General features: G+C 34.2%; 10 protein-coding genes, 1 long non-coding RNA gene and 1 pseudogene across 18 annotated transcripts; 6 read left to right on the top strand and 6 right to left on the bottom strand.

Moving 5' to 3' along the window:
* The first annotated feature begins 11,536 nt into the window (after nt 1-11,536).
* On the top strand, nt 11,537-13,428 carry LOC142640173 (uncharacterized). Its single transcript, XM_075814262.1, has 4 exons — nt 11,537-11,548; nt 11,663-11,894; nt 11,997-12,079; nt 12,238-13,428. The coding sequence occupies exons 1-4, from the start codon at nt 11,537-11,539 to the stop codon at nt 13,426-13,428; spliced, it is 1,518 nt and encodes a 505-aa protein (XP_075670377.1).
* Nucleotides 13,429-22,241: 8,813 nt separating this feature from the next.
* Nucleotides 22,242-23,655, top strand: LOC142640172 (uncharacterized). Its single transcript, XM_075814261.1, has 3 exons — nt 22,242-22,632; nt 22,876-23,114; nt 23,203-23,655. Exons 1-3 carry the CDS (start codon nt 22,242-22,244, stop codon nt 23,653-23,655), a joined length of 1,083 nt encoding a protein of 360 aa, XP_075670376.1.
* A 5,275-nt stretch (nt 23,656-28,930) lies between these two features.
* Nucleotides 28,931-35,324, bottom strand: LOC142640659 (uncharacterized). Its single transcript, XM_075814847.1, has 7 exons — nt 33,580-35,324; nt 32,198-32,316; nt 30,911-31,537; nt 30,497-30,806; nt 29,748-29,913; nt 29,433-29,535; nt 28,931-29,321 (listed from the first exon to the last, which is right to left on the bottom strand). Exons 1-7 carry the CDS (start codon nt 34,741-34,743, stop codon nt 29,204-29,206), a joined length of 2,607 nt encoding a protein of 868 aa, XP_075670962.1. The 5' UTR covers nt 34,744-35,324; the 3' UTR covers nt 28,931-29,203.
* A 21,599-nt stretch (nt 35,325-56,923) lies between these two features.
* LOC142640493 (uncharacterized) lies at nt 56,924-62,100 on the bottom strand. The gene is made up of 6 exons (XM_075814618.1): nt 61,744-62,100; nt 61,453-61,643; nt 61,298-61,343; nt 58,681-58,763; nt 58,465-58,581; nt 56,924-57,155 (listed from the first exon to the last, which is right to left on the bottom strand). Exons 1-6 carry the CDS (start codon nt 61,985-61,987, stop codon nt 57,084-57,086), a joined length of 753 nt encoding a protein of 250 aa, XP_075670733.1. The 5' UTR covers nt 61,988-62,100; the 3' UTR covers nt 56,924-57,083.
* Nucleotides 62,101-62,175: 75 nt separating this feature from the next.
* On the bottom strand, nt 62,176-62,871 carry LOC142640494 (histone H2B.8-like). The gene has a single exon (XM_075814619.1). It carries the CDS (start codon nt 62,767-62,769, stop codon nt 62,356-62,358), a length of 414 nt encoding a protein of 137 aa, XP_075670734.1. The 5' UTR covers nt 62,770-62,871; the 3' UTR covers nt 62,176-62,355.
* Nucleotides 62,872-70,012: 7,141 nt separating this feature from the next.
* LOC142640658 (protein BTR1) lies at nt 70,013-79,167 on the top strand. Of its 2 annotated transcripts, none has more exons than XM_075814846.1 (8): nt 70,013-70,397; nt 71,773-72,011; nt 72,134-72,240; nt 74,548-74,741; nt 76,850-76,911; nt 78,321-78,416; nt 78,492-78,553; nt 78,663-79,167. In XM_075814846.1, the coding sequence occupies exons 1-8, from the start codon at nt 70,313-70,315 to the stop codon at nt 78,757-78,759; spliced, it is 942 nt and encodes a 313-aa protein (XP_075670961.1). In that variant the 5' UTR covers nt 70,013-70,312; the 3' UTR covers nt 78,760-79,167. The 2 variants fall into 2 exon arrangements, with proteins under 2 accessions (XP_075670961.1, XP_075670960.1); XM_075814845.1 differs by having other exon boundaries at nt 70,017-70,397; nt 76,787-76,911.
* A 14,206-nt stretch (nt 79,168-93,373) lies between these two features.
* Nucleotides 93,374-105,247, top strand: LOC142640985 (acyl-CoA-binding domain-containing protein 4). The gene is made up of 14 exons (XM_075815330.1): nt 93,374-93,651; nt 97,283-97,378; nt 97,634-97,711; nt 97,803-97,916; nt 98,045-98,111; nt 98,234-98,295; nt 98,480-98,619; nt 98,700-98,826; nt 101,190-101,304; nt 101,396-101,484; nt 102,436-102,519; nt 104,235-104,552; nt 104,640-104,699; nt 104,801-105,247. The coding sequence occupies exons 2-14, from the start codon at nt 97,292-97,294 to the stop codon at nt 104,984-104,986; spliced, it is 1,527 nt and encodes a 508-aa protein (XP_075671445.1). The 5' UTR covers nt 93,374-93,651; nt 97,283-97,291; the 3' UTR covers nt 104,987-105,247.
* A 2,051-nt stretch (nt 105,248-107,298) lies between these two features.
* On the bottom strand, nt 107,299-110,540 carry LOC142641759 (putative CoA ligase CCL5; annotated as a pseudogene).
* Nucleotides 110,541-110,800: 260 nt separating this feature from the next.
* Nucleotides 110,801-113,789, top strand: LOC142639022 (uncharacterized). Of its 7 annotated transcripts, XR_012845107.1 has the most exons (5): nt 110,801-111,681; nt 111,813-111,886; nt 112,354-112,380; nt 112,629-112,685; nt 113,335-113,789. It is a non-coding gene; the product is annotated as an uncharacterized LOC142639022 (long non-coding RNA). The 7 variants fall into 7 exon arrangements; XR_012845108.1 differs by lacking the exon at nt 112,354-112,380; XR_012845105.1 differs by having other exon boundaries at nt 110,801-111,886.
* A 7,764-nt stretch (nt 113,790-121,553) lies between these two features.
* Nucleotides 121,554-127,075, bottom strand: LOC142638903 (putative CoA ligase CCL5). Its single transcript, XM_075812973.1, has 6 exons — nt 126,862-127,075; nt 124,509-125,214; nt 122,614-123,353; nt 122,168-122,235; nt 121,991-122,093; nt 121,554-121,908 (listed from the first exon to the last, which is right to left on the bottom strand). The coding sequence occupies exons 2-6, from the start codon at nt 125,197-125,199 to the stop codon at nt 121,783-121,785; spliced, it is 1,728 nt and encodes a 575-aa protein (XP_075669088.1). The 5' UTR covers nt 125,200-125,214; nt 126,862-127,075; the 3' UTR covers nt 121,554-121,782.
* A 6,600-nt stretch (nt 127,076-133,675) lies between these two features.
* LOC142640521 (malate dehydrogenase [NADP], chloroplastic) lies at nt 133,676-139,351 on the top strand. The gene is made up of 14 exons (XM_075814654.1): nt 133,676-134,112; nt 134,226-134,319; nt 135,152-135,238; nt 135,740-135,824; nt 136,708-136,889; nt 136,984-137,054; nt 137,143-137,233; nt 137,324-137,398; nt 137,479-137,580; nt 137,679-137,801; nt 138,300-138,368; nt 138,443-138,511; nt 138,720-138,773; nt 138,871-139,351. The coding sequence occupies exons 1-14, from the start codon at nt 133,952-133,954 to the stop codon at nt 138,922-138,924; spliced, it is 1,317 nt and encodes a 438-aa protein (XP_075670769.1). The 5' UTR covers nt 133,676-133,951; the 3' UTR covers nt 138,925-139,351.
* An 849-nt stretch (nt 139,352-140,200) lies between these two features.
* Nucleotides 140,201-144,156, bottom strand: LOC142640520 (NAC domain-containing protein 53). Its single transcript, XM_075814653.1, has 6 exons — nt 143,712-144,156; nt 143,333-143,610; nt 142,817-143,017; nt 141,332-141,880; nt 141,122-141,239; nt 140,201-140,920 (listed from the first exon to the last, which is right to left on the bottom strand). Exons 1-6 carry the CDS (start codon nt 143,878-143,880, stop codon nt 140,508-140,510), a joined length of 1,728 nt encoding a protein of 575 aa, XP_075670768.1. The 5' UTR covers nt 143,881-144,156; the 3' UTR covers nt 140,201-140,507.
* Nucleotides 144,157-144,179: the final 23 nt, after the last annotated feature.

Here is a 144,179-nt window from a genome sequence, read left to right as displayed (position 1 = left end):
TATGAGCCTCTTCCTTGGCTAGGGCAAGCTCCTTCTTCAAGTCCACATTTTCTTGTTGAGCTTTGGACAGGTCCTCGTCTTTTTGGCGTAGGAGCTTGCGTTGCGCCTCCACTTGAGTCTTGGTGGTCTTAAGGCTGGCCTCGGCACCGTTTCTTTCTCTCTTTTCGTCTGCCAATTTCTTGGTTAGATCCTCGTTGTCCGCCACAGCACGGCCTAAAGCCTTCTCGGTCTCGACTCTGACTTGGAGTTCGGTTGTAGCCTTTTTCCGAGAGTCTTCCACCCACTTCTTTGCAGTAAAGACTTCTTGGATGGCCTGCGTTGAAATAGTAAATAAGCACATAATGACGAAAACAATATAAAAGCATATATGAAGGATATTATACAGAAAGATAGTGAAGTAGTAAGATAGAAGTAGTTGAAGGGCACTTACCAGAGCTAAATTCCTTTTTAGGGAGAGGAAAATGTGTGGTTGGCTCATCTTGTCCAAAGCCTCCATATCCCTTGGTAGAAGAGGCTGTTCCAAGGCGTTCGCGAGGTGGTGAGCATGTCCTTGCTGGAACGCTCTGATGCTAAACTGGCCAAAAATGGGAGCCCCATCTAGTTCCAGCGTAGGAGACCAAGTGGCTTGTGTTCAGCACACCTCGGCCACGTCATGGCTCTCCCCACTTTCAACAGAAGGGGCACGCATTCTACCCTTGGAAACGTTTTGTTGTTGTTGTTGTTGCTTAAGTTACTTTTGTTTCGCTATCTTTGCCTCCTCGGCTTCGTTCTTCTTTTTCTTTTTGGGGTCGGAGGCTGGAATCTTAGGGCCAAAAAGAGGAGGAGGTGGCGGCAGCTAGGGAAGAGGTTGAGATCTAACTACGCCCTTTTTGGGAGCTTGTGTACCCCTCTTGGACATCAGTGTCCTCAAACTGGCCATATCTTCTTCTTCGTCGCTAGTATCAACTCGCATTGTTACTAAGCCTTTTATACCAAAACCGTCCGAGGGTTCGTTTTCTTCGTCCGAGATGGTGACGATGTGGCTCTCTAGGGGTCTCTCAGCTTCCTTAAGTCGGAACAAATCTATTTCTTCTTCAAGTGACGGTTGCGGAGATATTGACTCTTCTCGGATGGATGTTGCTTGGGAATGTGCCGAAAGATGGATTGCTGCGATTGGACGTGTGTAGAGGATCACTGAGGGATCGTCCGGTAATTCATGTTTATCAAGAAAGCCCGGTCTAGAAATGTTTATTCTCATGTTTCTCTTGTCACCCACAATGATCGCATTGCCGATGTCTTGGAAATCTTCTAACAAAGGGTCATATCCCAATATGAGATGGGCCGCCCTTACTTGTAGGTCTTCGCTCACGAACACCTCGGATCGTTGAACGTGATTAAGGTTAGCAAAGCTACAGGGCTTAGACGGGGCCGTACGTGTTGTTTGTCTGCAAAAAATATCTGAGAATACAAGCATGGTTAGATTAACGAAGAATACCAAATAAAGAAGTAATTACAGGCAGTGTAACTAGCAATGATAAAGTTAATAGAATCAAGTCACAGATTAGGGAATCTAACTCCTATGGAGTCACACCTGGGTCTCCCCATTTGACTGGGCAATGAGGACCGTTGTACCACATTCCGGATGCAATCAGGTAGTCGTCCTTCATGCCTTTATTGGATTTGGGAAGGCAGGATATGAGCCTCACAACGCTAGACCTGGATTTGAGATAATATCTTACATCTTTAAGTTTGTGACACTCGTACATATAGACGACGTCATGCCATGTGAGATTCAAACACATTTGCTCATTTAGAGCATCGACACAGCCTAAAACTCTAAACACGTTGGATGTGTATTGATCTGGGCATAGTCTATGGTTACGGAGGTATTCATGGGAAGTGTCATCCCACCCTCTAAAAAGGCGATGATGGGAATAACAACTTCTCCTTCTTTCCTATCGTTGGCTATGGCTTCAGGAGAGCAATATCTCAAACCTACGTCTTGGGGGATATGGTATTTGGCCCTAAAACCCTTCATATCGGCATCAGTATCTACTAGACACTTGAATCTACCCATTTGGAAGAGGCAAGAGTGAAAATTAGAGAGAGGAAGGGGGTAATTGATGGCCGAGGACAGTAGCCGAGGAGAAATGAACTTAAAAAAAATGGAGAACTTACGGGATATAGGTAGACGATGCCTCGCGAACTTCTTGAGAGGAGATGGAGTAGAAACTTTTGAGATTTGATTGATTTCTGAAGTGAGAGTTTGAGTTTCGGTTTCCTAGGTATTTTGGTGTGTGGGAGGCGACATTGAAAAGGAAGTTATCCCGCTCAAATTTTAAGAGAGAATCCGAGCCGTTGGATGCGCATCACACCGTTGGAAGTGGGGGACAGGGCGTTACCTGCATCATTTAGTGCACGTGTGGCGGATTTCGAAGCGTCAGAAATGGTTCAAAAGTAGCGAAGTGACTCTTTCACGTGTGACAATTCGCAAGGCATGTGGAAGCTGCGGCGTTAGTTCAAAACTCCATTTTTTCTCCTTAAATGGGGATAAAAATAAAGTTTTGAGGAGCTATTGTGGGGGTAGAATGATTAGAACAAGTATTTGGGCTTTGGGCCCGGTATTGGTGGTATAAGCCTGTCCGAGAAGATTCTTGGAGGCCCATAAGTTTGCTCCTGCTAGAAAAGCATGATGAGGATGTCCGAGGAAAAGCATCTCCTCGGATGAGTTCAGTAGTGATTGCATGACACGTCGTGATGTTTAGAAGGAGAATTCTGGAAGGTTATGTGGGTAAAGATGTGTTCTATATAGTTCTAAAGAGGAGGAACGTATGAAAAATATCAAGGGAAAAGCTGCTGCCACCGCATTAAAGACCTTACACCTACCTCTCTGGCCACATTAATGGGGAAATAACCTCTGAACAGTGGAGATCAGCCTTCCAACTATTGTTTGAAGAATTCCAGAGGGAGGTGGATGGGAAACGCACCTAATAAAGTAAGTTTTTGCTACACGTGGAGGATGAAGGGAAGAAGAAGAATGATATAAAAGAAAAAGAAAGGACATGGTGAAGGGGAACGAGAAATAAAAGGGAGAAAGAAAGTACTGTATACTGGATCTTCAATTTTAGTCTATTGTTCAACGAAAGAATATCTATATAAAACTTCCTCGGCTTACGTCCGAGGAGGATTTCTTAATGTTTTCATCTTTTGATTGTGTGTGAAGTGGCAATCTAGCCCTCCATCTGTAGTCCAACATCCATAAGACCTAGGTTTCAAGCCCACCCTCTATACATTTGATTGTATAAGGCCATTTGGGCCTGAACCCATCACGTGTTTGGGTCCAGGTATAAATTGTGCGCATACAGTATTTATGGGAAATATAGAAGTAACGGGTTTTTAGTAAGAAATGGATAGAAGAGCTGTTTTTTTTTAATTTAAAGTTAAATAAAACTTTTGTTAGTGTAAGGCATGTACATCTCCAACATCAAGGCTAGTTAGAGAGGGTGGATTGTCCTTCATCCACACCCTACATTATAATTAGACTTGGGACACATTTGGTACACTAAGTGAAAATTACATTATAAATAATAATTTTTATTACTAGAAATAAAAAAATGTTGCAATGAAATAATATTCCAGCTATCTATTAGTATAAAATTAGGGATCCATGTAGTCAAGGCATTGTGAAAATTATTCATTTTTCTGAAACTCTCTTCTAAGCTCTCTTCCTAATCCTCATTCTTCTTCTTGGAAAGTGACTACCTCAAATAAATCATTTCCCTTTGCATTTTCCCTAAACATATTCCACCCCATATCCCATTGGCTATCATGTGGTGATGGCAAAATAGTGATGATGATAATGGCAATAAGTGATGGTAGTGACAGAACGTAGCATAGTGGCAATGGTAATGGTTGTGATGGACAAGGCATTAATAGTTAGGGTTATAAATGAGTTGAGTTGAGTCGAGAATTAAAAGTTCAGGATTGTATATTCATTTAATTTTATTCCAAATGCAAGCCAAGCTCAAGCTTATGAACATACTATATATGTTCAAGCTTGGTTCATTTTATTGTTAAATAAGCTCAAATTTGTTCATGAACTACTCTTTTTCTTTTTCTTTTTTGAGAAACAAACACACACACACACACACACACGGGAGAGAGAAAGGGTTCAATACAAAGGCACACCACATCTCTATTCAAAAGCCATGGTAACTTTTAAGGGAGGGTAGAGCAAGTTATACTACACACAACACACTCTCTGAAGTTAATCAAGTTATACTTTATTAGCTTTTTTTTCCCCTTAGTAAATTGCATGACTAAAATTTTGTATCCCTTTCACAAATCTAAGCTAATAATTAGTAAATACACTATAACTATAATTATATTATTTGATTTACTTAGATAGCAGAATTGTTTTCATTTATAAACTAATAAAAATTAGATTTATCAAACTTATATTATTTAAAATTATATACGATTTTACCTCGAAATAGAGGAATTATATTATTAAATAAATTACAAATACTAACTTACAAACTTTTATGGAGGAATTATATATATATGACTAAAAATTATATTATTAAAAATTTACTTACAAATTTACACAAATCAATATCCAGTTTATATACTACCGCACACCCTTGGTGCGGTGGTCACTCCACAAGTATAAGTGCTTATGGGGTGTGGGGGGGCAAGGGTCAGGGTTCAAGTCTCCAAGAGGGAGCTTCACACACATATACACTTAGATTAGGCTAAAGTAGAATTCTATCTTGTATCAAAAAAAAATATCCAGTTTATATAAATGTCTTTATATAAATATATAGAGAGATACTACGTCTACAATATTTTTACAACATTTTCACAACAAATCATAGGTGGTTAATTGTTATTGATTCAAATTTGGACCTAATACTAAGGGTCCGTTTGGATAGAGCTTATTGCTGAAAACTGAAAACTGAAAACTGAAAACACTGTAGCAAAATAATTTTTAAATGTGTGAATAGTGCTGTGGGACCCATTTTTAATATTTTTTTCTGAATAAGTGCTTGTGGGTCCCATGAACAGTGCGTGAACAGTGCAGCTACAGTGCGTAAACAGTGAAATTGGTCTCCTGCACAGTGAAATAACGTGCATGAACAGTACCGGTTACTGTTCATGCGCGTTGAAAAAAAAAAAAAAAAAAAGCTACAAAACGCAAAACTCAAAACGTGGCCACAATAAGCTGAATCCAAACTCAGCTTAAGATTATTTTTTTGTCTCAACAATAACAACTAATAACAACCAGCCACTTAAAATTTGTTATAAAAATATTGTAACAATATTATAAACATATTATTTCTCAAATATATATATATCAATGAGACTAGTTACAACTGTACTCTAGACACTAACCCTGCATTTGGTATTCCTCTCCTCGTAAAATGTGTAGTTGTTGTTTACATACATTTTCTGCCTGCAATTATGTTGCCTTTTTAATGTTCTCACACACACATTCCTAGTAGTATATTTTATTGGATTTATATGAGCCATTCTTTACCTATGAAGCTGAGAGGTCGTATATATGACCTTAAAAATTAAAATTAATTGATGATCTATTATAAACACTTTTTCTTTTCTTTCTTTTTCTCTTTTTTTTTTTTTTTATGAACAGAGCACCTCTTAGTTGTAGACAGCAATGAACTCTTCAATGGAAAAAACCTGAGGAGTTAAAAATAATAATCTCGTGGTGGCCTTTAATTACTCGCTTTTGAATATTGACTTTTTCTAATGATATGTGACCATTATAGCTTCTCAGAAATGGTAAATATAAAACCAGGTGTTTTTCTTTTTTTTTTGGTTTCCAATAATGACTTTTCCTCTCTTATAGATAACAATAAAAATAAATAAATAATTGATACAAGATAGAATTTCTACTCTAGCCTAATCTAAGTGTATATGTGTGTGAAGCTCCTTTCTGGGGACTTAAACCTCAATCCTTGCCCTCCACAACTCACAAGTATTTATATTTGTAAAATGACCACCGCACCAAAGTGCAAGAGTGATATAACCATAAAAATTTATTAGACTGCATGCATGTTTGTTTTTTAATAACGTAATTAAGATTAAGGTTTTAGGTGCACTAGTCTCTATACGCAAGCAAGAAATGGCATGTTTATTTTCTTCTTATTAATGCTTTTTTGTTTCCCAAGGCCTCTCTCTCTCTCTCTCTCTGAGTGAACTTGAAGAAGTGGAAGAAATATGGCAAGGCAAACTTTACTTCAAAATATATTTTTTCTAGTGGTTTAGTGAAGAGTGCTTATAGATTTTTTAAAATGAAGTTACTTTCGGTACTTTTTTTTTCCCAAATTTTCTTGTCTTTAGTGATACTAGACTACTAGTTCACCTGCGGTTCATATTTGTAACTTAGCTTTGGACTGATGATTTTACGTTTTCAAACTATGAGCAATATTTTAACAAGCTTGAAACCCACGGGGTTTTGTAAAAAAGTTTACTGATTGAAAATTTTAAAACTTGAAAAAAGTTTTGTAAGAAAAAGCAGTCCAACACTATGGATTGGTGAATAAAATGAGCGCATTCCACATCACATTGAACCAAACGGTACTTTTCTAAAAAAAAATTTGAAGCCCTCTTTTCTACAACTAATCTAAGTCATTTGTAAACTCGTGAAACTGTTGTAATATAGACTATATATAGGTGTTATGTCCATACCAAAAAGAAAGAGAGAGAGAGAGAGAGAGAGAACAATATTGACTTTCCTTTTTATTTGCTAAGAAGATGCTGTGATCAAATTTATTAATTTGGTTATGATTGTTATGAGTCAGCCTGACCTTATACATTGAGCATGAGTTAAAGTGTGTCAAAGTCTAACAAGATTAATAGAAAATACAAAGGGAGAAATTATATATATATATATATATATATATATATATATATATATATATATATATATATATATATATATCAGGAGAACTATTTATTTCTTCGAAAGAAGTCACGTTTTTTCTTGGTTTTTTTTTTTTTTTTGAGTGTGGACTACGTGTGTACATTTGTGATAGAATTTTCCCATATAACAATAGAGCAGAAAGAAGGTACATACTAAATAGCAGGTCTGCAGGTGTATGTATTCACTATTCATGAAAAGAAAACGAGCCCAAGTCAACTTAACCAGCACCAACAGCCATGTTCACTCACTCACTCTCTCTCTCTCTCTCTCTCTCTCTCTCTCTCTGTGCACGAGGTATAAGCATGTATATGACAAGTATTTCTGTTTGTGGCAGTGATGAAGAATATTTCATTGAAACTGCGAAGGAGTTGAATGATATGAAAGGAAAGGAGAAAATGTTATAAACACAAGCCAGAGAACTAATGGGAGAGACTGGAGTTCAACTTCACTGACATTCAGGCTATTCAGGTCTCTCTCTGGCTCTCTTGCTGTGTTTTTTCCTTCCTCTTGCATACCTTTGTAGCAATGTTGTCATATTTTCTGTCTCATTGTCGAATTTAGCTTCGAATGTTTTTTTCTTCTTCATCTTGGAATGCCATTAATTCCTCCACATGCATACATAGTCATAGCCTCTTAGGGTTCATAGATGTGTTAGAAAATCCTAGTGCCAAAACATATCAAAATTTGGCCGCGCGTATCAATAGAATTGTATTAGGGTGGAGTCTAGTTTATAAGCTGCTAAAAGAAAACAAGGTTTTGATATGCTCAAAGATAATGAGTAGATGCTCTATTGCCCATATCTTTTACACCTTAACTAATTTTTGAGTAAAAATTATTTCATTGAAAAGTAGACATCTAGAGATTCAAAATAGACATAAAATTCACCCAATTTGGATTTTAAATGAATGAGATATAATCATTTAAAGTTGTCACGATTGTGCTATTTCCAAGAGGTTAATTCCTTGAGCCTAAACTAACAAGAAACCTCTCACTGAGAATTTATCTTTGATTCTTTCTTTGTAAGCTTATTTTGAGTTTCACACCGTGAGATATTCCTTCAAACTGTAGAGATTCTAAAACGGTAAAACCTCTACCAGTGAGTTCAATGGTAGAAACCTTCCAAAGAGTTATTTGGAGCACCATGATACCAGGTTGATGCGGACGAGTTCGTTCATGGAGGAAGTTCTATAAAAGAATTCCAGAGTTGCGGAGTCACAATGGTAGGAGGCAACGGGTTGCTTGCTAAGATTACAAGTCTAGTCTAGTCTACAAAGGTTTTGTGAGGATAGATTGATTGTAACTGTTTCTTCTATAGTAAATTTTCCTATGGGTACCTCTGAGTGGTTTTTCTTTTAAACAGTCTTGTAAAAGTTTTTCACCTTGGCACCAAAACCCTTGTGTTCTTTAATTACTTTATGTTGTTTTGGATTATGATGATTATTATTGGGGTCAAAATGGTCATATATCACTGTTAGAAAAAATATGTATGAATTTACTACTGTTTGTGAAATATTTAGTAATTTACCACTTTTTTGAAACTTAATTTTGTGAAAATTGATTTTTCCATGGTACTTGAGTTTATGGAACTCGAGTACCATGAAATTTTTTTAAAAAGTTTTTGAAGTAATTAGAGTTCATGGAACTCGAGTTCCATGAACTCAAGTTACATCAAAAAATTTCAAAATTTTTTTATGGTACTCAAGTTCATGGAACTCGCGAGAATACCATGAAAAACTCAATTTCTACAAAATCGAGTTTCAAAAAAATGGTAGATTGCTAAGTATTTTGCAAACAGTGGTAGATTGCAAAATATTTTCAAAAAAAAATGATGTTTGGCCATTTTTACCTTATTATTGGGGTATTGATATTTGATAAATTGTTAACTGTAGGCTAAAGCAACAATTAATCCGTTAATTAGAATGTTGTGGTAAAAAAAAATCTAAGATTTTTCACATAGGTTATACGTATATGCTTAGTTTTTATTTTTTAATCCTAAAAATTCATTGTGGTTTTGTAAATGCATGTCGCTATATATTGGGGTGTGCAATTTGTTATTAGAACTCTGATGGTCCATCGAAGTTAAAGTTAGTGGTACTATCATTGGGCTTTGAGCAAATTGTGTACAAATTTTCTTAATATTTCTGTTTGTTACTATGCAATTGCAGGTGCCACAAGGATGGGATAAGCTATTTTTGTCTATTATTTCTGTGGAAACTGGAAGAACCATAACCAAGTCAGGGAAGGCATCAGTTCGGAATGGAAATTTTCAATAGGAGGAGGCTCTGTCGGAATCTATTTGGATTTCACCAGATGATTTTTCAATTCATATTGAAGAATGCCTTGTTAAACTTGTTGTTGCCATGGTAAGATGTCTGTCACTTAGAAAGCTTGTTTCTTGTTATCGAACTGATTTTGTGTAAATTAAGCAACAAACTAAACTTAAATGACATTACCATTTGTAGGGATCAGCTAGGTTTGGTACCCTTGGAGAGGCTACAATAAATTTGATCAGCTACATGAATTTAGGATCCTCTATTCCGGTTTCATTGCCACTGAAAAAATGCAACCATGGGACAAAAATACAAGTAAGTAGCTTCAATTAAAAATTGTATCCACAATGCCACATTTAGCTTCCTTTCTCTCTTTTGTAAAATAGCAAAAAAATAAAAAATAACTAATTTGTGTACACAATCACATTTATAATTGCATCAGTCAACTACTGATTCTTTGATTTTGAGACACAAAGATCTTGTCTTTAATCTCAATATCTAGTGCAAGCCTTTTGATCACCTCACTGAACTGCAGGTTAAAATTCAGTGCCTAACACCAAAAACAAGGCTAAGGTTTGTAGTCCAATGAGAATCTTTGTGCTCTCTTGGTCTTGAAATGCTCTTAGTTCTTTATTTAAATATTTTATTTTCAAAGGGATGTGCAATGGAAAGAAGCAAATTCATGCAAGGAGGAAATGATTGATGACTACGAAGACAGACAACAAATCAGATGTTTCTGATAGTACCCTCACCAGGAGTGTTGGATCATCATCTAGCCAATTCTTGGACACTGCAGCACCTATCATATAGGGGAACATTATAGCAAGGTGTGGTCACCTTGCTTTCACAATGAGTTGTATTACTGTTGTGTATAGACTTGATATTGTTAACTTTTTCTTGTGCAATCAGAACATGACTGTATTATCATTTCTTTCAATTGACCCTACATTAGTGTTTATCTTTATATGTTTTGAGGGTTTCTGCATTTCATTTTTTAAGCTTTTAAGGACTGATGGAAAAAATTCTTGTTATAATAAGGCAGCATTTATTGACTAGGTTTCTTTTTTCAACTGATTCTAATATCTGCCCTCTAATAGCTCACTATTAGCCCCATTCCATTACAAGTACTGATCTTAAGACCTCTTATTGATAAACTACCACTTATCCCAATAGGTTTGATTTGTAACCTTTTGAATAAGAGGTAGAGCAAAGATAGGGTTTGAACTAAGAGCCACCTACTCTAATACCATGACAAACTACCACTTGTCCCAAAAAGCCTAAACTATTAGAAAATGATGAATTTAATCACTTAACCAGTTAACAATTATTCTAACATTTATGACTTACAAAGTCTTCTCTTGTTGCTACTTCTACAGGAAATAAGTTTCTCAAAATCAGCTTCACATCATAGCATTGACTCCATGGAGGGTTCAGTTGGCAGAGAAAATTCTCCCCCTCAATGTAATTTAAATGGGGTCACAAAGGATCTGATTGGAAGACAAGATTCAACTGGCTCTCAAGATGGTTCTCGTAGCTCTCATTCTTTCAGCAATTCTTCAAGATCAAATAACTCATCCTTTATTTCAAGGGTCTCAAGTTCAGGAAACCATTTTCATAAACAAAGAGAAGACTTTATTCAAGATTCAAATGCTGCTGCCACATTGCTGTTGCAGAATTCTTCTTCATCTAAAGACCTTATGGATGCTGCCACATTGCTGTTGCAGAATTCTCAAAAGCTAATGATTAATTTGGAAATATTGCAAAAGGAATTATCTTATCAGTCAAAGCACCAGGCAAGTCTTGAAGTGCAGCTTGCGGCTTCACAAACTGAATGTGATACCTTGAAGCAGGAAATTGAAAAACTGAAGTTTCAAGCTAAAGATATAGATCATATTCAAAAGGAGCTGAAAGATGAGCTGAAGTATCAGAAAGAAACAAATGCCATAATAGCCTTTCAGCTAAGAAAAACCCAGGAGTCTTAACATTGACCTTGTTCCTGTTCTTCAGGAGCTGGAAGATGCCATAGAAAAACAGAAAATAGAGATCAATGATCTGCTAATGGCTAAGTCAAATTCTGAAGATATAGAAAAGAATATTGACAAAAACCAGGGCAGCTCTAGCAAGAAATTTTTAGCCAAGGAGATGAGAAAGGCCTATTTTGAATCAAATCTGAGAAGTAGTACTGTTGAATCAGAGGAAAATGGGATTTTAGAGTTCAGTTACAACAGTTGCAGGAATGGCAAAAGAACTTAGAAAGTACCATCCAAAATCTGGAGAGAAGTCTGGAGGTGAAAGACCGTGAGATAGAGACTGAACGAGGTATATTAAGACTCTAATCCTAATGGAGTGTGAGGTAGAATGGAGGGTAGATTAGCCAAAAAAGAGGAAGAAATCACTATTTTGGAAGCAAAACTATCTGAAGCTCTTGATGCTTAGGGTTCAAGGGAACTGGATTTCACAAATGTAGGTGATAGCACCCTTATCTAAGAAATTGATTGAGGCTTTGAAGCAGAGGGTGCAGAAGCTCGAGACATATTACATTGAGCTTACAGGTGAAAACCTGGGACTTCAATTTCAGCTCATGGTATCAAGAAAGGATCCTCAGGCATTTGCTAACTCTTCTAATCCATCATTAGGTGAGGATGCAAATTATGATGTTTCTCCTGCCTCTAAAGAAAGTAAACTGAAATTCCAAACAGGTAAGCCTGAAGAGGAGCTGAAGACGAAGGAAATCCTTGTCAAAGAACTTTCTGTCTACCAATAACAGATTCAACAAACAGATCTTGACTATAAATGTGCAGACCTGGTCAATCATGCTTCCATGGACAAAGATCATGATCTTGATGGTAAAATTAGTCAATGTCCTTCCAGAACAGAAGATCAGGTAATTGAGATTTCAGCACCGTAACGACAGTTAGACTGTTGCCCAGGAAGGAAACTGAGAGTAGCGTCCAACTTGCAGTAGTCTGTACAAAGGGAAAGCTTTCTAATTTACTTGCAGCCCAAGAAATGTCTAAAATATTATCTGACTTTTATAAACAGCTTCAATTTTCTGTTGCCAGCAAAAAGAACCAACAGCTTTCTCTTTACTCATCAGAATATGCTAAATTTAAATATGGATTCGATGGTTCAGAACTTATGAGAAGTACAAATTCAATCACCCAAAAGGACCAAACAGAGGCGATATTAAGCAATTTCATGATTTTTATCCAGTTGAAAAGTTTATTCGAATCAAAAGTTACTTTTTGTGAGGATGAACTCCAATGTAGTGAAGAAGAGGTCAGATCAAGATTGGCAAGTGCTTCTGAAGTGATAAATCTGAGTAAGAAATTGTTGGAAGTAACCTCTGAGGTAGAGAAGCTTAAGGCAGACAAAACGCTGAAGAAAGAACAAGTCCAGGCTCTAAGATATTGTGAAAGGCAGTTGGAAACTCAGTTTGCTAGTCTTAAGGAAGAGAAAAGCCAATTGGAAGAATGTATAAAAATTTTGCATAGAGAAAGTATTATTCCTTCTAAATTCTTGGATGGTTTGGAGAATGATTTGATGATGCTCAATAGTTGTATCGATTTCCAGGTTTCAGCCAGCAATATTGTTGAAAGGAAATTACCAGAGCTAGAGAGCGTCTGGCATGACTTGAAAGTCCACTTGTCTGAACTAGAAATGGAAAATGTACTGTTATCAGAACGAATATTTGGCTTGGAAGCTGTATTAAGATGTTTGACTGATGAGAGGGAGTCAAGTCGTCTGGTAATGCATAAATTAGAACCTGGTACTATCCATCTCCAGGATGAGATTAGAAGTTTGGAAACTCAAATAGAGGCACAAAAAGTTGATATGAAACAGAAGTCGCATAACATGCATAAGCGGTGGTCAGAAGCTCAAGAAGAGTGTGAGTATCTGAAATTAGTGAATCTAAAGTTAGAATCGATGACTGAAAGTCTAAGTAAAGAGTGTTGTTCGCTTCAGAAATCAAATGGAGAGCTAAGGAAGAAAAACATGGAATTAAAAAAGTACTGTGCAGTCTTGGAAGCGGAACTACGGGAATCAGGGAAGGTTTTTCCTGATTTGTTAAATAAAGTTGAAGCTTTGGAAGCAAATTTTTCTTTAATGCTTGAAGAAGTTGCCATAAAAGAAAAGGCCATGAATTCAGAACTAGATGTACTCGTCTGTGAGAACAAAAAACAGAAAAAGAAAATTTTTCTCGAAGAAAGCCTCTTAAATCAAATGTATTAGAGAACAGGTGAAGTGAAGGATCTGAAAAGGCAGGTTGCATGCCTCACTGAACAGATATCTATGGTAAAGAACAGTACAACTTCAGAAGCTGTAAATGAAGTGTGTTATTTACGTGCTGATAAAGCAATGCTTGAGGCTGCTCTTCAAGAAGTCCAAGGAAAAGTTAGATTATATGAAAACAAACTTGATATTCTCCAAATGGAATCTGAAACAAAGGTGCAAAAGCTTATAAGTGAGCTCACAGCCAGCAGCAAAACCAGGAACTTCTGAGGCTTCATCGTGAAAAGATGCTAAGGTTGTTGGAAGATGTTAAATCTAATGAAGAGAAGCTAAAAAGCATCATTAGAGGGCTTGAGCTTGAACGTAGATCTTCTGAATTCAAGAGGCTACAGCTAGTAGATGATATTTCCAGCCTTGAGGTCCAATTACAGAAAAACAGGAGGATGAAGTTTTGGCTCTTAAGAGAGCACTCGCTGAGGCCAAATTTGAAATGAAAGACTGGAAGCTTCACATCAGATATGATCTGGAGATTATGTAGAACTGAAGGCTGAGAGGAACTCATATATTCAAAAAATCTGTAGCTTGCAGAATGTTTCATCTGAATCAGAGGACTGCAAATGTAGTAAAGTTGCTCTTGAGGAAAAGATTTTGCGACTGGAATGGGATTTAACTGCAAAAGAAGCATTATGTGCCAAGGATGCTGAGCTGAAAAATGAGCTTGCCCGAATTAGAAGAGTAAATATCCAATTTCAGAGAAAAATAAGATATCTTGAGGAGGAAAAACATGAATGCCTAAAAAGAGCTCAAGCTCTTGAAGATGAGCTGATACAAAAGAAAGAGGTAAAAGAGGACCAAAACAAGCCCACCAATGCATGTGTTCCTCCTTATGCTGAACCCAAAGTCGCAAGTACTTATGTCCAAGATAAATCTAGCCTTTCACTGGTATGTATAAGTTGTTTTCCTGTATCATATATTTTATGTCATTAGAATTAATACAAGGCAGGTTTTCTGTCTCTGTAACTTCAGCTTCTAAAATGAAAGAAAGAGGGAGATAAAAACAATAAACAATTCAGTGAGAACGGTATGCAGAAACCAATAAAATTATCCTTCCATATGGTCTCGGCACAGGACAAGATGAAACACAGGTTATTGTCCCCGTCTCTCAGTGCCCCTTTTTTCCTATTCATTAATCTATTAGATGGGAATGTGGTTGACAAGATTAATCTATCTATAGGGGGAGTTCTTTTCAATTGATTTTGATAAAAAACAACTTTGTCATACTCTTGCTGGAAGTTCTCAATTTATAGGAATTTATCCTGCAACAAACATCTGGTTTCTTGAGAATGAACCCTCTCAGGTTATGAGGGAAAGTGAAATGTATAATAAAACTCAGCTTAAGAGGTAGATACAATGGTATATTTCTGTATATAAATGTACCAATTGTTATTGTTTTCCAAAGTAAGACAGACAAGTAGCAATTGAATATTTGAGTTTCCATTTCTCACATATAGATGTAGTTCCTTGAAAGTTTTGAGTTTTCAACTATTTACATCAGTCAAGCATCCTCCAGTATAACTTTACTGAGACTTGGAAGAGCTACATTAATATTTTTACATCCCACAAAAGAATTTCTAAGTGCCCATAACCCATTGGCTTGATACATGTGGCGCTTTATTGACCTCCCTATGCACCCAGTCCAAACTGAACCTATGACACTCCTGAGCTAATTAATAACACTTCTGAGATAATTGTAGTGACTTTCCAGCTCTACTTCATTCTTTTTCCTTGGATAGAATCAAAACACAATTTAGAGTCTCCTCCTATGGTAACATTGTGGCTTCCTTTTTGCTTATTAGTGATCATAGCCCAGTTGCTTCTGCTTCCACTATCTCTGGCTTAGTAGCTTGCTAATTTTTAGATGCAGCATACAGCATGGTTCCCAAGCTATCTCTAATTAATCTAGCTAAGACAGAGTGTGACGATGTCACAACTGTGTTACAATTGATCTTTAGGCTGCTCTGATCTGATGTGCTGTACAAGTTCATGAATTGATTCTCATTTTTATACCCAAAAACTATCAACTCTTATAGATTGATAGAAATTCAAAATCAAAATATCCATCTAATTAATTGATAGTTGACCTATTTTCACATTTTGTAACTCCCATTGTAACTATGGGTTCTATTGCATTGTGTTATAAAATTAAGAAATTTAAGATGTAGTCTTTTGGCCTTTGTTGGTGTGGTGGAAGGTCATTAGGCTGAACCACGTTTGTTCTTTTCTTTCTTATCTAATTGCTTTCGCTTCCTCATCTTCTACAATTTTACATTGTCCTCTTTAATTTTCACAATAAACCTCCATAAGTCAATACCTCCATTCTTTTTTGGTTGGTAAAGAGCACTCCACGCCTCTAAAGCTAAGAACCTTCCTTCCTCATTCTAAGGCTTCCACCAAAATATTTTTAAGCTAAGAGCCAATGAAATTACAGAATCAAATGACTTGAGTGTATCTGTTATTATTTAATTGTTTCAAGCCAGAATATCAAAATCTTACTGAGACATGGTTGTACATACTTCCCAGACCATTCTAATTAATGTCCTGCCTAGAAAAACCATCCAAATGTTGTTCTCAAATAGCTAGCCTCATTTGCAACTCCAAGAACATACTACATCTCTATAAGATATAAGACACATACCTTGGCACAAAAGTCACATACTTGGTGGCAAATACAAAACTGATGTTAATGAAGAAAATAAAACTATTCCCATATTCTCCATATGCAGTGATTCTAAGTTGCTAACCACTTCTGTTACTGCTTCTTTGTGTTCAGTTTATCATCTGAGGGACAAAATCGATATTTGGATACTCCAGAGAAGTTGACAGGCCAAGATCCAGTAGCAAATAAACAGGAATGTGAGCAAAAGAAATCATTACTAGAGGCTGAGTTGAGAGACTTAAGTGAGCGCTACTTGCATTTGAGTCTAAAAAATGCCAAGGTTGAGGACCAGCATGAGCAACTGGTGATGAATCTCAAGGCCAATACTAATGGAACAAACCAGTTTCCATAGTTGTCATGGATTCCCAGTTCTTTGATTTCCATTACCCCCTTTATCATTTTGTTCTTTTATTGATTTTTGTATCCTAAATTCATATACTGGCTAAGTACCCTTTTATCATTTGGGGAAAGAAAATTGCTTTAAAATATTCATAAAAAAATTTCAAAGTTAAAGGAATAGAAGCTTGAAAGTAATGCTTCATGACCTAAATTCTACCACCATTGCATTTGGATGTAACTTTTTGTTGAAAGTTTGTCAAAATGTCATCTTAGGAAAAATATTGTTGCCAAATAGACATAAATATATATACTAGTAAGCATCAACCCCCACTAAAGGGTACATTGTCTGCTCGCCCAGGCGATCCGGACCTGTCAACACCAATGTAGTTGGAGGGGATTCTTCCAACTATCATTTACTTGAAAATTTTAGCTTTAGGAGGCCATTCATAAAACTGGCATTGTACAAATTTTATAATGAATTCGCAATTTTTTTTTTCGAGTGTTATTTCAAATCCCATTGCTTCTACACCCTAAGCAGAAGGTTTGATTCATTTAAACGAGAAAATGAGTATTAATCACCAATTTCGTTTTTAATTGAATTGGTAGAAAAAAAAATCTCTAAAATATCCCATTACTACAATCATGCATATTATATCATTGCAATTTCATTCTTGATGCATTTCACTGGATATATTTATGTCATATCGAATTTTCATATTTCATTTTTAGAGGAAATTACACTTTGTCATCCTAAACTATGCACTAGATTACACTTTGCACCCTAAACTATTCGATTGCACACTTTGCACCCTAAACTATCACATTTATCACGCTTTGCACCCCGGTGTTATTTTTGCTGTTATATTTAACAGAATCTTGTTGCATGTAACAAGTACATGCTTCTTGCTTAGGTGGAATAAAGTTAAAAGACTAAAACACCCTTCCTCAAAATCAATTAAAACAAAACCCAAATTTTTCCACATCTCCCTCTATCTCACGTGGGGCCATCCTCTTCCCCAGATTCCACACAACTTCATTTGCACTGTCTCTAAAAAAAAAAAAAAAATCACACAAATCTCAGAGTTTCTCTCATATCTTCCTTGGCTATTGACAAAGTTCAAATCTTCTATTACAAGTTAGCAAAATCAAAATACACGTGATTTTGAGAAACACAAAGTTCAAAATGCCCAGATGTAATTCTTGACTGATTTTTTTTTTTTTTTATCGTTCTCTCCTTATAACGATTTTGGTGATTGTTTCTAATGAATTTATCAGATTCTTCTTCTTAAAGTGGAAATGAAATGAGAAACACTATTTTAATACCAGGGCCACCACCACCAAATAAATAATATAAAAAAACATAATAATAAAAACTAAATTTCATGTTTGGCTAGAGGAGGGCGCCTCTGACTTCTTCAAACATTTGTTCAACAAGATTGTTATCACATACAGATCACAACACATAAATGCTTTGAATTCCACAAATTGCAAAGGGAACCCACTTCAGTTTTTTTGCCTAAAAACTCAACAACAACAACAAAAAAAAACTCAATTTTTTGGGACCCACGGGCTGACCTCTATGCAGAACAGTTACCCGCGAAATCCTTTTCATTTTCTTTTTGGATTGTTTTTCATTTCCAAACCAATCTGTCTCGTGAAGAAGCACTCAATACAGGCAGTTGCAGGATCCGGCCAAACATTCACAACACAGAACAGAGAAAATGGAAAACAAAATAAAATAAAATTAAAAGGAAGTGATCGTTCACAGATGAAGGGGGACGAATCTTGGGTACCTGTGAAACTGAAAAGGGTCGGCGGAGAATGGGAGCGGCGAAGCTGCTGAAGTGTCAAGGGCCGATGCTGGAGCTTCAAGGGTCGGGAAGAGATTGTTCAAAGTTGAGAGGTGTCGTGGGTTTGGGAGAGGAGAAAGAGATTGTTCATTCTTTGGGTTTTGTTTTAATTGATTTTGAGGAAGGTTATTTCAATCTTTTAACTTTATTCCACCTAAGCAAGAAGAATGTGCTTGTCACATGCAACAAGATTCTGTTAAATATAACAGCAAAAATAATACCGGGGTGCAAAGCGTGATAAGTGTGATAATTTAAGGTGCAAAGTGTGCAATCAGATAATTTAGGGTGCAAAGTATAATCTAGTGCATAGTTTAGGGTGGCAAAGTGTAATTTCCCCTCATTTTTATTGGAAACACCACTTGGATTGCGGCTTACGGGTATTGCTTGAAAAACACAATCACATTCAAGAAGCATCATTATCAATATTAGTTTTAAACTTATGTTAATGTTTATAGTTATCTTGTTCATGTTTATGTGTATTGTTATTGATAGCTTTATGGCCCTTAAAATGCATTCATTAGTGATGGTCTGCTAGAATCCGTCCAAGTGTAAGTAGAAGAAAATAGTTCAATTTAATTCTCTTCTTCTTCCTCTTCTTTTGGGTCAGGGTTGGGTCCAGTATCCAGTAGCACTAGACCCATTAAGATGGTGACACATGTTCACTTTTGGACATATGTTACCATCTAATCGGGTCCAGTGAACCAAGTCCATTTTTTTATGTGTCTTAGTTTAAAACAAAATGTTTTTTCTTAGTTTTCTTAAATTTCAATTTTGAATTTTTATCAAACTACAAGTACTTGAAAGTTAAAATTAGATGCATGGTGTGAAGGGAATTTGTTTTTGGTTGTTAATTTTAATTTCTTCCCATTATTACCATACTCTCACTAGTTAGATCTGACAAGTTCAAATCTTGTCATCTTGATTTCATGATTATTTGAGGGTAAAAAAAATTAGTTTCTAATCAAATGTTATTATATTCATTTCACTTTTTTTTTCTTTACCCTCCTCGTTGTTCTTTCTTAGTGACCCTAACCCATTTATTTGACATGACCACACCTTCATATGAATCCATCATAATGGGAAATTATACTAGTTTCAAAGTAGCCAATCTAATCGTGTTGGTATAGGCACAAGCAACATATTCCTAACTTATTCATACAATATATAGTTAGCTTAGGTTCAAACCAAATACAAATTAATATATTGTCATGGTCGAAAGAGGTTGGAGTTAATTCCGAGTTACCATCAATGGTCTACTAGTCTTGCTCCTATTTTAGTCTTATGACTACTGGTAGCAACTTATTTTAAATCTCGTTGCTTCCACAACCTAGTCAAATAGGTTTTGACTAGATCATGAATGTTTGAAATCCATATTATGCAATGAGACATTACTTTGCTAATTCAAATTGAAGGGTTTGACAATATATATATAATATCACATAACTACAATAGTGTATATTTTATCTTATCCAATTCTGGTCTTGATACATTTTAGTGGATTTGTCGCAGCCAAGCACATTTGTTGGATTTACAATTTCAAGTCCAAATTATTAAAGCCAAAAATGCATGACAATAAAATAATTTAAGTATCCACATTTGGATGAACCCTTGCCAACCGATAATTATTGGTAAAAAAAAAATTAATAATGAAGGCTTAAGGTTAAGGGTATTGCTTGGAAAACAAAATCACAATCAAGAAGTATTATCATCATAATTTTCATCATTATTAGTTTTAATATTATGTTGATATGCATTATTATTTTATTTTTATGCTTTTGTTTATGTTTATGTGTATTGTTATTAACAGTACTATGTTGTAACCCATGCTTGCACATAGAAAATCCTTGTATGTAATCTATAAGAGATTTTTTTCCCCGTGCTCTCTTTCTTGTGGCACCTCTCTCCCTAACCTTAACCAGAGCTAGTCTCTTTCTTTCTCATTTCATCGATCTCTCACCCTTCCCATCTGTATCTATCCTTCACTAGCATCTACCCCCGCTCATCTCTACCATTATCTTGTCCTAACCATGCTTTATCTGCTATCCTCCCCCCATTTCAACCCATCTTGGATTTTCCCCTGAGATCCAAGTCGTTCTCATTATGGAGGTCTCAGACCTAGTGACTCGTACCGAAAGCATCTCCTGCCAAGATGCTTGCCTAGAGCTCCCTCCAAACCCAGTGGACCTAAAACCTCCAGAATATCTACTACTTGGCAAGCTAGTCACTTCAAAACCCATAAGCTTTTCCGTCATTAATGACGTCGTCCAAAGGGCTTGGAGACCCACTTTCCTTCTCAAAGTCAAGAGGATAGACAAGAACATCTTCATGTTTTCGTTCCAACACTAGGAGGACCTCCAAAAAGCCTTCCTTTGAAGGCCTTGTTCTATCCGAGGTGGGCACCTGATCTTGAAACAATGGAACCCAGCTTTAACTTGGAAAGAAGTGTCATTTTTCACTTCGGTCTTTTTGGGTCCAAGTCCACAAGCTTCCAGATCTTTGGAAATCCAAGAGCAACCTCCACAAGATCGGAGCCATAGTTGGTAAGGTGTTAGAGTTGGACTTTGCAAGCGACGACGGCAATGCGTGGAAAAGGTTCATTCACATCCAAGTGGAGTTGGAGGTGGCTAGTCCGTTAGTACCAGATTTTTTTTCTTCCCAAACATAATCTCCCTAACCTTTGGATCGCTTTAAAATATGAAAAATTAGCCGACATATGCTTTCATTGTGGGATTATTGGTCATGAGCTTTAGAGCTGTCAAGAGGATATCTTCTGGCTTCGTAACCCATTTGGGCATCTCTTTGCCGCCGTTGGCCCGTGGCTAAGAGTAGAGAACAATGGCATTCCCTATGGTACATTCACTCTCCCAAGTTCTCCCCACCAAGACCCTATGGAGTCATGTTCAAGCCAACATGCTGGCTTCAGAGCCCACCAATCTTAGGCAAGACAAACCCAGGCCGGCCAGAAAATTTTGAATGTACACCCTTGCCACATCAGTCATGATCATGTAACGACAACTGGAGCCATACAGAAACATGACCACAAGGACACAATCGTGTCCCCCTCAGTGTATGAGCACAATCCAGCAGCACAAGGACACCTATCCTTTATTCCTACCCATAAGTCCGTTGATAAGTTCAGAGAAAATTTCTCATCCACGTTAGGTCCCTCCAATATTGTGAATGAAAAACCACGCCCCCTCCAGGCCCAACATTCAGCCCACCCTGCATCACCGAAACAAATAAAAACAACGCCAATCATAGTATCACTCTAAGCCCATCCCAAACACACACCCCTAGCCCATGTCCTCCAATTACTCAGAGCCCATCAACATCAATCACGCTTTGCACCTCATTAGAGAACCCTTCTCCAGACTTACCCCTAAATATCCCCGACCCAGCACCTCAAAATTCACCAATCTCTGAAAACTCTACCGTCCCCCCTCTAAAATCAACCCCTGCCAAAACCTCATCTCATAAAAGAAAAGTCACTAAATAAGAGATTGTCATGTTCGCTAAAAGATTAAAAAAGTCAATCGAAGCTCTAGTAGCAGTGCACTCTAATTCGAAGTCAGCGACTCCCGTTCCCCAGTCAAGACTTGAGCACTTCATCCTAGAAGAAAGACTAAAAACTAAAATTCCAGCCAAATAAAAAAAAACACAGTGAGTCTCTTAACCCCCCCCCCCCCCTCGTTGATCACCATAATACTCCTATTACTATCAACAATTATTGTTCTACTCTTTCTTCTAATGTTCATATGGCCAAGGAGGAGGGCCTTACCATGCCCCCAACCTCTCCACGAGGACTTTCAGTTGGAACTGTCGTGGCATCTGCAGTGTCACGACAGTTCAAGCCTTAAAGGCTCAAATAAAGGAGTCCAAACCCGATGCGATCTTGTGTGAAACTAAAGATGGTAAAGTTTGTTGGTTTTTTTGAGATGTTAGTTGTTGATGCAAAGGGGTCTGCTGGTGATATTTGTGTTATCTGGAAAATTGGTGTTTCTCTACACCAAAACGAGTTCAATGAAAACCCAATCACAGTCGAGGTATCTGATGCTATTTGCAATTGGCTTTTAGTTGACTTCTACGGACCTCCCTATGCTACAAAAAAGAAAAAAGCTTGGAAGAACCTTACTGCCTTGTTGGAATCCTACCATGGACCTTGGGACTGTCTAGGAGATTTTAATTTCACTGCCAATGATAGTGAGATTCTAGGAGGAAGCAAAGGTGGCTCCTCAGCCACCAATTACCTTAAGGATCTTATTATTGAGTTTGGAGCTATAGATTTAGGTTGTTCTGGGAGTAAGTTTACATAGGCTAAAGGTAGATGGAGTAACTCTGCAATCAAAAGAAGGCTTGACAGAGGTATCGCAAACATTTCATGGAGATTGGCATTTCCAAGAGATAGCATAGCTCACCTGAGTGCTATTTACGCTAACCATACTCCTATTATACTCGACACCAATCCTGATGATAGCGTCACCCATAGACCTTTCTGTTTTGAGACATCTTGGGTGAGAGATAATGGATGCTATTCCGTTGTAGAGAAAGCTTGGATTGAAAATGTTTCTGGTTTTGCTATGGTCAAGCTGTGCAAAAAGCAAGACGCCACAAGAGATACTCTTACAAAATGGAATAAAGAGGTATTTGGGCACTGTCAAAATAGCATCAACGAGCTGCTGAGTAAAATTGCAGAAGTTCAAAATAAACCATTCTCTGAGCAAAATGGTATAATAGAAGGAGACTTGATTACTGAGTTATCAGAATGGCTTATCAGAAGTGAAGTGTTGTGGAGACAAAAGTCAAGGGATTATGGCTTAAAGAAGGGGACAAGAACACCTAGTTTTTTCATCTCTCCACCATTATCCGTAGGAGACAAATAGAATTGATGGTATAAAGCACGATGACGGGACTTGGGTCACTGGTTCCAACCAAATTAGACAACATTTCCTGAATACATTCAAAGATCTCTTTGAGGAAGAAGAGGTCTCATTCCTTAATGATCTTGACAATCTAATCCCACCTTGTATCACTAAGACAGAGAACTTGCTGCTGCGCAAAGTTCTTATGCCAGAAGAGATTAAGTCCACTATATTTAATATGCATGACACAAAGGCGCCAGGTCCCAATGGATTTCCTTCTCTTTTTTACAAAAAGTATTGGCCTATTGTTGGCGACACTATGATTCAAGTTGTCACCTCCTTCTTCGAGGTTGGGACCATGCCAAAGGAAGTCAACAACTCCCTTATTGTTCTCATTCCCAAAATAGTTAATCCCTCTACTACCAACAATTCGACCTATCAACCTTTGAAACGTGGTTTATAAGATTATATCTAAGTTGTTAGTCGCCATGCTAAGACCTCTCCTACACAAGCTCCTCTCCCCTTGTCAGTCGGCGTTCATTCCTAGTAGATGGATTGCTGAAAACCAAATCATCGTCCAAGAAATGCTCCATAGTTGTAAAGTGAGGAAGATGAAAGTTGGTTTTATGGCCATCAAGTTAGATCTTCAAAAAGCTTATGACAGGGTTAACTAGAGCTTCATACAAGCTATTTTGGCAAAGTCCGAATTTGATGGGAAGTTTATCAAATGGATTGCAAAGTGCATTTCTTTTGTGTCTTTCAAAGTTCTAGTGAATGGGGAAAAATCCTAGCAATTCAAGCCTACTAGAGGGATAAGGCAAGGATACCCGCTGTCATCCTACCTCTTCATTATTGGGCAAGAAATTTTGTCTAGGATCCTTGAACATGAATTCAGTTTCGAAAATATAAATGGGGTTAAAGCTAGCAAGGGAGGGCCAACTATCACCCACATCATGTATGCTGATGACATCATGCTTTTTTCAAAGGCAACTAGACATGACGCAGCCAGTCTCATCAGAAGCGTTGAAAAATATTGCGATTGGTTTTGACGGAGTGTCAATTGGAACAAGTCAGGGGTCTTTTTCTCTAAACACAGTCAGCCTAATATCAAAAGAGCAATCATGCACGCTCTTGGCATGAGAAGTCTCAAAATGGATGTTGTCTACCTTGGAGCTCCCCTTTTTTTTATCTAAAGCCCCCTCTAACAATTTCATATTCCTGGTAGAGAAGCTGGAGTCCAAATTAATAGGGTGGAGAAGTAAATGCTTGTCTTGGGCTGGGAGGGCAACACTCATCCGTTCAGTAGCTCAAGTCCTGCCAAACTACATATCTATACCTTCAACATCCCCTCTAAAATTTGCGAGAAGCTTGACTCCACTTCTATAAGGTTTTGGTAGAAACCTAAAGCCTCAGAGAGTAGATTCATAGCTTGGAAAGCTTGGGATAAATTATGTCTTCCCAATTGTTAAGGAGGCCTCGGTTTCAAGAAAGCAAAAGAGTTCAACTCCACACTGCTTGCTAAGCCAGCTTGGATGGTTGCATCCAAAAGGAAAAGCATTTGTATGGACATCTTGAGGGCAAAATATAAGGTGAATCATGACTGGCTGCACAGTGACCCCTGCAAGTCAGCATCCTTAACTTGGAGAGCTATTGAAAATGCCAAAAAGCTGATTGTGAAAAGAGCTTGTTATCTAATTGGTGATGGCTCTTCCATTAATGTTTGGTTTGATCCCTGGATTCCTACTCTCCAAGGCTTCAAACCAGCGCCTAAGGCTAACCATCATAACCAAATCCCCTTACAGTATCACAGCTCTTCAATGCCTCATCTTACTGTTGGAATTCTAGGCTCATTCTAGAGGTGTTTGACACGGCCTCAGCTCATGCCATCCCGTCATTGCCTCTTCCTCGTATCCCCAAGCAAGATAAGCTTATTTGGATTCCAGATGCCAAGGGTTAGTTCTTTGTCAAATCTGTCTATAGGACTGCAGTTGAGCATGAATCTTGTCCCAACAAGTCTTCTGTGACTTGGTTGAAACTTTGGAAGGCTAGGTTGCCGGAGAGAACCAAATTGCTTCTCTGGAGGATTAGAGCTGGCTGCCTCCCCACCAAAGAAAACTTACTTACTAGGTTGATTCACATTGACTCCACATGCACCTTATGTAAGAGCTCAAGTGAGCCATGCGTGTCTCTCTTCTTTGAATGCCCCATTGCCAGAGCAATATGGTTCTCGGCTTGCTGGGGATATCGTCTGACATCAATAGACTTCAAACTAATGAAGATCTTATCCGGCTATTATTGGAGCCCCCATGCTCATCACTTCCTGCTAGCGAACAATGGCTAGCCTCCTTAAATATGGCATTAGTAGTGGATGAGATTTGGAGCCTAGGGAACCAGGTTTTATACCAAGAAGCTCAAGTCGATATACCCAAGTCTACCCAATCTGTGCAACACAAATTCCTTGAGTGTTCCAAGCTCCTCGCAGACAAGAGGCCTTACTTCGTTTCAGCATGTCCCACACCTTGGTCCACCCCCCCCCCCCCCCCCTCCTTTGGGCTGGATTAAAGTCAATGTAAATGCAGCAATTTCCAACTCTCACACTGCTCTTGGAGTCATTGCCAGGAACCACAAGGGAGATGTGATTAGAACCTAGGGTAGATGCCTTCCCATCTGCTCTTCACTCCAAGCTGAAGTCGCTGCCCTCCTTTGGGCAGTTGAGCTAGCTAGCTGAGAGCAATGGCTTCAAGTGATCTTTGAAGGAGACGCTAAGGCCTGTTTTGACCCCCTATCCTCACCTACTTCCACCCCGGACTAGAGTATTAGTACATATATCAGCAACATCTTTTATATTTCTACTTGTTTTCCATTTGTTTAGTTTTGTTGGGTTAGGAGGTTATCTAATGCAGCAGCTCATGAGGTTGCTAAATTTGCTTTAACCTCCCTTCGGTCCTTTTCTTTCAGTTATGGTAATCTTCCACTAGTTATAGAGTTTGTTTGTAAGGCGGATTACCCACCCTTTGTTTCTTCTGATGTTTAATGCTATTGAAGTTTATCAAAAAAAAAAGTGGTCATCTCGTATTTTGCACTATGTATTATGATGAGCCACTTGGATTCAAAATTAACAAGATTAAACTGAACACATGGTGCAAAATTATACAACAATTAAAAACTAATTTAGATTTTGATTGTGCTTCACCTTTAATATAATATATATGATATATGATAATCATATTAACACACAATATCTATTGGAAAGATGGGTTTTAGCAAGTGTTTGGTTGGCTATTTTTCAACCAAACTTAAAGTGGGACACATATGCAGAGGTCCAAAGTGGAACATGTTCTCGTCCATGAAGAGATTATCATTACCTAAAACTATTTAAGGAGTGAAAAAGAATTTGACTCCTAGAGGGCCCACTTATACATGGTTTAAGTGGTAAAATCCGTGTTTTCCAGAAAGATAATGGACATTTATGACATTATATACTCTTAGGATTATTTTTTCTAAATGTATGTTTATTGTGTAGTATTCTTTTATTATAGAACAATATGTCTATTCATGTTGCACCATTATAAATAGTGAATCCCTTATTTATTCTAGAAAATTTTTAGTTTTGCATTTCATGTTCATAATCAAAGGGAGAGAGAGACCATTTTGTTCGTTGTAGCATTCAAATTGTTGTGCTTCTTTTGTTTGTCGTGATCAATGTATCCTAGGAGACAAAAGTCCAAGAGACTTAAAGCACTGATTGTGAGGGCAAAATTTGCCTTAAGGAAATAGTGTCAAATAGTAATCTTGATCAGATTTACACCATTCATTCTTTACGCATCCAACTTGTGAGTAATTCCATTTATTTTACAAATTTCTATTTGTTGTATTGTGTGCAAATTCTATAATTGTTTTGTTTATAGCAAATTGTTTGTGTTCTTCATGATTGGATTTTTTTGTGTTCTTATTTACATCATCAAAAATAAATAAATTAATTTCAACAAAACTTTCAACAATCCTAACGTCAACCCTAATGGCCTGTTTGGATGTTTAACAAAGGAGGGGGAGTAGAGTAGAGGGAATGGGAGTAATTCAATTACCTTGTTTGAGAGTTTTTTAAGGAAGGAAGGGGAGGGGTTTGAAGGGGTTTCAACTACCTCCAACCCCCTCATTTTTAATTCCCCCAAATTGGAGAGATTTGGAGGGAGAGTAGAGCACATAAAATTATTGATAAAGTAAATTACCTAATTTACCCTTATTATATTTATAAAATTACAATGTTAAAAACAAGGAGAAGGGCTAATTACTCCCTTCCCCTTACTAATTATAAAAACATCCAAACAAGATGGAGGGTAATTATTCTCCTCTACTCTCCTCCCCACTACTTCCCTCCCCTCTACTCCCCTCTACTCTCCTCCCTCTCCAAACTCCCAAACATGCCATAAAGGAACAGCGATTTCAACGACTTAGATGTCAACTTTATTGAGATCTCATCAAATTAGTTCGAGATCTCTTCAACTCTATCAAAATCTCATCAAGTCTAGTCGAGATTTGACCGAAATATCGCAGAAAATGGTGAAGAAACCATCATATCAGCGAAAATTGGCAACATCTAATGATGGAGATTGCTAGGATTGGTTGGAATCAAATTTTCTTGCAAAGACCCACTACTCGTTCCGCCGTCAACCATCGCATTAAATGGATTTGTTCAAATCTTAAATCAATCCTTGTTGGATCGCTTGGTTTATCGGGTACCGGATCGGATTTGGATAGCCTAATTGTCACGCATTATGAAGGAATTGCACCTCATGTAGACTTCTATTAGGATTGATGAAAGTGTTCATAATTTAATTTGTGACATTTCTCTCTTTTTCTTCTACTTCTTTTTTCTCTTTTTATAATACAATGATTTCGTCTGTTTTAAGGATTATTATTATCACCAAGGCAAATCCACATCTAAATTACTGGCTTCATAGTTCAACCCCCATAACTTTCCTTTACCCGCAAGACATCAGTAACATGGCCCTCTAGAGACAATGGCGTAGGGACATTTCTTGTGTTCTTTTATGAAAGTTATAAAAGTGGCTAGAGTTCAAATCCCAACAAGAGTATCATTGTAATGGAAAGAGAGGGAATATAAGGCTTCTTCTATCTTTACTTTTCAAGAAAAAAAAAAAAACTTTGTTCTGACTTTTTTTTCCCCTTAATTACTGGTGTGACGTGATTGGTTCGTATGAAAATCATGTTGCACGTATTGCAATTTGTTAACCTCAATATGATGTGAAAAAGGAAGTTACAATTTTTGTGCTTTAGCATTGCTCATCTTAAGGATTAGGACATAGGATGGAGAAATCTAGTAACATTGTTAATTAAACAAAGAAACAATATATATATATATATATATATATATATATATATATATATATATATATATATATATAGAATTTCGGTGAGAGAGAGAGAGAGAGTAGAGAGAGTCCTTTTTTGTTATATGGACAAGGTGAGAGAGTCCACGAAGAGAGACTTCAGGTGTTGGGGAGGGTATGGTTTTAACAGATGATTCATAAGTGTGGAACAAGTGTAGTTGGTTTTGGTAAAAGGAAAATTCTATCGAAAATTGTAATCTTGATTGCTTGAAGAGTTCGTTTTAAAAACGGTCTATTAGGGAATTTTTATTGTAGATGGAAACTAGCAATTGTCTTAAGAACTGGATGATTTCTCAAACATATACTAGAGACGTAACAGAAGGGGAATAAATAAAAAGAATCGACATTTTATTTACGCAAGAATGATGAATCAACAATGCCATTTGTTATTCCAATTATACAATGCATGATGTTCCATATATAATCAGAAAAACATTGGCAATTACTAAAACACTCTACTACTCTACAGACAAGACAAGAACCTCAAGAGCTTCCATTTGATGCAAGTGAAATGACATTTGCTCCCTCAGATCTTACCGCACATTTAAATCATAATTTTTATTCTTCTTTTCTTTTTCTTTTTCTTGTAAACCTTTCTTTTTACAGTATGGAGTATGCTCGGATCACCTCAACAATTGGCGCTCGGCACAATGGGCATTTTCCTCCACCACGAACTAACTCATTTGCACATTTTGAACAAGTGCACATGTGCCCGCATCTGCAAAAGGTTACCGTTTTTAAAGGGAAGGAACACAACCAACAACAAAAATCAGCACACCCTCAGATCAGAAAATAATAAAAGTTGTTCAAAATATTGGTGCAAGCATACCTGTACAAGAGTGAATCAATATGGCTATCACAACAAACACAGCAAGTTCCTTTCCTCACATGACCCCATTTAGACCCATCTTCTGATGTCTCAGCACCCAAGCCTGTAACATAATTGCTTCTTTCAGCTCAATTATATAAGATCAAAGATAGAAGCATAAACAATCAATGTATTTCATGATTACGATAAAAGAAAATCAACAATGAAGGAAATGTGAATGGAAGGAGATGTGCTTACATTCTGTTCCCACCCCCAATATTTTTAAAATTTTAAAAAGTAGAATAATGATGAACGGTATTGAGTATGTAAACAAACCTTTTTCACCAGCTGATCGATTCAGAGCCGCAGAGACTTCCTGTCTGACAGAACGCTGCAACTCTAGTTGCATATCCATGCAGGCCTCCAACATCCTCTGCATGTGGCTCATGCCTTGATGAAGTCTTGCCATGTCTGCCCTCAGATCATTAATCATCTCCCATTCCTGATCCGAATCAATATCCACATTAGGGGCAACTTAAAAGGCAGATATAATATGTAAACTGGAGACAGATCTGGTATTCACAAGTTTTGGACAACATAAGAGAAAAAACCACAGCCCACAACAACAACCACCAAGCCTTAGTCTCAAATCACAGCACACTTCCCATTTATGTTAATCATCAGCAGAACAGGTCTTATTAGCACTGCAAACAAGACTGACTAACCTGGACATCCTATGAATTATTAAGCTACATCAATAATATTCCACATAAATATACATTAGATGATTTCAGAAGGCCACAACCATAACACACGATTGTAACAATAAATTGGGATGACCTCAATCTTAATATCCTCAATTACAGTTCCAAACTTCAATGACCCCATATCTGGTTAAGGGTTGTACCTTACAAGGCTATGTAAAACATGCCATTTAGTCAGGAAGTACTAATGCTAGCTTCAACTTGTCCTAACGTTATGATAAAAAGAAACAAAATGCTTGACATGAAACTTAATGGGGAAAATTGAGTTTATTAGCAACAGTAATATTTGGTTCCATAATTTGTAGAAGAAAGATTGCTCACCATTTCTGAGCGATGCATGCTATGACGAGACCAGCCAGTGTGATGCAAGTCCTGGTGCCAAAGCGGCTGTGGAGGGGGCACTGGTGGAGATGGTAGAACAAGAGAAGGTCTGTTAATGGCATCACGTTGATCCTCATTCTGGTCATCCCTCTGCTCCTGATCCCGCTCAGGTGATGTAGGAGTTGGTGTAGGTAAGTTTCTATGCAAATCCCAGTCAATGGGAGCACGACCCTGCCTCTCCACATACGACTGTATTAATTGGTCCAGACTTTCACGGAACCCACTACGAAGAAGATTAGAAACACTTCTCCTACAATATTAAGGAAAAAAAGTCCATCATTTGAATGTAAAAAGCAAAGGTTCAACATCCACGTGGGTCTTAACACCTATGAAAATTCTAAAATGATCAAATACCTGCTCAAAAGTTCCCGGAGTTCCATACTGTACACATTATCATCATCTGGCGGATGAAATCTATTGAATCTTCTAAATGGAACAGCACGACGATTTCTTGGAGGAGCAGAAGGCCCTTCTGACCAATTTTCAACAGTTTCCCGAGAGCCATCCTCATGCCAAACCCCTTGAGCTTCTTGTCGATGCCCCTCCTCCCCACTTGTATTCCTTAAAGGTTCCTGAGGCCAATCATTGACTGAGTTTTCTTGCCAATTTGTATCCATATCTTCAACATTGTCATCTCTCCACCCGTTAAACTGACCATAGGTTGTCTGTTGCCAGTTTGCTCTCTCATCTTCAGTAATTTGTTCTTGCCAATCCCCTCCTTGATTAGCAGTTTCTTGCCAAGTTACATTCTCAACAGCTCTGTTGGTTTCCAAGTTCACTGTTTGATCAGGCAACTGATTGACGTCACTTTCCTGACTCCTGGACTGTAATTGTTCATGATTTTCATGTTGGATGTCCTGTGAAGAGTTTGTTTGAGTCCGATCATTTCTAGAATCATTGAAGTTATTGTTAGATGTGGTATCGGAATGGCTGCCTACTTGACCACGAACAATAGTTTCTAATCTGGAGCGGAATCCATCCCTAAAAGAGAAAGTGAACTGTTATTGAACCAATCAACTAACAATCGCTACAGTTCCTTTTATATTTCAGCAACAATCAATATAATTCTTGTGCTTCTTAAAATTAAAGGCAATGACTATCAATACAAAAATTTGTAAAATAAATTGGGAAAAAAAAAATTTTGAAGTGTATTTCTATAGATGCAAAGTATACATCCAAGCTCCAACCATCTAAAGGGGAGAATTTAGAAAAGAAACTGAATGTAACTGCATATAAGAAGACAATGTGTAGGCATGTGTCACACATGCTACAGAGCAAGCAAGACAGATAAAAAATTTTATCAAGGTACTTAAAGTTATCCCAAAATACTAACAAATATATTTTCAGAAATCTTATTTTATACATAATACAAAGGATCAAGCAGACATGAGAACAATCAAGAGATGACCAAACAGAGTAGGTAAAACAATGAAGATTGGACAGGATATTGTCCAATCATTAAAAACCATGTAAATTCTCCACCATCTTTTTTCCCAATGATCAAGGCTACTAATACAAAGCCAGAGAGTATATACCACGGGCTATCCCAAAACACATAACATGATCAATTCTCCCCCCCCCCCCCCCCACAAAAAAAAAAAATCTGAACGAGTATAAAATAAATAAACAGAGTTTTTGTACCTTAAACCAGAAACAGTATGTCGCTGTCTCAACTGAACTAACTCACTCGCTGCCATAGAAGGAGGTCTCTCCTCTTCAACAGGTCTTTCATTTCGCAAGAATCTGCCTCTAAGTAGTGACTGGAAAATGTTATGGCATTAGTAGCAAACCATAGCTATATTAGCAAGCAAAACATCACATCAGTTAACAAGTGCTAAAGCTGACCTCACCGAAAATATTTTGAGTACCAAGTACAAAAAACACGTAATCACAAGCTAGGACACCATTAGTATAATAATATTTACAGAAAAATCTGTTGAAACTTGAAATATATACATGTAAAAAATAAAAATCTTAAACTAGCAAATGACATAAAGTCAATTGATAGGAACTGATTCCATAATAACATATTACAATCATTTACCTTACATCAAAAGAATTCCAAGAAAAAAATCGAATCTAATCTCACCTAAGCGAAGACTTAATACAAGTAGCAAGTTTAGCCTTATCACAACAATACATATTACCTTGTATAATATAATTACAATTAATAAGCATCCAACCATAAAAACATGATTTTATTCTGGTGTTTTAATATCTACAACTAAAGGAGGAAAAAAAAGAAGGGGAAGGAGTGTTTTACAATATATAAATACATGAAAATATCTTCACGTCAACCTAGAATAGAAGGAAGTGCAATGTGCTAGACAAGACCTATCTAATTTTTTTTTTTTTTTTCAAAAGACTAATATATACATAATCATATAGATCTAGATCAGTTTCAACAAATTCAAGCTTCTTAAGGAAGAAAACTAGAAAGAGAAGTCCAGTAGTCCAGACTATATCCTAATGAGATAAAATCAAATAGGGAGAAAATCCCAGTAAAAACCGTAAAGAAGCACAACGAAAAAGGGTATTTACATAACTTGCAGGTTCAGCCTATACTCTGCAAGGAAGAACTTTGGGAGTTACATACTAAAACATTTCTTGGGGCAGGGGAAAGCTATCCTTCAGAAACTGATTTATCAATTCCAAAATCAAATGCAGAGTATTTTAATTACAATGGTATACAGCTACATGACACACCATGGAATTCTATTCTACAAATAAAATCTATAAACATTATGCAGCTCAATTCCACAATCAAATACTTTTTGCCAACTTTTATCCATTTTCTGGTAGCTTATTTGCATAGTGTTTATCAAAATATATAATTTTTGGTAGCTTTTATACGAATTTGCGACAAAAAGCTAAAAGTTAGCTTTTTAAGGCTTGCTAAACGCACAATTATACTATCGATTTCCTGTTGATGGGGGAAAATATAACATATTCAATATCATGGGACTTAAATTAGTGGCTTAGAAGTATGAAAAATTGAACAACCTTCTCGATAAGCAACTGACCTGAATGCGGTTGCGATGAGCAAAATCTGAGACAGCCCGATGCTCCAACAAACCCTGAAGTTCCCTCTGCCTTTCTCTCTCAATCCTCACAAGCAAATCAAGTAGAGCCTGTCTTCCACGCAACCTCAGCATATCCCTACGGATATGCTCAGGTTGGGCTTCATCATGGTCAGTAACCAACCCATCACGAACTTGATCCACCTGATCACCAGGTCCAGTGGGCTGATCCTCCCGCCGGCTCCCACGAGCTCCTCTCTGCTGACTTGTCATTTGCACCCACTCCCGAACAATTCTCACCCTTTCACGCTCTGTTTCACCAAGCCACTCTGATCTGGGACTATTGTTCCTCTGAGCAACATTTGAAGAAGGCTCACTAATACCACTCTCCATCCAGCCCCGAACTATTTGCCTCACTCTCTCCCTCTCAACATCACCAAGATCAGGAGATTGCTCCCTACTAGACCTGTTAGTATCCACACGTTCATTCTGCGACCCAATCTGATCATGGGCCCAACTCCCAAAGTCATTTTCACTCTCACTCACGTCTCCCAAACTCCCCTGATTCTCACTCCCCCGACTATCTGACATGTTTGTACTGGACATATTAGTATTAGAGTCCTCAACACTTCTCCGTTGCCTCAACCTCTCCCTCACTCTTTCACGAGCCCGACTCAACAAATGCTCATCCTCCAACTCGCGCCACATTTGCAAAATCGTAGACGCCTGAGTGCTCGGCCTCTCCACAGCCCCCTGCCGCCTAGAGGTTGGGGAGTGAGACTCCCTCAAAAAGGAGGAGTCCAGCATCGAAACAGTGTGCAAACCCGCAAGAGCCATCAACTCCGACTCACGATTCCTCCTCTCAATGGTGGTTATCATCTCCTGCGCTTGGCGGGCAGCCCACCTACTCAAAATACGAGAGTGGCGACGCCTTGCAGCCGAAGACTCTGCCAAATCATCACCCTCCAAATCAGACCTCCTCCTCCTCCTCACTAGCTGATCACCACCCTCATCATCCTCATCATCTGGAGTCCGTGTAGAGCTACACGAAGCGAATGACATACAATCATCCAAGTGCCCACGCATAAATTCCTCCAATCCACGCTCAAAATCAGAGCAGGCATCAGTGGATTCCGGTTTCTGTTGCAGTGGTTCAAAATCGGTCATCCTCACCCAATTCCCAATTCCCCCACCACCACCTTCAATCCCTCTAACAATGCAACCCCACCAACACAATTGAACCCTTAACCCTCCATTTCTCTTAAAAAAAACAAACTTTTTGCTCTATAATACAAAACCCCCCAAATAAAAAAAGCAAAAAAGGAAAAACCCAATTTGGGTTTCCTCAAACTCATACAAAAAAAAAAAAAAACAGTACCCCACTAATCAGAATCAAAATTCACAGTGTCATTAACACACACACCACCTGATAAACAATTACAAAGTCACAAAAAAAAAAATAAATAAATAAAATTTTCCAAACCCTATCTAAAAAAACTATATATACACACAATTTAAAATTTTTGACTGGATCAATAGGGAGATGGAAGGAAAAGATTGAAGCTTTGAAATGAATTGTGGAAATTAGGGCAAAATGGTAGGACAAGGAAACGTACCTTTGAAGAAGCTCCTATATGTATATAAATAATTATATATGTATTGTATGTATGTGTGTGTGTGTGTTATGTTTGCAAAACCCTAAACTTTTTTTTTGAGAAAATGGGTGAAAATTTTTGGTGAAGACCCAGAAAAAGAGAGATCAAAGCAGGGAATGGTATGAGAATTTATAAATTACAAAATGAGAGAGAGAAAGAGAGAGAAAGAGATGGCTTTTTTATTTTTTATAATTGAAAATTATTTATTTTAAAAATATTTTTATAGCTTTGTGAATTGAAAGGAGAGACAGCGGATCTAAAGATCAGAGAGAGAGAGGGTGATCTATAGTGGATGAACACGTAGATTTTTTTAGATTAATAATTTGGATTTTGACACGTCATTAATGTGTGATTAGGGAAGCCAATAATAAAGAAGGACTTTTTTTTTTTTTTTTTTTTTTTAACTTTTTAGTAAAGCACATAGTTTCCACTTTCCACTAAACTCCACATAATTATTAACCCTTGGGATATGGTATGCGTATTTGTTAAGTGATTGAGCTAGGATTGAAAATTAGAATGTGTTTTGTATTTTCCATAAAGTTAAGTTTTGGATATTTGGATTTGAATTTTAATGTGATGGATTTAAAATGGTTTAATTTTTAATCTCTAAATATTAAAGTATGTTTTATAGATTTCTGAGATTTTATGAGTTTAAAAGTTATTTCAAATTCAATGATTTTAGAGTTTAAAATCTTTGGTGGATTTATCAAATCCAAATCTTTGATTCTTTTTAAGTTATCCAAATAATGTATTTAGATTTTAATCACTCAAATTCAAATTTATGTGTTCAAATCCTGTCATCTAAACTTTTTTGCATCCATACGAGTTGTATGGATTCTAAAAAAAAGTTGTATTATGGTAATAAAATTATGATTATATTTAGAATGAATGATATATTGTATATAAATTGACCCTTAAAACAAGAGACATTTTAAGTTCAAACAAATAGGACCTTAATTTTTTTTTTTTTTTTTTTTGAGTAACAATAGGCCCTCAAATTAGTTGGAAGAAGTAGATAAATTCGTTACTCAAAGAAATCTTTATTAGACAAGTTTAAGCGCGTGCCCATCATGTCCAAGAAGTTCTATCAAACTGAAATTAAGAAACAAAGAAATTGCCTTTTTTTTGGGTAAGAGATTCACAATTTTTAGTAACAAAGATTTTATGGGTTTTCTTTTACTAATTAGAGGAAAATATTGTTTGTAAGGTTTTTTTTTTTTTAAGCTTTACAAAGGGACCAAAGACATTCCTTAAAATTGTGTTGTTATTAAGAGAGTGCTTTAGTTTTTTTTTTTTTTTTCAAATGATTTATCAATGACTTATTTTTTCCAATTATCTTGTAAGTGTTTTGAAAATATTAGAATAATTGTATATTATTCAGCTGCATATAAAAACTGTACAAAGAAAAAACTTATTTATAAGGGTGAATTACAACTTACCCACCTGTGATTTGAAATTTAACATTTTACCTATTTGAGGTTAGCTCAATTAGATTTCCTTAACTCATCTCTATTAAAAACACTGTTAAATATGTGATTTTGCTTCACTTTTATGTTTCTCTCTTCCAAAAACACAAAAAACATAAAAATACAAGATCAAATAAGATTTACAAGATCTAATAAGATTAAAAATAATCTAATGGAACACTTGCATAATGAGATTTCAAATTACAGGTATGCAACTTAAATTTTAGTCAAACCTCAAGTGGGTAAAGTGTAAATTTTTAAATCATAGATAAGAAACTTAAATTTCAGCCAAATCACAAGAAGGTAATTTGTAATTTACCTTATTTATAATCATATTTGTGAGTGAAGTATAAGTAAAATGAGTGTTATACAGGTAATGGGCTATGACTCTTATGTATGGCGTACAACTAATGAATGATTTAATAGCATTGCTCAAACTTAATACGGATTTGAAGAAAGCCAAGCAGAGTCGATACAAGATCATGGAATCAGTTTGGCAAATGAGATTTAGTAAAGATGTCAACTACTTGATCATCAAAAGGAATGGATCGTAGATGTAAAGTACCCTGAAGAAGATAGTGATGAAGAAGATAGTGATGAACAAAGTGGTAATCAATGTCAATGTTTTTCGTAAAAGACATTATTGTGTACAATCTATGTTGGACGGAGGCCCTCTCCTTTCTGTCTTTCCCTTTGTTGGAGTAATCGATAAAGTATTTATTTAGCAAAAAAAAAAAAAACACCCACATTTTGAAGAAATCAATGCAACTACAAAAAACTCAAATGTAATATCAATAACTGCCCTATATTTTGCTATTGTGCTAGAAATGCAAAAATATCTATCTTCTTGCTACACTAAGACAAGTGAGTTGCCAAGTATAAAACATAAGCCAATAGTAGATAAATGATCAATTGGATTTCATGCCTAATTCGCATCAATGTAGGCACATAATGTAGGTGGTGATGTTGAGGAGAAATTGAGTCCAAGAAACAGCGTACCCTTTAATGAATATGAAGAATAGTTGTAAAGTGAGTGGATTGTGGTACTAAAATGAACTGACTGACAATATGAACTACATTAGAAATGCGTAGATGAGTCAATGTAAGGTATTCTAGGTTGCCAACTAGTTGTTGCCTTTCATTAGAAAGTGCTATAATACATGAACAGTTTAGCCATCACATGAGTTAAATCGTGTGTTAAGCTGAGTTATCAATAATCTTTTTTTTTTTAATTTTATTATAAGGTAAATGCCCCTAAGTTACCTAAAAATTAGCTCTGGTCGGTGAAGAAAATTATTCATGGATTTTACTTGTTAGAGGCTAGTCCAGACTCCAAATAGCTCTTCTTTAGAATGATGGTTCTCTACATTTTTTTTTCTTTTTTAAAGTTGAATTTTGCAAGCTAAGTTTGAGTTGCTTTTATAAATTCAGGGCATAACCAAGTTGACACAACTTGCTAGGATAATGAGGTATATATGTAGCACTTTGTTACTTGATAAAATTTGAACTCTAAACATTAAAAGAAGTTGAAATAAATAATCAAGCCTCAATGAAGCTTATAAAACTTGTTGAAGTCATTAACCAATTAACTAATATAGGCCATGTTTAGTATGCTATAATAGATCATATAATGCAAAATGATTATTCATGAAGAATTACAATTCGGTTATTTGATTATATCTTCATTATGAAGAATAGTTATTCCTTAAATTTGAGGAATAGCTAAAAGGTTTGTAATAACTACTCTATAGTAGGTGTAATAAATTTTAAAATTAATATATTTCTTAAAAAAAATACAAACTATCCACATTCACATAACAATTATAAAAAGATAATCTCTCTTTCCATCTTCCCAAATAAATACTTTCTATATGCACATAACAATTATTTTATTCTATTCTAATTTTTATAATTAACAATTAATTTTATTCTAATTTTACAATAAAATATATGAAAGGTAATAGTTATTAATATTACAACATCTTTTATTATTAAGAATAAAAATTATCATTTCTATCACAATTTTCATTTAGTACACCAAACGTGTCATTAAATAATAATGAAAAGGAAAATGACTTATAAGATTAGCATATAGGGGCATAACTTAATTCCATTTTGATGGAAATAATTGGCCCTTTTGTTCAATACAAATTATTGAATGGAAATTTCACTTGCACACAGGCGATAGTAAACGAAGAATAGATTTATTTTCCAAAAAGAGAGTGGCTAAAGACCCTTTTTGTTCTTTTTTAAGAAATAAATTTAAAGCATTTTTCACCATATAAAAAGAAACAATAAGTTTATTCATTAAAATGTCAAGGGGTAAAAAAAAACTTTAAATTTTAAGAAGTACCAAACGAAAAAGACGTTAGTTGTGATCTTTCACAAACAATTTGGTGTCGGTGCATATAAATTGCAAACTTGTCTTGGGAAATTGTCATTGTCATAGCTACCGCAGAAGAACTTATTCCTAATGAGAACCACATGTCCAAACTTCAATTTTCGGGAAATTCGTATGGGAGTCATTAGTAAAACATGTGTTTTTAGATTTTCACACTTGCAAGTAACATGTCTTTCTCATTAGTGGTCTCAGATTTTTGGCAATTCTTAAGATCAATTTAATTAGTAATGTTTATGGAAAATTTTAATGAATGTCTTAAGGGCATTTGTTAGTAAATTATTTTTAAAATGTTTTTATTATAAAAAAAACAATTAATATTTTAACAATTTTTTTAATTTCTCATAAAAATGTATAAATTTTTTTTAAAATGATTTATTAATAATTGTCTTAAATGCATCCATTAACATGACCCTTCATTTATAATTAAGATCAATTATTTTTTGTGTGAGAATAAAATTGAGATTAATTAATTTCTGACTCATGGGAAATATTATTTTTAGGAACTTACTATTTTTAGATGTTTTACAGTATTAATTATAAAAGATTTCTCTTAGACTTTGTCAATTTCTTGCAGAATTTCCATTGTGGTTTCTCTTACCTAATTCTCAATAGTAACAACTATTTTTTAAGAAAATAAAATAAAATATATTCTTGAATATTTCCACATTGTAGGTCTTATGAACGTTAAGATGTCAAAGACTCAGACTCCTAATTTAGTCCTAATGTTGACTTGTGCCTTTGTGCGAGCATAAAGGTAGAAATTTACCTATCCAAAAAAAAGGTAGAAATTTAAGCGAAATTTTAGGAAAGTTCTTAGATTAATGATTAATATTAATAAAATATGTTTGATATAAAACGAAAAACAAAAAAAAACTTTTTAAAAGTTTGACTACATTTTGGTTTATTTATTTATTTATTATATAACTCTGAACAAAAAATAAGGAAGAGGGATTTGAACTCAAAAATAACACCACTTAGCCAAAGCGGCTTCTTCTTTTTCTTTTTTCCTTTTTTTTTTTTTATGAAACCAAAAAGACATTCGGTTGTGGGTTCCAGCTAACTCAACTGATAAAAAATTTTATAGTTGAATAAAAAATCTAAATTTCAGCCTCCATTTATACCAAAAATTGAAAAATCTTTCTTTTATTTTGAACAAAAAAATCTCTAGGCATTCAATAAACTCAAATTTGCCACAAATTTTTAATGTATAAAAAGAGATGAATGAATGGAAATTATAATACTAAATCCAAAAAAAAAAAAAAAGCTTAACAAAATAAAATATATTGATTTCAAATTTTCAACTATGTACAGCTTAGCAAAATTAATAGTGTTTTATCAGATTTTTGTTGTAACTTGTAATAAGGAAATATTATCCTGCCTTCTTAACGAAAAATTATAAGGTTCTCATGGTGGACAAGTAACGCAGTCCAACATTTCACTAAAAAACTCCTACTTATTTAAAATTGATAAGTGAAAAAAAAAATTAAAACGGAAACTGATTACTAACTCAACAATTTTAAACAAGTGAAAATCTTTTAGTGGAATGGTGGACAAATGACGTAGTCCATCATTAAGACTATATAATTTCTCCTTCTCAACTACATTATCTATTCTTTGTCATTTAAAATTTTAAATACCTCCATAAAATCAAAAATATTTCAGAATTTGTGCAATCAATATGGACTAAATATGTTTCTCAAAAATATAAGAAAAAAATATGTACTATATATGGATTTTGGATAAAGAAATGTGTGAGCCAACCATGGAGACTAGGAAAATGCATACTTTCAGGATCAAATTATGACAAATTAAGCTTCACTTAAAATTGAAAAAGATACACATAATTATGACAAATTAAGCTTCACTTAAAAATTGAAAAAGATACACAATTATGGGAAAACCGAAAACCATATTAGATTAATAAGATGCTTAAGTGATAATGATGACAATGATATATATACACACAAACATGTTGAAAGCGCTAGAGTTCAGTTCACTCTACCGCAAAAAATAAATAAAAATAAAATTATAGGTGATAAAGCTTACTTTATGTGTGTGTGTGAGAGAGAGAGAGAGAGAGAGAGAGAGAAATTGAATTACAATACTTACCCATAAGGCCACCCATAATACTTACAAAGTGAGAAACTGGATTTAGAACACTAATTACAAATTGACATATAAACTTGTTGTGAATTTAAGTGTGAGTTTCGGTGTGCCAGTGTCACTAGAGTTTATATATATATTGCTCTCACCAACATTAGGAAGGCCTTGTTGTTATATCTATTGAGGACCGAAACATCAATAGGCTATCAAACACACGGAGAATTATTTTTTGCATTTGATGCATGTATTTGAGGTCTTATAACATGTAGAATGAAGGCTATACAAGTGTCTAAATCTTACTAATTATGAGATATCTGTTACATACAACGGATATATAAGATAGTTTTTTCACATGCATATACACGTCCATTGACAATATACTATCATAAAATTCTGAGTTAAGGCAATTAATTTTTATGGCAGTTGAAGATAATTTCCTGTAAAATAAATATATGTATAATTTGATTTTTCCTAAGATATTTTTTTTTAATATAAAAATGATCCCTTCCTATTTGTCATTAAGGCCTCCAAAGTTACGATATTCTTCAAATAGAGACCTCAAAGAGGAAACCTGACTTGGTCAGTGTCGGCATATGAGGGTGTAAAGCATTATTAGTTTTGACTAATCATATTAGATTGATGCCAATTAGGTAGCCATTTGGTTCATTTCAATATAGATCTGGTCTAGACTCTAGAGCTAACAAGTAACAACCGTAGGGGCAGAAATACCGATACTACAATTTGTCTGCTGGAATGTTTTTTTTTTTTTTTTTTTGAAAAGGTCTGCTGGAATGTTGGAAACTAGGTTTAAATTTAACAAAATGAATATTTATAATAGTAATGGATTATGATTCTTTAGAGTTTTTAGGATCCTTTCACCGCTAAGTTTATAAAATCATATTCATTTGTATTAAAATAAGTGGATTTGATTTTATTACGTCATTAATAATTGATATATACAACTTATCCACTAAGGAGATTGTGATTCTATTTATATAAACATAATTTGAAATTTTTTAAGAAATTATATGCTTTGAAAAATTACACACACATATATATTAATCAAGATTTTGGGAATTATAAGCCTAGTTACGTTGCCATTTCATATTAATAAGATTTTTTTACATAAGATTAAAATTAAACAAATGTTGGGGACCATGGCCCTAGCCTAACGGCGCTCTGCCAATGAAAGTGAAGTTATCCTAAGAACTCTAATATATATATATATATATATATATATATATATATATATATATATATAATCTCTAACTTCAAAAATTAAAGATTAGTATTGTAAACAATTTTTCAAAGTATCTCACCTAATTTTGATGTTTTTGGAGGAATAAATTTGATCGTTACAATGAAGAATAAAATATTTAAACCTAAGATATTTTCATTGAAAACGTTAAGAAGTGTCAAATGAGCTATATGCACCATATTTTGACATCATAATAATATTTTTTTGAAATTACCTAAAAGGCTAAAAACATATTATTTTAGGGATTTTTAAATAATTAATCAAAAGAAAAAGGTGATACTAATCTCCTGCTGACACACAAAGGTAGAAAAAGTAGATGGAGAAGTGGAGCTTAATCACAGAAAAAGTTACGTCTATTGAAGTAAAAAGATAGGGTGACAAGTACAGTAACACCTAGAGAGGGAGAATAAAAGAATAACTTCAGGGTGTACCAAAGCAAGAAAGTAGAAAGTAAGAGGTCCTTTTTTTTAATTTCTTTTTTTCAACAAGAGGGACCAGTTTGATATCTAGGAATTGCCACGAGGGAAATCAGGGCCTTGTCTTACTCTTAACGTTTATTGGAGGTTGAGCATATGTATCATTCATGTACGTTGGGCTTCCTTTTTCAATGCTGCTGATGTTGAAAATTGAACTCAAGAAAAAAAATAAATAAATAAAAAATGGAAAGGTCATGTTTGAGGAGGCGTTATATCCTGCACCCGGCATATATGCCGGGTGTCTCACACATGGGCGGGCCCCACACACTGTGGGGCCCGCCCCTGTGTCTCACACCCGGCATATATGCCGGGTACAAGATATAAAAATTGATGTTTGAGGCACAAGTGTCTTTGAGAATGAGAATATACTTCTTTTTTTTCCCCCAGATTGATGACTGATTAGGAGCCTCAAAAACAAACATCACTGATTGCTCTACAAGTACTGGTTTTTTTATAGGCTTGTACCAAGTCAAAAGTCTTTATTGGGTTTGTTTCCAAAATGTCTCGCATTTTATCACCTCATCCAAAACACTAATTTTGTTTTTTTTTTTTTTTATCATTTTCTTTGGAATGAATGAAAATATTCTATAGGTTATAGGTTTCAAGTAGTGTCTAGCTAGTAGGGAATAACTGAATAAGAAATTTAAATTTGATTCATGTTTATACCAAAATTTAATTGATACTTCTATTTGATGATAAAGAGCAATTATTATAAAATATATACAACATACCGTAAGTTCAAATCTTATAATATCTTTAAAGGGCATTTGTGATCCACAATTGTTCATAAATCTATCCAGCAGACGAGCTTCTCCCAATTCGTGTGGAACATCTACTAGCCTTATCATGTTAGGTCCTTTTATGTCAAAAGCTAGTTTCATCTAACATCTATATCTATACTTCTATATACTATTTAAGAGGCTTCCAAGCCGTATAAGTCGAAAACTCTAAGTTTTGGATATTTCAAAATATCATCTCTCTATTCGATCAGTTACATGTTTTCAATTAAAGGGGACAAATTCATAAAATAAAAATTTACAATTTGAAACCTCCCACTAAGTTCACTCTCTCGACAATCTACAATCTCTTTATCTCTTATCATTTTTGCAATTTAAACAAACACACTGTATTTTTTTTTCTTGCTAAACTATGAAACTAAACTAAAAAAAGGCTAGTTACTTTTATTTTTACTTTTTTGGAGGGGTTAATTCAAGTATACTCGAGCATTTTATGTCGTCTCTAATTTGCAATTTGATCTACCATCTTCAATGATATCATGATTCATGTATGGGCTGGTGGGTTTGAACAATTTTGCCAGAAAACCAGCCGCCTATCTTTTTTCATTTTAATCTTTCAAAGATTAAAGTAACTATAGTCTTAGAGGTGATGGTCCATGGACAGCTAAGGCCAAAAAGTGTTGATATTTTGTTTTGCATGGCAAGTACAACATCTTTGCCCTCACAATAATTCCCTTTTCACTGTAAAAAATAAAAAATAAAAAAACAAATCTTTAGAAAATCATCATCCTTTTTATTTTGAAAATACTAAAAATACTCATTTTATAGTTGTAGGGAAAAAAAAAAGGAAGAATAAACACAAGCCTAAAAACAAGTTGGTAGATTATTGATTTTTTTAAAACTTATCAACCATTTAACACTATTCAAGAAAAAAAAAAAATATATATATATATATATATATATATGTGGGCTTTCATATCTACTACCACCCCCATTAAAATTTTGAGAAGGAAAAAACTATAGTATGAAATATAATGATTAATAAAATAAATAGGAATACATACATACATACATACATATATATATATATTGATTGAAGTGCAAGAAACTATTTTAGCTTGAAGCTTGAAGGCCCAAACCTCTTATTTCACTGTTCATCATTAATTTTCTAATAATTAAGAAAATATTTTTGCATACATACTAAAGTACTTTAGTTTTTTTTTTTTTTTTTAGAATGAAGTACTTTAGGGCTCATTTAGTACGTGTATTTAAACAACAATTTTTAAGTTGAAAATATTTTTTTAGAAATACGTGTAGTATTGTTTAAAAACTGAAAATTGTTGTTTGAAAGCATATACTAAACACCCCCTTGAAAACTGTAGAAAATAATTTTTAAAAATTCTTTTATATTATATATTTTTTTTTAGGAGGGCCATACGTCATAACCTAACCGATCATTTCATTTTTCTAGGGCCTCTTTGAACCAATTAATTTTTTGGGCGGCCAAACTTTAAATAACCATATAAATATATTTATTATGAAAAAAAAAAAGCAGCTAGGGAAAAGAGTATTGTATTGGTAGTGTTGATTGATATTTACTACCACCGTACACTTTTGGTACGATGGTTACTTCACAAGTATAGTGCTTGTAGGATGTGGGGGCAAGGGCCGGAGTTCAAATCTTCAAGATGGAGTTTCACACACATATACAATTAAATTAGGCTAAAATAAAAATTATATCTTGTAATAAAATTTGCTATTTACTGTATCAGTCATTAAATAGGTATGAATACCCCTGAAATGTACCAATTAAAATATTAGCTTGTAAAATTGAATGGTTTTTTTTCAAGTATTTCCATTGATGTAAGAAATAAAAAGGATTTTAAAACATGCTATTAGGCCTAATTTAATTGGACTAGCTAATATGTTGAACTTATAAAATATAATAATTATAACTTTTATGTTTATAAAAAAGATAACTCCAAAATATTACACCAATATTTATTAGTATCAAAATATTTCATTATCCAAATTAAATCAAAGTGGCCTTTTGTAAAATAGTTACAACTTTAAGGTTATTTATGTATTTATTTCTTTTTCTTTTTATGTAAGAAACAAATCTAGATCTTTATTTATATTTATGAGGTCCATCTGAGTGTATATATAAATATATAATAAATCTACCTTTTCTTTTAATTGTATATCTTACATGGCATGCAAAGGCCGGGGACCATAAAACGAGTTAATTAATAGACCACAATTGAAATCTCTATAGTGATTGGAGAACAAGATTCTTTAAAGTTGCTTTCCCTCAAAGTCAAGAAAGTTTTTTAATAAAGAAAATGTATACTTGATTGCAATCTAAAGCTCAAGTAATTAAGCTACTACTCATTGGCCATCTTTTCTATAAAGTAGCTAGATAATATTAAGGGGGTAATTAATTAAGTTCTTTGATTAGCATGCTTACATAAGATTGAAGCCAAACAAAATTATTTTGTTAGCGGGACCATTGATTGACTAAGGTTTTAGAATTAAAGGCTACCCTAGCCAACCTATTTTTACTTAATCATTACTACTTGAGGGGGAAGATGAAATATGGTAGCCTTAATTTTTTTTCTGCAGAATTTTTTCTTGGTTCCAACGTTGCAAAGGAGTTTCAAATATAATAAAGTTCTCATTTTATATTCTTTGAAAAGCACATCCTATCTCTGGGTCTGTTGAACATATATAATAATCTCCTCTTGGCCAAAAAATAGGAGATTATTTTCTATCTAAAAACAAAATAATATAAAAATCTAGAAATTGTGTGATGTATTTTTTTCCTTTAAGTGGTTGCGGTTTTTTTTTTTTAATAATTCGATAATTAGAAAATAATGAAAATTAAACCTTGAATATCTTCATTGGAAATATCAAAAAATGTAAACTAATTGAGTTATAAAGTTTTTTAATTTGTTGTACAGTGATTATAGTGAGCTATATAATGGAGGGTAACTTTTACCTTTTAAAAATTTAGAGGGAGAGAGAGAGAGAGAAAGAATATACCACTTGACTTCAAAGTTGATGTTATTACATGATAAAAAAATCACTTCTCCAATTTTAAAATTTTATTTTATACTATCCAATTTTCAAATTCAATGTAGCATCACTTGGTATAAAATGAGGGATTCCTTTACTATTATAAGCCAATTTTTATTTTTATTTTTGGTTGGAAATTGATTAATTTCCATGTATTACTTCCCATATAGTGGCCGAAATATCTAAATGTCGTAATAAGTACATGACTACATGCGTACGTTGACTTCCATTTGAGATCATTAAAACTCTTTTTTTTTTTTTAAAGAAAAGAATTCCTTAAAGTTTTATTTTATTATTGTTTAAGCATAAGCATGATAAATTTAAAAGCTGACCCACATTTAAGCATAAGCATGATAAGCATAAGCATGACCCAAATTTCCCAATTTAAAAAAGGGGGGGGGGGGTGGTTCTCATATATTTCGCAAAAAATACGTATATAAATAAAATTAAATTAAAAAAATCTAAAAACAAGAATCTTAGAAATTATGATAACTTAAATGACAAATAAAAATGTTTTTTTCTTATTTTTTGTGTTCTATTTATACTATACAACACATAACATGTACTATGAATTTTTTTTTAAAATTATTATTTTATATATATAAAAAATATCCTACTTTATAGTAGGACAACAGAAGAAATAGTGTCACACCAACAAATAACAATTGTTATTGTAACATAAATTATGAAAAACGTTAGAGATACAAACTATTTTACAATTTTTTTTCACAAATTACTAATGTAGCATAGTAATTAATAAGTGAAAAAGTGATGTTAGTTATGAATTTATATGAAAACTAGTAAACATTGGCCACATCAAAAACTTATTAAAATATTATAAAATAGTTTGTAGTTGTAACCTTACCTTATTTTTATTACTTTATTAGTTATAATACTAAAATTTGGGAACATATTTAATTCCAGGTGTCATGCACCGGGGTCTATTATGTTGTGAAAGGAGGAATGTTCCGTCATGGAGCCCACTTGCCTTTATGCAATTGCCTGGCAACATAACTACGTTCCTTGACTTCCTTCCTCATCTTGTCTTGATTTTCAACGTTTTTTTTTTTTTTTTTTTTGCATTTGATTTTGATAATGCAAAACCTATTTCTAAGTCTTGGCGTGTATTGGTAAAATAAAATAAAGAAATGGATAAGGTGAGAGCTCGCCTGAATATATATATTATAGATATATGCATGATGCAACCCATCTAATAATTATTAAGATAAGGATAGGTCAAGGAAGCTTTGTCGCCATTTTGTTTTTTGTTATAATTCTGACATATCAAATCGGAAAAAAGGGTACGTGTCTTTTAATATAAAATCTTTTTGGATTAACCATGCTTAACTTGGATCTATTTAAGGATATATTGTAGGGAAATAGAACAATGACCTGCTTAAACAAAAGCAAAAGTGAATGCGAGTGCCTGAAAACAATAGAACAATGACTTGCCTGAACAAAACGTAAACTTACATGTGCATGTTCTTATTTGGTTATTAATTATTAATTTGTAAATCAAATTACAGATTTTTTTTTTTTTTTTGAGAGCGATAATTTATTATATTAGATAAGTAACATCCAATCAATAAGCCCAAGATATCATTAGATTGACCTAACAGTTAATAGTAGTTTGTACACTTTCATATTTTTAGTTATATCTTGTTTGTAAATTCAAGGAAACATGGTTTCCTTCATTTTCAGCTTATTTCATTAGACACAAGATTGTACCTAAGGTTTAAGGGCTTTTCTTTTTTATTAGAGTAGCTAGTAACTAGAAAATCTTGAATAAAACTAGATTTTTATTTTTATTTTTTTGTTTTTGGAAATATAAAACTATCAAATTGATTAATACCCTGGTTTTGTAATTAGGAGACTTTTCAGCTTGTCTTTTTTGTGGACAACTTGGAATTAATTTGAGCCACAAAACCCAATCATGGTTTTTTGAATCATTGAAAATGACCATTAGTCATTTATTCCTGTTGTTCCACAGTTCCTATATCTACCAAAAAGCTCTAATTAACCATGTAAAGCAAAACATGGAGACCATATCTTACAAAAATAAAAACCATTAAATAGACATCTACGATTATAAAAAATAAAAAAATGAAAAACATTCTGCCTTTTCATAACAATCCAAGAGATGCCAATAAGATATATATATAATAAGGAATAATTGCCCTGAAAGCTATACTATAAATTATAAAACTTTGGATTGTATCTTATTGAAATGTTTTTTACCACATTATTGTTACACTATAATGTGAATGAATATATGAGACCACAAAAGTTGCTCTTGCTGCAAGGAACAAACCATATGCGGTAATGTACAATATTGTGTGCATGAACCGTAATTCTAGGACAATAATTTGTATGTGTCCATTACCATTGAGACAAAGACTTTGGGATATAATAAACAGTGTTAAGTTGTGTTAGGTAATCTATCATTCACCTACTTCATCTCTATGCAATTTGTCTCCTTTCAATCAACCAAATCATTCTATAATGTTTTAGCAAAAATCCAGCTCCATGAAGCCAGAAAATAATTTCCTCCATTACTCTGCACCATTGGAGTTACATGGTGTTTGATCTACTATACAGAGAGAATAACTTGGTCAAAATCGGTAGCCTCTTTGGAAAACAAAATCACATTGCAGTTGGAAGTGTCTTTCCTGGATTTGGGGTTCTGAAGGTGGGGATGATCAATAAGAGTATAGAATCCTAAGTTATTGATAGAATTTGGGAAAATGAAAGAGCAATAATATTTTTGGGTCCATGCATGTAATTGTAACCTATACATGGGTTGGACTTTACTGCTGTCTAGTTCCAGTGTAGGGAATATGCCATTTCTCTCCATGAAAAGCCCCATAACTTTCTGTGCATAATCTTACCTTTTTTCCTCAATCGACGTGCCTGTAACTATTATGCTAATGGAAATTATAGAGTAAGATAAAATATATAGTGAAACGGTTTACCAAAAAAATATATATATAGTGAAACGTCTAGACTCTAGAGTAAGATAAAATATTTTTGTTTCCTACTAATAAAATTGACAAAAACTAAGAGGGAAATAACTCTTATACACACTCTAAAGTCACAATTCTAATTAAAAATACTTGTATATATAGTATGTGTAATATTCGTTACTCAACTAAAAACCTCTCCAATTGCCAAGTTTTAGGGGGTGTTTGGTAGAGTAGTTTAAAATGAGATTTTTGTAATTTTTTGAAATACGTATGGGTGAAAAAGTGCGTAGAAATGTATGTAATGTTGTTTAAAATGTAAAAATGTGAATTTAGATGATTAAACCAACAAACCCTTAGTTGTGCAATACACAAGTGAACGCCACTCATGTATTTGATATATTATTACTCAAGTTTATAATCAGTTTGTTACTATTTATTTTTTTTCAATTTTTTTGTGAATTGACTGTTTGAAACAACTGAGCCTTAAAAAAAAACTGTACTATAAGAAAATACAATTTCAAAACGGGAAGTCACGACTAACTCTAGATTCTAGAATACCACTCTGTCTGAACCTCCCCAAAATTATAAAAATAAAAATAAGAAATTGATGTGATGGGAATAAAGACTGAGAAAGGAGGACGAGATTTATGAGGAAAAAAAAAAACACTATATGCACAATTCCTTTTAACATGTATAAATGAGTGTCAGTTTCTTCTTCAAACTCTTCTCTTGATAGATTCTTTCCCTTTTCTCTTTTATATTTTATATCTCACCATTTTATCCAATCTTTATTTTAATATACATCTTACTTTATCATTAGGGTATCTCCCATTCAATCTGTATAATCTATCATTGTGTGTTTAGGATTTAAAGAGATTATAAATGGTTTCTTCACAACTATTTTTTTTTAATACAATAAGTCATGTTATAGACCATGTCACGTCAAAGAGAATGGTATAACTGTATATAAAAAATAATTAAAATAAGAAGATATCAATTCCTTGTTAAAGTTAACAAAATTGCATTTCAATTTTATTTTTTTATTTGGGTACGTAAGATAGTTTAACAAGTGATGAATTGATATAAGATGCACTGTGCACTTTGCTTTGAGGATTTGTTTTGATCATTTTCTTTATGCGGTATGCGGTGATGAGGATTAATACGTTAACTTCCCCTTTCTATTTTAATACAGCCAAAAAGCCCTTGTGGAAGTGGACATGTCCAATAATATTGAGCTTTAATAGATTAACTTAAGCTCTTATTTCCTAATTAATCTCCTATAACCTTATGGTTCAACAGGCATTTCTTGGTGTATAATTAAATTAAGTTGTTTAATTAATTAGCTTATGTATAACTCTTTTAAAACTTTACTTAAAAAGAAGAAGATACAACTATAACTTTTTTGTTAAGTTTAATAAACCATTAAAAATAAACTCCCTCATAGAACAATAAGTCAATAACTTAATTAACAGAGAGTCTATCATGTTTTAAGCGTATCTATATATGCACCCAACCTCTCACAACGCGTAAGACTCAGGGCTGGGTGCATACACCCAAAACATAATATCATTTTGCCTTTAATTGAACAGCATAGGCACAAATTAAAGATATTTACTTACCACCAGCCCTGGTTTACAGATTATAGTTTTATACTTTGTATCTAGTGAAAAAGGAAAAACCAGCAAAAGCCATGGTCATGTCTTCTACATAATTTCATGCTTTCTGATGGGTCAACATGCGAATTATTAAGTGGCTCACATGTGAGCATCTCATTTTCTTTTTAGTTTCTTCGTCCATTTGGTTTGTTGCCAGTGATTTTCCACCAGATTTTTAGCTTATTAGAATATTGGCGGCAGAGTCTTGTGGACGCATAGTACCCCAAAACAAGTGCTAATGTGCTATGCACCACAAACTAAACTAGTCCTCAGACTTAAATAAAAAATTAAAAATTCATTTCAACAACATGTATTATTTTTGGCCATTTGGAGGCCTCTGGTTGTCTTTGCTCTATATTGTTTTGGAATTTAGTGATTAAGGGGAAACATCCATGGATTTTCCCAGATAGCCATGGCCTACATAATGGAACATTATCACTTTTAAGTTTAACCATCATTCTAATTGAACTCTCACTACTTAGCGTCACGTTCTTTTCTTTTTTTCTGAGTTATGGTAAAATCCTCTCTGTTTTTTGTCTTTTTCCCGTGACCCCATATATGTCAACTCTCTGATTAGGGTTCTAAATCAACAAAGTGGTTCAAAAAATCTTCTTCTTCTTTTTTTTTTGATAAAATGGTTCAAAAACATCTTGATGATTCGATAAAAAGAACATTTAGTGTTTGTTTACTTATAAATAAACCAAGTTTAAGCCTTAATTTTAGATTTGTTTGGTAAACGAGCCGAGCCCAAGCTAAATAAATAAATATTTTGTTTATGAACAAACTGGTCAATAATAAGCACGATAAAAATATAATATTAAAAAAAAAAGTCGAGCATAGACTCATTTATGGACTTGAAAAATAAATTTATATCTCACTAAACATTTAATTAATTGAGAGTTTAGACCACTCATCCAAACTAAATGAGTTTAATAATATGAATTTGATAATGTACTTGTGTTGAATCTCAAGCTCGGCTTGACTTATAAATCAAGTTTAATTTAGTGAAGTTGAACTCAAGCTTTTAGACTTTTGATGAGTTCAAATTCAAACATTATTTGTAGGCTTAGTTTGAGCTTGAGCCAAGCTTGAATAGTTTACTTACTTAACAAAACTCAATTAATTTAAAGTCCTAATTAGAGTGACTCAACCATCTAGTACTTAGCCTCAGAAAACAATAATAATAATAATAACAATAAGAAAAAAAGGGGGGCCTCATACATTCTACATCCTTATTTTATATTGTTATATTAAAAATTACTTTCCTCTCTAAGATGCAAGCAACATTAAAGAAATAAAATTTTAACAACTTTTTCATAACTTGTTAAGCTAATAAATTGTTATTGGAGTATATAGTTCAACCAATAACACTTATTGTACACACAAAGCACATCATATAAAAAAGTTGTAAAAATTTGTGTCACTAGACTTAATGGTAAGATATATTTGTGGTTTTAATTGTTGGACTTGGAATTTTCTTCTTGAATAATAGGCACTCAATTGGGTCCTCAAATAAATTGCTAAGAAATATTAGTGTAGATTGTAAACACTCCGTTACGCGCCCATATCACCGGACACTCACAATTAGCATGTGGCTCTTCAGAATATTTTTCTTACCCAAATCAAAGAGCATTATTAAAGTTTATAGCATTAAAATTTTGCAAAATGCTAAGGTGCTCAATTAGTTTGAAGAGCATTATAGCATTTTGTAAAATCGCTCCTTCTCTTCTTTTTTTTTTTTTTTATTCAAACTTTCTCTCTCCCTCGCTTCTCTAAAGAATAACTTATGATAAATCTTAGTTAGGTGTATAATAAAATGAAAGGTGAGACATAGAGTATGTTTGAAAAGATAACAAAAATAGAAAAACGGCATTTCATTTTAGGGTCTGTTTAGATACCGCTTATTACTGAAAACTAAAAACTTATTACTGAAAACACTGTAGCAAAATAATTTTAAATTATGAATAGTGCCCGTGGGACCCAATTTTAAAGTTACATTTGTGTTTTTCTATACTTGTGGGTCCCATAAACAGTGCACGGGACCCAGGGAAAAACACAAACGCCTACCGCATTTGCTATCCAAATCCACGCTTAATATTGATTTATTTTGTAACATGAATACTGTTATAAGATTAAATTAAAAGATTCTCATATCATATGTCGTGGTATATTTTCAACATATGATTAAGTGGCTCTTGACTTTAATGATAAAAGTGAATCTTAGTCTCCATCGAAGGGAATACGAGGCCAAAGTTTGAGAGAGTTTACTTCTAATCTGAACACGGCACATCAAGACTTTTTATTTTGTGGATTTCAGTTAGCTTAACTGGTAAAGTATCTGATGGTTAAATAAGAAGTCTGGGGTTCAATCTCATCCTACACCAAAAATCGATTGGTGTCTTGATCTGATAATAAGAAACTATCATCAGGAGTGGATGTCATAAGTTGAAACTCTCTAAAAAAAAGAAATTCTATATATTTTTTCCTTTTCTTTTTCAAGCAAATATCATTAATAACAAGAATAAAATATAAGAGAATTCACATTAGTCCATCTATAATAATAATAATAATAAATGTGTAAAATTTACACAATTTTTCCTAAAAATAACTCACATCAATCCATGTATAATGTGTAAATTTATAAATTTACTACAATAATCGTGTAAATTTAACAATAATCGTGTAAATTTACAATAATACTATTCATTTTGGATTTAGTTATTTATTATTTCTTTACATATCTCAAGAATGAAGGAAGAGAGTAGATAGTAGTTGTTGTGTATGAAGAAATAGAAATAATTTTAAAAAATCAAGAAAATTGATATTTTAATAAAATGTAGTTTAAAATAAATGATCTGTGGGGTGTTTTGAAAAATAAATATGTAAAATAGAAAAAATAAATTATTATACCAAAATGGACAAAAAAATGTGCACACGAAAATGCTCTAAGCAAAAAAAGCATTTATATTAGTTAACAGATTAGGCTTGGGCTGGAGACCCAAGTGATACAATTAAAGGCCCAACGGGCTAAAATTATGGGCTGCCTAGTTTTCCTTTTACAATTAAAATAAGGTTTGTTCAAAGTTAGACATAATTTCAAAGAATGGAGCCAATCTTGGCACAAGTGGCTTTTGGGGTACTACCGTTTGTAGACATGGCACACAAAGGAATGGAGGAGGAAATTGAATTAATAAGAACTAACCTGGCAGCTAGAGAAAGCAGTTTTGATTCCCATCCATCAATTCGCAAAGAGAGCATAAGAGATGAGATGCAAAGATTTATCAAATTTACACAATCTTTATTAAACTCATACGGATTCAAGATTCCCAAAAGAAGCTCCATTATATTTTGTCGAAAGCCTTTTTTGTGTCAACTTTTAGCACTCTCTACCTTCCTTGCTTTTTATGATCCGTTCAGATTGAGAGAGAGAGGGAGAGGGAGAATAGAGTAGGCTAATTTCCAGTCAACTCTACTCTACTCTAATTTTGCTTTCCCTCCCTCCCCTCTCAATCCAAACAGGCAAATGATTCATTGATGCGCAATAATGTCATTTTATTGAATTACTCTTCCGGACACAAAGGCCACTTGGGTGATTAGAAATGGCAGATGGTATTTAAGCCTATTCACTAAAAACATTTGGAGGTAATCTTGTAAGCAACGTTGCAAAACCTTACAAGCCTAAATTGGTTTAGTGTTGAGGTTCTGGAAATTTGAAGATAAGTGCACTGAAAGTATGGATGAATTCTCTTATGAGCGATTAAAAAATAAATTGTGGCAACTTCACACTCTTCGTTTTGATGATATTCCGGGGCTATTTATTAAATAATGCAAACACACCGTTCAAACCCGGGGCTTCGTGGGATCCTACATTGAAGATTCCTATGGGAGTTGACAATATGTGGGATGAGGTTTTCCAGTTCCAAAGGAAGCTAGGTTAAGGGATGACAAAAGGGAGGTAATATGGTTAACAAAGCAAATTCCTTCTTAGCCTATGTTCAAGACCCATGCCCCTACTTTGGATTTCTTTGATAGGTAAGAAAAAAAATTATAGATGAGAAAATGGCTACTTCATGTAGAGGGATGAAATAGCCAAAAGAATTCTGGCATTTCTACTTCATCCGACTACAGAAGTAAGAATTTTTGTTTCCTTAGGATTTCTTCAAGATTCAGAGCTTCTTGGAATTCCTGGATTTAGTTTATTTTTCTATTTCAAATTTTTTGTGGTCTGAGGTTCTTGTTGGATTGAGTCAATCGCATGTTTTAGATAGGATTTTTTGTTTTAAACAAACAAGAGTGTTTGTTCAACCACTTCAACTTTTGGTTCATCGATTGATTTTTTAAGACAATCTGTAGGGAAAAGAACCAACTGCTTCTATCCAAAGCATCTGTCACCACTACTGAGCAATTCTTATCCGTTGACCATATTTCTTCAATTTTGAAGAGTTTAGGGTAGTTTTTCTCCTCTCTGTAAGTGAACAAAACCATTGGAGCATGATCTAAGGATGTAACTAGGAGATCTCTAACCAAAGGATAACAAAAACAGCTCTCCATCCAATCTTTGACATTTGCATGAGTTGGCCTTTTGTAAGGGTTTTCCCCAGAGGTCCTAGATCAATTAGACCTTCTTAATTCATAAACCCCCATGAATCCTTCTCTTAAAAAGCTTGAAAAAGGATTCCCCAATGTAGCATTAGAGAGGAAAAAAAAAAGAGCATGAGTCTGTATCATGTGCAATCCTCATAACTCCCTAGCCACGCAAATTTCCACCAACATAGCAACTGATCAAGCATGGTTGCCAAAGACATCAAGTTCATACTCTTTTGAAGGCATAAATCCATATCTAACCTTGCCAATTAATATATCTTCTTAATTATTGGAATTCTAATTAGTTTGGTGCTAAGAGCCATATAACTCAATAACACTACCCAATTCTCTCTATAGGGAAAATCTGAGTTCAAATTATCCCACTCACTCCCACTTAATGTAAGGAAAATGGTGAAAGAGAGAGGGGGAGGTTCACTTCAAATTTTATCAGATAGGGAGAACAAATTTTCTGAAAACCCGTTCCTGAAGTTAATGAATGCTGAATCAAAATTTAAAGATTTACTGGCAGTTTCAAAACCCACTAGAATAACTTGTTGAGCACACATTATATTTATTTCCTTTTCAATCTGAGTTTCTCAATATCTCCTGTTTTGAGGTCTATGATTTTTTTTTTAAATGAAGTGGAACCTCACCAAGGTAGGGCTCTTTTGACCCACCCCTAAAAAGTAAACCATGAATACACGACCCTACCCTCCAGAACTATGTATCAGGTAATCCAAGGAAACTCTTAGTGGGGATGGAACCTAGGATGTCTGGATCTACAAATCGTCTCATCCCAAGCCTCCAATCAATAGGTTGCACCCTGACGAGTTCAATGAAAATATATAGAGCTGAAGATTTAAACAATAATCTCAGCAGCCCCACTAAATCCTTAGAGAGCAAGGTAAAGAATCGATTGCCAAAGAACTAAGTCCAAGGAAAAGTTACTCACAAGATGAAATTGTAACAGTCAATAGCAACAAGTTAAATAAATCATTTCCTAAATAAATTTTTTTCATTCTTTCCTTCCTCAATACTACAATCTAGGAAACAGTGAAACGGTATACAATAAAAATATAGAATAAACATGTCAAGAAAAAGCCAGTACAGTGGCAAGTGCTGTTATCCACAATCTCAAATCTCACCTGTCCCAAGAGGCTGCCTTGACGTATCACCAGAAGCCCATGCTTCATAGTCCTTCACAAGCTGCACAACCAAGATTAAAAACAAAGCATCGATTAAGATTAACATAAATGGCTCCATAGCATAAATTCTTTAGCCAAAGCATATTCTTATGTGAGATTTTACTCTTTAGATTATCAAAAAGAATCAAAATGGAAGGTCAACCAACATTTGGAAATAATTTGGGGAGAAGTGTCATTGCAGACATTGTAATAAAGAAAATTTTGGGAAGCAGTAAATAGACCTCAAGCATGAAAAGGTGAGTGAGAGATAAGCAGGAATGATGTAAGTACTTCAGCACCATTCAGCCTATCTATACTTTCAAGGAGAGCATGCCAAACAAACATGTCTAAGTTCTTACAATGCTATTTAAAATTTTGGAAAAATTCCAAAAACACCCATATAGATTTATACTTTAAGAAAAATTAAACCCTACAATTTAAATTGTGCCAATTTAAATGCCACATGATCCAATAAATATCACATGTATCAGATATAAGCATCCTCCCTCTCACAGCATGAGGGTCCCACATCTATATGGGACCCACACTATGTGTGTGAGAGAGGATATATATATATAAACTGCATGAAATATCTCCTCTGCAATTTTATTACTAAGACAATCAAACTCCCAATCCCACCCCATTAAACTCAACTTCAACATAGAGAAATTTGCACCAATATACGCACAAAAATGACACCATTTTTTCCTCAAGACAATAGTTATGTTTTTGTTGAGTGAGAAAGAGAGAACAATAACGGTTTCAATATCAGTTTTTGCATTTTGGATAAAGTTTTCCATTATCTCTCTCTAATGTTAAATGATGAGTTATACAGGTTATATAAAATAGTGCCTTTTACTGTGTGTATTGGTGTAAAATATCTTGTGCAGAATTTAACAAGGATAGGGATTTTGATTGTCACAATAATAAGAGTGTAGGGTTTAAATTGACACAATTAAAAGTATAGAGTTTAATTAATCATAGGTATAAAACAAGGGTCTTTTCTCCCCTAAATTTTTTTGTGGAGTATCATTTGATTGGTTTTTCCTAAGGAAAGATTAAGGAAGGCCTGGATCCCTTAAAATAAGTAGGCACAACCAATAAGAAGTTTCCATATGGAACCTTCTCTGCCACAACACAGGCAGGAAGTTGTGATTGAAAATGTTGCATACCAAAATGCTATCTAATCATCATATTCCAGATTGCAATATGCACCCAGATAAGGACCTATGACTAAATCTAATCAGAATGAATTATGTGGACTCTTAAGATTTGCAATTGCCACTTTCCTGTTTAATTGGTAAGAAAAGCTAATTAAAGTTTCAACAAACCTGGGCTGTAAATCGGGGAAGCATAATCCTCAGTACTTGTTCAAGGACTTGGGTACCAGTTGATTCAATTGCTTGCACTGGAATTAGACTAAATGCAGAAGGAATCTCAATGCTAACCTGGATGCGACATAATAATCCCAAATAAAATTTTTAGATACTTATAAACACTTTAAATTATTATGCAATGACTAGAAACAATCACTTCAAAATCATTACCTTGATGACAGTATCTGAGGACAGTTGTTGCACCAATGAGTTGCTTTGGTTGCTCCCACATGAAACTTGGTTCACCATAGAAGCTGCATTCCCATACCAAATCAATGTCAAAGCATTCCTGAAAAAAGCATATTCCAAATGACTCAACATGTTTAAGGTTGTTTTTCAATGAGGCTTTTTATGTCCACTTCCGCGTTATACAAAAATAAATCAAATATATTTACTTGTGTGCAAGGATTCCTCGTTAACCTCCCCAACTTCAAATCTTTGCAACCATTATCTACATAGACCACTTTGTGAAGGAGTGTCTCTTTCGACCTAAAATTTTGATTAATCAATAATGAAATGCCATCAAAGTTATTCAATAAAGGAGAGTCATTACACTCCATAACCATACCACTTCTGTACTTCTGTTATTGCATAGCATCAGACTTATTCAGTAAAGAGACAGCAGTTTATCTACATATCCATCAACACCTGTGTCTCTCTCCTGTTATTGATTTCTTAGCATCAAAGTTATTTAGTGACAGCTCTCTCTCTCTCTCTCTCTCTCTCATGTCAATAGCAGTATACTTGTCTGCTTATTGATATTTACTGCATTTTGGGAGTAGAGCAGACAAGAATAAAAATTTGCTAGTGGTTTATTGTTTGTGGATTTGTCTTAAGAACACACAAGGTACACTATTGATGGAAAACATGGACCTTTTATAAAATTAATCTACAACAAACTGCATTAGCATGACATTAAAGTGTCATTGCTTGGGTTAGTATCTTCTCTTTGGGATAGCTAGATTAGTTGTGATAGTCCTTATTATCAATTACACCATATCCACTATTTTTTTTTTTTTTTTTGGACAATTAATAAAGCTGAATATTCAAGAAAACTGTCTTATGCAGAAAAACATAAGGTAGAGGCAAAATACAAAGAGAGAAGAGAAAGAGAAGGACCAAAAAAAAACAAAACAAAATAGAAAGAAAGAAAGAAAAGATACTAATTACAAAGGAGAGTGCTAAGAAACATAAGGAGAGAATCACTAGTGGTGAGTCCCAAAGCCTTAGACCAGTCATAAAGGGAGCCACTAAAAGAAGCCAATAGCTGGTCATCAGAACTTTCAATCTCCTCAAACGTCCTCCAATAACGTTCATTCCAAAGACACCACATTAGGCACAACGGAACTAAATTCCAAATGCTAGACGAATGCTTTCCAGGCCAATTCCACCAACCAAAGAGAGTGTCCGCAACCGATCTTGGCAAGACCCATAGAATCCCAAACAATCTAAAAACCAAACTCCACAACCGGTGAGCCTTACCACAATGAAGTAACAAATGATCCACCATCTCTCCATTACAACGACACATAATGCACCAATCAACAAAATCCCTTCCTCTACCCCTCAAACTGTCACTTGTAAGGATCTTATCTCATACAATAGTCCATACAAAGAAAGAAACACGCCGAGAAGCCTTCACCTTGCAAACAACTTTCCGAGAAAAGATAATGGGTAAGGGACTTCTTAACTTATTATAAATCGATCGGATATCGAAATCCCCATTTTTCGTCAACTTTCATCGCATACAATCTCCATTCTCAGTATGACATAAATTAGAACCCAAAGTACGAAAAAATTAATCCACACCACCCATCTCCCAGTCATTTGGTCTCCGAATGAAGCAAACACCCCAACTTCTTCGATCCTCTATCCCCAACCGTACAAGAGAGGAGGCCACTGATGCCTCTATATTGGAAGCAATCCCACCCACCCTCTATTTTTCTATAATACCATCAAATCTGTATTAATTTCCATGCCATTTAAAAGGTATAAAGTAACTGTTTTGCTTGTAAGCTAAAATTTTCAAGTCCAACCATGAGTTAGCCTCAAAATTATTTCTCCCAATCAAAATCATTTGTATGAATACCCAAATCCATGTGTTTCTAACAACAATAGCGAAGCTAAGATCATTGCACAAACATTTCTCCAGCTACAATAAAATGTGTGTTTAGATACCGTTTATTTTACTAAAAATTGAAAATTTATTGCTAAAAATAATTTCTGGAGTTACTATTCACTGCTGAAAACACTATAGCTTTGCTTTAATGCACTGTTCATATCCCATGAACAGTGCAAGAGGCGCTGGTAAAAAAAAAAAAAAAAAAAAAAAAAGGCATGAAACGCTAGACGTGAAACACAGCCAGCTATCCAAACGGGGCTTAAGTCTGATTTTTTACTAAAACTGACTTTGAAACTAACCTCAATGACCAAGATCTGTTAGATAAGTTGAAATTCAAAATTCATTTCAAACAAATGGTATGGCTATGCAATAATAACCGGCTTATATAATATAAGTATTAAGTATGTTGCAGACAGTATAGTGATCAAATATGTCCCGTACAGAGTGAAACTAACTGAATTTGCCAGCAATTAGTTGTACCTACAAAACACAGCCAAGTTTTTATATTGCCACTCTGCACATATATAGTCATTATCAACAGAACTCTATCATGAACTCCACACTGATTAATAAGTAGTTTCTGATTCAAATGCTATAGCAACCATATATCATTCCAATTTGTCTGGCGATAACGCTAAGTCACAAACCAATTACAAAATCACTCACCCTCAAATTTGTCATTCTGCGCAGCAACCATTGGAGACCCCTCGAGCTGTACGAACAAACAATTATCAGAACAAAGGCCAAAATGGTACCGCCAGATTCAAACCAAAAGAAAAAAACACACACACACACACAAAGTAGAGAGCAAAAGCAGAAACCTTGCAAGACAAGAGCCTAATGCAACACCCATCAGGTTGCTCTTCCACTCTAACAAGCAAAACAGGGCAAACCTCAAAAGCAAAGAACTTGATCCTATAAATGTAACACCTAAACGTGTTCTCATCCACCCTCTCAATTCGCTCCGCATCCAACACCGAGTACTGACTCGCCGGCAACCTCATATACTCAACTGTAACAACAATAACAAAAAAAACACACCCATCAAAATTTTCCAAAAACCCAATTCATAGTTCTCAAAATCAAAACCAAAAAGTCCATCCTAACATTACTTAGAGGCCGTTCGAGTTGCCGAACTGTAACGGACTCTTTTCGCCGAGCAACGAACCGAGCTTTCTGGGATGAATCCGCCGAATTGCGAAGCGAGAAGGGTCTCCGAGATCCCTCAGGCTCAGCAGAGAAAGCTAAACCCAACTGACCATGTCTAAGACAGTGACGAGCTTTTCTGGGGTTTGCTCTTGGACATGAAATGCCACCAAATGCAATACTGTAAGAACAAGATGAACTCAATGCCATCAAAAACCAAATGAAAAAACAGAGTATTACTGAAATATAGCCCTTAGATTTGAGCCTGAGGTATTGAATTGTACTAGTATTTGTGAATGGATGAGCCTTGTCTGTGTTACTGTAAATTCAGATAAAGACCACGAACTACGCTGTCTACGCGCACGTGAGAGCCACGTGACTTAGCGACAAAAATGATCTAAAGTTGAAATGAAATTTTTTTCATTCATCAGTGAAAAGAAAAAGAAAAAAAAAACTACATTTCAGTGAATCTAACCCTTTACAACATCCAGAAACCCAAAAATCCCCAAAACAACCCTACTGAACAATCGAATTTCCCAAAATGCCCCTACAAAGGAAAAAAAAACCCCGCAATTTTTTCAAGAGCTGGTAAACTTGGTAACCGCCTTGGTTCCTTCGGAGACTGCGTGCTTGGCGAGCTCGCCGGGGAGAACCAGCCGCACCGCCGTCTGGATTTCGCGCGAGGTGATGGTCGGCTTCTTGTTGTAGCGGGCGAGCCTGGAGGACTCGCTCGCGAGCTTCTCGAAGATGTCGTTGATGAAGCTGTTCATGATTCCCATGGCCTTGCTGGAAATCCCAATGTCAGGGTGGACCTGCTTCAACACCTTGAAGATGTACATCTTGTAGGTCTCCACGTTGCGCTTCGTCCTCTTCTTCTTCTTGTCGACCGAGGAGGCTGCGCCGCCTTCCTTAGGGAGCTTCTTCTCCGCCTTCGGCTTCTTCTCCGCCGGTGCTTTCTCCGCCGGCTTCTTCTCCGCTGCCTTTGGTGCCATTTTTTTCAAATTCTAGAGAGAGAGAGAGAGAAAAAAAAAAAGGGAGGGAATGTCAAATACTCAAAATGTGTGTTTGCTTGTTTGTTTGTTTGTTGCTTGGGGTTTGGGAGTTTTTAATTATATAGAGGGGAACGGTGAGAGCTGATTGGTTGAGGGCTAGGGGACGCGGATCGATGACGTGGATGGCTGGATCTTTTTAGGGATGTGAATTGACGGTGGAGATTGGTTTTTGTGGGAAAAGGATAGGAGGGATGGTAAAAAATTTGAATTCTCGCGAGTGCTTTTGCTCTTCTTTTTTTTCTTTTTTTTTGGGATTTTGGAGTTTGGTCGGCAGAGGCTAATTTCGGCGGTCCAATTGGTTAGGTGGGTGAATAGGTAGCTGGATCGAGAAGACTTTGTTTTCTTTAAAAAAAAAAAAAAAAGAAGACTTTGTTTTAGCTGGCAAAATGCAAATGGACTTGTTAGGTAAGGTTACGCCTTAGATTTGAGTTTGACCCCTTTTTTTTATGTTTTCTTTACTTACAAATTTTTAAATTATTACCTATTTTTTCCAATAAAATTCCTTTTTTTTAAATTAGCCAATCCAACTTTGATCCCTACCCTCTTTTAAAAAAAATATTAAAAATTTACTCCAACTTTAAAGTTTAAACCACTTAAAACCAATTTGACATGTGAGTTTTAACACAATAACTCATATTTTAAACAATATTGCACATTTTTTCACCCACACGTATATCAAAAACATCCAAACAACATAACTCAAACTACTCTACTAAACACCCCCTTATGGTTACAAAAAGTATTACTTAAGGTTTTTTTTTTTAGAAAGTATTACTTAAGGTATTTTGTAAGGATTTAACTAATTTTTTTACCTATGCCTTGGTCTCATGATATCTAAGAGCATTCGCCTCAAAGATGTGAAAAATGTTAAAATGTTATTCTTGACATAAAAAACACTCAAAAACTCACACATCAAAGTTGCTAAATCTCAAAAAATTTACCATCTTACTACAGTAAATTGCCATCTATGCCAGCTTACTATAGCAACAAAGTTATAAAATAAAATAAAATAAATTATTTGATTCTCTCTCTTCTTCTATTATTTTATAGTATTTTATCTTTCTCTCTTTTCTCTTTCTTCAAACATATCTCTCTCTTCTTTACTTTGGCCGAACCACCCTGCTCCTCCCTTCTCTTCAATCCTTTTTTTTTTCCTTTTGGCAGGGTTGTTCAAGTTACAACTGAAGAAATAGACACAGTTCAAGCTTCCTCGTCTTTTGTCTTCTTTTGATTTTTTTTATTTGAGATTAAATTTTGGTGGTGGTTGATTTTAAGTGTGGATCTTGTGGATTGGTGGTTATAGTGGTGGTGGTAGTGGTTAATTTTGGTTGTGGGTCTTGTGGATTAGTGGTTGTAGTGGTGGTGGTGGTGGTGGTTGATTCGGCTATGGATTTGGTTGTAGCCGTGTGTTGTGGTTGTTATGGTGGCTAATTGGTGTGGTTTGCTGATTATGATTGTTGGCTATGATAGTTGTTTATTGTGATGATATGTTATTTTATTGTGTTATGTATATTATTTGAACGTGTTGTATATTAAAATAGAAGTTTTGATGTCAGGTGTATTTAAAAATGAGTTGTTAATCTAGATAAAGTCGTTTTTTGATTTGTTAAAAGCTATATTTTTTGACATATTTGCTATGAATGCTCTAAGATGTATCTCTAAGAGCATTAAACCTATTTTCCTCTTTATTTTGGAGAGTAAACCCAAAAAAACCAAATCCAATGGTCTCTCCAAAATGGAAACAAAAATTGGAGTAGCGACAATCACTCTTTTGGTGAGGATAGCATTGTAGCTTCTTTAAACAAATTTAATGAAACGTATATTGGACCGCCTTTTTTATACAGTTTTCTGTGTGTGTGTGTGTGTGTGTAGGCTATAGGCTAAGAACGTGGACGATTTTGACGAAGTGGAAGAGGTAGACAACAATGGTGGTGTTGTGAGCCACAGTGACGAGCAATCCAACAAACATGAGCACCTAGTCAAGCACATCAATGCAGGCGAAGAGCAAAGAGAAAGGCACGGCGGCTAGAGGCAGCTCGATCTCTTATGAGTTATGACTCTTTGATCACATCCTCCGACTCTAAGATGCACATTAACTTAGTAAAATTGCTGGGATTGAAGCCAACACCCATCTCTCTCCTCTTTGTTGAACTTAAAGCCATGATAAAACCCACCCAACACCATCTCTATGTAGCTTAAGAATTGGGTTTAAACAAATAAAAAAATTTGGGTGTTATTGGATGATAAAATTTGAGCAAAATAAATTTGGATCCTATTGGTTGGTAAAAATATGGGCAAAAGAGATTTGACTATCATGGATTGTTGAAAATGGAGAAGAGTTTTGGGTGTTTGTTAGTTGATAAAATGAATCAAATCTTGAAAAAAAAATGAATAGATTTAAATGGTGATAGAAAAATGATAGAAAACCTATTAGAAAGTATATTTGAAAAAATAGATAGAGAAAAGGTAAAAGTAATTTTTCATTTTTCAAATTGTGTAAAATTTTGGAAAAGTTGGAGATGATGTTGACTAATTTCAATTCTTTTTCTAATCTCAAATCTCAATTACACACGATGAAATGGTAGGTGTTTGTCTCAATTCCTAACTACAAACTCTTCAATTTTTTTTCAACCCTACGAACAATCAAATACAAATAAAGGTTGAAACACAATTTGTGTTCATGCATCATATGATATGTTTTAATTATCATTTTTTAAAAATATTCAAAACCATACACGTTCATATCTTCATCCAGGCCCTAAGACTTATTTCGCAAATTACTCGACAAGATTCCCGTATACTTTGCCATAAGGTTCGGTCACCATCTCCCATCACCCACCTGATCATGACTACAATAAAAACAACTATTCTTCCCCCAAAGTTGACCATTTATAAAAGGATTGTTACTGTGTTGGGCGAGACAAATCAAAGCCATGCCCCAAAGTATAGATCATTCTTTATAATTTGATAAATGTCTTGGTCTTTGTTTAGGGCACTAATAATCATTTATGGCCCAACACACTGCGTCTACAAACTACAATAGAATATTAATTAGTAGACATTCGTATTGGAACTTCTTATACACCGCATAAGAGCATTCTCATCAGCTCTCTTATAAAAAATGTCATTTTGACACACCAAAAGCCTACTTTATCATTCTAACACACCACTTTACAGCACTCCATTCATCAGATATTCTATTTTTTTCTTCAACACATTAAAATAATATATCCAACACATTAAAATAATATTAAAAAAACTTTTGCAAATATATATATATATATATATATACACACACACACAAAATCCTCCACCACCCACACCCACAAAATCAACCATAGCCCGCCACCACCACCCAGAGGTACAACCCGCCACCACCACCCAGAGGTACAACCCGCCACCACCAACAAAAATCCATTAGTCGCCAATATACAGAGAGAAATGAGAGAAAAGAGTTGAACTCCAAGGCAAGGCCAACCCACCCACTTCCGCCGCTGACCCACCCACTACCGCCGTTAACCCACCCACCCATCAACACCCCACATCCCACCCCACCACCGTCTCACACCAGAACCACAGCAGAACACCAAAGCCACCACCACAAAAACAAAAACAAAAAACACAACCAAATTCACACCCACCTATCGCCGACCACCCACCCACCGTCGACCCATCCACAGGCCGCCCCACCCACAACTGAATTCGCACCTAGAACCCAACCGATCTGCCCATCACCATTTGAACACTCCCACTGCCGAACCCATCCATCAAATCATTGCACAAAAAAAAAAAAAAAAAAACACAGCAACACTGATCGGCATCAAGTGCCGCGGTGAGGCTGAACAGAAGAGAGAAAAGCAACAACAATGAGAAGAAAAAAGAGTGAAATAAGAGATGGTCCTTGGCGTCTAGTCCGAATGTCTGAGGAAGAATGAGAGAGGAGAGAAAAAAAAGGAAAAGTGACGAGAGAGGAGAGAGAAAAGAGAATAAAAAATAATAAAACCATATAGCATATTAATCCGTACTGTGCCAAAGATAAGACGGTACTATAGCATGTTTCAAAAATTTGGCATATTTAACACACTTCATGATGCTCTGTTTTTGGTGTTTTGATATGCCAAATGCCAAATGCCAAATATTTGACATTTGGCACATTTAATATAGCTGATGAGAGTGCTCTAAGAAGTTCTATAATGTCATGACATCAAAGAAATCTCCCCCAACCCAAAGCCATTACGAGGACCATCCCACCTCTACAAGGTCACCAATTGCCCTTGCAATATGGACACCCACCTCATAGGTTATACTAATCAACGATAGATATATTAAATAATTAAAACATTAATCCATAAGTTATACTTTCAAGTTTATTCAATTAAGACTATCTTGTTATATGTTGTGATTAATTTTCCAATTTTTAAAATTTTTCTTCAAAAATTTTTAAATACAAAGTTAATGATTGAAAAATTATTTTCAAATTTATGTTTTTCAAAATATTTTAACAATAATTGATGGAAATACCTTAATTGAATAAATCTAAAATTTAGAAGATTAAAATGAGCAAAAATAAAGTTAAGGGACTGAAATTAATTCTAAAGAAACTTAGAGTGCGTTTTGTATTTTAGCCTAAGAATTATATTGACATATTTTGCTATGAATAATGGATGGGCATGATAATGTATAGGCAACCCCATGTGATAGACTGTCAAAACATAGGGACTTGATTTGGATGGCAACATTGAAACAACATAGGGTCTTGATCTTAGTAAAAATTTTGGCTTTCAAGACTTCATAATAGAGTAGAGTTTGCCGATAATTAGAAAAATTGGCCCATAAGGTTTAATATGATGCGTGGCCTTTGAAGTTTGATATATTATCGAGAATATCAAAGATCCTCGAGTTATTCTAGGACCATAGTCAATTTTACAAATATTTTCATAGCTATCTTATGTGGCAAATTGTGATTAGATGTTTGACACTTTTTAAGTTGATCTACTACTCTCTCTTTTTTCCCCATCATCCACAATCATCCATATCGGATAATTGTGAAAATTGGTGTGAAATTGATTATGGTCTTAGAAATTTTCAAGAACTTTAATTGTCTATTTCAGGAAATAATCTTTTTATAGTGTTTATTTATGATATAGTTGTATTGCCCAATCTCAACTTAGAACTGGCAAAAAGAACAAGGAAGTATATTTTTGGCTAAAAGAGTGCCGTTAATTTATTTTTCTACTTGTATATAAGGATATTTCATCCATGCGGATTCAGATCCTATATATTTCCTAAGGTGCTCTACCAAACAAATTGCCTTAAATTCCAACAATTCTTTAATGATTTAGTTTATGTCATGTCAGCATTCCACTAACAATATTCTTAGTTGTTTTGTTTGTAACATTATTTTATTATTTTAAGAATATTGTTAGTGGATTGCTGACATGACATAATCTATATCATTAAAAGATTAAAGAGTGATTAGGATTTAAAGAAATCTATTGGTAGAGTATTCTAGGAAATCTAGAAGACCTGAATTTCATGTATAAAATAGCCATTGTTCTATCTAAAGATTAAATTTTTTTTTTAAAAAAAAGCCTTCTCATTCTCATAGACTATACATACACGTGCTCAGAGGCCCTTAAAAATAGTTTTTTTTTTTTTTTTTTTTTTTTTTTTTGTGGCTCCATAAGAATTTGGTCATTTCAGATTAATTTATGGGTCTTAATTTTGGCAATTGAATTGTCATTTGAGAAAAAATAAAAATGGCCATTGGCATTTCACCATATAATTTAAGGAATATTTAATGATTTTTACCTAAAACAATACCACATGAGATTAAATATTACATTTAAAATCAAAACGAAGAAAATTAACCGAAGTGAAAGTGGTGAAGTAATGTGAATGCAAATTTTGTTTGTCCAACTTGTGTTATAAAACATTTATGTGTGTCTATATATATATAATTATATATGTATGTATGTATTATTAATTTATGTTTTTTTAAAAATCAGTTTGAACTAAATATTAGGGATATATTTTTGAAAGTAAATTATTAGGGGTATTTTTGAAAATAATGAAAAGTAGACTCCAAAAAAATTATTCTAATCACACTCATAATGAAAATTATGAAATAAAATTTAAAAAATGGTCCAATACTAGGAGTGCAATCTCATTATAATTTCTTCATTTTTTTTTTGTTCTCGTTAAATAAGAAAACTTGATGCTAAGATCCTCATAACTCAAGTGACACTTTATGATGTTTCAAACTTAAATGTTTAAGATTCAAACAATCTAGTATGAAACATTAAATATCTCAAAAAAGGATGTATTATTGCTTAGAAAAGGAAATCTTTTTTTTTTAGTTAATCAAATTACTTTTCCCCCCTTCTCTAATCACATTGGCTTTAAATATAACAAAGTAAATTATTTAATTAAAAAAAATATAACCTTCTGATAAGAAACATTTTGACCATGCTCCTCGAGGCAAATTAGGTTCGTCCAAACACTCCTGCTCATTCAACATGCTCCACACGTTCGACCTATATGTGTTGAGTAGCCAACCGAGTCATTGTAAGGGTCAGTGGTTGATGAGGATCATTCGCCAATTATATGATCATCCATCATTAATATGGTCGGGTGAGTGAGAACACTTAACTCCTTAAAATGATATAAATATTATACTCTACATTTACGCACCATACCATAAGGCCCCTTACTTGTAGCCCTAAGTACGAGACATTGAACCTAGTGATTTTGGTACAAGTAACACATTATTCCCAGTACGTTGCTACATCCATTCTAGCAAATGTGGTCACTTAAGACCCCTATGCAAATACTAAGATATCATAATTTTATTTATAACTTCACCATCGAAAGATCTTTGGTTTTATGACGAAGTGAATTACCCGCTTTGATAACGTGAATCATCACCTTCTATACAAATACTACGAGACATTTACTTTTATTTGACAGCAATTGCAAACTATAAAATAAATAACTTTTGACCATCGCACTCTTTATTTCGTTTAAAATTTGTCCTTTTTCGCTTTCAATTAACGGGCTAAAAAGGAAGTTCAATTTTTTTATTTTATTTTTACGCTTTCATTCTCATTAAAAAAATTGAAAAACAAAACAAACACACGCACGAGAAGCTGGTAGACAATATAGACTAGACTCACTAGAGAGAGAGAGAGAGAGAGAGAGAGAATAGCTAATAGTCTAATAGATAGGCAGCAGAGTCAGAGGCTCTAACTCACAGCTCAGCCTCTCACAACTCCTTCAACCCAATCTCCACATTTCACCGAGAACACACGCTATAGCTCTCTCTCTCTCTCTCTCTCTCTCTTCTCAAACCTCAAATCTTCTTCTTCTCTCTCTCTCTCTAACCTCATTCCAATTTTTACGCTACAGCGTATTGCTGTGTGTGTGCGTGCGTGTGTGTGTGAGAATTTTGCTGCTTTAGCTGAAGGAGGGAGGAGAAAGAGCAATGGAGTCGACGGAGTCTTCTTACGTTTCGTCGCCGGAGGCACCGCGGAAGAGATCTCCTCCGCCGCCTAAGTCACCGACATCAGGTCTCTCCTGATCCGATCTGCTTTCTCTCTCTCTCTCTATGATTTTTTTTTTCGCTGCTGAGATTCGTTTTGGTTGCTTAGATTCAGTGCCATTGTTTTGTTCATATATTCGTGTTTATGTGGTAGTGTATTGAAAAATAATATTTGGTTTGGAATTTGTGTTTACCTTTTTTTTACGTTGAAATTTGAAACCCTAACCCTAAACCCTAGGCTACTGAGGAAACGATGGAAACGTAAGATCCCGTGTGTTAGGCCTTGTTTGGTTGATAAGAAAGTGTGGTTTGAAACTCTATTTTGAGTTACACCTTTACATCATTTACAATAGCTTTTGGAATATCATTTTCACTTTTGACTCTTCCATTCACTCCTTTTTCCTCAAATGTGATAGAGAATTTCAGCCTAAGCTAGATTGCAAACAATGCTTTTAGATCTTGCTTTTGGCCCACTTTTCTCTCTCTCTCGATAATTTGATAGTCGAGTTGGGAGGATTCGAACCCTGGACATCTCCGTAGGCGCTAGTTGAGCTACAAACTCTTGGCTTATAGCTCACTGCGAATCAGAATCCCAGCTTCCAATAGTTATGACACAAAGGCTCGTCCTTAACACTTATTTTCGTATTCTTCTTGTATAGGAACATGCGGAAAAGAAGTGATTGCCAGACCCCAGTTTACTTTTACAGAATTGATATAATAGGTCTCCATTGTATCAGTGGCCTGCAAACCAAATTAACTTCCACTGGCTAACATTTTGCCGCTTTTCTCTAATCTCCTCCCAAGAAGAAGAACAGCTAAAATTTATGAAAAAAACGAAAAAAATGAAGTAATGCTAAATTCCCCATTTGTAGTAGCAACACATGAAATGGCCCTTGAGCTACCTTGCTTTGAATCAGCTTCATCTCATCTGATCTAGCAGGAGACCATAACCATTTTCCATTGTAAAGAACACTTGATAGTTTAACCGAGATGTTACTCGACCAATATTCTTGTACAATGGGTCCTCCGGATGCCAATTATCATGCCAAAGGAATATGGGTCCTTTGTTTCCCACTCTAAATCTCATTAGATGACTAGCAATAGTCCTCAGTTGTATAAGATGATTGGTTCTATGCTGAGTTTTGTATTCAATGATTTGCATAATTTTACAGATAAGTATTTGCTATATGCTTGTGATCTTTTGGCTGTTTTTGCCAATTATGCACTCTGTGGCCATTTAAATTTGTCCCAGCTTTGTTATTTCTGATTGTATGTAAACAAGATCTAACACATGCACACATTAACTCTTAATGATATATATTAAATTGCTAATAGTTATAAATTTGTACCAACTTTGTTATTTCAGCTTATTGATTCTATTCTCTCATGCTTTTTTCTACTAGATTCAATGGAAAAGCCCACATATATCAGGTTTCTTGTATCAAATGCTGCAGCTGGATCTGTTATTGGAAAGGGCGGCTCTACAATCACTGATTTTCAGTCACAATCTGGAGCACGAATTCAGTTGTCACGCAATCAAGAATTTTTTCCGGGGACAACTGATAGGATTATTATGATATCTGGAGCAATTAATGAAACGCTCAAGGCTGTTGATCTGGTTCTTGCCAAATTGCTGAGTGAGGTAATCTTGATGTTTGTTTCAGTCATATTTCTTTAAAATTCTTCGACATATATCTAATACTAATTACCGATCAAAAAAAAAAAAAATCTGATACTAATTACATTTTTTTTTTGGTTGGGTAGATTCATGCTGAAGAAGGCGATGATGTTGAGCCAAGAACAAAAGTGAGACTTATTGTTCCAAATAGTTCATGTGGTGGCATAATTGGGAAGGCGGGTTCCACCATCAAGTAAGAAAACCGTACCTTTTAGTTTTTCAATCATAAACATGATTAGATCTGTGGTCTTAATACTTACCGATAGATGAGCAGTTCTTCTTGACCATGACATCAAAACTCTGTTGTGATTGAAATGTTTCTTCTATATTTTTTCCTTGTCAGAATGGTTGTAGAGTTTCTTCATAATACTCGTCTGCATGTTCTCTGTTTTTGAGGATTCATAACATTAATTTTGACTACAAATTTTATTTGGATGATATTGAAATGTGTTTCACAGAATTTTAGTTTACCCAGAGATAGTGGATCTCTAAGTTTTTTTACTGCAGTTGTATCATTTCCCTTTCATTGTGAAGATATAAAATTTTTCTTCATGAAAATGGCTGTCATGTACAACATGTTCAAAAAAATTGATTTTACAGCTTCATAGAGCACTTAAACTATGCCACTTACAAATCTGTGAAGTGCAATTAAGGCTGATAATGAACTTGCTTGTGATGAGGCAAACCCACACACATATAGTTGGGTTTCAGAATTGAGAGCAAACTTTGAGGGTTATATAGGCTAGAGGAGATAATTTTTTTGATAGGTAAGTTATGCACCTAGTGGGTCTTAATTTCATGACGTCACCCTCCATCTAGCATTTAGAAGGCCTCAGGTGCTAGTTAAGTTGGAGCTCATTGGCAAGGAGATACTATATGTATACGCAAAATGACAACGTTGAAGCTTGTGGTGAGGTACACCCTGTTTTTTGCTCAGGAAGCAAATTCTTTCAAGTCCACTTCTTATGCCACCAAAGAAAATTTGTCCAAGGTTAAGTGTTTCATAGTGAATAAATCTTACATGAATTGGATTTTTTTTTTTTTTTTTTTTCTGTGGGGGGGGGGGGTGTGGGAGGGTGGTGGTGGTGGTGGTATACTGGTATTATAATGTAAGAGTTTACATAGTGTTTAACAGGTAAGGGGAAGAATAAGGAAATCCATCCTTTCCAATCTACTTCTCATGCAACTAACAAAATATGTCATTTTAAATGTTTTATAGTGATTAGGTCTTACATGAAATTGGACTTGTGTTTAGGAGACTGGAGCATGGGAAATGGAATGAAAAGGAATTTTTTTTAAAAGAATATTCTTTTCATTCTCTTGTTGGGGAGTTTAATAGGAGGGAATGAAATGGAACCCCTGCTCCAATCCTTTCCCTCTTTAGCCCATTTTTTAATCATTCCAAAATTTGGGTACTTTCTTTCTTTCTTTTTCTGATAAAAAAAATAAAATTCTATAATTCATTTCCTTTCAAACATCCATACAAGAGAGAGATTAAAGTTTATTCTTTTCTATTCTATCCATTCCATTAAATTCCTTTTTAACCTCCTAAACATGGTGCTGATGGGCTTCATTAAAATTACTATGCTAAGGATCTTGAAAAGCTATTGTTACGTTCTGTGGTATATGGTTGTTAGATTCTTCAAAAAAGTGATAATAATTAAGAAACGCACAATGCTAATTGACATTTAGACTTTGTCTCCAGTTACCTTTTTTTCCCCGGTGGGGTGAAGAGAGGTTGGGGTTGGGAAGTCTCTTGAATTACATAATTGATGATTCCTGTAAGTCAACTCAAGTTGGAATTGGAATACCTTAGGTAAAGAATTGGTGCTCAAAATTGCAAGTTAGAGGTAAATCCCACCCTTTGTAAGGTGGATATTGAGTCACCTAGAAGATTAATTGTAGAGAGGGAGTATTTTTGAGGTCCTCAATCTTCGATTGTTAATCTACCACATTTGTATATACTAAATGTATATTTTATTATTGCTCTGGTAATCTTTACTTTTCAGTAGTTGCTCAATCCCAGAAAAGCATTGACATATATTGACTGGATAGATGCAAAATATTTCATTATTTCTGGCAGAAATCTTGAGGATGTTTGGGAAGCTTTCTTTCCAAATTTTTGGTGTATATGTGCAGGGAGATTTTTTTGAATGTTTCTAGGTCTTTATGATTCAGACTGATGGACTGTCTTTGTAAACTGACTTAATAAATGATTAATGTAAATGGTTGTTGATCTAAAAGGGGTACAAAGACAAGGAGATTTGTGCTTAGACAGCAGGGAGGCAAGCAGTTTCAAATTTCATTATGGTGCTATTTTATTGAGAATGTGCAACAGTCTAGACCACCATCTTTGTTATAATTTAAACCTTGTAACCACCATTTCTCAACTTTGTTTCTTGCAAGGTCAAGTACTTCTTGATTTTGTATTGCAGGTTTCTGTTTACATATTTGCCTAAAAAAGTGGCTATTGCTGATATCTAGTTTTTCAATTGACCAGGTCCTTTATTGAAGAATCACAAGCTGGCATTAAGATATCTCCTCAGGATAATAATTATTATGGGTTGAATGATAGGCTGGTGACAGTTACAGGAACTCTAGATGAACAGATGCGGGCTATTGAGCTAATTCTTCCCAAGCTAGCTGAAGATCCTCATTACTCCCAGTCTATGAATGCTCCGTTTTCATATCCAGGTGTGCCTTCTTTTATCAGCTTATCAATTAATGATTCTGTATTTTCACTCAGCAGCTCATAGTTTCATATGATACTAGTGCTTTACATGTCTTTGCTTTTGTTTTTTAATCTTCTTGGGTCTTATGGATTGAGTAATGCTCTTGAGTTCTAAATGGTGCCCTATTCTGTATTTTTGTATGCGTTTTAGCTAAATTAGCTCCTGTGAAGTGTGAGTTTACAGTTTGGGTAATGCATATTTGGCTCTTGTTTAGAGTTTTGCAGTGAAAATCTAGTAGATATTTAGCATGCTATAGATATGTGTAAGGTTTAAAAACTGGACCGGACTGGACTGGCTGGTTTGACTGTGAATCAATCAATTTTCTGGTTTGGTTAAAATAAAAAAAACTGGAGATTTATCATTTAGAACCGGAAACTGGTGGTTTGACTGGTAGAATTGGGAAGCAGACTGGTTTTAAACAGTTCAAGCCTACCCAATGGTCAATGCTCTGTCTTTAGTCTTCTCTCTCTAGTCCCCCCATTCTCTTGTCTCTTCTCCTTTGATGACTTTAGGGAAATGGCCTCTATGTGCAGCCTTTGAAAATGACACAAATTTCGCTGGAGAGGAAATAATCATGATTAGTGGTGGTGGTGAGGAGAGGGGGGAAATGCAATTTCAGTCACAGTATCATAATTCAGTGGGAAGCAACTTCCAGCTGAGTGACAATAACATTTTTTTTGTTTTTGTTTACAAACATCAGGTGACTATTAGGAATGATGTATTTAACTACTAATAGAACATATTAAAGTTGGAATGATTAGAAAATTGGAAATTAACCTTACCTCCCACTGAGCCTTTAGAGAGAAAAATTGGATATAATATTGGAAGGCAACAGAATATTGCATCTGATGAGGTTGACGAGCAGAGTAAATACCCTCACTATTTCTTGATATACATCATCTCCAGCACCACTATCACTACTCCTATTAATTGGGCTGAGGAGCTTAGTGACCTATTTGATGTTAAGAAATTAGTATGTTCCCTAAGAACATGGGTTTGGAAAAATAAGGACAGAAAAATCTCTGAGCTGTTTATAGGAAGAAATCACAAAAAATACGAGTTATCCAATGGCAAGAGCAAAAGCCACAATCATCATGATAGGTGATGTTAACCATTTTTATAGGAAATGAATTTCAAGTATGTTAGAGATAATGGCTCATATTCTAAATGAGAAAATAAAAAGGTTTCTAGTTTAGAATACAGGTCTCATGAGCATAGCTGTGGAGCAGAGCCAATCAGGCCCAATATGGCTTTATTTAAGTTTGTTATGCCTGGGCTGAATTATGGTTTAGGGGATGCGGGGGTATGGTATGGATATATTGGGAAACTCAATGTACTAGGTTAGGGTTTAATTCAAGGGAATAAAAAATTGTAAAGGATGGCTTAAAATCACAATAGTAGAAGTAGTAAAGAAAGACATGTCAATTAAGGAGGTGACAGAAAGTATGGTTTTAGATAGGATATAATGGCTTTAAAAAATAAATGTGGTCAACCTTGATTAATATGTTGAGATTCCATAACTGACCCCAAAGTTTTGGGGCTAAAGCTTGGCAGCAGTTGTTGCTGTTTAACTTCCTATCCACCGACTAACTGATTTTAAATAGTCTGTTGAGTGAATCTGTTTCTTAAATTTCCTGTAGGTATTATTGTTTAAATAATTGCTCAAGTATCGTGGACTCTCTTGAGGAAAAACATCCCCATAGAACTAGGTGATATGAACATAGTAGTTCATTAGCATTTAAGCACAGATAATATTGAGTTGAGTCAATCGACAAGTCTCATGAAAAGTCTTGTACTAGACATTCTAATGTTCTATGTTTTAAAACTGATTCTAGATGGCCTTCAAAAATATAAAAGATGGGTAGACCATTCTAGTTTGTAACAAAGGTTCAACATATCCTTAAAAAAAGGGTTTATAGCACGGTTTTATGGTTGCTTATAATGTAAGCATGGAGTTATTCTAGTAAAGTTTGATATCTAGTAAGTTCTCTTGAACTTGAATTTTAGGTGTTTACTTCTCCGGTTTTCATGGTATGCCATATACACATGTGCTTCCTTCTGTTGCAACAGTAGCCCATAACTCAATGAACTATGGACCAAATGGAGCTGGGGGGAAGTTTCAGAACAACAAGGTTTGTTATATTCCATAATACTTTCGTTTCATTGATGTTTCTTGATCTTAATTATACTTATTACATTCCTGCTCACCTTTGATGAATATATCATTTGCCTAGGGAGGCTTTATCAACTCTCATTAGTATACTCCAATTTTGCATGCATGGCCACCGATGTTCCAATCTTCAGTGACCTCAATAAAAGACTGTTTTATGTATCATGTTTTCCAGATTATTTGACCTTTTTATATATTTAAATTATAACCTTGAATATATATATATATATATTAAAAATTAATAAGTGATTTTATTAAAGAATTATAAATACTGGAAGAGCACAAAAGGGGCAATTAAATATTACAAACGAAAATTCATATCCAAAAACTCTTGGAAAAGAAGGGACATGGACACCATCACAAACCAAAATTCAGTAAACTAAGATTTCAAAAATATTGATTTAAGCTCAAGAGTGGAAACCTCAACATGGTTAAATGTTCAATAGTTCCTCTCCCTATGAATTAATCTACGTAAAGCAGAGGGCAATCACTTTCAATCTGCATTTCAAGAAGTCGTATATCACTATGAACATCTTTCTGTTACTAAACATTTAGCTTGAATGATTTGAAAGTGTTTTATACTTGGTTTTTAATAAATTGATTTGGATATTATTATGTTTCCCAGAAAAAAAAAAATCAATTTAGAAAACTTCACCTGTATTTCATGTCCTTCTCCTAGACCATGCTTACTGGAACTGAAATTTGAAGTGGTTTGTTCTAGATATTTTCCACTGCTTTGTTCGTAGACAAAGCAAATATATTAAATTAGAATCTTATGTGGTTTTAAGAATATAATAGTATAACTATATAATTACATAATTGTTGCTGTGTACCTGATTCATAGACTTTTAGCTTTGATGCACACTAGAGCAACTCATGGGCTTGATCTTTTAATGTCTCTCTTTCTATCTCTGCCTTCTACCACATTAAGATTTTAATATGTGAGATAAAAAGAAACTATGCTTTGCAAGTTTAAGATGACAGATTGTTTTCTCTTTCTATCTCTGCTTTTCACTGATAGAAACTATGCTTTGCGATCAAAAGAAAGTATGCTTTTCTACTAAATTGAGAACCAGCAGGGTGGGATGCATGTTCTTTGATGGTATTATTTAGAACAAACCTACCTGTCACTTATCAATAAATAAACCCTAGTGTTGATAACAAAAAGATCCATATCAAATTGAATGTGTTTCCAACCAATCTGGTCTGTCACTGTACAGGCATTATCTTAGTGAGTGCATTCGTGTCTGTCCTTTTTATTTCATTCAATAATATTTTGACATTGTTTTGAGATTTTTCAAGTTGGGATGCATTTGCGCCATGTATGTTTTACAAATCATGATTTACAGAAAGGCTTCTGATGTTTTCCAGGAGGATCGAAGTAACTCAGTGACCATTGGCGTTGCAGATGGTCATATCGGGTTGGTTGTTGGCCGTGGTGGAAGAACTATAATGGAAATCAGTCAGGTATATAACTAGCAAACAGTGTCATTTCACCCATAATATTGCATATGCACTAATTTGACCACTTTGATTTTGCAGGTTAGTGGGGCCAGAATAAAAATATCGGATAGAGGTGATTTTATGTCTGGAACATCTGATAGGTAAAAATGGAATTGCCAATGTCATCGTTCATCAATTTGCTTGCCTGTAGGATGCGTTCTTTGGCAATAAATATTTTAACATCTTATTGTTTTGTACCTTGTTCTGCAGGAAAGTTACAATCACGGGGTCACAAAGAGCAATCCGTGCAGCTGAGTCCATGATAATGCAGAAAGTGGCCTATGCTTCTGAGAGGGTGATGGATTAGTTTTCAAATGTTTCCATTCAAATTTCTCGTTAAGAATATTTTGATGAAGCTACCTGCAATTTCCTTATAGATATGGTCATTTTTTAAAAATCCGTCCACATTTGTTCTCACATGATGATATAATTTGGGAGAGATCTGCATACTTTGGTAGTGGCAAGAGCGGAAATTTCCTTTTTGTTGAGAGAGATTATTGTAATAGGGATTGTATGAGATTATAGATTATTTTTCCCAAAGAAAATGTTGGAAATAGCCATTGTTGATTGACCATATAGAATTATTAGCTTTATTTTATTACTCTGTTCACAGTTGTAATATCTAAATTATCAGGTATTATGTCTGACCTATATCTTCATTGGATATTGAGTTTTAACATTTGAAGATTTTTCTAATGGAGCATTTCTGCTGCAACTCATGATAGTTATATACTCTTTGAATAAATTCAAATTCTGTGTCATAATTTTGGGGGTTTCTTCTCAGCCATAGATTTGATATGGACAATCCAGGAAGCTGGATATGTGAGACTCCTGTTTGTAAGTTTGTACTCACATGGTTCACCTTATTTTTAGACTCAAGCACGCCTTTGGTAGTCAAAGTTTGGGTTGGCTTCTTGTTTGTTTTGTTATGATTTGTTTTATGGGGCCATTTAAAGTCTCAAAATTTTTGATTCCCCAACCAAAAAAAAGTTTGAAAATTTTCATCTTGACTATTTAGGTTTGATTTTGTTTTCATATTAGGCTTCTTGTACATTTTTATTAGTAATTAGACCGTTGAGTGTTATTTAAACAAATATAGTCTGATCATGAATAAATGTATCTCTTGACCTTTGTTCCATCTATGGACCTGGTTTTTCTATTTTACTTTATTTAAACAATGGATTTGTCGGATTTACTGGGATATGAGAAACCTTTATTTATTTAATATTTATTTATTTTATTGAAAAAAAAATTGGTAAGATAATAATGGATAAAATAAAATTTGAACTATGTTTGACTATTTCATAAAACTAATAAATTTAGCTACAAAATTGAGTGTAGCTTTAGGTTATAATCTTATTCAATATCTTTTTATTGGAGGTGAGTTTTGACAAATCAATCATTAGATTGCATTTTTTTCGTATACTCTCCATGCTTTTCTAGAAAATTAAAGACTAATAGATATATCATTAATAAATTGTTTAAATTTCAAATTTTTGTAATTTAAAATTATGCATAAAATATAATCTTATAGATTATATAGTAAATAATATTTGATTGACACAAAATTTGACATGTGTATTAAGTGTGTAAAGAACATGCAATTTAACGGTTAGATTTTCGAAATATATAATAATATTAATAAAGTTCTAGCCTTGACTTACAATTAATTTTGTAGCTAAATTTTGTCTTCCATAAAATACTAGTTCTAAAGTATCGTAGAATGTTCGAATTTTATTGTGGTAAATGGAAAAACATATTATTGTGGTCAAATTATTAACTGAGATAAATAGCAAACCCAATATAAGAATGGGATGAAACATTAAAGAGTAAAATGAAAATTTTGAAATATAAAATGGGAAAAATGAACACGATACCAAAATTTTAGACCCAAAGGAGTACTATAGAGTTTAATTTTGTCCCAACGTAAAGTTGTGAACTGGAAGAAGTGGCTAGCAACAAGCCCACAATTATGGCATGCACTGTGTGGGGAGCCAAACTCTCTGGTTCCTACGCAGGCGACATTTTAATGAACCTATCATCATTAATTAATTATAGTCTTATGGACTTGTAGTTTGGTGTTATCTTGCACAGGCGAGGGCTGAGACAGGAGTCCCGAGTCCAAGAGTGTGAAAGCACTGCATGAACTATTCAACTTATGTGTCCCAAGTGTTTTAGAGCATCTGGAGGCAAAAATTTGACTATTTAAAATTTATAAAAATTATTTTATCTATTTTACTATTTTACTTTTATAATATATGAAGATCAATAAATTTATATTTTTAGTTATTTGATTAAATAATATAAAGAATTTATTAGAATAATAATAATAAAAACATTCATCACGAACGTTAGGATCCAACCATAACCACCACCACCATTGTGACAACCACAACCCACAGTAGGAATCAACCAAGCAGCCTGATCTACCAACACAACCACTGCCACTACTTTGGCAACCACAGCCCACAACAAGAAAAAAAAAAATCAACAAAGCACCACAATCTACCTACACCCACCTGATCCCAGCCACCACTACGAAACCCACCCAACCCACTACCACGAAACACCCATACCCACCTGATCCTAGCCACCACCACCACGAACACACCCATAGCCATCCCCACGAACCAACGCTGACGAACCCACCCACCCACACTGATCTACCTACAAACCCACCTACACAGACACCGAACCCAGCAACTCACTTACAAACCCACATTGACCTACCACCACTATGACTATCCCACCCAAGAGGGAGATGAGGGAGACGTTGGTGAGCGAAAAAAACAAAAAAGAGAAGAAGAAGAAGGATAAAAAGAAAAGGAGAGAAGACCGAAGAGAGTGAGAGAGAAAAGAAAGAAAACATTTTTGTAACCAGAGAAGAGAGAGAAAAGAATAAAGAATGAATTTTTTTTATGCCTTCTGGCTACAATAAACAACTGCTCTTGCATGGTAGCAAGAAGGAAAAAAAATTTACTTTTTGACTCCACTAATATTGGGCAATAATTGGAGTTTGTAGTGCTAAAAATAATAATTTAGCTTTGTGGTGCTAATTCCGAAGCTTCTCTCTCCCTCATACCTCTAGTATATCAAGAGAGTGATTTAACTTCAATATTTGTAGGCCGGCCTGCTGTTGTGCATGCATGATAGCACTACAATCTACTGGTTCATCAATTGCTTAAAAAAAAAAAATTTCTGAAATTAAATCATCACACTCAAGTTAACAACAACAACAAAGTAACTTTTATTTTATATATATATGAGTAATACTAATATCATAAGGCTAGTAGTAACAATGTTTAATACTAGCTATAGTGCGAATTCGCAGACATGCACGTACGTATGCAACTTCCACCAACACATATTCATGCATAAGGTAATATGGTGATAAGGCTGCAGCAAATTTATTTTTAGAATTACAAATGCCAAAAGCCAAACCATCAAATGCTACTAAAACAAATAAAAGCTTGCTTTTTTATGTTCATGGGAAACCATGACCATACCCCTCCCCATATCCTTCTCCATAGCCCGAGCCTGAGCCGTAGCCAGAGCCAGCGCCGGAACCACCGCCGCCACCTCCACCTCCACCACTACCTCCGCCGCCACCTCCACCCTTACCACCTCCACTTCCATATCCCTCACCACTTCCATATCCGGAGCCATATCCGGAGCCACTTCCACCTCCGTTTCCTCCACCTCCACCACCACCACCACCACTACCACCTCCACCGCCTGATCCACCTCCTTCCCCTCCACCAGACCCATAACCAGAGCCACTTCCAGACCCATATCCAGACCCAGAAGCACCTCCACCACCACCTCCCCCACCTCCCTTACCACCACCACCTCCTCCTCCAGTTGCACCATATCCAGAACCACCACCAGACCCGAACCCCGAACCATACCCGGAACCATACCCAAGTCCTGAACCACCACCTCCACCACCACCATGGCCACCACCACCTCCTCCTCCACCACCTATACCACCTAATGATCTAGCAGCAAAGGCAAGGTCCACAAAGAGTAAAACCAAAAATGCAGCACCAGTCAGCATCCTAGAGCTGGCCATTTCTTATCTTCCAATACTACTCAACGTGGGTTGATTGAGACTCAGTTATATAATTTTTTTTTTCTTTCGAAAAGGGTGATTGAGATAGAGAAGTCTGCGTGTATAAGCACTCACTTACTATATGAGATATGAGAAAGCAGTACTTTGTGGGTGAAAAAGGCTAAGGTAGGGTTCCTATATATAGTCGTCGTAAAGGGTCACATATTCCATGCTTGTTTGACATTCTAGTATCTTCTTTAATCGCAAAGTACATTAGATAATGATGATTAGGAACGTGTATGTGGGATTTGATTAGTGGTGTTGTTGGTGACGGTGGCGGTGGTGCTATACTGCTATACATTGTGCATGATAATGTGGTGCACTGTATTCTTCTTGTCTGTCTTCATGCAATTCTGCCTAAAGAATAAAGTTTCCTCCCACTTTTGAATTGGATTTGGATGTATCCTAGCTAGAAGTATGATTTGTTGTTGCTTGTTGGGACCAATGTGATGTAATCGCACTTTGTTGATCAGTTCAAACTTGGAAGTGAGTGCATCATTCATCAATGACTGATGAGGGTACTACAATTTTTTAATGAGTAAATTGTGAACAAAGAGAGAATTTGGGTACTACAAATTTTATTAAAATTGACCAAGCCACATTTTAAATACAAAACCACCAAAGTGATGTATAAGAGTGATGGTAGGTTACCGTACTATACTAATTTTATAAATTAACGTGTCAATTTGAAAAATATTAAAAATATTACTAATTTTACTATAAAAGATTTATAAACTAGTGTGATAATGAATATAATTAATACCACATTAACAACATAATAAATATACTTCTTATTTATTTTTTGTTTTGTGTTTAGTCGTTAATATATCAATTTATAAAATTTATGTAGTTAAATTGTTAATAGCCACATGGCCCACATCATTACTCGTCCTTGTCATGTTAGTTTATAAGTATTTGTAGTGGAAATTATAGTACCATTAGCATCTTACAAACCACTTGAGTAATATAACAATTTACTTACTATTTTTTTGATGTGATAACAATAACATAGATTATCATGTAATTCATTTTTTTTTTTTTGGTAGTAAAATTAATAATAGCTTTAAGATTTTTCTTTGTTAAAAAAAAGGAAGGAGGGAAGTGGTTACCTATTTTTTTCACCACTTGGATTGTTAGGGTGACAAATTAGGTAATAATATATAAACAATTATCTTCTTGAGCATAAATATATATTACCACATGCTAGAGGAATTTTTTGATACATCATAAATGAGGATGTGATTTAAATCCTAAATGTCTCTATTAAAAATATTAAAATTGCTTATGGACCTAAAAGTCATTAGTTATCTTCTAGAGCAATTGTACAAGCTAATAGGATATACTCATTTATTCTATTAATTACCAAGTTACAATAGGCTGAATCAAACTACAAATGCTGTTTTACGATGTTTTTGTATTACACTATTACCATCTCCTTCTAAATTAAGATGACAACAAGATTGGATGAGATCATATCATAAATGCCTATGGATAGGGCAATTCCTTGTATATTCTAGGAATAAAGAATTAATTTTCGTATCGTTCTTGCTTGCATTAACAAGTGGTGCACTTAAACAAATTCTAAGGAGTTCTACGGACTAATTAATGACTCTAAACAAGAGTAGAACTGACTAATCACAATTTTGACTTGGTACTTAACAAGTGAATTCAACCATGTGTGTCATCTTCTAGAGTAATTGCAGAAGCTAATAGGATATACTCTCTCACGAACACCAAGTCACAATATGCCGTATTGAACTAAAAAATGCTGTTTTAGGGTGTTTTTGTAGCACACTAATATATATCATGTCCTTATAAAGATGGCAACGGAATGGGACGGGCAGGGGCGGAGCTACACTTAGCTATCACCCCCCCCCCCCCCCAATTTCTAAAAACTTTAACTATCTGCCTTGTAATGAAAAAAAAATCTTTTTAGTTTTTTTTTTCTCTCTCTCTCTCTTAATTGGTAAGTTTTGGTTGTTGATTTCAAATAGTAAGTTTTGAATAAAATAAATTTCCTTGTAGAGTTATTTTATTTGGGACTAAGTCTTTCTTTGTTGTTAATTTTCGAATTGTTTGTCAATACTTGATTTAGGGTCCGTTTGGATAGAACTTATTGTTGAAAATTGAAAACTAAAAAAACTGTTGCAAAATAATTTTTAAATGGTTAAAAAATACTGTTCATGGCCAATGAACAGTAACAAACATGCGTAAAAAAAGAAAAAGAAAAAAAGAAAACTGGACGTGGGCGCACGTTTGTGCTATCCAAACGCCCTCTTAGTTGCAAAATGTTAAATGAAAAAAATTACGTACGGTGCGGATATATAAGTGACAATACTTATAAAGAAATTTTCTTTTGGTCATAAATATATAATTTTTATTTCCTTTTCAATTTGGGACCAAGTCTTTTGTTGTTATTGCTATTGTTGTTGAGTTTCCAATTGTTTGTCAATGCTTCATTTAGACTAAAAATGTTGAATGAAAAAAAATAGAGGATATTTAATGCTAGGGTTTGATAACACTCCAAAAATAAAATATTTAAAAAATTATAATTAAATAATGGTAAAACGTTGTGTATATATTAGTGGCAAAGTAGACTATTTGTGTATACACATTAAAGTTTATATAAAATGTATGTATGTATTAATATATGTAGTTATGTAAATATATGTATTTATAAATATGTAACTCGATTCCTCCAAACCAAAATTCTTAACTCCATTCTTGGAAACGGGATTAGCTCATAGATGCCTTGTGGAGTTATAGTCATGGCAACTCCTTGTATTAGTGAAAACATCGAATAGCAGTGCACTAAAACAAACCCTAAAGGACTACTACGTACTGATTAACGAACTAAAAAAAGAGTAGAAGTGAGTTATCACAATTCTGACTTGGTATTTGACGAGTGAATATGCAGCCATGCGCGTCATGATGTCGAACCAAAATTTTCTTTCTTTTTGATTGTCCATTTGAACCACTTCCACATAATCGGAATTTGATGAGCGTATATTACATTTCACGCTACACGTTCCTCGTAAGATGCTAAAAGGTACTATAATTTCCACCACACTATACAGTATACATTCCTCAGCATTGTTCCAAAAATAAAAAATTATTTAAAAAAAAAAATTCAAACACCCATTTATAATATAAAGTATATAAAACAAGAGTATATAGTGTTGTACCTGCTTCTAGTCCTACGCGTGTCCAGTCCAATGGTGCTACCCATTATGACATTATACTTCTAGGAAACCTCAAAATCTCAGGCCACAAAAAAATTCCCACTAAAACTCACCTACTTCGAAGTCTTGCTTGCTGTCCAAATCTCCCATACCTTAGTGGGGTGTCAGGGTGTGGGCTACCCTTTCCTTTTTTTTCTTCAAATTTAAGCTTGAATGACATTTGGCAATGGCATTCATACTTTACTACTTTCTTTTTCCTGTGTGGTCATGTATGCAAAGCTAGCTTGATTGCACTTTGCCTTCAATCATAGCAAATAGCCATTATATACGATCTTAGCCAAAGATCATGCGCTAGCTATCGACAATTTTGACTTTGCTATGAACGTATGAACCGCAAATTTCGTTAGCAAAATTTATAGTGCGTGATTAGTTATTTTCTTTTTTTACTTAAGTGGGATGATCTGATTAGCATTTTTTAGTAGAATAAGATGACCTGATTAGCTGATTGTTATGGTGCTTGATAGAATTTGTTAACAAAGTTTTCAAAGTGATTTCATAGGTTACATGATTCATATCCAATCGAGAATCGGGTTGGGCGACACGAATTAAAAGTAATGATTAAAAATAAGATAAGGTAGAGTTCCTTAATTAGTAAATCAATTAATCAATCAATAATATATATAAGAGCATAGACCTTATGTAAAAGTGCATGAGGTTTTGCCATGTGGCGCTTTGTTTGAATACTTTTTCGTTTAGCCTTTTACCTCAAATATTCTTATCAATGATTAGTTTAAGCTATAAATGTAAAAAATTAAAAGATTTGGTTCTACTCAATTTTCTAATTTTTTAAACTCTTCTCTTTTGCATGAGGTTTTGCCATGTGGCGCTTTGTTTGAGTACCTTTTCATTTAGTCTTTTACCTCCAATCTTCTTATCTATGATTAGTTTAAGCTATAAATGTAGAAAATTAAAAGATTTGGTTCTACTCCCTTTTCTAATTTCTTAAACTCTTCCACTTTTAATTTCATTAATTTACGAAATGAAAGGTTTTCTTCATTCAATGTTAATTTTCATGTTCTTTTATATATTCCAGTTTCACAAAATACCAAAAGGCCAAAAGAAAAATAGGGCTGGAGAGATAGAGGGACAAAGAGTGAAAAATTAGTGTCAAAAAGAGTATGAAATTGCCTTTGGTTTTAGGTGCATATGCTTTGAACTCCTTAACAACACTATCAACGCTTGATACAATGCTTTCACAACATATGGGGTTTCTAAAAGGTGGACGTATTTTGTTTTTATTTATATTTTCGGAGAGTGTTTAATCTTTGTAAGCGATTAAGGTACTTAGATGTAAGTAAACTCATTAACAACACTATCAAAACTTGATACAATCTTTTCACAACATATGAGGTTTCTAAAAGGTATGTGTTTTTTTTTTTTTCTACTTTTATTTTTGGAAAGTGTTTAATTTTTGTAAGTGATTAAGGTACTCAGATGTAAGTAAAATTAAACGTAAGATACGAAATAGTATAAGTTTATATTTCCCATTATTGTTTTATTTTTAATCTCTTGGCATATATATATTTAGTTTTAAGAATTAGAAATTAGAAATTTTAAATCTTAGATGTTTAGCCAAAAGGTCACGTGTTTTCTTTATAAAAAAATACTTCTAAAAAAAAGAAAAGGGAATAATAAAAATTTTATATTGAAAACGGTCAAATGTAAGAACTAAATATACATATACACCTGATCAAACAAAAAAAGGCATATAGTGACATTTTTAGAGTCTAATTAATTATGGTTACTTATGGATATTTTGTGTTACAATTTTTTATTTATTCATTATTTTAGTGACGTATAATACATAATTGAAATTAATTTTCCAAACATTATACTCCCTTTGTCCCACTTTGTTTGTGCTTTATTCCATTTTGGGATGTCCCAAAATATTGTCTTGTTTCTAAAAATAAAAGTTATTAGTTTACTAATGTTCCTATTATACTCCTACTTTATTTTCAAAACTATTTGAAAAGAAAACTAACTAATATTTTTTAAAAATCAATCTAATTGGGACACCTTTTTAGTTGCCTCATTAAGAATAACTCTTTTTTAAAAAAACTGATAAATTTATTTAAGGGTAGTTTTGTAAACTTATACATTTTTATAAGGTAGACAAGACAATAAATGATGTTCCCTTAAAAAGTTTGACTTTTCAAACAGGACAAACAAAGTGGGACGGAAGGAGTAACACGTATGAGTATTATAAAATAACTAATAATAAACACGTGTATCGTGCGAGACATCCACTAGTTATTTAGAAAGAATGCAAAAAAAAGAAAGAAAAAAAAAAGCACCATGCCTTGGTGGTACATATAATAATGATCATGCAATAAATTTCGGTGATTACAGACTACTCTCCTCCAAGTTATTTTGAGTTATGACTTATGAGTTAGAAAATCAACCTATTAATTTCTCCATAGCATTTCACTTTGTAAATTGCACATAAGTTTCTAAGAAAATTAGTTCTGATGATGGCAGAATTTGCTCTTAGGACTATGAAACAATAATTACTTATAACTTAATTTAATGCCTTACCAAAATCCTTTCAAATTTGAACAAATTAACGTGGATCAGAATTCAGAAACTCCTCTAGGCTCTAGCCATTTGGTGAGTAAGCACTAAGTGGGATTGGAGAACCATCATTCAAGAATGATGGTTCTCCAATCCCTTGAATGATGGTTCTCCAATCCCACTTAACTAGTTAAGACTAAATTTGACTATTTTTAGTCTTAACTAGTCTTAACTAGTTAAGACTAAAAATAGTCAAATTTATGTTTTAAAAATGAAACAGGGAAGTATTTGTGGGAATATTCTGAGTCGACCCTTGAATGATGGTGCTCCAATCCCACTTAACTAGTTAAGACTAAATTTGACTATTTTTAGTCTTAACTAGTCTTAACTAGTTAAGACTAAAAATAGCCAAATTTATGTTTTAAAAATGAAACAGGGAAGGATTTGTGGGAATATTCAAACTCACATCAAACATATGATGGAATGAATGATAAGATTGAAGATGTAACCCACGTTCAGCAACAAAAAAAAGAAAAAAAAGAAAAAAAAAAAAAGAAGCGGATGGAATGTCAGCAGTATTTTATAAACAACATGATTTGATAATTCCCATTAGTTGAGGACTCTTTTTTCGCGTTACATGACATCGCTTTATTCGCAACCTACGCCACATCAATATATTTTTTGGAAAAATCTCTTTAAAGCCCAAAATAAACTTATATCTTATTTAACTGAATGGATTGAACTCACATGGCTCACAAAATCCTTACTTCAAGAGGTGGATTCATGGTCAACATTTTCTCTTCATCAATTGGGATCATAATCCATGACATCATCAACATCAATATATGGATCGGGTTCAAGCAATGAATCAAAACTCATGGCCTATATTATCTCTCTCATACTCATGGAAGGTGGCTTCTCCAACAAAAGCTCATATTTACGCAAAATGACAGCAAAGCCTGATGTACGTCATCTCATTTTCAGCTCATGATCCAAATTTATGAGTCTCTTTGGGAAACTTTGGAAGTTGTGGTTTGGAGGGCCAAGAGGTATGTTCAGTAAAGTTTCAGTAGTTTAAACTTGAAAAAAAAAAAAAAAACCATGTTGCTTGGCGTGTTTTCTCCAACTCCCTGAACTCTGATAAGTTAGTGTGTAGCGGATGACATTTGGTAAGCCTCTCTTATCGTATGGACACTTAAAATGATAAAACTCTCCAGTCTCCATTGCTCTTTGACTAAAACTTAATATTCATCATATGACAAATACTAAAAAACACCAGCCATCTAAATGCTATTCAAATAACTATTCATTTTATCTTCAGTTGTTGCTATACGAATTTGGAAACCTAATCATATTATTTCACATAAACTACAATACTATTTTCAGCTTAAATCCAGCTAAAATACATGGCTAAATCTGATTGGCTATCTTTAATCCTCAAATATAAAATATTCATAATATCTTTAATATCCAGCTGCCATCTGCCATAATAAGACTAAATATTTCTCTGCCAGCTGCTTGAACAGAGTATTAAATGCTCTTCTTGCTCACCAAGATTAAGTCACAACATAATGAGACCCCTTGACTAGATCTCTAAAGCTTCATTAACTATCAATCAATTATTCTATTACTTACTAAAAATGTATTGTAATGAAACCTTAAACCAAAAATATAAATACCCAAAAGAGGAAACCTTTCCAGCAGAACACTAGCAGTGTGTTCAGCATTTGAAACTTGGCTGAAAGTGACATCACTAGTCATTTAATGCTCAATCCCAACAAGCAGCTGCTATACCTAAACAACAAGATATCTTTAAAAAAGATCTTACCATTTTCAGCTAAATCCAAGAAATAAAATCTGAATATTTTCTCTAGTAGCCTGACATCATTAGCTGACCTCATCTACTTCAACCTCTATCAACATTTGTCTTATAACAGTTGTGATAGCTTTTTTAGATAGCCATGATTGCTGTTTCAGAACAAATGTGACAGCTGACCCAGCAGCTGTAACACTACAAAATTTCCTTATTTGACTAAAAACCAAAACTAACTAAAAAAACTATCTTTTTCTTGCCAAAATCTTTTTGTGTTTTGCTGGTCTTTCCTCTAGCTGAACTGATTTAGTTTCGTATTTAGCTCTATATAAAGAGAACCATGCTAAAGCCTACAACAACACAACACCATTCTATACAACTCTTCCTACACACCTTTACTCATCTTATGCTAATTTTCTCACTCTTCGTATTCAGAAAATACATCTATCTTGCTACCCATATCTTTAAACACCTCTTTCTCCATTTCTTTTACACAATCTCATACACACTTATTAAACCATTCCATACACTTACTAGACCATTACAACATTACAATACACCATCACAACACACCACAACTCTTCTAAACTCTACTCCCACACTCTCTCATTATGAAATTCTACTGTTGTGCTGCAAACAAACACATCTCTATACTCTTCTCAACTTTTCTTATAAAATCCCATATCTTGGAAAGCAACACAAACCATCAGTATAATCTTTCTAGCAGCTTTAACATAATTCATTTACCATCTTACATATCTCTCATACATCTTACAAAGTATACATCTCACAAAATACCTATACATATCTCTCATACACCTTACAAATTACATCTCTTACAAATTATCCATTTATATTTCTCATATATATTACAAACCCATCTCTCACTAAGTACCCATACTTATTACCCATACTAATTACAAATACTACATCCCACAAAACATCTACATCTTTTACCATCTTTATACTTCTCAAAAGATATCAAACACTCATGCTAAGAGCCCTTCTCATGGAAGATATAAACTTCTAACACTAAAGTCCTTCTCCTAGAAGGCACAAATACTTCTTACAAAAGCCCTTCTCATGGGAGGTATAGACTTTTAATACATAAAACCCTTCTCCTAGAAGGCACAAAGACCTCATACTAAAGTCATTTTCTTAGAAGGCATAAAGAGCTCATATAAGAGCCCTTCTTATGGAAGGCACAAACCTATCTTATAAAAACCCTTCTTATGGAGGGCAACACTATTCATAACTTCACAATAAATAAAAAAGCATTATCAAGGGAAAATTCATTTAAGTGCATTATAAAGGGAACAAACTTAACTAGCCTTTACGCATAGCTGGACATATTCTCTCTCCCTCTAATTGCAACAATTTTTTCCCTTCCAATCTTGAAGTCATCATGGAAAGACATATCATGGCATATTGCCTCTCTACCGCTGTAGTCATATTGCTGGAATATTATCAGCTTACTGATACTATACAGCTGGAACTACAGACCATGCAAAAATAAGTCACTATGTTTCCATATCTCTAAATTTACATTATTGAATACAAAAATTACTTCATTTTTAAATACAAATTAATTTACTATTACATTACTATCTAATAAACACATACGCTAGCTAATAAATTGATTTGTCACTGCTGAACATATATTATTTGGACATAAATCTTTGTTGGACATGTATCATTTAAACATAAACCTTTGCTGTACATATATCATTTGAACATAAACCTCTGCTAGACATATATTATTTGAACATAAACCTTAGCTGGACATACCTTATTATTTGAACATAAACCTTTGCTGGACATACCTTATTACATGAAATATATCATAGCTGGACATGGACTACTTTGGACCCATCCCATTGCTGGATATATGACAATTAATTATTCCCTAAAATTGGGCATCACCCAATATACATTTTTTATGATCTTTAACTCATCACTCAATCAAAGCTATTATATCAAATATATATTATTTATATATTCAACCATTACCATGATTCTTAGACTTTGAGTTTTACCCATTTTGTAGCTCTAAAAATACGCTAGAAGCCATTGGACTATGCGGCCTAATGTTGAGTTCCGAACGTAACTTCCCAAACAAATCTAGGTTTAGCAAGATTACCCATCCAAAGGACAAAACGTGGCCGCACAACGAAAAAGCCCCCCCAGCACCATTCAACCAAAAAAAAAAAAAAAAGAAGAAAAAAAGGAGAAAGAAAATCTGATAATCTTTATCAAAATCTTTGTTATATAGAATAAACAAATTAAATGATTGCGTAAATCTTATTTCAATCATTTAATTTGTTTTTGCTTCTGCTTCCTTGCTTGTTTTTGCTATAACCTCAACTCTTTTTTTTACCTGATTAGGATATAATGTATCATGAATCTTCATTGTAGCTCCCTCTCGCCCTTTTTTTTTATTCTTGGTGTGAACTTTTATTGGGATTGAATTGAAAAAAAGATGCATGCGAATCCATATTGATTATATCATATTATTCTTATTACTAATAATAATTAACGAAAAAGTTATTAGCTTCAACTACACCAAATCATCGTTGATCCTTTGTCTTAAGTAGTACTTCCTTGTTCTCCATTAACACTTACAGACAACGATAACCCCCATTTTCTTTCAAATTTAATCATACCAATACCAAATCCTAAAATACCATTATGACGGGTTCTAGTTAATTCAACTGGTAAGTTTTTGATGGTGTCTTGATTTGATGATAAAAAACTATCATCAGGAGCGAACACTATAGGTTGAAACTCTCTCCCTCAAAAAAAAAAAAAAAAAAACCATTATGTGATTCATCCAAGGCTTCATTAGCTTAATACATGTTGAATTTATTATAAAAAGGAAAAAAGAAAAAAGAAATAAAGAAGAAGTCCGGTCTTTGTAATAGCCATGTCTGCAGACTGGTAGGGTTTGAGCCCAACAAAGGTCAAGCCATGATGACCCATTTCAGAATTACCGAGTAAAGCCTCCTAAAAGACCCAGAAAATGGTCCATATGCCCAATACCAATATTTTAGCTTCTGTTAAGCCCTTTTGTTTTGAGAAATTGTTGGGCCAATATTTTTTTGGGTGAGAAAACTGAGAAGAAGTTTTGGGCCTATTATGGCTTAGCCCATCGGTACAACTATAATAGCCTACATTCGGACCCAAAAAAAAACCTGAAAAGAAGGCCCAAAAAATTCATTAAATTAACGACATGTCGTAGAAATATAAGCGACATTACATGCAGCTGATCAATCACATTGACGGAGAGAGACACAGAGAAATCTATTTCAACTGAAACGAAGACTCCGTGCTTTTCGTCTGTACGGAAAAACACACACAGATTGTAGGAGAGAGAGAGAGAGAGAGAGAGAGAGAGAGAGAGAGATCTCTACGGTGCCGTTCGGTTCTTCGCTTCAACTCGGAGAATTCGCATTCTGCACCGTCCGATCCCTCCTCATTGTCCTTCCATTTCAACCTCTATCTCCATTCTCGGTCCGATCTAAGGTACGTCTTTTTTTTTTTTTCCTTCTCGTTTTCTATAAATATTGTGCTTCAATTTTGAATTACCAGTTAATTCAATGTTTTCAGCTCCAAATCTGTGGTCTGTTTGGTTCCTGAGAAAATTAAAAAAAAAAAAAAAAACGAAAGAAAACGGAAAAAATGTAAATGAAAATTTGAATTGGTGATTTGTATGATTGATTCGATTGAACCAAAATAGTACAACACAACATTGCTGTATTGAATTTTGTGAAATTAGCACTTGTACTCAGTTAATTGATAGTTAGCTAGGATAAGCATTAGAGTATTGTACATTGTTAGTTAAGTCCGTTGGGCTGGGCTGTGAGGAGTTGTACTCTTCTGGTTCAGTTAGTTTAGCTGGGTCATGTAGTCAAGTATAAAAGACTGTGCTGAGATTGTAAAACTGATTCAAGGAATTTTAGAATTCCAATTTGTTTTGGAGGCCTAGTTCCCTCAAAGAACTACCGAGTGAGTGAGTGAGTGAAGTGTTAAGATCACTCACAGAACCATGTAGTTTTCTCGTCTGAGTGAGTCTGTCGCGGTTGTTCAACAAAGGTTGGACGATCAAATGGAAATGAATACCCGAAGAATAGAGGAACTTAGTACTAGTGTCAAGGTTATGCAGACTGCAATCGAGGAAAGGCTACCACTACCAGCAATACAACGATCGGGACCACAGCAAGAAGTGCCCCTTCTTGAGGCAGAAATTGTGGAGCAACCAGAACAGCATGAGGTAGGTGTATTGATACCCAAACCCATTAAGCTGGAATTGCCAAGATTGGATTTTTAGGGCCGTGTAATTGTTTAGTTATTATAACGCACTTGAAGAAGAACAAGTCTTGACTCTTGAATGCTTCTTATCATTTAGATGATGAAGCACTTATTTGGTTCGAATATTGTGAGAGATCTTTGGATTCTTGGGAGACTTTTGTTTAGGCTATTCAAGTTAGATTTTGACCCTTCTTTTATATTATATAGGAAGCCTTGACCAAATTGAGGCTTACCACAATTGTGGCAGCCTACAAAAGCCAATTAAAATATTGAGTAATAGAATTAGGAATTGAACTGAATCTCATAAGCTTAGCTGCTTCATGAGTGGGTTAAAGGATGAGGTTCGATTGGCAGCAAGGATGCAAAATCCAAGAACCTTGAATCCTACCTTTGGAGCTAATATTTTAAGAGGAATATTTTTCCATCTGTAGGAAAGCCTATAAACTTCTGCAAGAATTAATTGGCAAGCACCAATACTGGTCAAGTATGGGGGCCCCTCCATCCCCCCCCCCCCCCCCTTTTTTTATTTTATTTTTATTTTTAGAATAAAAGCGTAGTGTGTATATACACACACACACACATACACAAAGAAAGTTTGAAATTTTCCCAAAATATATATTATTCCCCCCCTCCTCCCAAAAAATTTACAAATTTGGGTTTTTCTAGCTCAATATGCCCCTCTCACCTCTCATTCTTCCTCCACTCTATCAGTCACTTCTGTTAATCAATCCTCACTGCCGCACACCAACAAGACCCATAGGCATGGGATGGATCATTGTGTATGTGTCTCCATCTCTCTGGAATGGACTCATCACTCATGATTCTCATGAATTTCTGATCTCTCTTTTGTAATATCTATCCTTTGTGTGTGCATGTTGTCTCTGCGCTTTTATAATTTTTATGAAAGCCTGTACTTGCCTCTCTCTGATATGATGATGATATCTCCTCTGAGTGAATGTGTTCTGTGAAGAGTAACTAACATGTTGATGTGTTAGGTCCTTAGTACAACACAACACTGCTGTATTGAATTTGTGTAATAAGCACTCATACTCAGTTAGTTGTTAGCTAGTTTTTTTTGATAAGTTTTTGTAAATTTTTTTGATTAGTGTTAGTTGTTAGTTAGTTAGGATAAGCATTAGAGTATTGTGCTTTGTTAGTTAGTCTGTTGGGCTGTAATGAGTTGTACTCTTGTGGATCAGTTAGTTAGTTGGGTCATGTAATAAAGTATAAGACTCTGCTGAGATTGTAAAATTGATTCAAGGAATAAGAATGTAATTGTTTTGGAGGTTGATTCCCTTGAAAGGATCATTGGAGGCCTAATTCCCTCGAAGAACTACCAACTGAGTGAGGGAGTTGTTAAGATCACTGAATCTTAACAGGTGACACTACTTTACAAGTGCTGAAGAAGACACTTTTTAAAGTAAATACACAGAATTTTACATTGTTAAAATAGAATCTTTGGCTAATGGGTTGAGTTACGCCAATTTGTTTGTGATTAAAAAATATTTATTGAGATTTTTTTTTTTGTGGAGAAGTACTTGAGTTTGTTCATTTATATAATAGTAGCAGCTTTTTTTTTTGCTGAATTAGAATAGGTTTTGGAACCATTTAATAGTATGTTTATGTTATGATATGTGGCTTTCCCTATTGATTTTCTTTTCGTTATATTTTAGTTTGTTAATTTTGCTTTTTTTTTTTTTTTTACTACATTGATGATCGAAATTAACTAAGATCATCTCAATGGGCCACGATTATTGAAGTGGAGGTCACTAGTTTGAATTGTCCCTCAAAAGAGAAAAAAAATGAAAGAAAACTTAGCTTTAAAAAAAAAATTATAATTCAATAGTTATAATGGGTGTGGGGGGAGTTTGAAGTCTGGATGTTTTCGTTGGAAACACCAAGAGGTGCTAGTTAAGCTATAAAGCTCTTGGTGAAAGAAAACTAAGCTTAATAAAGACTTAAGGTTGGCTTGACAGAAGTTCTTTAAGACCAATCAGCTCAGGCGTAGGCCATAATTTCTTTTATCAATGGCTTGATCAATTCTTTTGGGCCTTCTTTTTGTATTTGTAATGTCTTTTGACTTGTTTTGCATCACCCCTTCTTACAAAAGACTGTTATTGACTATTGCATTTGATGATCAAGTCGGTCTAAATACCTTCTATCATCTTGTTCTCCATTATGGCCTGTTTGGGAGTTTAGAGAGGGAGGAGAGTAGAGGGGAGTAGAGGAAAGGGGAGTAGTGGGGAGGAAAGTAGAGGAGAATGATTACCGTCCACCTTGTTTGGATGTTTTTATAATTAGTAAGGGGGAAGGGAGTAATTAGCCATTCCCCTTGTTTTTAACATTGTAATTTTATAAATATAATAAGGGTAAATTAGGTAATTTACTTTATAAATAATTTTATGTGCTCTACTCTGCCTCCAAATCTCTCCAATTTGGGGGAATTAAAAATGAGGGGGTTGGAGGTAGTTGAAACCCCTCCAAACCCCTCCAAATCCCTCCCCCTCCTTCCTTAAAAACTCCCAAACAAGGTAATTGAATTACTCCCCTTTCCTCTACTCTACTCCCCCTCCTTTTTTAAACATCCAAACATGCCATTAGTGTTATCCCTAATCCTTCACAATCAAGAGATCATTGGCTTCTTATCCTAGTAGTGGTTGTATCTTTTTTCTTTGATTTAAGTATTTTTTTTGCTGTTTATATATGCTATCCTTTCCCATTGGAAATTTTATATTCCTTGTGATTTTTCTCCATATTTTGTAATAATTTTCTTCAAATTATTGCAATTTCTTCATTGAGATTATTGTTAAAACAATTTAAATTGATGGACTTGAGTGACATGCAGCCAGATTTTATGGAAACAGAGTGGCAATCAAGGTTGGCCTATGACCAGTGGACAGCAGTCCCTGTATCTGGTTCACGGCCACCGGCTCGCTACAAGGTGAATGAACTGAATTATATTGTTGGTTCTAGCTTAAGAAGAGATGGTGAGGTTGTGGATTTAAAACCCATTTTGTTCATTTGTAACCTACCAATAAAAAAAAAAATGTTGGTTTTAGTACTTTTGAACCACTAAGGTTAAGCCCATTTTCATTTGTCTATCATAAGTTCATGATCAGTGGCATATTTTTGTGAAGCGTTTTGCTCTTCATTATGGACCATATACTTATCATACTGTCTTATCTTTTAACTATAGCATGCTGCAGTGGCAGTTGATGAGAAACTATACGTTGTTGGTGGGAGTCGTAATGGCCGGTACCTATCTGATGTTCAGGTATTGGATTTACCCAATTGCCCATCCAGTTTTTCATATTAAACTTCGAGTCCCTTCTTGTGGGTCATTTGGTAAAGGGATAATTCTGCAGGTATTTGACCTTAAAAGTTTGGTGTGGTCTAATCTAAAACTGAAACCAAATGCTGATAAATTTGAAGAGACAGGCTCACTGGATATTCTTCCAGCCATTTCGGGTCACAATGTGGTAAGAAGTTAGATGCACATTGTCCACGTGCGTGTGTATTCCCCTTTTGTCTGACTTCCATCTTTTAGTCTAGTGATTCAACTTATTTTTAAGTAATTACTTATTTTAAGTATACATTGTTTTGATAGGTTAACTGGGGAAATAAACTATTTCTTATTGGTGGGCATTCAAAGAAAGTAGCCGACAAAATAACAGGTTTGTATATTTAAGAGCCATATTGGCAATGGTAAGGGTTATCTGATTTTGAATATTTTGAAGCTGCTGTGCGATATTGTGTATTGTTTAGCCCCTTATTTGTGTAAATTTACTTGTTTTAGTGCTATTCATCGATCTTGAAACACATCTCTGTGGTGTTGTGGAGACCTCGGGAAAAGTTCCGGTAATTAACTGATTCTATTGGCTGCTAAGTTTACTTCTTCCCTTGTGCTTATGCTTTGTCAATTTGCCATCTAGACTTTCTTTATCTATTTATTTAGCAAGGAAAATTATTGAGTCTTTTGTTTCTGCTGGAGTTGATTTGATGTTCTTTGAATTTGATTGGCATGCTGATGGGAATGTTCCAGGTAGCTCGTGGGGGACATTCTGCTACACTTGTTGGTTCTAGAGTGATAGTTTTTGGTGGAGAAGACAAGAGCAGGAGATTGTTGAATGATGTCTTTGTTCTTGATTTGGAGACAATGACTTGGGACATGGCGGAGGGAACGTAAGTATCTACTCCACATTTATGGACGGCTAGTTGTGTGCTTTCAGAAGATTCTTCATCACTTTCTTGTGTTTTGATAGGCAGACACCTCCAGCTCCCCGATTTGATCACACAGCAGCAGTGCATGCAGAACGCTACCTTCTAATTTTTGGCGGTTGTTCTCATTCTATTTTCTTCAACAATCTGCATGTACTGGACTTGCAGACTGTAAGTTTTTTTGGCAGGATTTTTTACACTTATTTTTTGGGTCCAAATTGATATATAGACTCTTCCATCTTGAACTCCTGACCTTCCCACCACCTTGCTCTTACAAGAGAAGGAGGTGCCATTTGCGTTAGAGCTCATTGGCTGCTTTGATATATAGGCAGTAAACTGAGTATCTTTTTATTTTACTTTTTGGATAAAAGAAATGCTACTTTGCTTCCATTCTATATTAAGAAGTGTCTCACTAGGGTAAAATGTATACTGCAGTTCATTTTTGGAAAAAAAAATGTAGTTCCTTGATGATTAACATTTGTGACACCTATGAATACAAGTGTGCTAGAAAGCGTTGAGTTGCAAAAACATATTACTTGTATGCCTTTTGTCCTTGATTTATCTGTTTTCCTGAATTATCCTATGTATCATAAAATTATGGCTTGTTGTGAGGTTATGCTAGGAATTCATCAAGTCTCTCAATGCACAGATTTTTTTATTTTGATATAGAGGGGCATGTCCTATATTTTTTGAATCACGACCGATCTTTTGAACTAGACTAGTGAAGGAAACCTCCCTTTCTGGATTTTCCATTGCCATTGGATTGGACAAACACTATCACACACCAACACAACAAACATGCAGATGTGCCCAGATTTTGGAAAGTTGTCTTATTTGACACTTAGGAAGTGTAGCAATGATGTCTATTAGCACATGTATTCAATTTCATGAATTCTATGTTAATATCAAAGATTTATGCTTATAAAGGATCTAATTATTAAATTGCCAGTAATGGTTTCACATTTATAAAACTTTCCTAACTTTGCCATCAAATATAGACCTCCATCCATTTAAGATAACTTCATTAGATGGACTTTTGACACTGAGACAGTTAGACTTTGAAGAAGATTAAAATATTCCATCAATTTGTGCTTGTGATTGCTTTGGTCACTGTATGCCTGCCTTTTATCTTTTGCTTGGCTTTCTGTGGGGTTCTAGAATTATTGTTGATATCATTATGTGGTATTTCTATGTCAAGCAGTTGATGTCACTGATGTATGTAAGACCTGTAGAAAGAATTATCAATCACCATGAGATTTGTTCATCAACATAATGAAGGGGGCCATGCTCATTTCTGTTCCTTGAAATTAGTGCTTAGCAATTTAGTTACTTATTCTTCTAAGAAAGATTAAAATTTCATATTTTCTGTTAATACAAAGAGACAAGGATAAAATTTTGTTCACGTACATTTGTTATATAGTAGGTTGCTTTTAATCTGCTTTGAAGCTCTTACTGGGTTGAAAGTTAACATGGGTAAAAGTGGGATAGTGGCTGTTGGGGAAGTGGGTAATTTGGCTGCTCTAGCTAATATCCTTTGCTGTAAAGTTGGACGTCTACCAATAACCTATTTGGGTATGCCTTTAGGGGCATCCCATACGACAGCCTTGGTTTGGAATCCCATTTTGGAGAAGGTGGAAAGGACATTGCCGGGCTGGAAGAGACTATATCTATCTAAGGGAGGTAGATTTACTCTGTCAAAGTCCACTCTCTCTAGTCTTCCCACTTAATTCTTGTCTTAATTCACCATTCCGAAGGCTGTGGCTGATAGAGTGGAGAAGATTTAGAGAAAGTTCTTATGTGGAGCTTTGGAGGAGGAGTTCAAATATTCTTTGGTTGCTTGGGACATGGTTTGTTCACCAGTTGATACTGGGGGTTTGGGAATTAGGAGGTTGGTGCATTTCAATCAAGCATTGCATGGTAAGTGGCTATGGTGGTATGGGCTTGAAGTTTCCCATTTGTGGTTACGAGTGATCATCTCCAAATATGGGGAGGATAAGGGAGGTTGGCGTACGGAGATAGGTAGGTGTACTCATGGGTGCAGTTTTTGGTGGAGTATTTGAGCATTTGATATTTGAAACATGGTGCTGGCTTGTTTGGAAGGAGAGGAATAGTTATACTTTTGAAGACATGGAAAGCTCATTGGATCAATTGAAAGCTCTGTTTGCTTGTACTCTCTTTGATTGGTCCCGGGTTGGGGTTTTACACAATGTTCTTCTGTTTTATAATTTTAAGTTTACCTTAGATTTTCCTTTTGAGTCTTTTGTACTTCTATTCCCTCTCTGTTCATCATTGTGAACATGAGGTTTTACTTGGTTCTCAATAAACATTCATTCCTTATAAAAAACATGAAAGAAAAAGAAGGGAAAAAAAAAAAACTTTTTTCAAGTATAGTACTATAGTTGAATCATTTACTGACATCATAATATTATTTGTGCTTACCTACAGTTTTGCTAGATCTTTTAGTCTTTTTTCTTTCCCTTCTCTTATCGTTTATTCCCACTATGTTAGTGTGATAAGCTGTCATGTACTTGCAGATGGAATGGTCTCAACCACTTCTTCAGGGTGATTTAGTGACTGCCAGGGCAGGTCATGCTGGTATAACCATTGATGAAAACTGGTACATCGTTGGTGGTGGAGATAACAAAAGTGGTTTGTGGAATTATGTGCTTTTTAAATATTATTCTGCATGCATATGAACTTTTTTGTGCATTCATGGATGTATGGCTATATATGTTTGCAGGTTGCCCTGAGACTCTAGTGTTAAATATGTCTAAGCTAGTTTGGTCAGAATTGACAAGTGTGAAGCAAAGGGATCCGCTTACTAGTGAGGTCACCACTTTATTCCTTTTCTAACTTCTCTCCCATTGTAATGTCTTCCGATGTAAAATTGTATTTTCTTGAGCAGATTGAGATTGTTTGATAAAAAAACCTAATGAGCAAAATTGGTATATGGTTATAGTAGACTGGTGCTGCATGTGGCAATGTAGTGGGGAGGCAGTGGATCGCCTTTTGATTCACTGCAAGGAGGCCTATCAGCTGTGGAGTTTTGATTTTTGATCTTTTGGGATCTACTGGGTTTTACGGGAGAGAGTGATTGATCTTATGTTTTGCTGGAGGAATTGGATGGGCAAACATTCTTCGGATATTTGGAATTTGGCTCCGCTATGTTTGATGTGGACCATATGGCAGGAATGAAATAGACGTACAGTTGTGGATGTGGAGACTAGAGGGTATGGGAATCAAATAATAGCCACCTTTGCATTCTCTCTATTTGATTGGTCTTGTGCATGGGGTTTTATGGATAGAGATTCCTTTCCTTTTTTCTTAAGCTTCTTTGTTCTTTTGTAATATTTGTAATTCTTTAAGCTAATTTGTGTCAATTATGCATGAACTAGTCTCATTTTAATAAAATTATTCTTACCTTTAATAATAATTAAAAAAAAAAAGAAAAAAAAAAATTCTGGCATTAGTTTTTGTGTTTACCATTGTTTCCTGGCGTGAACCTATAAATTTTTTATTTATTATGGATAACACTACTCGGGTTTAGTTAAGGAATCTATGGTTCTGCTTGAAGTGTGATGATGAATTGTTTAAAAAACTTATATCTATGTTAGGGTGGAGAGTTGGTAATGTCATGCCCCTTGTGCTTCATTTTATTTCATTAAGGGTTTCACCTTAGACGTTATTGAATTTGATTTTGGAAAAAGCCATGCACTTGAATACATCGCACATGAATATGTTGATTTTTTACTTGATCAGTGATCATAAATGTGAAAACAGGGACTCAGTGTTTGCTCGGCTATTATTGATGGAGAGATGTATTTGGTTGCCTTTGGCGGCTACAATGGGAAATACAGCAATGAGGTATGTATTGAAAGTTTAGTTTGAATGAATACAAGTTCTCTCTGAAGATTAAATATGTTTTGAGCGTATCAGCATGTATTGAAATGTAGTGTTGGTAATGTCAATTTTGAATATTATTTGTGCCTATGGCATCCCACCCCCTTCTGTGGGGTTTAGTCCCAAGGTTCAAATCCCCTCATTTACACTTAGAAACAAAAATTCACATAGTATAACTATTGGCTAATGTTGCATTACCCGATATCTTTTATTGGCTAAGTATATTGTCAAACCTATCATTGGATAATAAGATTTCCCCATTCCTGGCAAACTCATCAAATAAGAGATTACGAATCCTCTCATCTATAAATTGTTCAAAAATTTAGATGCTTATGTTTTTAAAATATACTAAATGCATAGATTTATGAATTGCATAAGGAATGACTTCCAGTATTAAATTTGGTGTGCATGTTCAGCAAGGAGAGAATATGTGATCTAATGATGGGATCCACATTAATTGAATTTAAAGTTATTAAGTTGTTTAACTTTAACAAAAGACGCACTAGGTGTAACTTAAAGTTTTAACACACACACACACATAAATATATGGGTCAAGATCAAATTATATATTTTTTGGATAAGTAAGATGAAGTTATATTTGGTGTAACTCTTTGTTATATTTTAAAATTCGACCTTTGGATTATATTTTCTCATTCTTAACAAGTTTGCCAAATTTCATGCCAATAAGAATGGTATTTACTATTTGATACATTAGCTCATGTTCTTTGTATGATTTTATTTACTTTTTTGACAAGTAACGTAAGAAATTTTATTAAAAAAAACCAAGTACACTAGAAGTGTACTAGAGTGGCACAAATCAAGACCTAGATTACAACGATTAATAAGATCGGAGAGAGAAAAACAGGTATAAAAAGGCAAGAACTTGAAATTTAAACATTTTATAGATGAGATATCTATTGATCTTTGATCATCTTGCAATTTTGCAATCATGAAGGGTAAATGTAATATAATGGTGTAACAAGCCAAAAGTTACATTGTGCAGTTTGAACCCAACCCTATATGTATACACACACTTCCCTTAACTCATGTCCTCAAGGCTGTTTGAGAGATCTCTATCTCTCTTCTTACTAAAACTTGAGTACAGTACATAACTCATCAAATTTGTCCTCTTTAAGGGTTAGTGGTGTGTGCACCTCATGAAGTGTCATTGTAAAATTGTTGATTTTCATTTGATACTATTCTAGCAATATGTAGTGTTCTAGACTATCATGACTAGTGAGATGAGGATAGATGCTACACAATGTTTCTGTTTCACCTCAATCTAGAGAGGGTGGGAAACGTCATATCACTCTGCTTTGGGAAGTGGCACCTCGATGGCTCAAATTAATTGCTTCTTCTTCTTTTTTTTTATTTTTTATTTTGTCTTTTTTTTTAAGATGCATTTTTGTTGCTTGTAAGTTTGATTTACTGCAGATGCTCTGATATTTAAAACTGACTCTATAAATGCAGATTCTGCTGATTTTAATTTCTACCTGGGTTTCAGTTATTTTCCTCTAGATTAGTCTAGCAGTAGGCACTAAATCCTAAAGCCTATTTCTCTGCTAATAATTATTCCAAAGTTTCCAGTGTGAATTCTTGTCAAAAGTTCTGGATTTATTTCAGTTGTTGCAATCTAAGTCTGTTCTATGCTCTCTGTGCCTGCCCCTTTAATTTCCTAGGTTTTCGTTATGAAACCCAAACCTAGGGACTCATCACGTCCCAAGATTTTCCAGTCACCAGCAGCGGCTGCAGCAGCAGCTTCTGTTACTGCTGCATATGCCTTAACCAAAGCAGAAAAGTTAGATTTCACCAAAGCAGAAGATCCAAACTCCAAGGGAGCTGAAAATAGTTCTGAAAAAGATGTCACAAATGGTGTTAAGGCCATTAGAGAAGAGAAAAATGTGTTGGAACTGTCACTTGCAGAAGTCAGAGCAGAAAATGCTAGGATCAAGGGACAGATTGACGAGAAAAATGGTACTCTTTCTGAGTTGTCCAAGGTATGCTCTTTATGATTTAGTGCCAATTAAGGTGATTTTCCATTGGTCAGCTGTTTAAAACTCATGGTTTCAACCATATTCATTCAGGAACTCCTTTCTGTCCAAGGTCAACTTGGAGCTGAGAGATCAAGATGCTTTAAGCTGGAGGTCTCCCTTTCTCTCATTCCTTTTGTCATTTTTTAATCTGTTGTTCCTTTGTTGACTAACTGGGTCACTGACTAAATTTATTTGGTATTGGTGATGTCCAGGCACAAATCTCAGAACTGCATAAGATGCTGGAATCAATGCAGCCCATAGAGAATGAGGTACAAGAGCTTCGGACGCAAAAGTCTGCATTTGAACAGAATATAGAGCTAGCTTCAGCAGTCCAGATCCAGAAGCAAGGTTCAGGTGGTGTTTGGAGATGGATAGCTGGGGGAAATGGCAATGCATAAAGGTTGAAGGTTGGTGCCTAGAAATTAAATCTGGGAGCAATTCAATTTATCATTAGCCATAGCTTTTTCAAGCAAATATACGATCTTAAGCATAGGCATATTATAGCAGTTGCAATTTTGAGAACTAAAGGTGAAATTCAATCATGGTCAACAAGCATAATCTTGGAAATGCTTGAACGTTTGATCATTTTTAAGATCTTCTAATGGAGATGAGACTAAACTTGATACAAGAATATAGTCTATGCTCATTTTCTTCTAAAATTCTTGGAATCCACAATCTGTTCTTTTTTTTTTTTTTTTTTTTTTTTTTCCTAATTTCTTCATATTTGTTCCTTGTGTATGTGATGGTGACAGTCACTCATTTTACCCTTTCATTAGTTTTTGTACTTAGTAAAATTGATTTGTATCAATTACAAGATTCTTCTGGCTTGGCAATGAATTTTTAGTTTTTTACATATACTGGAATTTCATTACTCATCTTGGTAGAATTTGCCATGGATCTAATATATGCTGAATAAGTTTCACTTGAAGGTATAACAATTCATATTAATTAGTTGTGATATCTATGCATGTAATTTGGAAGAAGATCTCCTACATCATGGACCTTTTGCATGATATCCTTTATTTTTTCCTCCTGGAAAAAAGAAAAGAAAATTCCAATAAGCTAGGCACTGGTTCTTTTAATTGCATATATATAATATTTAAAAGCTAAAGTGTAGTATTTATTGTTTCTACACTCCCGATAAGCCTTATCAATTTTTAAATCTATTAATAAATAATTAAATGATTTAATTTAATTATTTTGTCTAAATCTATTAGCACATGAAGTCATTTAAGCTTTATAAAATATATATTAATCAAACAATAAGGTCTTTTAAATAATGCATCTTGTGAATGTTCTTATTTAAATTATAATAGTAAAAATAAGGTCTTTTCATTTCAATGATATTATTATTGGTTAGTTTCACATCAACAACATATTAAACAAATACCTAATTATTTTTTAGTGTCTATTGAGACACATCATTGTAGTATTTGGTCAACTTCGGTCGATTCGTGTTATTTTGGTTCTCTTCGGTTCATTTCAACTGTAAAATCTACTTGTGAATAATTAAATTAGTTAATTTAATGGACAAGACTTAGGTATAGTACTTAGGTGCTATTTTTTAGGTTCTGTTCCTTAGGTTCTCCTTTTAAGATTTGACCATGTGGATTTTTTCTCATAAGATGAAAGTGTATTTTTTAATTAAGTAGCCACATAGCTGAATTTTAAAATGAGAATCTAAGAAACAGCACCTAAGGTACGGTACTTAAGTTTTATCGTAATTTAATTATTTTGTTCAAATCAATTAATACACGAAGTTATTTAAACATTTTTTGAACTAATATTAATCAAACAATAAGATTTTTAAATAATGCAGCTTATGAATGTTTTTATTTAAATTTCTAATAGTTCAAATTAACCAACTGATTATGGTACATTTCCAAAAGAAAAATCCCTTTAATAACATCTTCTCCATTGATATAAAGCAATATTATAATTATAATTAAGGTACCGTACCTAAATTTTGTCATAATTTAATTATTTTGTTCAAATTTATTAGTACACGAAGTTACTTAAATTTCTAATAGTTTAAATTAACCAACTGATTATGGTACATTTCAAAAAAAAAAAAAAAAAAAAAATTCCTTTAATAACATCTTCTTCATTTATATAAAATAATATTATAATTATGGTGTTTAGTTTTACCATCTTTTTCTTGTCTTTCCATTTCTGTTTTGCTTGATCATTGTAATTTGATTTCTTGATTTTTGCCCCTTTAGTATATTTCTTATGTACTAGGCTGTGTTTTTTTTTTAATAAATTTTTTAATGTTATTTATCAATTTTTTTTTCATTTATTAAATTATGTTTTTTATTTATTAAATTTTTATGTATTGTTGTTGAATAGAAAATACATTATATGTTTCATTACATTTAATTTATAAAAATAGAAAATACGTTTAAATAACACATTCACTATTTAACCTACAAATTTTAGATTTTTTTTCTTGCAAAATAATTATATACTACCTTCTCTAGCTTACAACTAGTTTTGTTATAAGAGTCATGTCTTCCCAATTAAGCAATAGCCTCGCCATAATGGTTTGTGCAAAATGAGATATGTGTCTATGAAAAATCTATGCCAAATGGAAGAAAATGTTACCTCTCATTATAATGGTATGCCTCATATAATGCAGAATATTAAGATTGAACATCATGCTGACAATGACATATTATTCAAACAACAGAGATAATATTCTCAACCCATCAAAAACTATAATAATCTGTTACTAATAACTGGTCCTATACTGTTCTAAATTCGAACCATCTCACATTTGGGAACATTAGGGGCAAATGAAAGTTGTTTGAACTGTATAACACAGTCCATTACACAAAATGACCTTCGAAAGGCCTACATATCTTCTAGACTGCTGAAGATATAATGGTTGATCACTTCATCTCTTGAAGTTCTCTTATTTAGGTTCCAGCAGCAAAGGAAATCAAAAAGTGGAGAATTTTTACAACTTGGAGATAAGTGTTGTTTGCTTTGTGAAACCAGATCCTTTCTTAAGATCTTGCCTGCAGCTGATCTTGGAATAGCACTAGTGAAACTAACTCTTCTTACTTTCTTGTATGGAGCCACCTGAAATTTCCATATACACAAATTAGGAGTAAAAAAAAGAGAGTTCAGCAATGGCTACTGAGTAAAGAGGACAGAGTTAGAGCCATGACAAACCTGGCTGGCTACGAATTGAATTACTTGGTCTTCTGTGAGTTCAGAACCAGCTGCTTTTACCACGTATGCCATTGGTATCTGCCCTGCTTCATCATCTTCAACCCTGCATTTTTTTTTGGGTGAGAGAGAGAGAGAGAGAGCTAGAGTGAGAGAGAAGTGTTAAAGGTAACACACGGTATAACTGCTGCATCCATAATAGTGGGATGACTCAAAAGTACTGCTTCCAATTCTGCTGGAGCCACCTGCATACACATTAAGAACTGATCAAGTAATTGGTTTACTATCTCGTGTTGTCCAATAATTATCTCATGCTTCTGAGAATAAAAATCCTCTACCTCACTCTGAGTATTCCACTTTATGTTCAATCATTCAGATTGTGTCACTTTTTTTTTCCCATTATAAAATAATTGAAATTAACCCTGTTTGTATTTGTGCTTAGTGCCATATATTTAGTTCACAGCCAGTCGCAAGCCTGGATAAAGGAGAGAAGGGTTGTGATAGGTTGAAATCAGACTAAAATTTAGTCATTCTCTTATTATATGGATCCAATATGGATAAATGTTGGGGCTCTTTCTAGAATTAACATGACTGGCCATTTTAATCTATTGAGGATACTTAATCAACCCCAAATTTTGAGGCTAAGGCTATGTTATTATTGTTGTTATAAAATAATTGAAATTAAATAAAAAAATCAAAAGGTTGGACGCTAACAATGAGATAAAGGATTAATATTAGTTGATTTGATAATATATGCATCATTCTTCTCACAGTATGTAAATCCCACATGATACACATTGTAAAAGGGATGATCCCTATATCAGATGCATGAAATACCTTCTCAAAGTTTGGATTAGTTAAAAATTAAAAACACCTTCCATCAACAACTGAATTTGTGCTAAAATTGCTAGTTACCTCATACCTGATACCCATTATGTTTGATGAGCTCCTTAATCCTATCCACAATGAAAATAAATCCATCCCCATCAATATAACAAAGATCACCGGTTTTCAACCACCCATCAGAATCAATTATTGCTGAAGTAGCTTCCACATTTCCCAAATAACCTTTCATAATAGTAGGGCTCTTCAGCCACAGCTCTCCTTCCCTATATGGTGGCAAAACCTTTCCAGTTTCAATATCCACCACCTTAGCACAGAAGCTTGGAACCAACCTTCCTGCTGACCCTGAACGAGCTTTAGCATTATTGTCTGACACAAAAAATGTCGCTGCTCCACAACTTTCTGTTAGTCCATATCCTTGCCTTATCTCCACCCATGGAAACCTCTCTCTGAACCCATCACCCAGTTCTTTGCTCAACGGTGCAGCCCCTGAGCCCACCCTTCTCAACGAAGATAACTCAGACTCAAACCCTGCTTTGCTTGTGTACTTTACTAGCCCAAGTATCACTGGTGGCACAGCAGGTATGTTATTAACTTTGTGTGCTTTAATTGCGTGAAGCATAGCTTGGAACTCAAACTTTTGCATCAAAACCGTAGTGGTTCCCGAACAAAACAATCCTAGTGCAAAAAACGCAAGCCCGTAGATGTGAAACATAGGATGAAACACAAAAACAAGTCGTCTTGAGCTGAGGTTACGTCCACAGACCATCTCAGTAATGTCATAACGGCAATGAAATTTGCATGCGTTAGAATTACACCTGTTAAAATAAAAAAATAAAAAAATTTAGAGAGCAGAGTGAAATTTGCATGAGTTAGAATTACATCAGTTAAAATAAAAGAAGACAAAAGATTTAGAGGAAAAAAAAAGGATTTACATGATTTGCGCGTACATAACCAAAAACTTTTTGTGATTACAGTTTTTCTGTTCTAAATTGTGTACTAGCTACCAAAGCCCAATATAACACATACATAATTATATACATAATAAATAAGGCATATTAGCCATTAATTAAGCAGGGAGATTGATATGCGTTGATTCCTTGATTCTGGACATAATAAAGATACATGACTAAGATACATATACAGTAACATATAAAGGACAAATATATCGAGTCATAGTGCATATACAGTAATACTAACAATACCTTTGCTTGTCCCAGTAGTCCCAGAAGAGTATAGTATAGCTGCTGTGTCTGACAGAGCCAACTTGGGTTGTGGAAACTCTGAATGATCACAGCATTCAATCACCTCTTCAATGGACAAAGAATCGTTGTTGGGTTTTCTTGATGTTAAAATACTAGGCACCCCAGTTGGGACTAATTTGTGAAGCTCTTCAGGTGCTGAAATAGCTAGCTTGGCTCTCGAGTCACGTACTTGCTCGACTATTTCTGACTCGGTGTTAAGTGGATTGGCTGTGGTTAGTATTGCACCAATTGAGAACACAGCAAGACATATGGTTGGATACAACAGCGAGTTGGTTGACAAGACAAACACCACGTCACCTTTTCGGACCCCAAGACCATGGTACAAACCTGAAGCAAGTGAACGAATTGATCTTTGGAGTTGTGCATAGGTGACTTGTTGATTAGTGGAAGAGTCTATGAGAGCAATTTGTGACTCTGCTTGGTGGGGATGTGGGAATTGTGATAGCACCATATGTGGCAGTGTCAAGGTCTGGCCTAGTGGGGATTTTTTGGTGTTCATCAAGTTTATCAAGGGAATGGTAGATTCCGGATTGTGGGTCGAACCCACTTTTAGGAACAAGAGGTGGTTGAGGGTTGCCGGAGACTTCTTTGTTGGTGGTGTTCCATGCCTCTTCAGTTGACATTTCTTGATGAATTTGCTAAGCTATAGGAAATGTGCTTAGACAAAACCTTGGGATGACAAATCAATATATATATATATATATATATATATATATATAAAAGCAGAGACCTCATGCAGAAGAGTATGAGGTTCTGACAAGTAACACCTTCTATAACTCTTTTATTTAAGCCATCCATTTTTTTTTTTTTTTTTTTGGTTCCAAGTTATTACACCTCATTCCCAAAAAAAAAAAAAAAAAAAAAAAATTACACCTCATCTATTATTACTGCTCCTCACCTCCTCTAACATTTAAACTTAAATCTAACCTTTCAATTGCTCGCCCCTTGCAATTATCCAAGTTATATTTTTGGGTTTACCATACTTCCAGCCCTGAGTCTTAATAATTTCTGCAATTTTTACATCTCTCTTGCCTCCTCTTCGCTCTACAACATCACAACCATATCTTCATCACCATCTCCAAACAAGGTTGCAACTTCACCATCATCTCTTGAGCCAAACTGAAAATTTTTCACAGCAGAAACTGAAAACCCAAAACCCACCATTTTAGCCAAACTGAAATCCCAAACCACCTACCACCGCCATCAGACAACCCAAATCTCTGCCACTATGTGTGACTCACGCTGCCGCCGATTTGCAACCCAAACTCAAACCCGCAAGACCACCACCCAAAATTGATGCTTTTCAGCTAAGGAGGCAGACGATGGTTTGAAAATGGGTGGGAATCTGTTTGTGGTTCAAAAGGTGAAGTTGTTGGCCAAGAAAGAAGTTTTAAATCTATTTGTTTTGGAAAAATTTCTTGCATTACCTTCTCGCATGTTTATGCTTTGTAATTTTTTGGGATTTTAGTTTGGCTAATATGGTGGCTTTGTGAAATCTTTTCAATTATTCTTCTCAATAAGATGATAATTGATAATGGGTATTGATTGAAATCTATGTTAGCATTGTGCAATTCTTCATTGTTTATTTTTTAAATAAATAAAAAAATTGGTGCTTCTGCCTCTATTGTGTCGAGGGTGATATTGGGGAGAGAGAGAGAGAGAGGAAGAAGAAGGTGACGTTGGAAACTGGAAAGAGAATGAAGTAAAACAATAATGAGAAAAACTGTGGTTGATGTTCCTTATTTTTTAAAGCCTTTAAATGAAATATTTGCCACGTGCTATTGGAGGAAGTAGGAGATTTTAAAATGGAGGTGAGCCTCTCCCATTACAGACTTACAATAAGCCCTCTCTCTCTCTTTGTTTTTTTTTTTTTTTCAAAACTTAGGGTTCTAATAGGAACCTTTACCTGAGTTTTGTTTTTTCATTCTCATGTTGCAAGTAGGATTAAAAGACCAGAACTATTAGAAGGAAGCTCTAACAGGGTCAGAAGACATTCTGGAGAAGAATATTGCAAATGTGAGTTCCTCCTAGAGCATTAGTTTCCGGTCTATTACATGAAATGTATGTTCAAACATTCTACAGACTGCAGTTCTGTACATTATGTACTAAATAGACAAGAAACAAGAAAAAAGAATTGTTCTATTTTAGGGATATCTAACCAATCCTAATATGTAGATTCAGATAGAATTCATTGCACTTTGTATTCAATTTCTTATGAATGTTGTGCTCCATTTTATAATCCTAGCCATGTCTTGCTTTAATGGCCCAATTCATTTGAATGTGGTGGTGATTTGTTTGCTGTGAAAGTTTTGGAGTTTTGTGGTTGAGAAAGAGAGGAATTGTGAGATTCAAAGGTATATAACCTTTTACAATCACTTCTCTTCTTTTCTTTTTACGGATCTCCTTTTTAATTCTTTTTTTTTTCCTCTAAAATCTTTAGCTACACTTTTTATAACTCAAAATCTTGATGTATTATTGGACAGATTGGGCTTCAAACGGGTACTCCTAAGGCAAATCTCTAGACTTTGTGAATTTTATTCTTTTTCCCCTTTTGAAATTTTATTCTAGAAAAGTGATTGCATTCTTGGGTAAGTAAGAGGGAACGCAAATAAAATGCTTTAACAAAAATGAACTAAATTTATTTATTATAAAATTTGTTTGTATAAATCAACAGAGGGTTAGGTTTTAATTGTGTTGTTATCAATCTAACATTAGAGTTTGCAATTTTGACGTGTTGGGTTTTTTGTTGGAATTACAGACAAAAAAAAGAAGTGGTTTACGAAATCCCTTGACAGAGGCAATGGCATTAGAATTGGTATGTCCCTTTGAGGTTAGTTGTATAGGCAAAATTAAAGTAGATGGATATGTGTAGGCAAAATTATATGTAATGTTAAAACTACCCAGGATGAATGTGTAAAGTCAATAATCTATTTATATATATATATATATATATATATATATATATATATATATTTTGTAAAAGGATAGGAATAAAAAATAAATAAGAAAAATAATAATTATATAGCTAATGACGTAGTGATGAGGTGGTGCAACTGGAGCTCAATAGCAATAAATTTTATGCTTCAACTTTTAATAATTACTATTTCAGGTTAAAATCTCATTTCAACTGATGTCATGCATTAGCCACCTATTGCTGCTACGTTGCTTAAAGGCCCTATAGGGAATCTTTGGTTTAACCATATATTCTTACAAGATATCAACGCAGCACAAATTTCATTTTCCTGTGCATTGTAATTTAGCTTTCTTTCTCTTTTGACTTTAACTTTCTCTTTATCAATGTTCATTCTTTGTTGTTAATTAATGATATGCTTTTGATTCCATAAAACATTTGGATATTCATGTTTTCATTCTTGATCAATGCAGTAGACCTTATGTTAGTTTCTGTGCTGCTTAATGAATTTGTGCAAGAAGGTGAATTAGAAGGTCTAACTTTACATGTGCAGGAGATGAACTTTATGCAATCTTTTGTAGGAGGTGGAGCATTCAAACAATGACACAATAACACATTACGAGGCAGCAATGGCGAACTATTGTGGCTGCTGTTGTTATTGCTTCTTCCTTTAACCGGCCTACACATAAGCAAGCTTCCATCAAAACAAACCCAACTATAAATGAAAGCGTGAAACATTTAAAGCTGCAAACACAAACCCAACTATAAATTATGCTCAAATGCTTATGTTTGGCGGTTTGCTATGTAAATTAATGAAGTTTTCCATGTAAGATGAAGAATTGAAGATTTGAAAGCTTCAAGGGGGCATCCAAATATACATGTTGGAATTACTTTTTGACCATTGTGGTTTGTGACTTTCAAATGACTGCATATTGCAAATGGTCATGTTAATATTAGTTATGGATACCTACAAAAATTAACCGTGATTTCAAATCTAAACTTGGCAGTTTTGGCACTAATTGCGCTCTTTTGAGCTTTAATAGGATTTGATTAAACATTGACATTGAAATAGGAGTGCTTTTTTTATATTTTATTTTATATTGATGTCTATGATTTCTTAGACTTTTCAAATATATATATATATATATATATTTGTCTCCTTACCCTTCTACTATTCATGACAAATGATGCCCATGTTTGAAATTGATTTGAATTTAGTTTTACTAGCAAAAGTCTGTTAATTAATTATAACTAACAATAATAATATTGATGAACCCAAATGCCTCCTCTGCTTTCCAAAGAAAATAATATATGGACACTATGGAGGGACATCACAAACCTCTTACATATGCAAGTTAAATTTAAATTAGACTACATACATTCCAACTCTGATCAAACAACTCAATATTCTTTAATCACCTTTGTCTTTAGATATGAGGGCACATTAAAGATGCTACTCCTTACCTTGATGCTTTATCTACATAAAGTTTCCAACTTGTTGGGGCGTTTCATGTGTTGATAGACGTGAGAGTATGTGTTATTTGCAGTTTAGAGATAATGTGTTTTTTTTTTCCCAATTCAAGTAATGAGAAATTAAAAAAAAAAAAATTGGAAAGAAGTAATTTACTAATTTTAGTGATGATATTAACTTGAGACTGTGCCCAAAAAGAGTTAAGTTCTTATAGCAAGTGACACCTTTGTTTTTTTTAAATTTTTAAATGTTATTGTTAAGTCTTTATAGTAAGTGATATGCTATAATATATGTACAACATTCTCCAAAATCATATTGCAAAAAACATTACAACATTATCCGTGTATCGCACGGATAACTTACTAGTTAATGATAATTATCGTGGGTTATATATGGAAAAAATCTAGTACTAAACAAAATTACACTTCTTCACCAAAACTATAATGTGATGGAGTGTGTGGCTGGTGGGGAAAAAAAAGTTAAATAGTGATTTCATATATAAGTGATAAACAATCGCTCACAATTCTCTATACCAGAATTATGATAAAAAATTGTATAATAATTTGTTGTCCTGTAACTATTGTTGTATATGCTTTGCTATTGTGTTTTGCGTTGGACAAGTTCCAGCATTGACATTGATTACTACGTCAGTTAGTGTATGTGATGACTCGTACTTGATACCTTAATTATCTTTTTTATCCAATAAGCAAGAGAAATATTGCCCGTTTGGATCCAACTTAATTCACGGCTGTGTTTTACCTTGCTTGTTTTTTTTTTTTTTTTTTTATTCAGCCGCATATTGTTGACTTTTCAGCAGTAAACAGTGCATCCGTACACTATTTATGAGTCCTACAAACTCCACTTTTCAGCTATTTTTTTATTAAAAATAGGTCTCACGTCACTATTTATACATTTAAAAATTATTTTGCTACAATGTTTTCAGTTTTTAAATTTTCAATTTCAGCAAAATAAATTCCGTCCAAACGGACTCATACTATAAGAAATACCACAATCGAACAAACAACTCACAAAACAACATATCAGGTGCAAATAAGAGATAAAAAAGACACCTTTTTTTTTTTTTTTTTTTTTGGAGAAAGATAAAAAGACAATCTTATACAGCTTTTATCGAAGTTGAAACACATTATAAAATTGTAAGTCGGCCGCTAAATTTTAAGAAAGGGTAAATAAACAAATGATTCGATGACCCCATGAATTGAAACCCATCGTAAATAACGTATTAATTGACTTGTCCTTGTACATATCATATCATTATTGTTATATAATTATATGTCTTCGTATAGCTCACATAATCACTCTTATATATTAGCTATACTTTACTAAATCTGGCCGATAGAATATTACTATGATCAGTTGATCACGTACGTTTGATCAATCCTACTTCCCGTTTTTTATCATTAAAAATCTTACAATTATATATTCTTCTACATTTTCTGGGTTAACAACAGCTGTGGGTGTTTATACATATACATCCGCGTGTGTGTGTCTATATATATATATATATGATAGGTTCAAGTTATACATAATATAACTTTAAACAATGTTATATCACTCAATATTTTTTAATTGGATGCAAATTTTGACAAATACCGTTAGATTACATTACCTTCATATATTCTCTATACTTGAAAAATTTTGGGATCATCAAAGATTAATAACGATGTCATAAATCAATTGTTTAATAGGTTTTTGTAGTTTAAAATAACGTATAAAAGATGAATTTATAGATCGAATGGTAAATAACATTTAATTGACATGAAAATTACCATGAATGTTAAAAACATATAGATCATGGAATTCAACGATGAGATTTTAAAAATATGAATTATATAACAAGTTATTGGGTGGTGTAACATTGCTTAGAGTTACACCAGGTGCAATTTTAAGCAATGTTACACCATTCAATATTTTCTAGGCGTAAATGCACTTTTAGTCCTTACATTTTGACCCAATTTATATTTTGGTCCCTACATTTTATTTTTACCACTTCTAGTCCCTAAACCAATTAGCGCGTCTCATTTTAGTCCTTTCCGTCAGTCAACCGACGGAAAAGGGTGACGTGGCTGATGGTGGAATAAAAAAATAATATAATTACAAACAATAATTAATTAAATTAAAAACAAACATTAAAAAAAAAAAAAAATTCATTAGTTTTTGGGAAGAACATGACTGTTCGTGTTCTTCATGTTCTTCCCTAAACATGTTTGATTGCCCAAAAATTTAAAAGGTCACATTAGTATCTAATTTTTTTTTTAATTAATTTATCAATTAAAAAAAAAATAACAGCAGAATTAAAATTCAAAAAATTCATAAATTTAGATCTGAGTTCATCTTCAACAATAACACAATGAACACAAACCCAGATTTAAATATAACAACACACACCCAAACATAACAGATTTAAGTTTCTTTTTCTTCTTCCCCAGATCTTTCTCTCAGTTTCTCCGCCTCCTTTTCTTTCTTTAGTCATCTTTCTTTCTTCCTTTTTTTCTTCTCTCATCTCCGACAAAATCTACTCCCACAAGTTCTTGTTCAACTTCGGCTTGAACCTGCTTCTCATCTCTCGTCTTGGATCCACATCTTGGCTCGCCTTGACTTCAACTTCGACTTCATGGTCCTCGTCCCCATCTAGGTCCTGGTCTGTGCAGTTTGAGCCATCGTCTTTCAATCAATCTTCCCGATTTCGGAGCTCTTCTGATTCTCTCTTTCTCTTTCATTCAATTTCTCGTTGTGTCGCTTGCTGCCGGTAAGGCCTTCAATACCTATGAATTTCTCAAAGGTGAAGCTTTGAAAAAAAAAAACAAAAAAAAGGATCTAAATCGCCGCCAACGTAAGAGCCATGGTGACGAAGGTTTGGGAAGTTAAGCCTGGCAAAAAGCTGAGGGTATTTGAAGAACAAGAACCATGTTGTGGCTGTTGATTTTGTGGGTAAAAGTGTTGGTTTTGGAGGTGGATCTGAGATGGGGTTAGTTGGTTTAGCCCAATTGAACCCAGTTTCTCGAAACCTATAAGGTTTTGAGTTAAGAACTCGTCTGAAAACATGTGTGTCGTCGAGGTGGAGCAACCATCTGAGCATGAAGAAGAGGGCTGGGTTTGGGTTGGGACTGAGGGAGAATTCGGTCTTGAATGGTTGATTGTTGTTGTTGTTGTTGTTGTTGTTTTTTTTTTAATTTTTTTTAATTTTTGGGATTGTGTTATTTAATCTGGATTTGTGTTCTTGTTCAAGCAATCTGAGATCTCAATTAATGTGATTTTTTTGTTTTTAATTTTGTTAAAATTAATAAATTAATTTTTTAATTTAAATGCTGACGTGGCAATTTTTTAATGTAAAAAAATATTTTTTAATTACTATTTTACTGTGCCGTTAGCCACGTCAGCATTTTCTGTTAGTTGACTGACGGAAAGGACTAAAATGAGACACGCTAATTGGTTTAAGAACTAAAAGTGGTAAAAATAAAATGTAGGGACCAAAATAGAAATCGGGTCAAAATGTAGGGACTAAAAGTGTATTTACGCCTATTTTCTAATTAGATGCGAATTTTGACAAATCCACCGTTAGATTATATTATTTTCATATATTCTCTATATTTGCAAAATTTTGAGGTGATCAAAGATTAATAACTATATCATCAATCAATTGTTTAAATTCAAGTTTTTGTAGTTTAAATAATGTATAAAAGATGAGTTTATAGATCAAATGGTAAATAACATCCAATTGACATGGAAATTAGCATGAATATTAAAAACATATAGATGATGGAATTCAACGGTGAGATTTTCAAAATATGAATTATATAATAAGTTATTGAATGGTGTAACATTACTTTGTGTTACACTAGGTGTAACTTTAATTTTAAGCAATGTTACACAACTCAATATTTTTTAAATGGATACAAATTTTGAAAAATCCACCGTTAGATTGGCATGAATGTTAAAAACATATAGATCATTGAATTCAACGGAGAGATTTTCAAAATATGAATTATATAATAAGTTATTGGATGGTGTAACATTGCTTTAGAGTTACACTAGGTTTAACTTTAAGCAATGTTACACCATTCAATATTTTCTAATTGGATGCGAATTTTGACAAATCTATTATTAGATTACATTATCTTTGTATATTCTCCATACTTGCAAAATTTTGAGGTGATTAAAGATTAATAGCCATGTCATCAATCAATTGTTTAAATTCAAGTTTTTGTAGTTTAAAATAATGTGTAAAAGATGAGTTTATAGATCGAATGGTAAATAACATCCAATTGACATGAAAATTAGCATATATATTGAAAACATATAGATCATGGAATTCAACGGTGAGATTTTCAAAATATGAATTATATAATAAGGTATTGGGTGGTGTAACAATACTTAGAGTTACACCAGGTGTAGCTTTAAGCAATGTTACACCACTTAATATTTTTTAAGTGGATACAAATTTTGACTAACTATTAAGTAATGGCAAATGCAATTATTTCAATGTATTAATAAAATTCAAAGAATTTGTATACATTTATAACTTTACATGCTTTGAATTGATACAGATGGATTTAAAATGTCATGGAAAATGTAGGAATAAAATTCAAATAATTTGTATACATTTATAACTTTACATGCTTGAATTGATACGGATGGATATAAAAAGTTATGGGAAATGTAGGAATAAAATTCAAAGAATTTGTATACATTTATAGCTTAACATACTTTGAATTGAAACGAATGGATCTAAAAGGTCATAGGAAAGGTAAGAATCAATTTTTTTTTTTCCGATTTTCTACATAAGACTAACTTCAATGCAAAAATTGCAACAGTTGAATTCAATGAATTGGACAAATATTATTTGTCTCCATATCAACACACACACACACACACACACACACACACACACACAAGCTCCTCGGGTCAGATTCGCTTTTATAGATGTGTTGGTGCATGATACCTCGCCTCTTATTCTTCTCGATCCTTGGACACCCCACAACTAACTCTAATGCAAAATTGCAAGAGTCGAATTCATTGAATTGGACAAATATTATTTGTCTCCACATCAATATATATATAAGCAGAGACCTCATGTGGGAAAGTATCCACCTCATCTAAATTTAGCATTTATGTCAAACTATTAAGTAATGACAAATGCATTTATTTCAATGTATTAATAAAATTTAAAGAATTCGTATACATTTATAATTTTACTTGCTTTGAATTGATATGGATGGATTTAAAAAGTCATGGGAAATGTAGGAATAAAATTCAAAAAATTTGTATACATTTATAACTTTACATGCTTTGAATTGATACAGATGGATCTAAAAAATCATAGGAAATGTAGGAATCCAAAAAACTTTTCAATTTTCTGCATAAGACCAACTTCAATGCAGTATTGCAAGAGTCGAATTCAATGAATCGGGTAGATATTATTTGTCTCCAAATTTGTCCAATATAAATCCTCATTTCCATTGAACTTAAAAATTAAACGTCCCTAATTTTCTCACAATATCTTTTTTTTTTTTTTTTTTTTTTTTATAGATTTTATGTATACGGTTTTACTTATGTAGCATTGTAATTAATATAGGCTTATTTTTTCATATTATGTGTCAATTTATATTTTTGGTTTTTTGTATGATACATATACTTGGTAAGATCTATTTTTGGCTATTTTTAGTTCAATTAAAATTTGGAGGTTAAATTGTGATATTATTGCATCACTGTGGCATTAAATTGTAGGTGACAATTTCACTATGATTTGGTGACATTTCTTGGTTGCATGAATTTAAGGAATTCTCCCCCCAATGTATTTAGTTTGAATTTAGTTTTAGTAGAAAACCTCATAGATTAAGTGTGACTAATAATAATAGTATTCATGAAATCAATGGGTCAAAAATAATTTCTTACAAAATTTATCAAATTGCACTGCGCATCGCGCGGGATATCGGCTAGTTCTTTTAATAGTATGCTTATTATCTTAGGTAATAATGTTATTAAAAGAATATTATTCTTTTAATATTACCTAAGCATTCTTATTCTTTGAATAGCATACTATTGGTTAGGCACTGGTTCTGAATTTGCATTTTCGTATAAAATGCATGTCTTTTCTTCCCTATTATAATGGTTGCCTGAAAAACAACAAACAATTAATCACCCTGCAATAAGTCCAAATCTATCAAATAATTAAATTCAGGGGACGGGTAATAAAGAATGGTTACTTGAGATTTGGAGGTAAATTCAACAAAGATTGGTGAGGATAAACAGAATAGGAGTAGAGAGATGGCATTGTTGTGAAGGAGTACAAAACGAATGAGCTGGGAAAACAAAGGAGATATATACCTATTGGGAAGAATAAGCTAGTATTTTGGCCCTTAAGTATAGAGTTGGGGCTATTTGAAGTTTTCTAATTTCTTAAGAAAAAAATTTGCAATAACTTAAGATTACAAATTGCGCGATTTTGAAAAGCTCCTAGAAGTTGCTTATTCTAAAACGTGAAAATCTCTGCAGTTTTGAAAAACAAAATCTCACTGATGTTGCAGGGCCAAACATTTTAAAATATTACGTTTTGACTAGAATCATGCATTTGGGTTCCCAAATCATGGGCAAAATGGACACTATGTTAAACTTTCATGTGCATTACCAACTAGTTCTTACATATAATTTGAAAGATCTTTGATACACCATGGTCCTCTACATGTTGTGCTTTTTCTTTCATTAAAAAAAAAAAAAAAATTCTATAGGTCAAGCACTAGTTCTTAAGTGCATTTTAATATAAAATGCATTTCTTTTCTTCCTTCAGATCTAGATAATCGTTACTCTAAAATGAGACATGATGTAAATGGCAATTCTACGCCAAATGGAAGAAAATGGTTATCCTTGTTCTAATGGCTATTTCATATTATGACTTATTAGTGGTTGTCTACTACTTTTACGTGAATTTATCACTTTTTCTCTATTATTTATAATTGACCACATCATAAATTAAGAATCATTTGTCACATTTGGGAACTGCAAATTAGGCAGGCAAACGAAATTGTTTGAACTTTATTAATACTGTTAGAGATATATTAGCCCATTAGCATAAGTTCAAGCCTAATTCTACTTTGTGTGTAAGCCAAGTTTCCTACTTGTACTAGAAGTCTATTAGTTTAGGGTTTAGTCTACTATATATATACACATGTTATGGTTCATTGTAACACAGGATTTGTTCTACACTCTAATATATTATTGATGTAGCCCTTTAGGGTTTCCTCCGTGGATGTAGGCCGTTAGGCTGAACCACGTAATCTTCTTGTGTTATTGTGTTCTATACTTTATGCTTTCGCTTCCGCATCTATAATAGCATATTCAACATGGTGTATCAATGCTAATATTTAACAAATACAAAGTAACAAACCATTATACAGTTTGACCTCTAGAGGCCTATCTTCTAGACTTCTGAAAATATCATGCCTGATCAATTCATTTCTTGAAGCTCTTATTTAGGTTCGAGCAGCAAAGAAAATAAAAAAGAAGAGATAACTGTTACAATTTGGAATTAAATTGCTGTTTGCTTTGTGAAACCAGGTTCTTTCTCAATATCTTGCCCGAAGTTGACCTTGGAATGGCACTAGTGAAACTGACTCTTCTTACTTTCTTGTATGGGGCCACCTGAAAGTCACATATACACATAAATTACAGAAGAGTTTAGTGATGGTTACTGAGGAAAGAAGATAGAAGAGCCATTACAAACCTGGTCAGCCACAAATTTAATCACTTGGCCTTCACTGAGCTCAGAACCAACTGCTCTTACCACGTATGCCATTGGTATCTGTCCTGCTTCGTCATCTTCCAGCCTGAAATTTTTTTTGTTAGAGAAACATAGGGTCATAGACAGAGCTAGAGTGAAAGAGTTGTAAAAGTAACACACGGTATAACTGCTGCATCGAAAATTGAAGGATGACTCAGAAGTATTGCTTCCAGTTCTGCTGGAGCCACCTGCATACACATTGAGCACCAGTCGAGTAATCAAAATACCATTTGGTATCCTTTTTAATTAGTTGTTTCATTTAGCATCAACCAAGTCAAATTTTGCTTTCCAAAGTAGGAGTAATTAAGCCATTAATCTCTTAGTTTCAACCATTAATTTAAAAGAAAAATGCTAAAGTTACTAGTAAATCTTTTTTTTAAAATTTACAAACTTTCGTGACAATGGATAGAATGTTGCCACTTTAATAACATGAATCTCTAAATTTCTTTTTCTTTTTTTTATATAATTAATGACAAAACAATTTGTGAGACTTATGTAATAAAATTTATTGTATTCCTAGTATCACAAAAGTTAAAAACTGAATTAGTGCTAAAATGTTAAGGTACCTGATACCCATTATGTTTGATGAGCTCCTTAACTCTATCCACAACGAAAAGAAACCCATCCTCATCAAAATAACAAATATCACCGGTTTTCAACCACCCATCTGAATCAATTGTCGCTGCAGTAGCTTCCACATTTTCCAAATAACCTTTCATAATAGAAGGGCTCTTCAGCCACAGCTCTCCTTCCCTATAAGGTGGCAAGGGCTTTCCTGTTTCAGTTTCAACCACCTTAGCACAAAAGCTTGGAATCAACATTCCTGATGACCCCGAACGAGCTTTAGCCTCTTTGTGAGTTGGCGAAAACGTTGCTGCTCCACAGATTTCTGTTAGTCCATATCCTTGCCTTAGCTCCACCCATGGAAACCTTTTTCTGAACCCATCACCTACTTCTTTGCTCAATGGTGCAGCCCCTGTGGTCACCCTTCTCAACGACGATAACTCAGACTCAAACCCTGCTTTGCTCGTGTACTTTACTAGCCCAAGTATCACTGGTGGCACAGCTGGTATGTTATTAACTTTGTGTGTTTTAATTGCTTGAAGCATAGCTTGGAACTCATACTTTTTCATCACCACCGTAGTAGTTCCCACACAAAACAATCCTAACGCGAAAAACGAAAGGCCGTAGATGTGAAATATAGGAAGGAAACACAAAAACACATCGTTTTGAGCTGAGCTTACGTCCACAGTCCATCTCAGAAATGCCACATCGGCAATGAAATGTGCATGTGTTAGAACTACACCTGATAAAATAAAAAAGAATAAATGATTATCATGTGGTTTGGTCCACAGAGAAAAAGTAGTGCACACAGTGTATTTTACAAAAAATACGTTTGTATTTGGGTAGTGCATATTTGTGCATATTTGTACACATTGTGTGCAATAAACATGGCCTTGGTCCAAAAGCTTGAGCCTACACTAAAATATGCTTAGTAACTATATTTTTAGTATTTGAATTGTGTATTGTCAAAATCCAATATAGGGTATATATAGACAATAATTAACGTAATGGGTTATTATTATGCTTGAATTAAGGATAATTGATATGTCTTGATTCAAGACATAATAGTTAAAAGTCTTATAACTCAATTGAAATTGTTTGATGTTTTCGACAAAAACTTTTAACCCTCTCATTGTAACTATTGAACTATTAAGAAAAAGAGACATATATTTTAAGTATTTGTTTAAATATTTATGCTAGAAATAAATAGTAAGTCATAATCAGTAACGGCTCCAGGATTTTTTTTAAGGGGTTCAATAAGAAACATAAATTATACAAATTTTAAACAAAAGCTAAATTAAATATATCGACATCACAAAAAAAAATCGTAATACATAAAGTTTTACAATTATCTTCTACAATGTTTCATATTTTGAAATTGTTACATGATATCTTAATTATCAATCCTATTAGCTACATCTGTTTCAATGTACATAGTCAAACAATCATTCATCTATTAATTTTCCATTTGAATGATTTATTTAAAATTTGTTAAGATCTAAATGAGCTTTTTCTAAGGTTTAAGATTAGCAAATTCTACTTTTATTTTTGGGCTGATTAAAATTTTTTCCTAAATTTGAGATCAACTTGATTTTCTATTGAGATTTTTCTTTGTGTTTAAAAAGATCAAGATATTGTTAAGAATTAAGATGATTATATTTAAGTTTATTTCAGTTGATAAAATTAGGGTATTCAAATTTTTATTTTAAGTGTCAAACAGCAAAAATAAGATAAAAAATATTATAATAATTTTTTTGGGTCAAATTCAGGGTGAAGATAAAAAAAATTATAATAAATTTTTTTTGGTCCAATTCAGGGGTTCATTTGAACCCCCTGGGCTCCAAGTGGAGCCGCCCCTAGTCATAATAAAACATGTGATTGTACTAACAAGACGCACCTTTGCTTGTCCCAGTAGTCCCAGAAGAGTATAGTATAGCTGCTGTGTCTGACTGAGCCAACTTGACTTGTGGCAACTGATATAAATGATCAGAGCTTTCAATTAATTCTTCAATGGACAAGGACGACGAATCTTTGATGGGTTTTCTTGATGTTAGAATTCTAGGCACCCCAGTTGGGACCAATTTGTGAAGCTCTTCAGGTGCTGAAATTGCTAGCTTGGCGCCTGAGTCGCTTACTTGCTTGGCTATTTCTGACTTGGTGTTAAGTGGGTTGGCTGTGGTTAATATTGCACCAATTGAGAACACTGCAAGGCATATGGTTGGGTACAAGAGCGAGTTTGGTGACAATACAAATACCACATCACCTTTTCTGACCCCAAGAGTATGGTACAAGCCTTTAGCAAGTGAACGAATTGATCTTTGGAGCCATGCATAGTTGACCTGCTGATTTGTGGCTGAGTCTATGAGTGCAATTTTTGACTCTGCTTGGTGGGGATGTGGGAAATGAGATAGCACATATGTAGCAATGTCAAGGTCTGGCCTAGTGGGGATTTGATGTTGGTCACCAAGTTTATTAATCGAATGATAGATTCCGGTTTGTGGGTCGAACCCACTTTTCGGATAGTGTGGCGGTCCAGGGTTGCCGGAGTCTTCTTTGGTGGTGGTGTTCCATGCTTTTGCGGCTGACATTTCTTGATGAATTTGCTAATAAGATGTAGGAAATGTGCTTTAGATAAAACCTTGGGTTTGTGTGAGTGTATATTGATGTGGGTTAAATATGGTTTGCTATTGGCTTTTGTGTTAGCCAAGCTCCAACATTGGCGTTGATTAGAACAAGAACAGGGCGATTTGGACCAAGTCATGGTGTCTTGTAAGTAGATAATTCGAATTTGATACCTTAGTTAATCGTAGGCACTAGGCACCCGTCTTTTATGTTGTGTTTAATGATTCAAAATGACAAATAAAGTGGTGACTAGATGAGCTGAGAAGGATTGGAATTAACGTATTGACATGTGACAACAGTTCCCATGCAATGCATCTCACAACATTATTGTCAGAGTCGGACAATGTAAGGACAAGAGGCTTTGTCTTTGATCTTTTATAATAAAATATTTATAATTAGTCCCAAGGATACATCTAGCTAGCCCCAAGAATTGAATTGGCATAAAGATGTAAAAATAATAATAATAAACCAAAATGGGGTTGGTCGATTGGTCCATGATGAAGTGTGACCGTCCTCCCTTTCCCACAAAAAAAAATAGGAAAAGGAAAAGAGTTTCAAGTTTCAACATAAATATTTTTAAGAAACAATTATATTCTATATTTTTGGTGTTTTATGAATCTATTCCTAATTATGATAAATTAAGGACAAACCAAGAAATAAAAGGGTAACCTTTCAAAAAAAAATAAAAAATAAAAGGGTAAGGACCTTCAAAATTTGTATTTATATTTGAAGGTAGCTTCTTTCCTTTAAGATGCATATGTGTGCTTTTAAAAAAAATGTCAATATATATACTTAATATTATTTTTTCCCCTCAAAATTAATATTGATGGATTGGCAGTAGATCCAAGGCAAGTAAATGTTTTTGTTCAATTATTATTTTTGAATTGTAAGAATCGAGTAGAAGATCAATGCACTACCAACTTCTTCTTTTTTTTATAAAATACTTGTACTTGTATTTACTCTTTTTATAGAATGAGTATTTTTACCCCTTATATAAATATTGACAAAACTAAGCTTCACAACAAAAGATAATATAATTTTCTAAAGTGATCTTGGACCAACAAAAAATAATATAACTTTCTAAAGATAACATTGACAAAAAAAAGCTTCACAACAAAAGATAATATAACTTTGAAAATTTAGTACAAAATTAATTATCTATGATTTCCAAGATTTAAAAGAATGTTGACTTCTATTTTGATAAATGATTAATTAGAAATGTATTGAGTAGCAATAAACTTGAGTCTTTTTTATTTATATTTTGTTAATATTGAATGGATGTTAGTTTTTATTTTTATGTATTAATCTAGTTTTAAATCCTAATATACTTTTTTATTCTTAAATTCCAAGAAATTTTTTATCCATACATTGTCCTTTCCAAAGCTGAAATTATGGTTCCATCCCTTAGTAATGTTATATAATTACTTGACTAAAAGCTACTCGAGTAAGGATAAAGCGTATTTTGGCATTGTAGTTTCAATTCACAATATGAAACAAAATTATGTTTAGCCAACAAAAAAAAAAATGCATGGAACTAAATTATACTATAGCAAAATTTAATAATATAATATTGATGAAAATAAAGAAAAGAGATAATAAAATTACGGAATGATGGATAATCAACTTACTTGAAGGCAAACACTTGAATAGAAAAGTTGAGAATTAGTGAGGTACAAGAGAATTGCACTTGATCGATTGAAGAAGCCAAAGGATTATAATTGAGATGAGGAAAGATAACAGTTTCGAATTTGAAAAGGTTTACAAGTGAAAATGTGTGTGTGTGTGTGAGAGAGAGAGAGAGAGAGAGAGAGGAGTCTTCAGAAGATTTGTATTAGATCTGCCCATGCCTTTTTATTCATAGCTAAAACCCTTATTATAATCATGAACAATTTCCCGACAGTACTGCTGTACAATCCAAAGGCAACTAGCAAACAATTATCCTGATGAATATTTCACATGGCATTTGCAGGGAATCTCTCACTTCGTCGTTGAATAGTAGCACTCTTGTCGGTCCTTTTCTGGGGTTCGAAATACAGAAACTTTGGAAGAGGGGTTTGAATAATGTTATTTGTAGTTTTTTGAAATATATATGAGTGAAAAAGTGTGTGGAAATATGTGTAAGATTATTTAAAAACTAAAAATGTGGGTTTGAACCACTCTACCAAATAGACTCCTAAAGTTCTTAAGCTATTGTATCAATCCATTTAAAGGTGAGTGGTTGAAAAATTTGTAACAAATTAATTGCAAATAACACTTAAAATTATGGTTCAAAAGAAAAAATGTGTTTGATTAAAGAGTATTTGAGTCACAGTTCTCAGTTTAGAGTGTTTAAGCATGTATTTTGAAAACTCATCTAAATTAGTTTTGTTTTTATTTTTGAGTAATGTCAATTTTTTAAATATATTAAAAATCCTGAGACCCACTGATTTGACAAAACATAACTGAAACAGTTGTTTCCCTCTGTCACACCTCTTTCTTTTTCTTCCACTTTTTTTTCTTCACGCCTTCTCTCTTCTGCGTAATCTCATGAAATGACTCTTTTCACTTACACTCCTCTCTCTCTCTCCCCCTTTCTCACAAGTCACAACAACTCTTTAAAGTTTGGACTCTACCTCGTAGTAGCTTAAGGTGTTTTTTTAAGGGCAAGTATTTGCTACAACCTTAGTTACAACAAATCTTGCATAATGGTGATGTGTCAAGGTACATGATAGATAGCTATCCAGCTGGTACGTTTTTCAACCAACAATCTAGAGTAAGTGGCTTAACGAGAGTAAAAACAACCACACCAACTTGTGAATAGTCTTTTAAAATATAAAAAATATTCAATTTTGCACATTTTAACTTAAAACTCCCGACATCAGCCTTTGTAAAAATATCTAAATATACACAATAATCTTGTAAATGAACAATAACCTTGCATATATACTCGGTTATTGTTCATCGTATAAATAATTTTTTTATTTTTTTTTTCTCTTCTCACTCTCTTTTTCTCATTTCCTTTCTCACCTCACTCTCACGGTTACTGTTCACAATATTAAAGAAATGAATATTTTATTTGAATAAATGTGTATAATAGATAAACTAATGTGGGTGTTTTATAAAAATAAGTGTGTAAAATAGAAAAAGTAGATTTTAGATATGTAAAATGTAAAAAATTTTGCACATATGTGGATGCTCTAAGTGGTTTAAGGGAAAGCTCTGAACCGGTATCTACTATATACGTTGACACATCACCATTATGCAAGATTTGCTGCAACCATTATTGCAGCAAATCTTTGCCCTTTTTTTTTTTTAGTTTGGACTCTAGTAGGTTAAGGTGGTTTTTGGACCGCGGGGGGAGGGGGGGAATGAAATGGATTTTTTTTTTTGGGTGGTTTTTTGGCTAGAAGTGCAGCAATTATTAGTTTCTGTAAGTTTGTGATGCATTTCTATCTTTCCTTTTACTTTCTACTGTTGCTTTCTTTGAAATTCTACAATTTGAAGGTACCCAATAAAATATTTATGTGAATTACTAGTTTTTATAAAATTTTAATTTCTAACACAGTGCTTATTCGCCCAAAACTGTAATTTTTGACTTGTTGCTCTTGTTTTGATTTGTTGCTGTCATGAAATGATTTCTCTTTAAGGGTGCCTCAATTTCATGGTGAAAAGGAGAAGCTTAAAAGGGTTGGGGGCTTGAATAAAAGTGTCTGGAGAAGTAGAAGAAAGCTTGGAGTATGGTCACCTGGGAGAGCACTGAGAGAGATCAAAATCTTAGAGAGGGACAAAGGAGCAGTGGGTTTTGAGAGAAATGAAGAGAAGAGAAAAGAGACCGAAGGAAAATAGAGCTCATTAAACAAAATATTAAATATGAGTCCGCACTTAAAAAAAGATACATACACATATTAAACGCACAATTATATTTTTTCACTTTTAAAAATATGTTATTAGAAATATGATACTAAACACATTTTTTGCATTATAAATACTTTAAACACATGTTTTCACAACACTTTTTAAACTATAATTTTCACATTATTTTGAACATCAATACTTAAATTCTACTACCAAACAGTCCCTTACCCTTTGGATTTTATCCCACTGTCAACTTTGAAATAAACATTGATTATATAACTATTTTGATATCTATCGATTGATGATATGAACAAATTGTATTTCATTTACTTTAAAATGGTTGAGATAAAATTTTAAAAACTCTTCACCTTGAAGATACTTAAAAACTCTAGAAATCTTAATTCCCTTGTATCGATTTTGGAGACTAGATGAGCTGAAACAGATAGAAATTTGTTAGCGTCTTTCTATAAGTCATATCATTGATCTTATTATAATTACAGTGGCGATAGTTACATGCTGTGCATATCATTGATGTTATTATAATTACAGTAACGATAGTTACATACTATGTTTATAAAATACACGTTTAAAATCGTGTTTTAAAAATAAGATTTCAATTATAATTGTGAAAGGGCGAAACCAATCTCACAATTATTACCGAATGAAAACAAAATATGAATTGAAATCTCTTGAGTCTTGACTAAAAAAAATACAATAATAATTCTGTGCTCACTCATGAAGCACACTTAAAAGACCTTTCACAGACTTGCGGGTCACAAATTGGCCCGGAAGTTCAAGATGGGTATGAGTCCAACCTGTTACGAGAGAAAGCCCATTGAATCAAGTTATGGGCTGCTACAGTAATTTCTTTGAACCAAAATTAGCACACCAATTTTCAGAAACTGTTTTCACAGCCACCCTAATGTCTTCAGTGCTAGGTTGATGGTCCATGGAGGAGTATCAATTATCAAATATTAATGGGGCTCTTTAATGGACTCAAAACATTTAATCCATCACCTTCTAGAATTATACTTCAGAACCCAGACTGATGGGCCCATTAGACTGCAAATTGGGCTGCCTTGGACTTTCTAAGCACAACGGGCTACCGCTCTCTCCTCAGGTTCCCAAGCATGTATTCGTGCTCTTTTCCTTTCCACATACTTGCACCTTCAACATTCAACTTTTCCCATACATATCACTTTTTTTTTTTTTTTTTTTTAAATCCTTCACATATCTTAAATTATAATTGAAATCGATATTGTTTGAATTAATTAGATAGAATGATTTTCTTTTATTAACCTATAAAAATTAGTTTCACCAATTTTATATTATTAAAATTATATATAATTTTTATTACAAAATTGACTATTTATATTATCAATGACTTATAAATAATAATTTGATATTTTATTAAATTAATTTCAAACTTACACAATATAATTTAATTATATAATTGTTTTTATAAATATATACATATAAAATATACAATATTCTATATATTTATATCGAGTCTCATGTTTAAGAGCTTGATTATGAATAAATTATTATGTTTAAACTTAACTCGTTTAATAATTATCTTTAAACTTAGAGTTAAATTTAACTATTTGTTAAATAAACAATATAAATTTGAAATGTTCATAAAATGCCAAGACAATTTATTACGCATGGTTAGCAATACATTGAAACGGACATGTGAATAAATGAGATATGGACCTCTTTAAAGCAACGTACTTGTATTTTATAACAAGACAGCAGAATCATCATTCTCAAAAAAAAAAGAAAAAAAAAGACAGCAGAATCACCACCACAACCAAGCATTCTTGGCCACTCAATTGTCGATATCTATTGTACGCTAAAATCTTCCAGGTTTCAACATCATTGCATCAACACGATGTCTAAGTTTTTGATTTTGGCTGTTGGGAACACCTTTGGAAAATGTTATGCTTTTTTTTTTTCATTTTTTTTTTATTGGCTTTGAATGGAAGGTTCATATGAATCATATCTGTAACTGTAAGGTTCTTTTTTTTTTTCTTTTTTCTTTTTTTTTCGTCTTGAACTAGAAATTTAAAAGCTGGATTGCAACCAATAAATCAAAGGGGCAAAAAATTGTTTGATGAATGGAAGGTCAATAATGATCAGAACCATGATTTGTGTTTGCTTCTGCCTGGCTGCAAATTAATAATTTAAGCTGAAAGTAGGATAGCTATATCACACTCTTGGACAAAATATATAAATCAGCTAGTTGAACAAAACAATTCCAATAATTTTGATCCATACTTTTGAGTCCCTAAATATTATATTGTTTGTAACCCGTTTAGCATTATTGAAAAAAAAAATAGAATTTTAAATTATAGAGTTTCTGGGGGAAAAAAGTTAAAGTTACAGAGAATTTTATATTTTTGAAGTGTTTGACAAACTGCAAACATAATTTCATAAATGAATTTGAATAAATTAATTAATGGATAATTTTAAAATAATATATACATTTTTTTTTTCATTTTCTTCATATCTCTTGCAATTTACTTTATTTTTTTCTCTTCTTTACCCTCTTTGTTTTCCTTTCCTTTTCTCCTCCTTTGTTCCTAACCCTTTTTTCTAAATCTAACTTTATACTCAATTGTGGATTCAAGCAATCCAAAGCGACCACAATAGCTCTCCTCTCCTCTCTTCTCAAGAACCCATACATCTCTTATTTGTATATGGACAAATATTTCTCGAGTACTACTTTCCATTTGGAGCCTAAATGGAGGAAGCCTAAAAATTTTACAACTGATTTTATAGTTTTCAATGTTCATTAGCATTTCAAGAACATACTTGAAAAACTTTCATATTTTCATGAGCCATTCATACACATATAATGAAAAAATTATTATATAGTCCTAAGTCCTGACTACCCAATAACAGCCCCCATGACTCAAATTCAAGATCTTTACCTTAGAGAATTAAACAGTACCACTATACTAAAAAGTTTGGTAGAATGATTTTTTTTTTTTTTTGGATAGAACTCAAGAAAATGAATGATATTGTAAGTTGGGTCAACCAATTGATAATAATACAATGGAATATGACATAAATAAAACAACGCACATGACAGATGACACATGAGGGTCCAATGTAGTATTATACTAGGAGGATTGAACCCCAATGGAAATTCTCAGCAGCCACTGATAGGCAACTTGAAGTACAGCTGAGTACCAAAACTTCTTACCAAGTTGAAGAAAGTAAAAGAGACCATCAGCGTGTTTCTTGAACCTTTGGTTGTTAAGTATTTATATGGCAGACTCCAGCGCATTGGGATTGCAGCGACCAATTATTGGAGAAAGTCAAGGACATTGTGGGGGTAGAGTCCAGAAGTTTGAGTTTTTTTTTTTTTTTTTTGGTAAACATAAGTTTAGGTGAGGGGAGGTTATTCCATACCAGAACCAGGGTAAACTGCAGAGCTCAGAAAAGACTTACATTGGACTTATAGATTGTCCATCAAAGAAGACTGTTGGCAACGGGACTCGAACCTAAACCTTTTGGATGGAACGTTCAAGCTTTACCAACTGAACAAACCTCCGATGGTGAAGTTTGAGTATTTCTTTTTAGTTATTTCAGACCACGGTAAATGATGCTCATTTCTCTCATATTTATAGTATGATCTATTCATAGTATTTCTTCTTACTTTGTTTACGTGTCATGAATATTGATGTTAACATAAATATTCTTAGATATTCCGAGAGTATCTAAGAATCTTGATCTTCCACATTATTAACATGTCATGAATATTGTATTATTTCTGACTCCCATCTTCGCAAGGTTAAAAATGATTAAAGCCCAAAAATTAGTGAACTCTTCCAAACATTTAAAATAGTGCATGCTTAAAATAAATAAATAAAACTTGATTTGGTAGATGAAGAGAAGTGTCCAAAATTTACAATTAAAAATCTTACAAACTAATAAATTGTAATTTGATTTTAATAAGATTCTGTGAACCCTATTGGTAATTTTCCAACCTATGAATAGATGACCAAAATCAAACACACATAAGATCATCAGCTCCATATTGCAAAATTGATCTTAAAAGCATCTCTTGTAGATTAGGCATCTCCTTTTCTAACCATTTTGACTATCATTTTCTTTACCGTGGCATCTCCAACCAATGAGGTTAGTCACTTTGGATAAATTTCTACAGTAACTCTCAAAGCTCAACACATTTTATCATTTTTTTTTTCTTAAAGAGATAGAGTTAAGAAGAATATGAGTAAAGGAATAGAGAATAAAAAAAAATATTTAAATAAAATAGAGATTAAAAAAAATAAAGTGTAATGAAAATTTGACCAAAATAAAATGGAAGAATGATTTTTTTTTTTTTTAATTTTATAAATGACATTTTGATTAACTAAAACAGGACGCATATTTCCTCTATCAAACATGCCAAAATTCAGAAGCCACCTAAAGTGCCTTGTACTGTTAAGTCTCTTCTTTTTTTTTTTTTTCTTTTTTTTTTTTTTGAGAAAACTGTACTGTTAAGTCTCTAACTGCAATTCAAGCCCACCCAAAAAAAAAAAAAAAAAAAGAAAAAAAAAAAAAAGCCTAAGTACAAAGAGATTTCCTGACTCACATTTTGCTGACAAGTGTCATGTGCTGGGCCTTATGCTAATATCTCTTCTTACTTCCTCTGCCTCTCTTTTTCTCTTCTTCTCTCCCTCCATTCCATTCAATACCTTCAACCAGAGTCTCTCACTATTACAAAAACTCTTTCTTTCTTATCTTAAACGGAGCTTGTTTTCTCTGACCCTCTGAGTCTCTCTCTCTCTTTCTTTCTTTCTTTTTGGTTTCTTCTCTGAAACTTTCATTCTCTCACACTTTCTCTCTGAAAACTCTCTGTCTCTCTCAGCTGCCATGGCAGTGGCAGAGCTATCACCTTCTTTCACAAAAACCCATCTTCACTCATCCCAGCTCTCCTCCTTATCCACCCGTCTCGCCAATTTTCGTCGCTGTGCTTTTAGACCACTCCCTCGAGCTCGAAACTCCCTCACTATCTCTTGCTCTGTTGCACCAAAGTAAGCTTCTTTTCAACCCCCTCTATTCTTTCTCTGATATTGTAGTTTCTTTATAGTCTTATGGGTCATTTTTATAATAAAAAAAAATTATTTGTTCTTTTTGTAATTCTCAGTCAAGTTCAAGCTCCAGTAGCAGTGCAAAATGAGGGCCCCAAGACCAAGACCGAGTGCTTTGGTGTGTTCTGTCTCACTTATGATCTCAAGGCTGTAAGTTCTTTCAAATTTTGTGTCTTTTTATGTTAATCCAATGACTCATCGTGAAATTCTATCTAACAAGAAACATAAAACGAGTCCAATGGGGCAATTTTTATTCTGCAAATGCATTCCTCATGACTAGATTGTTTCCAACTTTGGTGGTTGTTGAAATTAGTTGGGTTTTATCAATGTTCGTATGGTTAGTTACATTTTAGCAACTCTATATGCCCAATTCTCCATGGTCTATAACTATTAGTGGACATGCAGTAATTTGATTTTTATTCCAGAACTATAAATATCTTTTATTTTAAGTGAGAGGTGCGAAACATGCTTGCAAAAATCAAGTTTACTATTTAACTCCCCAAAAAAAAAAAAAGTTACTATTTTTATTATGTAACATTTAAATCATGGTAATCAATAATGCTAATATAATTACTGTGGAACGGTGAAAGAAGAAACGAATGTTACTGGCTTGGATTTTTTAACACAATGCATATGAATTGTTGCTCAAGGCAAGTGCGGAGAGCATTATCTTGATTTTGTATATACATATTATAAAATTTTCTATTGAGTACTGAATCCCTTTGATTGTGGCACTTGATCTGACAATGAGAAATAATGGGATACAGATTATGTATGGACATGGGGTACACCATTTTCGAATCTAGTAACATCTTGATTGTTTGTTTGTGTGTGTGGTTGGGGGTGTTAGAAGATGCAAATCCATATCCTTGAGATCTTTTTAGCTGTTTTGATGCAGTAATGGCTCATCAGTAGATCTTTTCTTCCATTGTTTAATCCAAAATGACTACAGCTAACAAATCTTTTTAATATGTGGCCCCAGGAAGAAGAGACAAAAACCTGGAAGAAATTAATTAATATTGCTGTCTCAGGTGCTGCAGGGATGATTTCAAATCATCTACTTTTCAAAGTAAGGAATTCTTAGATCCAAAGGTCGGAGTATGCTGTTTTTGGGTGGTTTTTTTTTTTTTTAATTTAAATTTTCCTGGACTCTATTGCATTTGAGTTGATATTGACCTGTAGGTCACCCTGATTGTTCACAGGATACATAGAAGTCTAGCTTACAGTTTGACCCAATAATCATATCAACATTAGCATGTTCCCATAAAAGTAGGAACTCTGTTGTAGGTATTGTCTCACTCAGTAGGAAGAAATGAATTGAGTTCAGTTGCCTTCGACTGACTGTCCAATATATTATTAACCAGCTTCAGAACTCTTATTGGTGCCCTTGGAAAAAATCATATAAATCAAATCACTCACTTCATTTTCCACTGCATTGAGTCACAAGAAAGAATACTTAGCTGAGGGTGGGGGGAAAGAGGAGTCATAACAGAATGAATAACATTATGACCTAGTCCTAACAAATGTTGTTTGTTTCAGACATGTAATCTGATTTTGTTTGTTCTGCCAGCTTGCATCTGGTGAGGTTTTCGGTCCAGATCAACCTATTGCATTGAAACTATTGGGATCTGAAAGGTCATTCCAAGCTCTTGAAGGTTTGTTTCTCAAGTCAACATACTCTGATAAGACTATTAGTTGCACCACTCAGTAAGCAGTGTTTTGTTCCACCTAAGCAATACAAATAAGTTATAACTGAGGGGAAAAAACTTTACACATATTTCAGACAATTACCTTTATTCTTAGAACATGGGTTGCTGTGAAACCAATGATGATTGATTGAGGTACTAGACAAGAAAATTCCTTCCATTTAGATTGCAGCACTATGACTGCACTGCCTGTTATTAACATTGAAATTATCTGTTTCAAGTGAATTCTAATAACGTATGCTTTCATAAGGGAAAAACGAAATATCTAGTTCATTCTTGAAACAGAATGGACAATCAATATTGAAAGTCAATGATATTCTGAATTTAAGGCCCATAAGACTCTAAAAATAAAAATAAAAATAAAAGAACAGTGCAGCTGAGTTGTACCAAGTTGGCATTGAAGACTGTTAGCTGCCTTAGCAGGGGTACTGCATCCATTTTGCAGAAAGGAAGTTTGTGATACATCTGCAGCAATGAATGTTTGTCCTTCCAATTTGGCTAGTACTACAGCTAGAAAATCAAGAAAAAGAACCTGTTATGGAAGTCATTTGCAAATTAGTTTTCAAAAAAAAAAAAGTTTGCTTTTCCCTGTTAAGGATTTTAACTTCCAAAAATTCAAGCTTTGTTATCTTGACCAAATACAATTCATTTACCATAAATTCTCCAATGTTAAGAATCTCAAAGGAAAAAATAAAAAAAGAAACTTTTAACCTTTCTAGTTGTTTTATGCTTATTGGTATGACCATATGTCTTCAAATTTACTATCATCTAAGAATAAGTTCTTTAAAATGATGATTGATGTATCTCCATAATGATGACTAAATTCAAGCAGGTGTCGCTATGGAATTGGAGGATTCCTTGTTTCCTTTGTTGAGGGAGGTAAGTATAAGTATTGATCCATATGAAGTTTTTCAAGATGTAGAGTGGGCCCTACTAATAGGAGCAAAGCCTCGAGGGCCTGGAATGGAACGAGCTGGTTTACTGGACATAAATGGGCAGATTTTTGCTGAGCAGGTACCACTATTTGGTGTGATTTATGATATTTGTTTAGCAACAATGGGCTATACTGAATTGATTCTTATATTTCCTTTTTATTTTATTATTATAGGGAAAGGCTCTCAATGCTGTTGCATCCCGTAATGTCAAAGTGATAGTTGTGGGCAACCCCTGCAATACTAAGTAAGAGGGGCACTATTTTAGTGGTTGATGTACAATTGAAGTGTTCCATACTGTGCCTGTAACTGCCTTGTGTTTCTTTTTTATGCAGTGCATTAATTTGTTTGAAAAATGCTCCAAATATACCTGCGAAAAATTTTCATGCTTTGACTCGGTTAGATGAGAATAGGGCAAAATGTCAGGTAAAGTTAGCTAATGATTACTGGTATTGATTAGCAGTTGTCATGACCAAAAGGAATTATTATTCTAAATAATGGCTATGATTTATGCAGTTGGCCCTCAAAGCAGGTGTCTTCTATGACAAAGTGTCAAATATGACCATCTGGGGAAACCACTCTACCACTCAGGTTATTAAGAGGTTCTGTTATAAGACATGAAAAATTTCCCCACTCCTCTTCTAAAGAAACTTTATATGTAACTTTACCAGGTTCCAGACTTTTTAAATGCTAGAATCAATGGATTTCCTGTGAAAGAGGTTATAAGGGATCAAAAGTGGTTAGAGGAGGAGTTCACAGAAAAGGTCCAGAAGGTAAGATTTTCAGAACGCTAATATATATATATATAGTCCGGTAAAATCAAATGTGTGGGTTTCACTTTCAGATGCTAAAGGCAAGTTTTGATTTGCAGAGAGGTGGTGTGTTGATTAAAAAATGGGGAAGATCCTCAGCTGCATCAACTTCTGTGTCAATTGTTGATGCAATACGGTCCTTAATTACTCCAACCCCTGAGGGTGATTGGTTTTCATCAGGAGTAAGTCTTTGTTTGTTAAAATGCATGCATACAGATATATGCTGTCAGTTTCTTGAGAACCAATTAGAAATCCCAAGTAACCATAAGGTCAGAGATCCACTATCTTCATCCAAACTAATGGTGGGAGTAAATAATTTGGCACAACCCATATGATGAAAATTACAGAAGTGACTACCAGAAATTATTCAGTTAGTCTCAGGAGTTCTCTATGTTCTAAATTTTCTTCCTATCCTTTACTATTTGTCCAAAACAATAATATCTTTAGTATCAAAGACATACTGGTTTTTGAAGCGAATCAGTTAATTGAATCCCACTTGCTAGAAGATTCCTATTAGGTAGCATTACTTGTCTGTACAACCATACAATTACAAACATGGTACAACCTAGCATAAAAGATTATAAACATGATTTTTTGATATTATTTGAGTCACTTCAGTTGCAGACAAGTTAAAATACTGGCTTTAATTCTCCAGTCTCATTGTTGCAATGCCATTGTAGGTTTACACCACTGGAAATCCTTATGGAATTGCAGAGGATATTGTTTTCAGTATGCCATGCAGATCAAAAGTAAGTTTAGCTCAGAGTTTTCTTTTGATAATATTTAATTGACTTTTCCCTAAAAATGTATTCCCATTCTCCAGGGAGATGGTGATTATGAGTTTGTCAAGGATGTAGTATTTGATGACTACCTTCTCGAGCGAATCACTAGGGTGAGCTATCTTTTCATCTACTAAGGGAATGTCAGGACTTATCATGAAAAGAAGAAAATCCCCATTCTTTTTAATGGAAGTTGATGGAAACTTTAATGATATCCTAATTGTGATACCTTTGATAATGTGAATTGGATTGAAGGTGTGTTATATAGGCGTGTTCCAAGTCTACCTTTTTTTCTTTTTTTCTAACACCATTATTTTGCAGACTGAAGCTGAACTGCTAGCTGAGAAGAGATGCGTGGCACACCTTATAGGGGAGGTAGATATTCTGATATTGTAATATTTTCTAACTATTGATTGATGCATCAGTATATGAGTCATCTTCACATGTTTTGTTTTTTAATTTATTTTTTCAGGGCATCGCTTTCTGTGATCTACCTGAGGATACAATGCTTCCTGGAGAGATGTAACACTCATCATCAGACTGCTCTTTTATCTGAAGAATTCATGCGACAGCTAGCTACCACAATGAGCTGTGAGGAGGGTTGACAGATATATGGAAAATTAAAATTATACTATTATTTAATGTAGAATGTTTTCAAAAATAATTTCTCATTTAGTAGCGCAGAGTCAATGTTATTTGCCCAAAAAAGAAAAGGAAAAACAAATTAAGTCACTGTTGAGCCATTTGTTGAATTTTGAAATCATGTCCTTTGTGGTAAGCATGGGGCTTTCACGTTAAATGCATATTCCTTGCTTTGCTCGGGTGAGCGGTTCGCAGCTAAACCATCTACGTACTTTTTTTTTTTTTTTTGAGAAACAAACCATCTATGTACTTGTGTTGTAATTTTGTTGAAGTGCTTTAATAAGCTAATCTTGTATTCTTTGGGTGCTGTATATCATTCTTCTTCAAGCTCTGTTGCCGATACTGTAACACGATAGTACTTCATGATAAGCAGAGAGAAGGTTTCTCAAGGTAATAACTACTATAATCTGATTAAAACATGGGGACATTACCCATAGAAAAACTGTGCAATACCATATCAAATCAAAAGCATAGTTCAGTTCAAGTCACAATATGGATATGGTTCACCCCAATGCAAAAAATCTGTGGCTCAATAAGTCAATCATGTGGCAAGGGCGTCTCTTGAGAACTTTTCTTCTAGGCCAGTTTCTCACTGCCGTGTATGACGGAAAACTACTACACTAAAACCCTCTGGCTATTCCATCATTCACAAGACATCCTCAATATTACAGTTCATAAAAGTAAACGAATCTGGTCATAGCCTGCACGCTTGACTACAACATATAAATCATCCCTTTGAAATGTTATTTTCACCGGCTCCCTCAGCAGTCAAACTTAACAGCCAAAGCTCAAAAGTCAAAACCCAACTAAAACACCTGCTCAAAGCAATCAGGCTCAAATTTTACATTGCAATAAGAAAGTATAGACTAGAGACATAACAAGCAAATCCACGTAATGGCCCAAGATGTAAAGAAAATTAAAGACTGGATCACAATAAATATATGGTATAATGTTGCAATTAATGTTTACAGTACAAACCCTATCAATGAAAGTGTATGTTTCAGGCAAATTTTAAGATTAAACATCTTTTTTAACCCTTGAATATGCATCATATCACTAATTAATTGCTCACACTATTAAGAGAAAATCCTAAAACCTTTCTTGCTAACATATACTTTAAGCCTCGCTTTTTAGAACCATTGCAACATCAAAAGAGAGGGTGGCAACAACTATCAATAAAATTATTTAAGGCATGAAATAACCCATTATCAGTTTAGTAGTCAGTAAAATAACACAATATGCAACTATAGAATGTAAACAGTGTAAGAATTACAATGAAATCACAAGAGGTATAAAGCACAAAGTATCAGTTTGGCAGTCAGTACGAACTAAAAAACAGAGCTGCATCTCCGTGACGTCCTAGTCAGTATATAGAGTATAAAATTTTAACCATGAACCAACCCAAGAATATTCAAGATGGGATATTCTGTATGGTTTCACATAGGCAACTTTCTCACTAATTCAGCATTACTTGATGCAGATGTAGCTTCCAATCTTGAAGCTCACAGAGAGTAGTAGGACCCAAAAGAACAAAAAGAAGCACCAGCACCGTGAAACTACAGACGATCCCTTGCCAGTGAGTGAGCCAGCCAATGGCACAGAATTGGCAGAACTCATGTCAGCTTGTGGCAGCACAAATGACAAGAGGAGACCGACATCATCATTCTTGCCAAGTGACCAGTCCATCCCATTGCCAGTTAAAGTCATGTTTCTTATTCTGATCATACCAGCAGTGACATGAACCGAGCTGGAGGATTGTGCAGCAGAGTGTAACCTAAGAGCTGCATGATCTTTTGCAGGGAACTCTGCAGCAAATGCAGGAGGAGCAGGGATGCTTCCCAACATATGACTGGCCCGTTTGACGAATGGATGCTTATCATCTGCACCATAGATCAGGCACACAAGAATAAGAAAAATCAAAAGAAGAAGGAAAGACAAGACCAGACCCACATACAAGTCTCAAGGGATTATATGGCTGCTTCAAACTTTTACCACTCTTCACATATTTATGTACATAGAAACACCCAAAAGTACATGACTGGAAGAGCTGAGAGATTTTGTCATATTAAGATAAATCTTACCCGATTCATATATTGTGGCCTCAGGCTTATGCTTTGAAGATGAGGCATCATTGTTGCCTTGTGCCTCTGGAAGATGTAGAGTTTCGTTGAAGACTTGGTCAGTTCCTCCATTCTCATGCTGTTAGAGTAGTTAAGTTAATTAAATGCTGCAATGACAAAATCCCAACATACAGGTACGAGCTAGTGTATTTTAAAAAATTAATCCTTTACCTTCTGGGGTGCCTGGTCAAAAACAGAGTTATCAGTCCCCATGATTTCAGAGGGATCAAATGTTAAATGTTGTGAGTTGTCATCATCCGCATCAAAGAATGTTAGGTACTCATCAAGCATGTCAAAACCTTCAGGATCTGCCTCCACAGGATTCGAAAGATCATTAGCTTCAAGATATAGTCCATCACCCATTGGAGCATTATCAGCAGCATCCATGTAGAATTCATCGAGCGAGTAATTGACTTCAGCAGGATTCACATTATTGCTTGATTCAACAAATCCTCCAAGTGAGAAATTGACTTCAGCAGGATTCACATTATTGCTTGATTCAACATAATATTCATCTTTGACTGGATTTGTACCCATCTCATATTGTTCTGGTATGTTTAAAAATTGGTCAAACTGTGGCTCGAAGGTTTCACCAGTGCCTATGATAGGCTTTTGATCATCTTCAATGAACTCCCCAGAATGCTCAGCATGGTTGCTCGTTTCCCCATAATAGAAGTTCAATGGGGGAGGATATTCAGATGGAATATTTATCTCAAGATTCTGGAAAAGGGAAACATGTTTACAAAATTTAAGAATTCAGAAATGACTGTGTGGGTGTTTTTTTTGGGGGGGGGGGGGTGTTTGTAGCAAGGAGGTGCAAGAAACAAGACCATGTATACTAAATAAGACAAATTGAGAGCACCCAATCTGCCACAACTAATCAATACATTTTAAAGACTTCTTCAAATTTATGGTGGATGCACATCATTAACAGTGTACCCACCTTCATATTGAAGTCATACTAAGCAATCTAAAGGTTGCAGCTTATGGAGGAGGGGGACATTAATATAATCAACAAATTCACATATAAGGCCAAAATAATGAATCCAACTGCTCTACCTTGATTACAATCAGTTTCCCAAGTGTAGATAGATCTCTTGAACCATCTATAAATTTTCCTTTGGCTATATAGTAAATGCATCAGCATTTTTGTTCAAGAAGTCATAGATTCTGGATTGAAATCAACACCAAAAAAAAAAAAAAACATACCCAGGCTACTGCTTCTGCAGGGTTTGGGGTGCAACAAAGCAAAAATTACAGTAAATGAAGGAGCTTCTGAAAAGCTTTCCCAATATTTTGAACTTAAATATAATGGAAAGCTTATACATACATCTAAACCTTAACTAATCTAATTTCTCTAGTTTTTGCTACTAATACAGAACTCATCATATTAAAACCTCCTTTTTCAAATAATGGGCACCATCCAAATTTGTCCTTACAGCTTTCCCTAAAGGGCCTAAACACTTTTAAGGGATTTCCATCAAAATTTAAGCTTTCTTATTTTGGTCCCCAAAAGAATCTCATTTCACATGCCTAAGAAATAGCGTCAAATCTTATCATCCAGCACATTCAAAAATAGCAACAAAATAAACAGTTCCATCAATCACATAACACTGCATTACAACTCAGTTATTCAATTGCAAAAATTTCACAAACCTGGTCAAGGTCATTCGTTTCAACAAAAGCATCATCACCAACCATCACTTCTTCAGCTGCAGCCGCAGCCGCTTCACCGGGCATGAAAGCCTCCACATCATCATCTTCCCATTCCTCCTCAACAAACGGAGCGCCATACTGCTCCCCATTCTTCGGCCCTGTCCCACTCTTCTGGAAAATCCTACACAGCACAAACGCATCCTTCACCCAAACCCACCCACAAAACGACATCAAATTTTCTTGATAGATTCGATAGAGAATTTCATCCTAGGGCATCCGCTCCATGATGATTGCTCTTTATCATCAGGCCAAGACACCGTATAGTTTTCATTGTGGGTGGGTTTAAACCCCAGATCTCTTATTCACCGACAAGAGACTCTACCAGTTGAGCCAACTGGAACCCACATAAAGAAAAAGACAAAATCAATTCCAATACCACCATAACAAAACATTTCCAACAAAAAAAAAAACACAAAATTTAAAAAGAGAAACGATAATCAAAAACAAGAATCTTACAAGAACAAGTCCAGATTTTTCCATATCCTCGTCGATGAGGCGGTACTCGTGCATAACCCAATTGGACCTAGCTCCACGAGGAGCGCGACCATTGTGGTAAACAAGGGTCTTCTTCATCCCAACAGTGCGAGAATTTTGACGAACAGGACGGTCCTTCCCAGTGGTTTTCCAATACCCTTTTTCAGTAGCTCGATTCGTCCTCGAACTATTCCCATACTTCTTGTCCAAAGCACTGAAGAAATACCACTCCAAATCCCTGCTCTTCAGCTTCGACTTGCCTATAAAATAAATTTACCCAAAACAAGAAAAATCAACAACAAAGATTCAATCTTTAACCCACACATCAAAAAGAAAGAGAGAGAGAGATAGATGGGTTTACTAGGGAGGTCCCATGGTTCAGACTTGTAGATATCGACGACGGAAATTGGGTCGAATTTGAAGGGCTTGTTTAACACCTTGCGCTTCAGGTAGTACCGAACGAGTTCTTCATCGGTTGGGTGGAATCGGAATCCGGGAGCGAGTGAGGTTGCTGAGTCGTCACGGCCCATTAATTAATTCAAATCAATTCGAGCTAATTAGGGTTTTAGAATTGGGGATTTGAAAAAAGAGAAAGAGAGTAAGAAAATAATTGAGGTTAGGGTTTTGGTTGATTTTCAGAGTTTTTCAGTCAGAGTCTAAAGGTTGAAAGCTGAAGATAGTAGCAGGCGATGAGATCGAGAGCAATGCCATTGAGCTCAGAGAGAGAGAGAGAGAGAGAGAGAGAGAAATGCAAATGCAAATGCAAAAGAACAATGAGTCTAACACACAAAACGATAAATAGTGATACTTCGTCAGGAAGAAATTTGGG

This window comes from Castanea sativa, chromosome 6 (genome assembly GCF_040712315.1).
Source record: "Castanea sativa cultivar Marrone di Chiusa Pesio chromosome 6, ASM4071231v1".
NCBI lineage: Eukaryota > Viridiplantae > Streptophyta > Magnoliopsida > Fagales > Fagaceae > Castanea > Castanea sativa.
The sequence above is the reverse complement of the archived record's forward strand: the minus strand, read 5'-3'. Positions and strand labels throughout refer to the sequence as shown.

Bases quoted from the DNA above. Each gene is read 5' to 3' on its own strand.
- LOC142640173 (XM_075814262.1), top strand. The intron at 11,895-11,996 runs GTAAGCCTGAAG...ATAAATGTGCAG, and splicing joins TAAACTGAAATTCCAAACAG to ACCTGGTCAATCATGCTTCC. The intron at 12,080-12,237 runs GTAATTGAGATT...TTTTATAAACAG, and splicing joins CTTCCAGAACAGAAGATCAG to CTTCAATTTTCTGTTGCCAG.
- LOC142640172 (XM_075814261.1), top strand. From the start codon at position 22,242: ATGGTAAAGTTTGTTGGTTTTTTTGAGATGTTAGTTGTTGATGCAAAG. The intron at 22,633-22,875 runs GTAAGTTTACAT...ATTCCGTTGTAG, and splicing joins AGATTTAGGTTGTTCTGGGA to AGAAAGCTTGGATTGAAAAT. The intron at 23,115-23,202 runs GTGTTGTGGAGA...CATTATCCGTAG, and splicing joins AATGGCTTATCAGAAGTGAA to GAGACAAATAGAATTGATGG.
- LOC142640659 (XM_075814847.1), bottom strand. From the start codon at position 34,743: ATGACCGATTTTGAACCACTGCAACAGAAACCGGAATCCACTGATGCC. The intron at 32,317-33,579 runs GTCAGTTGCTTA...AACATTTTCCAG, and splicing joins CTCATCGCAACCGCATTCAG to TCACTACTTAGAGGCAGATT. The intron at 29,914-30,496 runs GTGAGCAATCTT...GATTCGGATCAG, and splicing joins GCATGCATCGCTCAGAAATG to GAATGGGAGATGATTAATGA.
- LOC142640493 (XM_075814618.1), bottom strand. From the start codon at position 61,987: ATGGCATTGAGTTCATCTTGTTCTTACAGTATTGCATTTGGTGGCATT. The intron at 58,582-58,680 runs GTAATGATTTTG...TGTCGCATCCAG, and splicing joins CCTCAGATACTGTCATCAAG to GTTAGCATTGAGATTCCTTC. The intron at 57,156-58,464 runs GTTTGTTGAAAC...TTGGTTGTGCAG, and splicing joins TTCCCCGATTTACAGCCCAG to CTTGTGAAGGACTATGAAGC.
- LOC142640494 (XM_075814619.1), bottom strand. From the start codon at position 62,769: ATGGCACCAAAGGCAGCGGAGAAGAAGCCGGCGGAGAAAGCACCGGCG.
- LOC142640658 (XM_075814845.1), top strand. From the start codon at position 70,313: ATGGAGTCGACGGAGTCTTCTTACGTTTCGTCGCCGGAGGCACCGCGG. The intron at 72,012-72,133 runs GTAATCTTGATG...TTGGTTGGGTAG, and splicing joins TTGCCAAATTGCTGAGTGAG to ATTCATGCTGAAGAAGGCGA. The intron at 72,241-74,547 runs GTAAGAAAACCG...TCAATTGACCAG, and splicing joins AAGGCGGGTTCCACCATCAA to GTCCTTTATTGAAGAATCAC.
- LOC142640985 (XM_075815330.1), top strand. From the start codon at position 97,292: ATGGAAACAGAGTGGCAATCAAGGTTGGCCTATGACCAGTGGACAGCA. The intron at 97,379-97,633 runs GTGAATGAACTG...TTTTAACTATAG, and splicing joins GGCCACCGGCTCGCTACAAG to CATGCTGCAGTGGCAGTTGA. The intron at 101,485-102,435 runs GTCACCACTTTA...ATGTGAAAACAG, and splicing joins GGGATCCGCTTACTAGTGAG to GGACTCAGTGTTTGCTCGGC.
- LOC142638903 (XM_075812973.1), bottom strand. From the start codon at position 125,199: ATGTCAGCCGCAAAAGCATGGAACACCACCACCAAAGAAGACTCCGGC. The intron at 123,354-124,508 runs GTGCGTCTTGTT...TTATTTTATCAG, and splicing joins GACTACTGGGACAAGCAAAG to GTGTAGTTCTAACACATGCA. The intron at 121,909-121,990 runs GTTTGTAATGGC...TGTGACTTTCAG, and splicing joins TTAAATTTGTGGCTGACCAG to GTGGCCCCATACAAGAAAGT.
- LOC142640521 (XM_075814654.1), top strand. From the start codon at position 133,952: ATGGCAGTGGCAGAGCTATCACCTTCTTTCACAAAAACCCATCTTCAC. The intron at 137,399-137,478 runs GTTATTAAGAGG...TAACTTTACCAG, and splicing joins GAAACCACTCTACCACTCAG to GTTCCAGACTTTTTAAATGC. The intron at 138,369-138,442 runs GTAAGTTTAGCT...CCCATTCTCCAG, and splicing joins GTATGCCATGCAGATCAAAA to GGAGATGGTGATTATGAGTT.
- LOC142640520 (XM_075814653.1), bottom strand. From the start codon at position 143,880: ATGGGCCGTGACGACTCAGCAACCTCACTCGCTCCCGGATTCCGATTC. The intron at 143,018-143,332 runs GTAAGATTCTTG...GTTTGGGTGAAG, and splicing joins AAAAATCTGGACTTGTTCTT to GATGCGTTTGTGCTGTGTAG. The intron at 141,240-141,331 runs GTAAAGGATTAA...CTACTCTAACAG, and splicing joins TTGACCAGGCACCCCAGAAG to CATGAGAATGGAGGAACTGA.